The 140209-nt window shown below is 40.1% G+C and overlaps 1 protein-coding gene across 2 annotated transcripts; it reads left to right on the forward strand.

The window, feature by feature from the left end:
* The first annotated feature begins 53513 nt into the window (after nucleotides 1-53513).
* Nucleotides 53514-111379, forward strand: TFAP2D (transcription factor AP-2 delta). Of its 2 annotated transcripts, XM_055407083.2 has the most exons (8): nucleotides 53514-53552; nucleotides 54571-55068; nucleotides 58477-58537; nucleotides 69224-69389; nucleotides 69708-69826; nucleotides 86967-87108; nucleotides 91428-91541; nucleotides 111160-111379. In XM_055407083.2, the coding sequence occupies exons 1-8, from the start codon at nucleotides 53514-53516 to the stop codon at nucleotides 111377-111379; spliced, it is 1359 nt and encodes a 452-aa protein (XP_055263058.1). The 2 variants fall into 2 exon arrangements, with proteins under 2 accessions (XP_055263058.1, XP_088687456.1); XM_088831330.1 differs by lacking the exon at nucleotides 53514-53552 and having other exon boundaries at nucleotides 54520-55068.
* The last annotated feature ends 28830 nt before the right edge of the window (nucleotides 111380-140209 follow it).

Raw genomic sequence — 140209 nt, forward strand, 5'->3', positions numbered from 1 at the left:
CAGGACTTAGAATCAATAATACTTTTATGTTCATTGTGAATTTTGAAGAGAAGTATAGGCCTTTTGGGGGCTCCCCAGGTGGCATAAGTGGTAAAGAACCCGCCTGCCAGAGCAGGAGACATAAGAGACACAGGTTCTATCACTGGATTGGGAGGATCCCCTAGAGGAGGGCATGGCAACCCATTCCTGTACTCTTGCCTGTAGAATCCCATGGGCAGAGGAGACTAGCGGGCTACAGTCCACAGGGTCACAGAGTCAAATACAACTGAAGCGACCGAGCATGAGCATATGCCATTTTGACCATTTAACCCAGAGTAAGTTGGGGAAATAATGTTTCTTGGAACGTGTTTAGACTCTTGAAACAAAGCCCACTTCAAGTCTGAAAATCAGCCAACAATTCCGCATGGCTTCTCACTGAAATTTGGCTTTGCAGATTTCAGTTGTTTTTTAATGTTTTAGTTCATTTGATTCCATTGTTTGTGATATTCTCCCTTCAAATACAGCCATGATAGGTTACTATGCAACTTCATACCAACTTTTAAGAGCTTTACAAATATAGGCAAAATCCACGTGCTACTTTCGCAACCTTCAAAGAACTCTCCTTCATTTATTTAAGCCCCGCCAGTATTCCTGTGAAACAAAGCACATGTGTCCATTAGCAGCAGAAGGACTAGCGATGTGATATCTTATACACAAGTCAAATCTTGGTTCTATTTCTTGATTTAGAGCCTAGGTTGTATGATTTATTTTTGAGCTGGGGCTTTCTGTTATCAACTGTGCAACTATTTATTCACTTTCCTTATCAAATATAGGATAAAAGTAACCACAATGATAGAACAGAAATGAAAATTTGAAGAATTAAATGTATACATAAAAATTTTTCCCATAGAGAAAACCAGTTAAGATAGTAATCAACCCAGCAGTCTTTATTGGATTTTTTTCAAATGAGGTGATATCTCATTCAAAATATGCAAAATAATACTTTTTATATGTACTTTGTTTTCTAAACCAATTTTCTCAACTATCATCCATAACACTTAATCAATTTAAATAATATCCCCCTCTTGAGCATTGTACCAGCCAGCTGGTTCAGCAAAAATGCATCTTTAAATGCATGATTTTAATGTTTTGGATGTAATTTTTTTTTTCTAAAGTTTGGGTGAGATATCAGAAAGGCTGGTCCTTGCTGACACAGGTTGTGAGAGTCAGAGCCAAAAAGCATCCTCAATTCTTAATCTCCAGGTGACCAAATCTAAACCACTCATCAAACATCTCTTTGCATAACAGATATTATGATAATTCTTTCACCCCTAAAGATCCCCCAAACTAAGTTGACAGTTCCATGTATAAAGTACCTAAAAGATTTGAAAGTAGTAAGTGATGCTGATATAGATTCCCCAGGATCTCAGTTTCCTTTCTATAGACTATAAATATGAAACTGTCAGTGCTAAGAGAGTAAGAAGTTTATTTTTTTCATCTCATGCTTTCTGAGTGCTTGGTACAGTGTCTGCACAAATTATGGGTTCTAAAAGGGTTTATTATTCTTATTGACTTTTCTGCCTGGCAGAAATAAAAAAGTTTCTATTCATGTTTGGCCCAATCCCAGCGTTAAGCTGAAGCACTAAGAAGATCTGGTTCCATGATACATAAAATTCCTTTCCCAAAAATATTCAGAGCATCAGATTAGCTGACGACATAAGGGCCAGAGATAAGAGAGCATCCATCAGGGTTTTGGTATTTTGGTTTTATAAAAACCTTGAGAAATTTTGTTTTGAAGCTGATATTTTCAAAAAAGTTCTTTGAATTTTTTTAGAACATTTCAATCACTGCTTTTCAAGGGAAAATTTAGTAATTTTTCTAACTGAATGGAAAGCTGTGCTATGCAAACAACAAAGATTTTTTTCTTTTGAAAGTTATTCATGCCCTGCTTCTAGGATTGCCAGGGGAACTGAATTAAAAAAAAAAAAAAATTTAACCAAGCAAGCGATCAGAGTTATATTGTGCTAGAGAAAACCTAAACTCCGAAGTTCAGTATTATGTTTCCTTCTAAACTTGGAGCCTACAGTTTTCAAATGACTTAAGTTACCCAAAGAAGTTTGCATGACCTAGTGAAAAGTGAAAGTCGCTCAGTCGTGTCCGACTCTTTGAGACCCCATGAACTGCGATGGAATTCTCCAGGCCAGAATACTGGAGTGGGTAGCCTTTCCCTTCTCCAGGGGATCTTCTCAACCCAGGGATCGAGCCCAGGTCTTCTGCATTGCAGGAGATCAAGCTTATTTCCTTTTGCCAAGTTTCTTTATTGATTTGTTTTACTATTTTTTCTTTTTGTTTTTAGTCATATGTGGGTAACAAAAAAAGGTTTGAATTTGTGTCCATCAGCAGCAGGACAAACTCATGTTTGGCATAAAGCTATCAGTTCAGTTCAGTCGCTCAGCCGTGTCCGACTCTTTGCAACCCCATGAACCTTAGCACACCAGGCCTCCCTGTCCATCACCAACTCCCGGGGTCTACCCAAACCCATGTCCATCAAGTCAGTGATGCCATCCAACCATCTCATCCTCTGTCATCCCCTTCTCCTCCTGCCCTCAAACCCTCCCAGCATCAGGGTCTTTTCCAGTGAGTCAACTATTTGCATGAGGTGGCCAAAGTATTGGAGTTTCAGCTTCAGCATCAGTCCTTCCAATGAACACCCGGGACTGATCTCCTTTAGGATGGACTGGTTGGATCTCCTTGCTATCCAAGGGACTCTCAAGAGTCTTCTCCAACACCACAGTTCAAAAGCATCAATTATTCAGTGCTCAGCTCTCTTTATAATCCAACTCTCACATCCATACATGACCGCTGGAAAAACCATAGCCTTGACTAGACGGACCTTTGTTGGCAAAGTAATGTCTCTGCTCAAAGCTATACTCATCATTTTTTAAGAATTCATTTTTCCACTGCAGTTCCTCTTGTACATTAAGCAAAGTTTTCTGTAGTTTTATGTTTTATCACTCCTACTTGAAATACAAGAAAACTGAAGCTCCTTGTCAAAAAACTCAGTAGAAGAGCTGTGATCCATATCTATAACTACTAAATTCCAAGGCTGACTTGCACTCTGCTTTCCAGTGGTTCTCAAACTTAGGCATGCATAAAATTAGCCCTCATGGTTGCTACAGACACAGGTGCTCAGATACCACTTCTGAGGATTGTGCCTCAATAGATCTTTGAGCTAAGAAATCTGAATTTTTAACAAACATTCCAGATGACTCTGAAGCAAGTCTTCCACATTCCAATTAGGACTGGACTATACCTGCTTTCTCTCATCTGCCTCTAAAAACAAAGCAAGAACATCCATCCCCACAGTCTCAGCTCTACCACCAATTATGTGACATAAACCAAAGTAAATCACTTTTCCTGTTTGGGTCCTCATTTCTTTACCTGTTAAATGGGAACAATTATATTTTCTTTACCTCAAGGGATGGATGCAAAGATCAAAGGACACAGTAAATGTCACAATATTTATAACAGTAGAAAGTGTTATTTAAAAACAATATTAAAGCATATATGGACTTCCCTGGTGGCTCAGATGGTAAAGAATCTGCCTGCAATACTGGAGACCCAGGTTCAAACCCTGTGTCTGGAAGATCCCCTGGAGAAGGGCATGGCAACCTACTCCAGTATTCTTTCCTGGGAAATCCCATGGACAGTAGAGCCTGGGGGCTACAGTCCATGGTGTCACAAAGAATCGGACATGACTGAGTGGCTAACAAAGCATACATTCGAATGACCAAAAAAAAATAATAATAAGACACAAAGTTTATCTAGATGCTTTGATGTAGGGTTATCTGATCACAATATTGAAAAGAATGGTTATACATTCAACTCACATCCATAAGCACTTCAACTTACTTAACCTTTATCCAAAATGACTATGGCGTGTAGAATATTCTTTATTAAAGTGCACACACATTCATGTGGACACGCACACATACACATACATACTCACACACACAGTGTTGCCACTGCTAAGTTAATGGGCAGATTTTCCACTATCTCTAGACATCACCAAATGATAAAAGATAACAAATCTAAATCTTTTTTTACTGGGGTATAGTTGTCTTACAGTGTTGTGTTACTTGATACTATATAAGGAAGCGAGTCAGCCATATGTATATAAACATCACCTCCCTCTTGGACCTCCCTCCCACCTCCACCCCATCCCACTCATCTAAGTCACCACAGAGCACCAAGCTGAGTACCCTGTGCTATACTCTCTGCTTCACAGGTGGTAGTATACAGATAGGTTAACACTCAAGTACCCATACCTGTTACTGACGCTCCTACCAACCCACCTGGGCATCCCCAGACCCCACAGTGGCTCCTTTCTCAAAGACAGGGACTTCTACCATCTTCTTCCACAGCAGAAAGTTTCTAAAACAATTGGTATGACAAAAAAGATGGACACCAAACAGGCACAGCTTGACTTCATGGCACACCACATGGAGTTTTTCTAAAAATGAAGAAACTTTAGGATTTCCTTGTTATTTGAGGGTATAAAGCCATAAGCCTCCCATCTATCCTGTGTCGGCTTTGAAATGAGCAGACCGGCTGGAAAAGAAGAGGCAATTTGCATGTGAAGAATAAATAAACAGAACTCTGTGGTAAACCGTGTTAAAAAAATAATAATGTCTTTGTTTAGAAAAGAGGAGCAGCAAAGTTTAAGATGGGGAGATAGTAGGTTAGTAACACAACAGCCTTCTCTTTCTGACTCCTAATACACAGTTTCAATAACCTGACTTGACCTCAATATATCATCGATAACCTTCCTTCCCCACGCCTCTCTGATTCAAAGTTTTTCCCCACTCCAATGCATCAGACACACAACTTTAATTTTCTTCAATAATGTTCTCACCATCAATTAAATCAATTAATTTTTAAGCAATTTATTTTTAATAGCATTGAGTTTATATTCCTCTACGTGGTATTAATTGCCCTCCATATAAACCTTTCCTCTGTCAAATTTCCAATTATTCTTCCATTGGTATTTCATCTCCCCTTTACTCCATCCCTCAACCTACACCCATTCATATACATCCACCCATTTCAATAAGGCCAATATCTTCACTGTCTCCCAATTCAGGAATTCTCATCTCTGCTTCCTTGTTGCCTCTGATTTTCAGATCAGTCTAAAAATATTTATTGAGATTCACCTTAAATGACTTACAAAGCCCAGCAAGGAAACTGTCAAAAATGTTAAGATTTAAGGAGGTGGTCTCTAACATGGGTAACAAGACATGTATTCATACACACATACACACACAAATACATACAGAAAAGACAGCCTATGTGACGGTTAAAAACCATTTTCTAGGGATTTCCCTGGTGGTTCAGCGGTTAGGACTCAGTGCTATCACTGCTGCGGCCCAGGTTCGATCCTGGACAGGGAAATAAGATCCCACCAAAAAAAAAAAAAAATCCATTTTCTATTTCTCTTGAGCAATAGTGTCCCTTGAGCTGGGACACTTACCTTCATGTCCCAGCCCTCCTTCAGAAAAGTAAGGCCACATGTCTCATTCTGGCCATGGGATTGGCATGAAAGTGACATACGTCTCTTGCAGGCCTGGCTCATAAAAGCTTATTATACTCATCAGCACTCTTTCTTCCTCTGTCTTTCACCAGCTACAGAAGAACCAAGAGAACTCTGGAACAGTGCAATCTAATAGAAATTCAATACAGTCACATGAGAAATTTTCACACACACACAAAAGTAAAATTAATTCTAATACTATATTTTATTTAATCTAAAAACATACCAAATATTGTCATTTTCACATGTAATCAATGAAAAAAAATTACTAATTCGATTTTTTATCACACTAAGTTTTCAAAATCCATGTGTATTTCACCCTTGTAATACATCTCAGTTTATTAGTACATCACGTTTCAAATGCTTGATAGCCACATGAAGGCCCCTGATGACAATTTTGGACAGCATGGCTCTAGGGGACAGAAGAGACCTCAGATGGAAGGAGTGGGGTCTCTGAGTCACTACATCAAAGGCCACCTCCAAAGTACTCTCTGTGAATTATTACATGAGCAAGACTAAACTACTTTGTAAAACTACTAGGATTTTGAGGTTGCCTATTACAACAATTAGTCTGTCATATTTAATACATTCCTATTATATGAAAGCACATGCATTATGATACTTTCAGATACTTTTACCATTATATCAATGGTACAGACAGAGGGCACTTTACAAGTCTAGAGGAGACAAGCTCTCTGTAGACTGGGGTAGCCCTGGGTGACTTCACAAAGGAAAATGGTATTGGAAAGAGGGAAAACTAAAATAATTAAGAAAAAACAAGGAAGGCATTTTAGAGATGAGTCAAGTGGGAGAAAGTCTATGCATATAGAATTTAATTTCACAACAAACTAATCTATCATAGTAAAGCATTCTTTCAGGAGAATGATGAAATTATGATAGAAGACATACTTTGAGACCTTATTGGTGCCATCTTCACAGAAAGACCGACTAGATTTGAACTTTAATTTCTTAAAGTACATCTTGTAATATTACTCTCTAACTCAAAAAAAATTTTAAATCCTATGCAGAGTAGTCTGGTAGAACTGTTTAATTAAAAGAGAATGACTTTAAGCAAAGAAGTCCATTTGGAGAAAATTTCAGTAGTTTTGGCAGAAGAAAATAAAGTCTGAAGTAGGGAGTTTGAGAAACAAAAGTAAACAGGAAAACATTTAGAGAGTACCTACTATTCACCAAGTTCATTCACATGTAATCTCCCTTTAAATGTTTTAGGAGTAATATCACCATTTTTACTAAAGTAAAAGTAGGCTTAGTGAAGTGAATTAATATATCCAAGTTTTCACACTAGTAGACACTAGACCTGGGATTTAAACCTAATTTCACTTCTCTTTTCATTTTGGAGTCATTGTGACTAATAAATTGTCTGTAAAGTGTACTCAATTAGCACTCAGAAGAGTATAAAGTATGACAGGAGAGGGAACAGTCAGAAGTTTAAAAAAATAGTAGAGTGAGGAGGAGAATGAAAGCAAAAAAATAACTTTAGGAACTTTCTTAGTGGTCTAGTGGCTAAGACTCAGTAATCCCAATGCAGGGGAACTGGGTTTGATCCCTGGTCCCGGAACTAGATCCCACATGCTGCAACTAAAATTAAAAATCCTGCATGCTGCAACTAAGACCCAGAACAGTCAAATAAATAGAATAAGTAAATAAGTTTTAAAAAAATAATAAGACTTTAGTTAGTGGAGGTAAGAAGATAGAGCACAGTTTTCTTTGAATAGAGAACAAATAGTGCTTATTTGTAGACAAGGAAATTAAGCAGAGGTCTGGACTGGTGATCTGTTAGGGAGAAGAATAATCAAGGAAAACCTCTCTTGCCTTGTTTAGTTTTTCTTGCTCTTGTTCTCCTCTAAACACACAAAGAACTCCATAGTTTGTTCCAGGTTCAGTATTCATCTATCCTATAGTGGAAAGAGCAGAGAGGGAATATACAACAAACATTTATATAAGACCAAGACGGCTGTGATTCATGGGGTCACAAAGAGTCGAACACGACTGAGCGACTGAACTGAATTGAACTGAAGATGGCTGAGTGAGCTTGGTCAAGTTTCTTAACAATGATAGTTTTTAGGGCTTATCACAGATATTCCAACTCTTTCTAGGTATAGGGTAGGATTTAACTTTCTTGCTCCCTTTGACGTGAGGCATGCCCATGTGACCTAGGTTAGCCATTGTGATATGAGCAAAGATAACAAAGATGCTTTAAGATCCTGCATGTGATTTACCACATTTTCTTCCTCTGTCAAATAAATCCTAAAAGCAAGTATTAAGATAAAGCTTCAATCAACTTTGGTTCTTGAATAGCAATTTTTTAAAGATCCTTCTTGCTAATCTAGAGGAGCAGCAAGGATAAGCAAAAAATAAATCTTCACTATGTTAGGCCACTGAGATCAGGTTTTGTTTATTGTTACAGCATAATCAAACCTATACTGATTGATATAATAAACATTCTCACATTCAGTCTGTCTCATGTGTAAGAGAGATGATTGGATACGTTTAGTTTTTGTTTTCCATTTCTAAAGCCAAGTGAGACTGTTAAGATGAAATATTACTCACTATGTGTAAAATATAATAGTAGAGGCACAATGATTAAAGCAGACAAGGGTGTCCAATCTGGGTTTTTTGCCAATTTTCTCTCTTTTTGCCTTCTTCTGGTTTGTGAGATTTTTTTAAAAAAATAATTCCATTATATCCTCTTTCTTCGTTTATTGGCTACAACTTTTTAATGACTTTATAGTTTGCTTTAAATACTTATATTTTTAACTTATTACATCTTTATAGATCTTTCACTTATCATAATCTACTTTCAGGTGAAAATATACCATATGCAATGTAAGAACTTTAAATTATTGGATTTCTGTTTGTTCACTCCCAACCTTTATGCAATTGCTGTCATACATTTCACTTTAATCCTGTTGTAATCCCACACAACACTGTTATTATTTGTGTTGAAATAGCCAGTTATCTTGTAAAATGATTTGAGTAACTAGAAAAAAATTGTGTTTATCTATGTTGCTATCATTTTTTCATCCTTTTACATTGATCCATATTTCCATATGATATCATTTTCCTTCTGCCTAAAGAACTTGCTACAGTATTGTGATGGTCTATTGCTGATGAATTGTTCAACTTCTGTGTGTCTGACATATTCAGATACTCTGAATAAAACATTCTCAAATGGAACTTTGTAAAATTCCTTCCTGCTTTTGTTTTATCTATAATTTTAAGATTGATTGATGGTTTTTCCATTACAAATATTGCTCTTACATATCAAACCATGATCCCCACCATCATCACAACCATTTACTGAGTACTTGCTGTTCTCTACGAGTCACATGAGTTCTGTAACATAGAGTGTCACTGAATATTTGTACCTAGAATGAGGTATTGTTATCCTCACATAATCTGCAGGGAAACTAAACTCAGGCAGGTTGTCATTGCCCAAGGTTACTAAATCACTAAAACTCTTGATGACACAAAGGACGATATTATTCAGAAAAATACTGACACTGACAACCCTAAGTTTAAGTCATCCCAAGTAGACTAGATTTGGAGTGCAAAAAAACTTTAGAAATATCTTGAACAATTCATCTTGAATATGTTTTTATATGTTGCATCCAAGTATGATAAAATATAAAATTTGCGTCTAAATAGATATCAAAATCTATTTTTGATACATAGAAAATAAACATTTTAGTAATAAGAAACCATTGTATCATAAATGCTTTGCATTATATTATTCTTTCTCTATGGTACATGAAATAAAGGAGCATCTTATATGGCAACCCACTCCAGTACTCTTGCCTGGAAAAGTCCATGGATGGAGGAGCCTAGTGGGCTACAGTTCATGGGGTCGCAAAGAGTCGGACACAACTGAGAGAGTTCACTTATAATCAAAAGACATTTTGGATACACTAAAATGTGGTCTGTCATTGTCTTTTGATGTTTTTTCTTTAACAAGATATTTGTAGAATCAATGGTATCTGTGCACATTACAGCCCTGAACACTTATAAAAAGGGCATAATTTCTCAGGATAAAGAATCAAGATTAGAATTAGACTGTGCTCTGTAGCTATAAAACATAGCAATGAAAATCAGTTATTTAAGGTCCCTAAACTTGCCTCATTAGTTTTACATTCAGTTCAGTTCGTTGTGTCCTACACTTTGTGACCCCGCAGACTGCAGCACGACAGGCTTCCCTGTCCATCACCAACTCCTGGAGCCAGTGCTTACATTAATCACTGGTAAAAGTCATTTTTTCCCCACATAAAAAAATTGCTCTACCAATTTTTTTTTGTTTTTATTTTTTTCTTCCTTGTTCAACTTTAAAACAGAAATAAAAATATAGATCGGACTACTTAAATTATTAGTAAATGGACTCCTTTTCTTTACTAACATACCCCCTAAGCATGAAACTTTGGGAGGAAACAAACGAAAAAAACCAGAATGAGCAAAGGCGGGGAAAAAACACAGCTAAATGCAATTCCCTCAGAGGTTAAAGCGTCTGCCTCCAATCCGGGAGACCCGGGTTCGATCCCTGGGTCGGGAAGATCCCCTGGAGAAGGAAATGGTAACCCACTTCAGTATTCTTGCCTGGAGAATCCCATGGACGGAGAAGCCTGGTAGGCTACAGTCCACGGGGTCGCAAAGAGTCGGACACGACTGAGCGACTGAACGGAACGAACGGAAATAACATACCTAAAGTGGAGTTCTATCAAAAGAGGACTTTTCTACTTGTCAAAACAGTCATCTTCTCGTTACTGAACTGACCTTCCAATGATATATTTCAATATCTCTTGAGAAATTAACTGTGTCAAGCTGTCAGTAGCGTGCAAGGAAGAGTGGGGAGTGTGAACGATCTGCCCTGGGTGCCAGCAAGAAAAGACCGTGTTGTCTACAGAAAATCTTAAAACAGTGATAAAAATTCAGCTAAAAGTTGATCCGCTTTTCTTTATTACCGTGTACTAGATTCTGAACAATGTCAGTAATACTCTTCCTCCCTGCCAAAGTGGGCTGCTCCCTCCTATGTTTTCCCTTTTGTTCCCAATTGGATCATCAGAAGCAAAAGAGAAAATGAGGTTAATGTGGAGAAGTATGGGACAATAAAGGCTACACAGAGAAGCTTGTCAATCTTTCCAGGTACCCTACAGGGGAGCTGACTGATTCCCAGCACATAGAAATTCAAATATTCACAGAGCTAAGGGCTTTATACAGAGGCTTTCTTTAAAGGTTTTCCTACTCACACCCAATACAGGAATAAGAAAATGATAATGTTCAGCATTTGTGTAACTAATGAATCAAATTAAAACTGGCAATAACACACTTCCTCCTTGTTCTTTTCTGTCATGCACCACACCCTAAGGCAGGAGCAGATCGCACAGAGCAGCTTTCTCTGCAGTCTGGAGGACAGCTTGGCACCTGGATAGTGAGGCAAAAGCAATAAATGCAAGGTTTCTGAAGCTATACAAATTGAAGAGTAGCAGAATCATTGGTCAGGAACCAAAAAAAGTGGAAAAAATTGTGATTTTTGTGTGTTCCTCTGGCCCCTGGGGTTACATACACAGTAGACAATCCATGCTGACAAACTATCTTTTATAGATTTTGTGGGCTAGTTGCATAGGGCTTTATTGTTGTGGGTGGTTTTTTTTTTAATTTACCCCTCTGAAACCATGTGGGTAGACAGGTGTTAGGGTTAAAAATTCATATGGTATGTGATAGGATTTTGGTGAGGAAATGGAGCAGAAGGGATGGACATTTGAACAGCTTGTGAGGTTTCAGAAGTGAAAAGGGAAGGGGGAGAAGGATTTTTGCCTATTGAAAAAAAAAATAACTGAAATATATAATTGTGCATATTGAGGAATCCAAAGGTCTGACTCTAAAGTTAGAGAAGAAATAATAAGTCAAAGATATTTTATAATATACATCAGGACTGGGAGTCTATGTACTGATAAAATGGGAATATATTTTCCTCCAGAGATTTTCCTAATTAGCCCAAGGACACATTAATTCCATTATTAATCAATAAATCAATGTGAGACACAGAGAGAAAGAAGGAAGCAGGCTCCTGTTACAATTTTAGTTCTTAAGAGCCTGTCTGCATCTATTCATTTATTCAGCAAACAATTTGTTGTGCTCTTAATAAGTGCAAAAATTCTACTAGCAACTTTGGAGGATGTACAGAGATTTTTTTTTTTTAATCAGTGATATTGCTTTTAATTTATAAATAGGAAACAATATATAATAAAAATAGTTGTAGTATTTGTAATCCTCCATATGCATCTTTGGGAAGGTGTTTTACATGAATTATTTATAAAGTGACAATAATGACACAGCAAGGCAGAGATTTTTTTATTTCCATTTTATAGGAAATTCAGGATCAAAGATGACAGAAACGGTGCATATGGAGTCAATATTTGAACTCAAATCTTTTTGTACTTTGCTATATGAAGGACAACAAGAGCACATGTAGGAAGCAGCAGCAACACAGTACAAAATAATTCAAAGAGAGAAGTGCAATTTCAGCCCTGTTCTCTCTGCATCCTTCATGTGTTTCAACATCTTAACATCAATTTCTATTTTTCTATTTATTCAATAACTCATTAATGAATATTGATTGAGTTCCTAATGCTATCTGGTGCTATTCTAATGTTGGGTGGCAGAGGTAAATAAAACAAAGTCCTTGCCCTTATGGAGCTTACCTTCTAATGTGGGAGTTAAGCAGACAATAAACAAATAAGCAAGTATATATAAGCAGATAGTGAGAATTCCCTGGACCCAGCTCATTCCCTGCCAAGGGCCTGGGTTCCATCCCTGGTTGGGCAACAAAGATACTGCAAGCTGAGAGACACAACTGAAATATAAACAATTAAATAAAAACAAATTAAAAACAGTATTAATGTCAAGTAGCAAAATGTGCCATGAAGAAAACTTAAGCAGCATAAGAATAGAGAAATGGTTCTGTGATAGACCATTTACAAGAATCTCTCAAGGGAAACCTCTCTGGGGAAATGACATTAGAGGAACTGCGGTAGAGTGAGCCAAGCAAATACCTGGAGATGGACGCTCTGAGAAGAGAGAAACACTATTGAGCTAGAACGTATTTGAAGAATTCAAGGGACAGCAAGGGTCCAGTGTGTGTGTGGCTACAGCATAATGATGCAAAGATTCTGGTGCAGCATGAGGTCAAAAGTGATAAGGTATAAACCAGATACTACAGATTCTTGGGGGTCATGAGATTCTCTAATTTTATTTAAAGTGTGATAAGAAGCTATTGAAGAATTTTGAGCATGGAAATCATATCATACGATGCATGATTTTTAAAAATCACCTTGATTGCAGATTGTTTCATTTCTGTGAGGAAAGGATGATCTTTTCAATACATGGCACTGGGACATGGATATCCATGTTATTGGTTAAAAAAAAAAAAGTAAATCCGAACCTCTTCTTTTTTTTTTTTTTTTTTTTTGTAAGTTTTTGGCCATGCTACAGAGCATATGGGATTTTAGTTCCCTGAGTAGGATCAGGGCCATACCCCCCACAGTGAAAATATGGAGTCTTAACCACTGGACCACCATGGAAGTCCAAATATTGATCTCTGACTCACATCTTATACAAAACTTAGTCTGAGAAGTCTTACAAATCTAAATGTAATGGATTGTGTACCTTTAATAGTAATAACTGTTGAATTTTGTCAAGCGTCTTCTTTCTTGTCAAATGATAATATATTTATTCTCCTTAGCTCTATCAATATTTCTAATTATATTACTGGATTTCCCCTTGTTGAACTACCCTTGCATTCCTGAAGTAAACTCCACTAGGTCATGATGAATTTTTAAGGGCCCTCAGAATCTGTTTGCTAACATCTGATTTACAAGTTTGGCATTCATAAGCTATAGTTTTCTTTTTGGTTCAATTTTTTTCAGGTTGTTATATCAGTTTATATTTATTTCATGATAAGAATTAGGGAGCTTTGCTTCTTTTACTATGCCCAGAAGAAAAGTATAATTAGCTTTGTGATAACCTTGTCTTTATATATTTTGTAGAATTTTGTGTTAATATCTTACAACCCATACTTATACCTATACTAGAAACTTGATAGATGCAGTAGAAAAATATCATGAAATTAGAATTTGCTGGCTACTTCAGTGAGGAATTACAAAAAGGGAGTCTCTTCAGGCTGATTCATCCCTTGAAAAGAAAGAAAATAACAGTAAGAATCTTTTGTTGCAAGAGAACTTTTTTGCCAGGAGCGAGAAACCTAAAACTGCTAAGGGTTATATTAACCATGCATTTTTCAGCCCATTAGGTAGCTTTGAGTCAAATAAAGTATAAGCAAAAATTAGATATGGGAGGGTAGAAACTGAGGAAAATTAAGTTGTGATATGGGAAGAGCTAGAGAAAGGGGGGTCATGATCTGACAGGCCCCTCCAAAATCCAGCGATGTGCACCAGCCTGACAAAAGTAATAATTGTCTACATTATAAACACTGTGTTCATTGGAGGGACTGATGCTAAAGCTGAAACTGCAATACTTTGGCCACCTCATGTGACAAGTTGACTCACTGGAAAAGAGTCCGATGATGGGAAGGATTGGGGGTGGTAGGAGAAGGTGACGACGGAGAATGAGATGGCTGGATGGCATCACCGACTCTGTGGACATGAGTTTGAGTGTAGTCCGGGAGTTGGTGGCACAGGGAGGCCTGGCATGCTGTGATTCATGGGGTCGCGGAGAGTCGGACACAACTGAGCGACTGATCTGATCTGATCTGATCTGAGGCAGACAAAAAAAAATGATTGTATGACAAAACTTATATGTGGAATTCTAAAAAGCCAAATTCATAAAATCAGAGAGCAAAACAGTAGTTACCAGGGGTGAGGGTGGGGGCCAGAGATTAGGAGTAGGAGAGATGCTTAAAGGTGCAAACGTGCAACTAGTGAAACCGAGCAGGACCCTGTGGGGCTCCTGGGCAAGGATGCCTTCCTGTGTCCCCCAGTGCTCTTGTGATAATGGCTTCAGCCGCCAGGAGCTTCCCTGGGATCCAAAGGGTAGGTTCAGTTCAGTTCAGTTCAGTCGCTCAGTCGCATCCGACTCTCCGCGACCCCATGAATCACAGCACGCCAGGCCTCCCTGTCCATCACCAACTCCCGGAGTTCACTCAAACTCATGTCCATCGAGTCGGTGATGCCATCCAGCCATCTCATCTTCTGTCGTCCCCTTCTCCTCCTGCCCCCAACCTTTCCCATTAATCAGGGGAGAGAGGGGATGCAGTGAGAAGGGAGGTGCAGTCAAGAAACAAGTTGCTGTTTTCAGTCGCTCAGTCATGTCCAGCTCTTTCCAACTCCATGGACTGCAGAACACAGGCTTCCCTGTCCGTCACCACTTGCCAAAGCTTACTCAAACTCATGTCCATGGAGTCAGTGATGCCACCCAACCATCTTGTCCTCTGTCATCCCCTTCTCCTCCTGCCTTCTATCTTTCCCAGCATCAGGGTCTTCTCCAATAAGTTGGCTCTTCCTATCGGTGACCAATGTATTGGAGCTTCAGCATCAGTCCTTCCAGTGAATATACAGGGTTGACTTCCTTTAGGATTGACTGGTTTGATCTCCTTGCTGTCCAAGGGACTCTCAACAGTCTTCTCCAACACAGTTCAAAAGCATCAGTTCTTCGCGTCTCAGCCTTCTATACGGTCCAGCTCTCACATCCATACATGACTGCTAGAAAAGCCATAGCTTTGACTACATGGACCTTTGTCAGCAAAGACTTTTGTCTCTGCTTTCATTTTTCCAACAAGTTATTCTTTCCACAAAAAAGAAATGATCATCCTGTGACATGATAGAGGTGCTACTGCTAAAATGGCAATCATATGACAATATGTAGTTGTATCAAAGCAACATGCTTTATACCTCAAGCTTATTTAAGCCTTTGACTCTGGATCACAACAAACTGAAAAATTCTTAAAGAGATGGGAATACAAGACAATTTACTTACCTCCTGAGAAACTTGAATGCAGGTCAAGAAGCAACAGATAGAACCGGACATGGAACAGACTGGTTCAAAATTGGGAAAGGAGTATATCAAGATTGTGTATGGTCACCCTGCTTATTTAACTTATGTGCAGACTGTGTGTGTGTGTGTTATCACTCTATCACTCAGTCATGTTCGATTCTTTGTGACCCCATGGACTGTAGCTCGCCAGACTTCTCTGTCCATGGAATTCTCCAGGCAAGAATACTAAAGTGGATTGCCATTCCCTTCTGCAAGGGATCTTCCTGACTCAGAGATTGAACCCAGGTCTCCTGCACTGCAGGCAGATTCTTTACCATCTGAGCCACCAGGGAAGCCCCTATATGCAGAGTACATCATGAGGAATGCTGGGCTGGATGAAACACAAGCTAGAATCAAGATTGCCAGGAAAAATATCAATAACCTCAGATATGCAGATGACACTACCCTTATGGCAGAATGTGAAGAGGAACTAAAGAACCTCTTGATGAAGGCGAAAGAGAAGAGTGAAAAAAATTGGCTTAAAACTCAACATTCAAAAAACAAAGATCATGGCATCTGGTCCCATCACTTCATGGCAAATAGATGGGGAAACAATGGAAATAGTGACAGCTTTATTTTCTTGGGCTGCAAAGTCACTGTGGACAGTGACTGCAGTCATGAAATTAAAAGATGTTTGCTCCTTGGAAGAAAATCTATGACCTACCGAGACAGCATATTAAAAAAGCAGAGGTCTGTGTAGTCAAAGCTATGGTCTTTCCAGTAGTCATATATGGATGTGAGAGTTAGACTATAAAGAAGGCTGAGAGCTGAAGAATAGATGCTTTCAAACCGTGGTGTTGGAGAAGACTCTTGAGAGTCCCCTGGACTACAAGGAGATCCAACCAGTCAATCCTAAAGGAAATCAACCCTTTATATTCATTGGAAGAACTGATGCTTAAGCTGAAGCTCCAATACGTTGGCTACCTGATGCCACAAACTGACTCATTGGAGAAGACTCTGATGCTGGGAAAGAAGAGAAGGGGATGACAGAGGACGAGATGGTTGGATGGCATCACTGACTCAATGGACATGAGTTTGAGCAAGCTCCAGAAGATGGTGAAGGACAGGGAAGCCTGGCATGCTGCAGTTCACAGGGTCACAAAGAGTCGGACACAACTGAGCAACTGAACAGCAGCAACAATACCTTAAATATATACAATGTTATATGCTAAATATATTTAATTTTGATAGGTAGATAGTTTAATTGATTAAACAACAATTTCTATATTCCTTCCATATAAAAAACCTGGGGAAGCCTGTCCTTTCCTGTTGATCGAAGGAACAAGTCAAGACTAAAGCCATTGTTAGAAAGATAAGAGAAATGGGCAGAATTCTGAAGCTGATTGCTAAGGAGCAGGAACTATAAAAGGAGACAAGGGTCAGGATTTTGATGGCAGTCTATATTCATGGACCACAACTAGATAAGAACACCCTGAACAACTGACAGAAAGACTTTCAATAAAGTAGCAGTTGATCAGACTGGCAATACAGCATTTGCATTGAAAAAAAAAAAGTCCAAGTTTGACAAACAGAAGCTTGTCATCCATTTCCCATTCCTGGGCTTAAGGTAATTCGTTCTCTACCTGTTGCCACACCACCAACAAACCACACGTTATAGAGACTAGAGAGGGGCTATAGAGGTTCAGCTCCTACAAGAGACATTCCTGTCTATCTAGTTCTGCTGCAGTCCTGGAAAACAAGGAGCCAGGTAGAATCTTCAGTTGGACTCACCAAGAAGTCTTCTCCCTTGCCAAGGCAGAGATGCCTTGTTCTTCCTGCCCAGGAAAGTGTTAGAAAGAAAGAAAGAAAGACAGCGCTCAGTCGTGTCCGACTCTTGTGATCCCATGAACCATAGCCCATCAGGCTCCTCTGTCCATGAGATTCTCCAGGCAAGAACACTGGAGTGGGTTGCCATTTTCTTCTCCAGGGGATCTTCCCAACCCAGGAATTGAACCCAGGTCTCCCGCATTGCAGGCAGGTGCTTTATTGACTGAGCTATGCAGGAAGCCCAGGAGAGTGTTCAGTTCAGTTCAGTTCAGTCGCTCAGTCATGTCTGACTCTCCACGACCCCATGAATCACAGCACACCAGGCCTTGGGACAGTTAAATTTATATTTTATTCTTTGTCAAATCTTGAGGAGCCATATCTGGATCCACATCAAGGAAAACATATCCACTGGAATGAGGACTAGACATCGTAGCCAGAAGCAACAATATGTCTCCCACTGGGGAGGACTGAGTGCTTTTCTGTTTGCAATTGATATGATTCTTAAAATCAAAGCTGGGAAAAGCGCACACACACATGTGCTACTGTACATATGTCCCAATATAATGGGTTAGGAAACCACAAGTCCAGTGCTGTGTGTGCATGTCCAACTTTTTGCAACCCCATGGACTGTAGCCCACCAGGCTCCTCTGTCCATGCATTCTCAAGGCAAGAATATTGAAGTGGGTTGCCATGCCCTCCTCCTGAGGATCTTCCCTACTCAGATCAATCCTGTGTCTCTTACGTCTCTTGCATTGTCAAGTAGGTTCTTTACCACTTGCACCACCTGGGAAGTCCCTCAAATACAGTAGACTGCTATTTTATCTGTGTAGCAACTCAACTCCTGGAAAAATTCCTCTTGTCCAATGGAGAATCTATTATGTATTGTTCAGACAGGGCCAAACTCATTCCTCCCTAGCCTCTATTCTGTGTACTATTCAGATATAATGGTCAGCAAAATATTATTAGACCATATCCCTCTGCCTCTTGGAGCTTTCACTCTAGTCATTAGAGAAAGTCAGTCAACAGAAAATATAATATATAAAAATATGTCCAAAAATCATAAATGCTAAAAGCAAATTAAGTATAAGGGGGATGGAATCATATTATCTAATGAGTCCATACATGATTTCAAAATAACATCTATTGGATTTTTATACATAATATGTTCCATAATTTTGGAATAAGGAGAAACTCAAGTAGAGAATGATAATCACCTATGAGTAACGTTTGAAAATGTTTCCTTCTTTTTCAAAACAGTTCTTAAAGTTTTCTCCTACATCTGAAGCTTATCTAGTCAATACTGAAAATATTTTCAAGCTGATGTAATATAAGCACCAAAATATGCCTTTTATTTCATTTATGAGATGGCGATGAAATCTGCAAATAGTCCCAAATTCACTTTTCTTTGTGTGGAACTGTCAAATAAGAATCAGTGACTTTAAAGTATTTTAAATCCACCTCTGAGACTATTTCTACTTTTTTGAAAATATATCATTCATATGTAATCATTTGACTTTTTAAACCATGTGCAAAGGAAACAATAGAAGGAAAGGTTTGTCGTGTAATCATTTTTAAAGAATACATTTTAAACCATTTTCCCTGAAATTCATGAAGCTTTAAGAAGAAAAGAAAGATTGCATGTTATCAGCTTAGCCATACCAAATAAGAAAACTCATGCATTAAACATCGCAAAAGGAAGTAATACAGCTTTAGTTCAATCTGTAATTTGTGAGCTATCACAGAGATTCTGTCTTGGCACCACTCAGAATTGTTCACTGGATGTCATTGTAAAGGTTTGAGAGGACTCTCCAAGGACCAATTAAAGGATGGAGAACTAGGAAGATTGTTCACCAGGAGGAAAAGCAAGAATAATGGTGCAAGATGGATGTGGTTTTCCAATTTTCTTGTTCTGTTTACAACTAGAGCAACACAAACCAAAAATTAATAATAATAATAAACATCTCATTCAGCTATTTGTTTATGATCATTAAGATGGGATTTTGGGAGACTTCCCTAGCAGACCAGGGAAGACTCTGTGTTTCCACTGCAGGGGGAACGGGTTCTATCCACAGTCAGGGAACTATGATCTCACATGCTGTGTAGTGTAACAAAAAAAAAAAAACTCTTCAAGAAGGGGTTTTCATGCACTTCATGCTGAAGTTGTCTCTTTAATTCCCAGCAGCCTCCACTGTATGTGTGTGTATATACATAATGTGTGTGTATATACATATATGTGTGTGTATAAACACACATGGGCTTCCCCAGTGGCTCAACAGTAAAAGAATCCACCTGCAATGTAGGACACTGGGGTTCAATCCCTGGGTCGGGAAGATTCCTTGGAGAAGGAAATGGCAACCCATTCCAGTATTCTTGCCTGGGACATCCATGGACAGAGGATCCGGTGGGCTACAATCTACAGTGTTGCAGAAAGTCAGACATGACTTAACAACTAAACAACAGCATATATACACAAACATACATATATATTTCCAACTTGTGTTCATTTTGTTATGACTTAAAAATAGAAATCAAAGATTCTTACCTAAGTGAAAAAACAAAAATTTTAAGAAATATTCTTATCAACTTAAGACTCATTATCAATCTTCAGTGTTCATGTTTTATGTATTCTATATTATGCATGGATAATTGATATATATACTCTAGCTTTTAAAACAGTTGAGCACCTATAATGGACACTCAAATGTTGATTTACTTGTTAAATAAATGTTGATTTAATTCTTTAATAATTAACTAATTTAGTAATTGGGATGATTGGACTGTCTTGTGTACTTATTATAAACTTTAGGCTGAAAAAAAAAAGGCCTCTTTTCTCTGGTGTATTTTTTACCTAAACCAAACTGATGTTTTCAGAGAGTTAAGAGAAAGTTACTGAGTTCATAACAAATAATGCTTCCTTTCACTTAGGAGTGTCTGTAAGGGTGGAGTATGGATGGAGAAATCTACAAAAGGAAGGAGGATGGAATGGAGGGATATGCAGGTTTGCTTGCTAAGCCATGGATTTTAATTTTCTCAAAGGTGTCAGTCTTCTGTAATTTTCTATATGCTCACAACACCTGATGAGATATTCTGAAATAATACGTGTTCTGTTAAGGAAAAGCAGAAATTTAGAAAAAATGTAAATCCCCTGTAATGACTCTGTCCTGAGGAACTTCATACATTTTCTTTTGTCTCTTTTTCACTTCTTTCGTACTTTTGCTTTCATACTTTTTGAGTTTAATCTCTGACGTAAACCACAGCAATTTCTGTTCTGAAACTATGAAAGAGTGGAAAGTCTTGCAAAGGAGAAAAGTTCAGTACCAAGTCCAGTTAGAATAAAACTGGATAGAATAAAAACTATTATAGTGCCTTGGGTTGAGTGAAGTTCTAGTCTGGAGCTAGTAGGTGGTGAAACAGAAAGAGTCCTGGTTGAGAGTCACCAGGCTTGTCCTTTTAGGCAATTTGCTTTCCCTCTCTGAGATCCAGCTTCTTCATTTGTAAAAATAAGAGATTGAATCATATGTTTCAGTCCAGCTCTGATTTTCTGTAACCCTAACAATTTCCCTAAATTTCTTTAAAGCATGTACTTTGCAACCATTTACAAATACTATAGATATATTTTACACAGACATGCCAAATATCAAGTCAGCTCTGATTTTCTGTAACCCTAACAATTTCCCTAAATTTCCTTAAAGCGTGTACTTTGCAACCATTTACAAATACCATAGATATATTTTACACAGACATGCCAAATATCAAAGTGAATAAGCATTCTCTGAATATCTTTATTTTTTTTCATTTTGCTATGATCAATTGGTATGTAAACAACTGAGTTCTATTCAGTGTAAACTAAGTCATGAGTATACTTTGTATTAATATAATTACTATAGAAATTGTCCCAATATTTTTACTTTTTGTTGCTTTAGTCACTGAGCCATGTCTGACTCTTTGTGACCCTTTGGACTGTAGTCTGCCAGGCTCCTCTGTCCATGGAATTCTGGAGTGGGTTGTCATTCCCTTCTCCAGAGGAACTTCCCAACCCAGGGATTGAACCGACATCTCCTGCATTGTGGGCAAATTCTTTATTGTCTGGGCCACCAAGGAAATATTAGTTTAAAGGTCCTTCAAATTCAGTAGACTATGAGCTCCTCAGGGGTAGGTATGCCTGCCTACTCATTTTTATATCCCCAGTACCTGACATTTAGCATGAAAAAATAACATTTTAAATAACTGACCTGAAGAGTTCATTCAGGCTGAAAAAAAAAAAAAAAAAGCCTGCTGACTTGATCTCACTTCCAGTGTACAACCACAAATCTCAAGCAGATCCTCAGTACTGCCTGGAGATCATACTGTCTTTTCCTGGTTCATTCAAGCAACACTCGTAGGTGTCTATTTCAGACTTCATGTTCTATCCTCAATCCTCCAACACCCGTTGCTTCATACTTGCTTCAAAAGAAAACATGCACAAGTTCCCATACGCTTCCTATCAGCACCTGTCCCCTTATGATATGTCTTCCTGCTACTAGTAAGGATGAGCCATCTATGTTCCTGGGCAAGTCAACCCATCCACGTGTACAATATATTCCATCCTCTCACACCAACGCAAAAATAATTGCTCCTTTGGTAACTTCCTTTGCTCTCTATTGAATCATCATGTCCTCCCTCTCTACTGGATCTTTTCCATCAGTATATAAACATGTTATTACATCTCTCATCCTAAAAAGAAAGCTCGTACTTAACCCTACTTCTGCCTCTTCCTGCTGCTCTATTTCATTTTGGAATCCAATCAGATCTCTCTCTCTCTTTAAAGAAAATCTGCAGTTATCAAAGTCACCAATGACCTCCACCTGCTGTTACAGTTGGCACCTCTTAATACTCCTCCTGGATCTGTCAGCAGCAACTGGCTTCCTTAAAACACTTTTCATATTTATCTGCTGAGACACGCACTCCACTGGCTCCCTTCCGGGCTCATTGCATTCTTTCTCAACCCCATTTGCTGATCTCCCCTCCTTTTCCAAACTCTAGACAGTGGCGGACACCAAGACTCAGGCTTTGACTTTCTTTTTTCCTATCTTTGTATTTATCTTAGCCATGTTTGTGGTTTTTAAAATAATCAAAATGCTGATCATTCCAAAATTTATACCAAATATATACCTTGAGCACCAACCTGCCTAATATTAAATTGCCTCCTTTACACCGCCAGTTTGAAGTCTGACAGGCTTCTCAAACTTAGTTATTCCTGGAATCAAAGTCATAAACTTCTCCCTCAATCTGTTCCTCTCTTAAGCCTTCTATCATAATTCTCATTCCGTAATTCCAGTTAGCATACCAAAATCTTTGGTGTCTTGCTTGATTTCTCTCTTTCTCTCCACCCCAGTCTGTCACCAAGTCCTATCAGCTTTAAAATATATCCTGAACCGGACCTTTTTTTTTTTTTTTTAACCACTTTCACCATTCTTGGCCCAAGACACCATCATCACTCACCCGAATCATTATAATAACTAACTTTCTTCGCCTGAGCTTTCCTAGAGAAAATACTCGGCAGAGCAGCCAGAGTGAATCTATTAATACCATGTCACATGAGTTCAAAATTCTTCAATCTTTTCATATCTCATTCAAAGTAAAACACTAGGGGTGGGGGGTAAGGGCAGCCTCATCAAAAAGATCAAGCCCCTTCTAACACCTCTCATCTCCTCCATTCTTCCTTGCTATCTTTCCAGCTGACACAATGGCCTCCTTGTTGTCCCTTGGAGACTCCATGTACACTCCGACTAAGATTTTTTTCTTGCTGTTTCCTCTGCCCACAATGTTCCTCTCCCAGGTGACTTGCTTCCCTACTTCTTTCAGGTCTCATTCAAATGTCAGCTCAATAAAATCTCAGTCCTCTCTACCTAACATTTCAGCCCCTCCCCATCAGCCTCCAGCAGTCTCTAACCCGCTTTTCTGCACTATTCTAGAACACAGTAAGATCCTGTTAAATATAAATTTAATGAGTGAACCAAAAGAAAGGGAACGACTTTAACACAGAGTGTGTACTGGACACTTTTCCATTTTATCAAATGTCTCAGAGTCTTCCCTAGTGGTCCACAGGTTAAAACACAACACTTCCACTGCAGAGGGCCCAGATTTGATCCCTGGGGGATGGAACCAAGATCCCGTATGTCTCACGGTATGGAAAACACACAGACACACACACACACCCCTACATATCTCAGATTCATGAAGCATTATCTAAGTTCTCTACAGTCTTTCTATAATTAATAGATAAGAGCTATATGTAATTAGCACATAAACCTTTGAAAACCACTGGATGCTATTAACACCTTACTTAAAACAGTTTGAAAAATCGTTTGGAAAAAATGCTTCTTGAGAGCAGATCCTGCTCATTGAGCTGAGATAGAATGCCCAAGGAAGGGTTCCCTTTCTCCTCCACCTGTGGGGCTGAGTCACACTTGTTGGAGAGGTATATTTGAGGGCCCTCAAAATCACACCGAGGTTCAGTGATTGGTGAGGACTCAAAGAACTTAGAAGAGCTATTGAACTCAGGGTTACGGTTTATAAGAGTGAAAGAACATAGATTAAAAACAGTAAGGAAAAAGGAACTAGCGCAGAGTTGAGGGAAGATAATTAAAAAGAAAAAAAAATGCTTCCTGAGAATGAGAAATATTAACCAGTGAAAATTGACCAGAAAAAATAATTGTTCATCTTTGCTACACACTTAAGCTGGAATTCATTTTCTTTTTCTCTAAGAAGACCCAGTAATAGAAAGAAGAGGACAAAATTTAATTGTAATTTGAATTGGATCTTTATCCACTAAACAAAAAAAATTAGATAACGACACACAGTACCTACCTAGTGCACTCACAGTAGGGAAAAAGTACATCAAAATTCCCTTCCTCTAGTACATTATATGCATTATTATTTTGTAAAGTATTTTTTATAATTTACCATTCAAACCATTTTTCATGTCATAACCACAGTATTTTCCAAAACAATTTAAAATATGTATCCCAATTATATAATTTTCTGCAAGAAACAGATTTGATCACTAAGTAGAATAAAATTTAAGGCTTTCCTTTTTGCTTGTTTTACTGTTTTTTTAAGGGAGGATGTTATTACTTTAGCACTGCCTTCATGAATTACCTTATTTAATTACTACTGCAGATATTTTAAACATTGAAGGTTCTGAAAACTAAAAGTCATGAATACAAGTTGAATTTAAATTTTAAACCACACTCAGGATATTAAGGGGTGAAAGTGTGGCGACTTGGTTAGTAACTTCTCATCATATCGTGTAAGTGGACATTAAATGAAAAGAAATGCAATCATTATTTTTTTGAGGGAAGATGATGTTTGGCCACCTTCAGATGATTTCTTAGCCTGGAGGGAAGCTTCTGAATATAAGCTGCTAGAATGACAGTGGAGAACTGAAGTTCAGCAAAATCTGGAGAGATTTAGGAAAACAAAGAAAAAGGGTTTAAAATAGAAAAAGAAGTACGAAATTAGTTCTTAATCCAGAGGGCCAGACTCTCTTGGTTTCAAATGAGCTCTTGAACTGCCGTCAAGCTGCTCAAAATGGGGGTTGTTGATTGAAATTTGGGGGGAAGCTACTTGCTACTTCTGTTTGTTAGTGATTTACCCTTCCTCCGGACATTCTGTTATTTTCTTTCAAAGCTGCTGGTGAATCTATTGTTTAGTAGATGGTTTTTCATTTACCCATCAAAGCACCTTCCGTCCTTCTTTTCAGAGTATTGTCCAGGGGTGCGTACAGGAAGATGAAAGGAAGGATATAAGGTCGATGGTCACAAGCAGAAATTAGCTACAGTTACAAAACTAAGTAGTGGATATCTAGTGGTTTAGACTTTCTTCTCTTTGAATGTCTCCCAGGAGAGATGGAGCAGGGAGAAGAAGGTCCCTTCAGTTCCTACAGCTTTCCTCTCTAGTTAGTCATAAACCTGAGTGACAGACAAAAGATACTGCAAGGCCCCTGCTGCTCCCAGGAAAAGAAATTCATACAAGAACACTTTTATATAACCTTACTCGGAAGCCGTCATTATGTGTGCCACCTCTAGCTCCACCCAAAACCGGTCCTAATTAAAGTGACAACAGTACCAAAAATCATGCTGAGAATCATTTCTCCAACCTCTGCAGCCCTCCTTTTTTTGGATAGAAGGAATATAAGGTCTCCTTTCTTTCTTTTGGTTCTATCCCTGTGCATTTCCACTGGTGAGTGAGGTGAAAACCTTGAACTTCTGTACTTTTACAGCCTCCATTTCAGGGCAAATTGCCATATAATGAAGGTCACATCCCCTATATTTTCATATAAGGCCATACATATTTCTTAAGATTATAAGAAATATAAAATGTAAACATTATATTAGCCATAAGATAAGTGAAGAGACTTCCCTGGTGGTGCAGTGGCTAAGACTCTGCGCCTCCACTGCAGGGGACTCTGGTTCGATGCCTGGTCAGGGAACTAGATCCTGCATGCCAATAACTCAGAGCTTGCACGCTGCAACTGAAAGATCCCATATGCTGCAACTAAGACCCAGTACAGACAAATAAATAAACATATTTTTTAAAAGATGGGTGAAAATTGATTTTTCAAACTTATTAGTCTTTTCGTCTGTTCTACTTGTGCTATGATATGCCAAAAAAGGAGGTGAAAAAAAAAAAAACCCTATCTAGAGTGGTAATATTGTAACATGACTAGTTTTGCACTCTCAGACCCCAAATCACAAGTTTGTGACAAGCTGACCAAAGGGAATAATAATGTATGCATGTTCAGTTGCTTCAGTTAAATCCTACTCTTTGTGACCCCATGGACTTTAGCGAACCAGGCTCCTCTGTCCATGGGATTTTCCCTGCAAGAATACTGGAGTGGGTTGCCATGCCTGCCTCCAGGGTATCTTCCTGACCCAGGGAGTAAACTCACATCTCCTCTGTCTCCTTCTCTGCAAGGAGATCTTTTAACACTGAGTCACCGAAGAAGCCCATAATCATCTATATTAGTAGTCTAATTGACAGGGAACACAGCCCAGGTATGGATGTGTGCATGTGTGAGTGTGTCTGTGTGTATCTTGCTGCTTTCTGCTGATATACTTTGGAAGGTCTCGGTTCTGTTCAGTCACTCAGTCATGTCCAACTCTTTGAAACTCCATGGACTGCAGCAGGCCAGGCTTCCCTGTCCTTCACCAATTCCCAGAGCTTGCTCAAACTCATGTCCATTGAGTCAGTGATGCCATCCAACCATCTCATCCTCTGTCATCCCCTTCTCCTCCTGCCTTCAATCTTTTCCAGTATCAGGGTCTTTTCCAATGAGTCACTTCTTCGCATTAGGTGATCAAAGTATTGCAGCTTCAGCTTCGGCATCAGTCCTTCCAAATATTCATTGGAAGGACTGATTTCCTTTAGGATTGACTGGTTTGATCTTGCTGTCCAAGGGACTCTCAAGAGTCTTCTCCAGCACCACATTTCGAAAGCATCAATTCTTCAGCATCTACTTCATCCCTGTGTAGATTACACAACACATTCCCACGTGAAGCAATGGGAAACTAAATAAGTCATAATTAACACATTCCATCTTGAACCAGATCCCACCCCCAACCCAATCTATATACTGGATTTTGCTCTGCTCTCAAATGTACATAACTGCTTTCACGGACCAGAGTAAACAGGAATCCACCTGACTACTGATTTATGGGGTCGCAGAGAGTCGGACACGACTGAGCGACTGAACTGAACTGAACTGAACCGAACTGACATGGTGTTTGTCTGTCCTCCGTTGTTTCTGTTGCGGCTGTTAAGATCTCAGCCAAGCAGAAACACAACACACTTCTCATTTTCACTCTACAACTTGCCATCCCCACCAGACATCGTGGTGGCAGGTTTACTTGCTAAGTCGTGTCCGTCCAACTCTTGCGACCCGTAGACTGTAGCCTGCCAGACTCCTCTTTCCATGGGATTTCCCAGGCAAGAATACTGGTGTAAGTTGTCATTTCCTTCTCCACAGGATCTTCCCAACACAGTGATTGAACCAGAATCTCCCACACTGCTATTGTGTTCTCTACAACTGAGCCACCAGGGAAGCCCCCTAACAAACATACACTTTTGCAAAGACATGTTTACAGTCTTCTTATTACAAGGCATTTGTCAAGAGTGTTCCAAAAGTACCTATAATATATATGAATGCTCCCTCAATATTTGCATTATCAAGGCAACAAAACCATGCAATCCAGGCATCCTTACTACTAGAGAGAGACAGTGACTCAAAATTGACTCACTATAACTATAGAAAACTTATTTTAGGAAAATTATAGTATCATTGGTTAAATGCGGCCTAAGTACTGCTAAGTATTTTGGAAGATCTAAAATGTACATATTCCTAAAGATCAGAAGGCCAAAGCTGAAGGTTCAGAATAGTTCTGGAGATCTTCCAGAAGACAGTAGGAAACAAAAGTGAAAGTAGTAATTAACTCTAGTGTAAAATAAGGACTACTCCCTGAAGAAAGGGTTTAGAGGAAATATAACCCAAGTAATTGAAGTAAGTAGAGACATGGGAGAATCTCAGGAAAACAAAATTTGAGAAGGTGTGAAGGTTTTCAGTTTATATAAAGTTATGAATAAGATTAATCAGACTTTGTCACCAAATTGAAAAATCAAAACCAGGACCTAAGTCATGAAATTTGAAGTTGTTTTTAGGATAAACCACTCACCACTGTGAGCAGTAAATCTATGACACAGATGTCATCAAACACTGGCATAAACTAGAAGATTTATACGTTGGAAAGAGGTAAAAATAATAAACCTACACCCAGAGAAAAGAAATCAGGTTATGTATCATTGAGGTTTCTTTTTTTTTTCTACTGAAAATAAATGAAGACCATGATGCTTTCACACAAAACACTATTTTATGTTCCTATCAGTGTGGTAGCACTGGACATGCATAAAGAGATGCTCCCCTAACCTAAAGAGATGTTCCTTTATTAGATCAATGTCAAGAGTATGGTCTTAATTCCACTAACCTGTGTGAATCCTAGATCCACCATTTAGGGCTTCCCTTGTGGCTCAGCTGGTAAAGAATCCACCTGCAATGCGGGAGACCTGGGTTCGATCCCTGGGTTGGAAAGATCCCCTGGAGAAGGGAAAGGCTACCCACTCCAGTATTCTGGCCTGGAGAATTCCATGGACTGCACAGTCTATGGGGTCTCAAAGAGTCGGACATGACTGAGCAACTTTTACTTCTCTTCACTTCCACCATATAAGCAGCTAATGATTGTGGCAAAGTTACTAAACCTCTCTGTGCCTTTGTTTTCCTAGCTCTAAAACAGCAATGATGTGGCCTACCTCTCAGAGTTATTGTGAAAATTAAAATACTCCAGGAGACTTCCCTGACAGTTTAGTGGCTAAAACTCCACATTCATAATGCATGGGGCCCAGGTCTGATCTCTGGTCGGACAGCTAGATGCCACATATTGCAACTAAGAGTTCTAATGTTGCAACTAAAAGATAGAAGGGTTTCCCAGATGGTGCTAGTAGTAAAGAACCTGTCTGCCAATGCAGGAGACTTAAGAGATATGGGTTTGATCCCTGGGTCGGGAAGATCCTCTACAGAAGGGCATGGTGACCCACTCCAGGATTGAAGACCCCATGTGCCCAACTAAGACCTGGCATGGTCAAATAAATAAAATCAATGTTTTAAAAAACAATTTTTTGATATACAAGATACTCCATATAAAGGGTCTAGTACAGTGCAAGATATATATTATAGCAAGTGCTCGATTAGTTTTGAGCATCATCCATAATAAATAAAATAAGCAATTTACTCTCAAAGTAATAAAGCGATAGCCCCAGTGTCACAATTCATATATGCTCTGAGAATCCTTTTTCCTTGCCTTGATGTATCTGTCACAAAATGTTAGATCAATGACTTTACCCATCAGTATAATCAGCTATTGCCGTAATAATGTTGAATAACAACTAATTGCATACTCTTAGTGTCTTATATCAATAAATACTTACCTTTCTCGTTCCCAGGAGTTGAAATTTTGCTGATCTCAGCCAGATTCAGTTGGGTTTGGCTCCAGGGCAAGGGCTAGGACAGACCTGTTCCATGGTTCAGATTTTTGGGTCAGGCTGAGGGTCAGCAGCCACCAGGACATCATGATCATGGCAGAAGTATGGGAACAAAGCAAAATTATGACAGCATATATTACACTTCCAGAACAGTCCACCGGCCAAAGCAAGTCACATGACCAAAGTCAATATTAAACAGGGCAGTAAAGCATCCTCTACCCTCAGAAGAGATTCTCTCCTGAGAGGAGAGAATGAATGCATGTTGAACAATAATCCTGACTATCATGACAACTGATAGCAAAGGTGAGAATTTTAAAATAAAGAACAGTGTGGAGAGGAAAGCTTGCCATTTGTGACACATGGATGGACCTCGAGGGCATTATGCAAAGGAATGCAGTATGCTATGTCAGACAAAGACAAATAAATATGGAATCTAAAAAAACCAAAGCTGTAAAACAGAGGGGGTGGTGGTGGTCACTAGAGGCTAAGGGTTGGAGAATTCGGGTACAAACTGACAGCTAGCTGATACGTAAGTTCTGAAGATCGAATGCACAGCACTGTCACTATAATTGACAATACCGCATTATAAACTTCAGAGTTGCTGAGAGACTAGACTTTGTGTCCTCATGGCAAAAAGAAGATAATTCTGTGATGTGATAGCAGTGTTAGCTAATGCTAGGATGGCAATTGTATTACAATGTATCAAAGTATCACACCAACAGATTGTGAAGCCAAATCTAGCCTCTGTACCCCAACATTGATTTAAATCTCAGAGACAGAGTTTTGGGGGAAGTCTAAAGGAATTGTTTTATTGTTTTGCAAGCAAAGCGGGCTACAGTGAACTAATAGCCCCAAACCTATGTGTGCTAACCTGGAGGGGGTAATGAGTGAGTTTCATTGTAACGGTTCAAAGAGGGCATGATCAGCACATGAACATTCTTCTGATTAGTTGGTGGGGAGATGAATGGGAGTCAACATTATCAACCTTCTGGTTCTAACAAGGTCTGGGATCTACTTGCTTGTGGGCACTTACCATTAATTTCTCCCACCTAGTAGAGGTTTCGGTATCTGCCAAACAGCTTAAAGATAATGCTATGTGTATTCCTTGAGGGGGATCCAGGACCTTAACCCCAAGGCTGCTCTATTGTTTCTTTTGACTGTTCCTTGTCTCAGCTTCCCTTCCCTTCTCTAATAAGCAACTATTTGAATCTGCCCCGTTTGAACTTAGGGAAGATCATGGAAGCTGAATGAAGCCCATCCTGTAATCAAGAAATGGGAGACACAGAAAGGCTTCTGTGCCCAGGAGCCCCACAGGGTTCTGTTTGGTATCAATCATATGGCTTAAACTTACACAATGTTATATTTCAATTATATCTCAATCAAAGATAGGGGAAAAAATAAAAGGAATCTGGAGAAAGATTCTCATTGTAAAGCAAATAGCCAGAAATCACACTCAAGAAGCATTTTTCACTTTAAAATAAAGAGAGTCAAATTTGACAAATACAGACAAAAAATATAATGGGGGCATTAAGCAATTCCCAGGGAAATCCAATAGACCCCAGCATCCAGAGCTTTCCAGAGGGAAAGTGGCATGATCTCAAAAGTACACATTCCATTGACAAGATGAAAATGGTAACATCATTATTCACTCAAGGAATATGCTCTATTCAATAGTGTGCTTATGTCTGTCAGCTAATATTTACTAATGGAAGGATCAAGAAATAACATGGAGCCTGTGGAACCATAGCATGGCTTCATTAATCTTGACTATAAATTATCTAGCTAAAGTTTGCACATCAATAACAACAGCAATACAAAACAACAATACATCTTTAGCCCCACTGTGAAAAAACGGGCTTCCCAGGTGGCTCAGTGGTAAAGAATCTGCCTGCCAAGCAGAAGACGCAGGAGACGCAAGTTCGATCCCTGTGTTGGAAAGATTCCCTGGAAAAGGAAATAGCAACCCACTCCAGTATCCTTGCCTGGGAAATCCCACAGACAGAGGAGCCTGGTGGGCTATACAGTCCATGAGGTTGAAAGAGTCAGACATGACTTAGCAAACTAAACCACCATCATCAAAATATATTGGAAAGAAGCAAAGTCCTGAAGGAGATAAAAAGATGCAGGGATCATTTGTCCAGAAGCAAATGTACTGCGAGGGTTCTGGTCAAGGACATCAGTTACTTTGTAAGTGAATTGGAAGTCCTAATTCTGCCATAGCTTAGAAATCTGATTATCCCAGAGCTTGTAAGAAATCAGCTTTAATCCTCTTTTAAATGTCATTCAACAGGTTCTCTGATGTACATGGGATGCAAATGAATTTTCCTTATCAGATCCTTTCTAATTCATTTTCCTTCCACAGGACATTCTCAGAAATAATTTAAGACTGGACTCTGAAAATTGTTCCAATCTTGAATAACATATGTTTGAAGCATATTGTCTCTCCAACCAGCAAATCACTCCTGAATCGTTATTCTAAAGCAGAGATTCTTGTTACTCCACATAAAAATTAAACATGAAATTTTTCTGACACATCGTGTCCACATCTAAGCTGCTCTCTCTACATTTCAGTGTTGGCTCAAAATTAAATTTAAAAATCTCATCATTATCTATGCTATGCATAAGAAACCAGGTATATTTTCTTCTTATTATGCGATGATAGCCAAGTTTGCAAGGAGGTGGGGGACATAAACCAAGTTTCATTTTAGACATACACACACAAAAAATGGTGCTAGTAATTTCCATTCAAGCAAACCAAAATGAAAATGAGCATTGAAATGGAGTCCAAATCCTGGTTTTGATCTCCACTGGCCTCAGCCTGCAGTAGCTTAAAGTAGGGCTTTGGTTCCCTGCCACAGATTGAGGTAGAGTCATGGTGGTAATAGCACCGATACTAGCCACTAAACCCATGGTCAGTGACAAGGCCCTGGCTCTTCAACTTTGTAGACAAAGAATTCCCACAAAGACAGAAAGTAGAGAAAAGTAAAGTGTTTATTGGGAGGGAAGAGTGCAGTATATGTGGGCAAACTGAGAGAGACAGTCACTAACTATCACCCTTGTGGCAGGTTAAATCACTTATATGGGGCTTTTCTTCTGGGTTTATTTTGTTCGGTCTTTTGATTTGTCTGGTTCAGGGTCCCTATTTTGTATATCTCAGGATCCTCCCATGTATACACAAGCATCTCTTAGAAAAGATGGATTCCACTGAAGAGGCCTATGAATAATTAGCATCACTTAGCGTAAATGGCAACCCACTCCAGTGTTCTTGCCTGGAGAATCCCAGGGACAGGGGAGCCTGGTGGGCTTCCGTCTATGGGGTCACACAGAGTCGGACACGACTGAAGTGACTTAGCAGCAGCAGCAGCAGCAGCGTCACTCCTGGAGAAGGCAATGGCAAGCCACTCCAGTACTCTTGCCTAGAAAATCCCATGGATGGAGGAGCCTGGTAGGCTGCAGTCCGTGGGGTCACTAAGGGTCGGACATGACTGAGCGACTTCACTTTCACGCATCGGAGAAGGAAATGGCAACCCACTCCAGTGTTCTTGCCTGGAGAATCCCAGGGACGGGGGAGCCTGGTGGGCTTCCATCTATGGGGTCACACAGAGTCAGACTCGACTGAGGTGACTTAGCAGCAGCAGCAGCAGTGTCACTCCTCTTTTGACCTCTAAGGAGCCTTTCTGCACATGTGTAATTGGAGAGGTTTCCTACTTCAAGAATGAGAGATACATGTTCTCGTATCTTCTATTTGGGCAGGGCTCAGCCTTCTCCCTCAACTGTTCTGATATTTTCATCTTGGAGTATCCACCCTGAGGAGGGGCCCATCTACCTCCTGCCTCAAGACTATAGCTCAAACATTATTTAAATGAAACTATCATATAGCAAGTAGTGTATATATATATATACATACATATATATATATATATATATAAATTAAGGCATCTTTTACCCTAAATTCTCTATTTCAGAGTTTGCAAATATGTACCAAATGTAACAGACAGAATATATTAGCAAAAAAGCATTTGTCATAGTCAGAACTTTCTCAAAATAATAGCTAAAAATACAAATTAGATGTAAATGCCATGTATTTTTATAGACGACAGATGATATTAAATAGTCTTGTAGATTACAACTTCCCCAAACTTCTTCCCCTAGAATTGCCAGTGCATTGGAAATGATGGACTTGTTAAAAAGCAATACACTTAGTTTAAACTCTCATCTAGTCAATTCTGTGGTTCGCATATTTTGGTTGGCATTATCTTCATTAGGAATTATTCACTTCAATTTGTTTCAGATCAAGTCTAATTTCTGAGTCTGTGTTTCTCTGAGTGCTTGTTTATTACTTTAAAAGAAACTCAACTGAATGTTCAGTGACAGGAATATTATCCTTATTTAGGGAGACTTAAATTGCAGAGCTGACCTGGAAATGATCAGATACAAACAAAATTCACTAAACTTGACTCTCGCTTCATGCTTTTGGTTTGATATGATATGACCTGCACTTCTGCCCTAATGTAATTCTCTTATCCAGTTATCATCCACGCTATCCCATGGGAAGTTCAGGTTTATGCTTTGAATGTGAGTATCATTTCCTTCCTCAGAGCAAAGAGAATATGAGAGTTTCCTGGGAGAAAAAAAAAGGCTTTATATAAAGGACAAAATAATCGCCATGTTCTAATGTAAAAGTGGAGAAAATTTTATCTGTCAAAGAAGAATTAGAGGTTGAAAATGTGGATAAATTATTATTATTTTGAAACTTGATTTTAATGCCATTACTCAATGCCTAGGCTATGACCATGTTGTTTTAGAATGTCCCTCTTCACCAAATCCCAGAAAACTAACCTATGTCATTCTCTGACTTCATGAGTCACACTTTATTATCACATTTTGCCTTTCATTATAATTGGTTTTGTATTCTTAATTTACTTTTTTATGTGAATACTGTTTCCCCAACTAGATTGTAAATTCCCCACTGGAAATTATTTTTATATACTTCCTAGTGCCTTCCTCACTATTTAATAACATATTAGATATAAATATAATAGGTTCCTACTAATTATATAATGGTTTTTATTGGACTTAAATTATTGAGAAGCAACATGTTAAACTTACATTTAAATAGGGTCAAAAATAGCATTGAGCATCAGAATCAGTTTAATTTTGTGTAACTAATTTTTTCAAAGTAAAACAAAACTTTGATGATAAAAACATCAAGTCATAACCTTGATTGACTATTAAGAAATCAATAATAATCATTTTATGCTTTGACAAACAATTAATTATTCAGCAACAATATCACCTAAAGGAGATAGGAGTAAAAAAATAAGAAAGTAAATGTCAGCGATAATAAGTAAAAACTGAAATAATTCTGGTGAGTTCAGCTTTGTTAACTAAAATCTCCATTTAATTACCTCTTTATTAAAGACAAACTAAAAAGAGCGACTCAAGAAAAATTTTAACTTAGATAAGAGTATCATGATGAACTATGGAATGAAAATTTCAGGAGCTGAATTCAAAGAAGATCAGAGCATGAAGAAATCTGAAAATTGCCTAATATACTGGCCTGACATCAGAGGTGAGTCATCAGAGAGATTTGTTATAGATGGAAAAATTAGAGGCTAACCAAGAATGTAAAAAACTATCTATACATTTATAGGCTATTTTAGCACAATATACAGATATTCACTCATCTGTCATGAACAGTAATGCACACGGGCTCAATTGTAATGCTGCTGTTTTGAATCAACTAAAAACATCTACTTTACCAAGGGATGTCCGATTGTCCATTTATCATCTTTCTCCACTTGCCCAATATGTCAATAAAGTATTTACTGCTAACCTTCCAAGTTGTTAGAGGAAACATTTGTTTATGTCATCCAGTACATCATGGACAAAGGAAAAAATGGGATTGAAATGGACTCTTTAGCAGCCTAAGGCTATATCCACGCATACTAAGTTGCTTTCAGTCATGTCTAATTCTTTTCGACCCCGTGAACTATAGTCTACTATGCTTTCTCTGTCCATGGGATTCTCCAGGCAAGAATACTGGAGTGGGTTGCCATGTGCTCCTCTAAGGATCTTCCTGACTCAGGGATCGACCGTGGGTCTCTTACATCTCCTACATTGGCAGGGGGGTTCTTTACCACTAGTGCCACCTGGGAAGCCCCAATCTGATGCCACTTATTACCAATAGATAAAGTTTGGGCAATCAAGTGCTGACTTCACATTCAAATCTTTCATACCCTTAAAATATAGTTTCACTAAAATTAATACAAATTTTAAATTTTAAATGCATATTTTAAAAATACATTAGCTTGTATTCTGTGTGCATTCTGGCAAGATAAAGCAAGAATTAACCCAACTTAAGAGCTTCTTTCATTAATTTAGGATGTGTCCAAAATATGTAATCAAAAAATGTTTGGAAAATACATCATGTGTAAAAATCAGCAGAGTGAATGCTCACACAGAGCATGTGATCAATAAATATGTATTTAATAAATGAGATTTCTTTTAAAAATACTGTTAGAGCTTTGATCTCTTTTTGCCTGGGGATTTACTGTCTGGTAAAGGCTAACCAGTCTGGTGGCTCAGAGGTTAAAGCGTCTGCCTCCAATGCGGGAGACCCGGGTTCGATCCCTCGGTCGGGAAGATCCCCTGGAGAAGGAAACGGTAACCCACTCCAGTATTCTTGCCTGGAGAATCCCATGGATGGAGAAGCCTGGTTAGGCTACAGTCCACGGGGTCGCAAAGAGTCGGACACGACTGAGCGACGGAACCGAACCGAACGAAAGGGTCTTCCCTCAAAGCTCATTTGGTAAAGCATCTGCCCGCAATGCAGTAGACCTGGGTTCAATTCCTGGCTCAGGAAGAGCCACTGGAGAAGGAAATGGCAACCCACTCCAGTATTCTTGCCTGGAGAATCCCATGGACAGAGGAGCCTGGTAGGCCACAGTCCCTGGGGTCCCAAGAGTCAGAATCGACCTAGCAACTAAACGATGATGACCAAAAGGGTGGCACTAGTGCTGAAGAACCTACCTGCCTAATGCAGGAGATGTAAGAGACACAGCTTTGATCCCTGGGCCAGGAAGATCTCCTTGAGTAGGAAATGGCAACCCACTCCAGTATTCTTGCCTAGAAGTGGAAAATTCCATGAACAGAGGAGACTTGCAGGCTATAGCCCATGGGGTCACAAAGAGTCGGACACGACTGAGCACACACACGAAAAATTATAAAAACCTTGCATAAAATTAAGTAGGAGCACCAAAAAGTACATTATCAGGGCCAGATATAGATGCATAATACAGACAATATGTGCTCCAGTAGTTCAGTGGAAGGAGAAATGCTTGGCAGAAGGTGGAAGGAAGAAATGACTCACACAACTGGACTGGATGTTGTTGCTACAGGAACTCTTCAGAAAAATAATAGGAACGACTCTAAAATTAAATACTTTGAAGAGTTGTTTCACTGTTTCCACACAGAAAGCTTTTGAATGCTCTGTGTCAGACAGCATACCCAACTGAAGTGCAAAACCCCTTTTCAAAAAAAAAAAAAAACACCTTTTCCTTATTACCTTAGGATCAAATAATAAATAATAATAATAAATGCAGCTTGAGGAGGAAAAGCCACACTCCCATTTATTCTTTTTTGTGTTTTACCTTAAAAGAAGCTTTGATATTTTTATACATCAGTCAGCATCCAGCTCATTTCCGTGCTGATGTGTTAACCTTCTCCCTCTGGACACGTGCGATATTAATATTATCCCCTGCAACAGTGAGCAGAAGAAGTAAAGCACTTACGCAAATACTGCAAATTAGATTAAACTGCAGTTCTGATGTAACCCTGTGACATACAGTTTCTTGCGAATTAAGCCAAATGTACAAGCATTTAATGACTAATCCTTTTAGGTATTTTAATGCCCAGATGAAGATTTATTGAAGAGAAAGGGAAAGCATATGCGGTTTTCCGTTAGAGCCTGCCTGCGGGCGGAGGATTGAGCAGATTGGCTTTTTTTAATTAATATTTCAGTTCTTTGTGTTTTGGCGGGCAGGTTGCACGTGGCCATGGTACTGAACGGACAGCTCCTTTCTCTTAGGCTGTGTGCTGGGGGCTAGCAGTGTGGGAGGGCAGGGGCAGACCCAGGAGACAGAAGAGAAAGAGCGGGCGGGAGAATGAGAACAAGTACTGACTCTCCCCTCACCCTCTTCTTACGCCCCACACAGCCATAGGCTTGCCCCCTCCAGAAATTAACCTACTGATCTATATTGGTAAAATTAGTCATACTAGAAGCCTGCTCAGTTCAGCCACAAAAGGGGAGGAGAAAGCTTGTCAGACCCTCCTCGCTCCCCTGGGCTTACTACAAACAACTTTTCTGATGCCAGGAGGAGACCTTTGAAGATAAGAAAAGGCAAGTTCGCCTGCATTTTAGGAATCCCTCCTGCAGATGGGAGGATTCTTACTAATGAAATCTCCAGGATCACATTTGTTTTTAATGTTACGAATCCTTGTTGAATAAAGTAATACATGCAGGTGAAATGTGTCTCTGTGTGTGTGTGTGTGAATACATACACACACACATATATATCTGTATGTATATATATAATGGGGTATGGAAATAGAGTTGATATAAATATAGATACAGACATAGAGCCTGATCCCCAATTGAAGAATATTAATGATCTTGAAAAGCTTCTTCTTCTCTATTTAATTCAATTATATACTGCTTTCAAAGTTTCAACTTTCATTTAAGGTTCACCTAGATATAAGAAAAAAGATGTAAGGAATTGTGAGCTATTGGTAATCACACGTTGAGTTCATTTAAAGGGACCTTGAAACTTTAAAATGTTATCAAAGAAATTTGAGTTGGAAAATTTAATAATTTTTTGGACCATGTGTTCAACATTGCAGATGTTCTCTGAGTCGAGGTCTCCTAAATAAAATACCTTAGGCATGCTTCCCTGGTGGCTCAGAGGTTAAAGCGTCTGCCTCCAATGCGGGAGACCCGGGTTCGATCCCTGGGTCCGGAAGATCCCCTGGCGAAGGAAACGGTAACCCACTCCAGTATTCTTGCCTGGAGAATCCCATGGACTGAGAAGCCTGGTAGGATACAGTCCACGGGGTCGCAAAGAGTCGGACACGACTGAGCGACAGAACGGAACGGACGGAGGCATGTATCAAATATGTCACAAGTTTGTGTTAAATTGAGACCTAGAACCTGTATCTCTATTTCCATTTCTCCCCTTATGGAGGGTATGAATTACTATTGTTCCTCATTTTCAATTCTCCCCTCTTTCTGGGCACATGGGAAGATTACACTGACTCGGCCTTATACTTAACCAGTGCCATGTGACTAGATCTGGCCAATGTATTTCTGGAAAAAAGGATCACTTTCAGTTCAGTTCAGTCTCTCAGTGGTGTTGAACTCTTTGCAACCCCATGGACTGCAGCATGCCAGGCTTCCCTGTCCATCACCAACTCCCAGAGCTTGCTCAAACTCATGTCCATCAAGTTGGTGATGCCATCCAACCATCTCATCCTCTGTCATCCCCTTTTCCTCTTGCCCTCAATCTTTCCCAGCAACTGGGTCTTTGCCAACAAAGGAACAAAGGATAATTAACTTAATTTACTAGTACTAGGACCTGCAGAGCACTCCCAAACCTCCACCTTGAGATACTGTAGAGATAAGGATCTCACTAGGTCCCTGAGGCTGTGGAGATAGAGGCTAGCAGCATGAGGACTCCAAACTCAGGATCAATTGTGTATTTGAGAAAAATAAACTTTTGTTGTGTTCAACCACAGAGATTTTGGAGTTGTTACTACAGTGAAGCATTTCGTAATTTAACTAATAAACTCCTTTAGAAGAAAAAAAAAAAAACCTGCAGTAAGCTGCCCATGGTTGGAGCTGTTAATAATTGACCTTTTGGGGGACATTATAAACTACCCACAATTGCACTCATCTCACACGCTAGTAAAGTCATGCTCAAAATTCTCCAAGCCAGGCTTCAGCAATATGTGACCTATGAACTCCCAGATGTTCAAGCAGGTTTTAGAAAAGGCAGAGGCACCAGAGATCAAATTGCCAACATCAGCTAGATCATGGAGAAAGCAAGAGAGTTCCATAAAAACATCTATTTCTGCTTCACTGACTATGCCAAAGCCTTTGACTGTGTGGATCACAATAAACTGTGGAAAATTCTGAAGGAGATGGGAATACCAGACCATCCGACCTGCCTCTCAAGGAACCTGTATGCAGGTCAGGAAGCAACAGTCAGAACTGTACATGGAACAACAGACTGGTTCCAAATAGGAAAAGGAGTACGTCAAGGTTGTATCTTGTCACCCTGCTTATTTAACTTATATTCAGAGTACATCATGAGGAACGCTGGGCTGCAAGAAGCGCAAGCTGGAATCAAGATTGCTGGGGGAAATAACAATAACCTCAGATATGCAGATGACACCACCCTTATGACAGAAAGTGAAGAGGAACTAAAAAGCCTCTTGATGAAAGTGAAAGAGGAGAGTGAAAAGGTTGGCTTGAAGCTCAACATTCAGAAAACAAAGATCATGGCATCTGGTCCCATCACTTCATGGGAAATAGATGGGGAAACAGTGGAAACAGTGTCAGACTATTTTTTGGGCTCCAAAATCACTGCGGATGCTGATTGCAGCCATGAAATTAAAAGACGCTTACTCCTGGGAAAGAAAGTTATGACCAACCTAGATAGTATATTTAAAAGCAGAGACATTACTTTGCCAACCAAGGTCCGTCTAGTCAAGGCTATGGTTTTTCCCGTGGTCATGTATGGATGTGAGAGTTGGACTGTGAAGAAAGCTGATCGCCGAAGAATTGATGCTTTTGAACTGTGGTGCTGGAGAAGACTCTTGAGAGTCCCTTGGACTGCAAGGAGATCCAACCAGTCCATTCTAAAGGAGATCAGTCCTGGGTGTTCACTGGAAGGACTGATGCTAAAGCTGAAACTCCAACACTTTGGCCACCTCATGCGACGAGTTGACTCATTGGAAAAGACTCTGATGCTGGGAAGGATTGGGGGCGGGAGGAGAAGGGGATGACAGAGAATGAGATGGCTGGATGGCATCACAGACTCGATGGACATGAGTTTGAGTGAACTCCGGGAGTTGGTGATGGACAGGGAGGCCTGGTGTGCTGTGATTCATGGGGTCACAAAGAGTCGGACACGACTGAGTGACTGAACTGAACTGAACTGATAAACCTACACTGTACAAAAGAAATAAAATGTAAGTCACATAAGTAATTTTAAATATTTAGTAGTCACATTTTAAAGCAAAGAAACAAATAAACATTTAATAATGCATTTATAAGTGTATCTAAAATATTATCATTATAATTAGTACAAAAATTGAGATATTTCATATTATCTTTTTTATACTAAGTATTTGAAAATCAGGTATATGTTTTACACTTTACAACACATCTCAGTTTGGACTAGCTTCATTTCAAATTGCCAACGCCTTCCAGTCAAAAACCACAGAACACACCTCAGCAGCTGAAGAAACTGGGTTTATAACTTGTAGCAAGAGAGGACACACATCCCAAGGATCATGGGACATCCAACAAAAGGTATTAGGAAGAACTTATTATAGGATATGCGTCTTGTTTGGGTGATTTCAGGGATGGGCAATGAAGCAGAGGTTCACACTAGATAAAGTGCTCTCAGAAAAAGAGAATTTTATGATTGGGCATATCAATAAACCTTTTTTTTTTTTTTTTGCCATGCCGCAGCTTGTGGGACCTTAGTTTCCCCACCAGAGATTGAACTTTGGGCCACGGCAGTGAAAGCGCCAAGTCCTAACCACCAGACCACCAGGGAAGTCCCCCAATAAACTTTTTATAGAGAGGAAAAACTAAAGCTAAAGTTGTATTGGTGAGGAAGCAACAGTAATCCACATTAACCACCAGATGCTGGGTGCTTCTGTGTTCTGTGTTCAGAGAGGCTTCCAGAGTAGTTTCATTTCCATCTTAATCCATCCTGGTCACAGTGTGGCACTGTCTGATGTTGACATTCTGTGGAGGCTTGTGTTCAATGGGACACCAAGATTTGACTGTGTCAGCCAGGCCAGCGCATAGCAACTCCAGGGCCTAACTGATAATACTAGTCCAAGGCTTGAACAGTGGAGGAGGATCATTGTGCTTTTTGTTTTTTCTGTCTTCCCCAAAGTGCTGTGTTAGTCTGATAAGTTCACCATAATAAAATATAGACTGAGTAGATTAAAGGACAGAAATTTATTTTTTTACAGTTCTGAAGGTTGGAAGTCCAAGGTTAAGGTGTTGGCAGGTTTAGTTTCTCCGGGAGGCTCTCAGCATGCAGATGGCTGAGTTCTTATTCAGTCCTTCAGTTCAGTTCAGTTCAGTCACTCAGTCGTGTCCAATTCTCCGCAACCCCATGAACCACAGCACGCCAGGCCTCCCTGTCCATCACCAACTCCCGGAGTACACTCAAACTCATGTCCACAGGGTCGGTGATGCCATCCAGCCGTCTCATTCTCTGTCGTCCCCTTCTCCTCCCGCCCCCAACCTTTCCCAGCATCAGAGTCTTTTCCAGTGAGTCAACTCGTCGCATGAGGTGGCCAAAATATTGCAGCTTCAGCTTTAGCATCAGTCCCTCCAATGAACATCCAGGATTGATCTCCTCTAGAATGGACTGGTTGGATCTCCTTGCAGTATAAGGGACTCTCAAGAGTCTTCTCCAACACCACAGTTCAAAAGCATCGATTCTTCGGCGATCAGCTTTCTTCACAGTCCAACTCTCACATCCTTACATGGCCTTTTTTTTGCAGGCACACATTTCTGGTGCCTCTCCCTCTTCTCATAAGGACATGAGTCATTCTTATGGCCCATTTAACCCTAATTATCTTTTTAAAGGTCCCATCTTCAATTATAGTCACATGGGGGTTAGGGCATCAATATATGAATTTGGGGAGTGGGGACACAATTCAGTCCATATGAGTAGCTACATGTGGCTAGTTATTACTGCATAAGACAGCAGTTATTTCAGATAATCTGAAATTGATTGTGTCTATTTGTTAGAGAGTCACATTGACTAGAGACATTTTCCAGTAGAATCAAAAAGATTTTGCAAATTTCACTGCTAGTAAAGAAGCTCTGGATTGTCTTTGGTCTCTCTTTCTCATCAGCTTTTTTTTTCCCTATCATGTAATGTGCTGACTACATGATGAAGAGTTCTGTAATTAGGTGTGTGAAGATGGCCCAATTTTCTGTGTTGGTGTAGAGTTACATAAGCAGTTCAATAAATGGGTGAAACATCTTTCTACTTTTTAGCATTTCTGAGTGTCCAGTCAATGAATCACTTCTTAAAAATAGATTCTATGATGTCATAAAACCCTAACTCTGTCATTTCAAGTCACCCTACTGACATTCTTCTCAACCAAGTAAGAGTCCTAACATAACCTCTGTCTCATGTTAGACATACCATCTTGGGAAGAGGTAGGATGACCTTCCTACAGTTATTTTCTACAATGATGGTAAAGACATTGTCAAGGTATACAATTTCTACATCTCAAGGATTCTGAATTTTGCTGCCAACTGTATCTGAAATGTACTTGATCTCATCAATGAAAATAACATTAAAATGATGTCGCTCTAACATTATTACTACAGCTCCTCCACCACCAGAGTCCAAATAATTAATGGAAGACTTTCTCCTCTAAGTCAAAACTGAATGTGCCAAAGCAGAGCAGCTACATGTGCTTAGTTTTGTCACCATCTAAATCTTAGCATTCAGATTGGAACACACTCCTTTCAACGTATTTAACTGGGGAAAGAAACCTATTCTCTTTAACTGCTGCCAGATAAATATATGAGAAGTAGATAGTGTTCAGTCATACAAAGAACCTTACACTGTATTATTTATCAGAATGTCTGCATTCATTACAGATATTTCTAATATATGGCACATATTTAATACATCACAGTCTATACATGTTTCCAGTGTCTTGTACCAGAGAGAAATCTCAATGCTAGGTTTAATCTCTAATTCCTCCAAAAGGGAAGGCTTGAGAGGTGTCATTTTCACATCTGAAGATCATAAAACATTAACCCATACTGTCCCACTTTACTAAACTTCTTAAAATGGACCTTCCGTGCCATGATCTACTCCCAGGCAGATTAGCGGGGTACCCCTCGGGGGCAAAGCCCCAAGTGGGTTGCTTCTTTCCTGAGGTAATTTCTTCCTTCAGTTAGGATTCTCTATCTGAAGGCAGGGAGACAGAAAGGGAGTAAGTAGTTGAGAGCGGAAAAGGAAATTGATATGGAGGGGATTACCAGAGGGCAGGAGTGCTGATGAGTTGGTTCCAGGACTGCAAGCTCCATCTTTCAAAAAGAACACTAAGATCCCGGGGATTGGGACTTCCCTGGTGGTCCAGTGGTTATGAATCTGCCTTGAAAAGCAAGGGACGCAGGCTCCATCCCTGGTTGGGGAACTAAGATCCCACATGCTTTGGAACACGTGTCGCAACTAAGCCCATGAATCACAACTACTGAGCCTGTGAATTATGGAGCCCATATGCCACAGCTAGAGTCATGTGCCACAAGAAAAGATCCCACATGACTCAACAAGATCCTGCAAACTGCAACGAAGATGCATCGCAGCCAAATAAATAATAATAATAAAAAGAGACAGGCAATAAAGGTTCCCTCGAGGCTTTCTGTGATTCCAGGATGGGAATAGACTTGAGCAAAAAGTGTCTTCTTCTGATTCTAGACTTCTGGAACACAATCTTCTGATATGGAACATTTCTATGAAGACAGACAAAGCAGAATTTACTGTTGGAAAGGATGAGTCATGGAAGAGAGAAAAACACTCTTCATCACAATTAGTGAAATGAAAGTCACTCAGCTGTGTCCAACTCTTTTCAACCCCATGGACTATACAGTCCATGGAATTCTCCAGGCCAGAAACTGGAGTCGGTAGCCTTTCCCCCCTCTAGGGGATCTTCCCAATCCAGGGATCGAACCTAGGTCTCCTTCATTGCAGGCAGATTCTTTACTAGCTGAGCCACAAAGGAAGCCCTCATCACAATTAGGGTTGATACAAACCTAATGAGGCAACTTGGCTTATCAGCAAGAACGTGATTTGCAGAAATAAATCATACCCAATCATTTTAAAGCACATTATCAGTTACAATGCTGGTTCATACATATTTACCCCCCATTTAACGTAATATGGTTGTGAGAGAGAACAGAATGGTGAAGTAACTTGTCTAAAGTCACAGAGCTAATCTGTGGCAGAATCTATGCATTATTTATCATCCTCCACTTGCTCAAAGGGAAATCAAAAGAGAGAAACTTAGCAATTGTCTAAGGACCACATGAACCCTATAACCAGAAATGACTTGGAAAGAAGGGGCATTATCACAGGCTGCCAAAAATGGCAGGACCAAAGTAGGGGAAAAATTAAAAAGTTTTTTTTTTTTTTAACAGAGCATCTAGTTAAAAAAAAAAAAAGTGCAATAAAGCAGAATTGGTGCAAATTTCTAGACAATATCTGTGGGCATTCCAGGCAGGAGACAGATAGTAGCAAACAAAGGAATAAGGTAAATATGGATGGACTAGGAGTTTCAAAACAAAACTATTCAAGGGTAAGTAAAAGACAGACGTGAGGTCTAAACAGCATGCACAGAGCGTGGAGATTCGGCAAGATTACATAATGAAGTCAAGAAAGTGTAAAGGCAAACACTAGCACAGCCAAGTTGAAGAATAAAAGGGCGATTGCACCAGAGATTAAGATAAATAAAATAATAAGGCATTGTTCCAGTGCATAAGGAAGAAAAGGTCAATGGAAAAATAAACGGGACCTCTGAGAGGCTGCTGGGGTAATTGACAGAAGAAGCAGACAAAGCTCTTTTAGTTTAAAAAAAAAAAAAAGGAGGCCTTGGTTGCCTGGATGCCTCAAAGCTCCCCAAGGCTACTAGGAGGGAGAAGAAGCAGAGGCAGGGGCTTGGGGTCAGCAACTAGGCAGACCCACAGGGGGTGGTTAGAAGGTAGGAGGTGAGATAGGTACTAGGGTGACCGGAACTTGAAATACTGAAGATAGAGAAGCACACAACCCTCCACTCCCCGACCGACCACATCACTGAGAAGATGCCCAGGATATTGAGCCAAGGTGAGACAAAAGCCTTTGGAAATTAGAAGTTTTTTGTTGCTGTTCTTTCGTTGTTCATTTGTGTCCGACTCTTTTACAACCTATACGGCCTGCCAGGTTCCTCTGTCCATGAGGTTTTCCCAGGCAAGAATATATTCAAGAATACTGGATCCTTCTCCAGGGGATCTTCCCCGACCAGGGATTGAACTCGTGTCTCCTGCATTGGCAGTCAGATTCTTTACCACTACAGGGAAAGTCACAGGGAAGCCAGACATTAGAAAAGAGGGAGATAAATGAGCAGCATCCCAGGAGGCACATGGGGACCCTGGGGCAAAACTAGGGGGAGAGGGGGAGGAAGGGGAGGAAATGAAGAGGGGACAGAGAATGAACGAGAAGAAATGGAATCAAAATTTTTTACAGACCAACATGTTAATTCAATCAAGGGAAAATACTTATTAGCCATAAAAGAAAGCTGGGTGCAGGGAGTGAGCTGTCCGTTCCCTGGATCCTGAATGAGAGGCCCTGGACTACGTGGATGCAAGCACAGGCATCTGAGTTCCAGCTCTGGCCCTGGCCCTATGGCTTATTTAGTTGTGTGACTTTACACTTTAGCAAAGGATAGGATCTTGTGGCCTCTGGAGTCCCTCTCAGCTGGATTTTCTTTGGTGCCATCTGTTCAAGGGCTGCAAAAATGGACCCTAAGGAAGCGACGATGTACTACTAACAAACCCTCTCTTTGGGGGCCTTCTTAACGATTGCCCTCCTTTCAAATAATAATACCCAACATTTATTAAAAGCTCCCCTCGGTCCAGACTGATCAAAGGGACAGATAGATAATAGATTATTTTTCCACTTCAGCCTCACAACAGTCAGAGGAGCTAAGTGTTAGTAATTTATCTTCCGTTGTACAAGTGAGAACATGAAGTAGCCTGCTCAAGTAGAATCGGGGATTGAAGCTCAGATTTTGTGGTTCCAAATCCAGCGGTTCTACAGCAGCACTATTGGCCATCTCAGTTACAAGGGGGCCTGGGAGGCCCTCGGTGGAGCCACAAAACCACAGCCGCCGCAGAACTGGGAAGGACGTAGAAGAGGAGCTTGGCGAGAACCTCTGGCCGCCCCTGTAGGGTTCAGCCGCAGCCGCAGAGCGTCCATGCTGGGGCCGGCCGGCCAGAACCACTGTCTCCCGGGGATAGAGCCAGAGACAGATCGGCCTGGGGGTGGGGAGATGGGGGGCAGGCTCAGGAAGCCCCCCACATCACTAAAGGGAGGGGCCAGACCTGGGAACCTGGATTTGCTGTCAAGAGTGTCAAGACGACCCTCTCTTACTACTACAGAAAAAACCTGGCCCGGGGGCCTCGATGTGGGTACCTCGTGTGGGTGCGTTCTGTTAGACATCTAGAAAGGAATGGAGACTTGGCATAAAAAGGAGGAAATTAAAACCTGGTAAAAGTTTAGATGCAGTAGAAGCCAGAAGATGTAGTGGGGAGGGGGACGGGGGAGAGCGATCTGGATTTGAATCCGAAAGTCACTGAGTTCAAAGCTCCTGTGACCCAGGCGATCACTCAAATCTCTTTGAACCTCACTTTCACCGCTTGCCCACCTGCTTGGCGAGGACGAGTCTTGAGCCGCCGAGCGCTTCAGGGTCCTGGTGGGCGCTCACACCTGTCTCACACCGATGGTAACACACTGTACCTACCTCATGACGCTTGACTCATACGGATGCTGGAAGGATGTGCACGGTGACAACGCTCCTGAAGAGCTCAGAACCGAGCTCACACGTAGAAGTACTCGGTGTTGCTTAATTGCTGTTACTTAATTGCTGTGCTATGCTCTATCAAAAGTAACGGGGAGAGAGTGTGCTCTCGGGATCAGAGCAGTCAACACTTTTAAAAGTGCTTTAGCAAACGAGGGCTCAGGAAACGGCAACTCCGGCCGGCGGACTTTCCAAAACCCCTGACACGCTCCAAGGTTAGACCAACCGAGGGAGGAGCGAGCGACGCAGCGCGGTCGTTTGCGAATTCACGCGTTTCTTAGCTAAAAGAGGCAAGTTTCCCTTGGGAGACCAAGGCCTCAGCTTCCTGCCCAGGGAGAGCGCAGCCAGCCGGGAGACCTCCGGGCGCCGCGCCCTCCGGGGCTCGCCCGGCTGCCTAGGGTGAGCGCCCCCGGGCCGCGCGGGGCTGGCGAGGCGGGCGCTGCGGCTGCGCCGCCGGGAGAGGGTGGGCGCCCCGCCCCGGCCCAACTCAGCAGCTGCTGCTGCAGGGCGAGGAGTCCGCCCTCTCGGATGAGGGCCTCCGCTCCAAGTTGCACTGTTATCAAAGGGAAGACTTCAGACGAGAGAATGCTGCCGCTTAATTTTCGACTAATACGTTCGCGGGGCTTTCTAATTGCTTGCAAATGCATTTTCTCTGTACGATTACGGAATCCGCGTTGCCTGTGGGCTGCAAGGCTACGGCGGAATACAGATCCGCTTTAGGCTTTTGACAAACAGCCCAGAGGGCGGGGCGGTAGGGTCCTGCCTGAAGGTTTTATCGGGGAAAAAAAAAGTTTACAAAAAGGAAAGAAAGAAAAAGAAAACGGAGTTTGTTCGTTTTTTAAGTCAATGACAACCCTTAAACTGAAATGACTGGCGAGTCTAACAGAAATGTTAATTTCTCCTGAATACCCCACAGTTCTTTTTTAAAATAGGTTGCCATTTTCATTTGCAATTAAAGTAACGTTTTTTTCTAAAAGTGACCCTTCTCTTGTGGATGGATGGATGAATGGGTTGCGGGTAGGAAATACCCACAAGAGGAAGAAGAGTTAGCGAATCCACACTGGAAAGGCAAGGGGAGGGACACTTAGAAAGACGTCCAGACTCGGCACCAGTTTAGGCAAACAGAAGTAAGAAAGGCAAGTTATTCATTTTTCTCTAGGGGTGAGGGGAGGGGAGTCTGACCCCGAGCGCCTTACCTACTCACGTTGCCATGACTTTTCTCCTCTAATATCCCGGCCCATGCAACTGGGTCACGTTTTAGATTCCTGGCTCCCGCCCGCATTTTCCTGATATTTGGAGCACTATTCTCTCCCTAGCTTTTCTAATCAGGAAAACTGAGTGAACCAGGGATTATGATATTGTCTGGTGAACCCAGCTTGTCTCCCTTTCCACCGCCTGAAGGATGGCTCCCCCCGCCCCCCGCAACCCACCCACTACGGGGAGATGCCAGGAGAATCGCACCAGAGTAGGTCCTTGGATAAGAAGATGCTTCCAGGTCATTACAATCCTGAGGGACTGTGTAACCGGGACCTCTGCGTGGTTGGCTCTTGGAGACCCTAGGCTGATGTCTTAGAAGACTATCCAGCTCAGAGTGCTCAGAAGGTGAGAGATTCGCAGAGTGAGGGCAGATAGAACCAAAACGTCCCCCAGATAAGACACCACTAAGACAGAACACTGTTTTTTGTTGGTTTTAAAAATCTCTAAAGGCACCTCTTCTGCTTATGTGCATCCAAAATAAGAAGTGAACAGAAAGGGGCTTGAAAGCTTGAAAGGGTCAGGAGAGGTACTGATGAACAGATTTACACCTCCTGGCCACTCTGTGGAGAGAACATATTGGATCGTCAGGGTTCTGCTGTCTTCCTGTACAAGTATCGTTCTGAAGCTGAGGTCTTTGTGATTGTCAAAATTGTCTCCTATGTCTGGGTTATGGAACCACATTCCCCCACTGGGAACAGACCCCACTAAATGTCATTATTAAAGAATGAACACAATGCTGTCTTAAAGCTTGATGAATTCAATCTCTACCTTCCTCTAAGGAGGAAGGAAGAAAGAAAAGAAATGAGGAAAAACAGAGAGAGGAAAGAAGAAATCTTGGTTGGTGTATGTGACCATCCAAGGAAGGGTGTTTTTAGTTGAAAAATGTCCATGTAATTACAGTCCTTAACTACTCTACTTCACTTAGCATTATGCAAGCGATTTTGTAGGGAAAGTCCGTTCAAGCAACAGGAAAAAAAAAAAGTCCATTTGGAGGAGCAAAGGGAATCCCAAGTAGGAAGAAGCAGGAGGAGGAGGAGAAATATATTTTAATAAAACTAGGGATAGGCCCTTGCTTGTTGCTAATTGTCTATAAAACTCAAATGCACAGTAAGTGGCAGAACTTTTCCATGGAGATGCTTGGGATTGGATGAAAACTGAGGTGACTGATATGCTACCAGCCTAGAAGATCCCCTGGAGAAGAACATGGCAACCATTCCAGTACTCTTGCCTGGAGAATTCCATGGACAGAGGAGCCTGGTGGGCTACAGTTCGTGGGGTCACAAAGAGTCAAACTTGACTGAAATGACTTAGCATGCATGCTCTCAGAAGCCCAGGACAGGTCCTGAGCTTCCATTATCAGAGTCTGAACTATAGGAAACCATTCAGAAACTCTCTTCTCCAGCTCTGGATCCCAACCAAAACAGTTAGGATAGAAATAAAGATTTCCCTGCAGATCTGTAAAGCGACTGCAGTGGAACAATCCCTCCTGGAGTGTGGAGCATGGAATCAGAAGGCAGAACAGAAGCGCTGGGTGCTAAGAGAAACCTTCTCCAGCTTCTAGGGTTCCAGGCTGGTGCTCTGTGCTTTTATGAGCCATCTCGAGTGGGCGGGAGCCAGCCAAGCCTCGGGGCTCAGGCTGGGATGCTCACTATCGGTTTCCTGAGGGAGGGAGCCCCAGGCGATTGTCACTGTGTCTCCAACTCGCCTTGGCCAGTTAATTCAATTACGCCGCCCGCTGGAGAATGTGTGGCCAATCGCTCTCCCAGAAAGGGCCCAAGCAGAGAAAGAGGAATGAGCTTTGCTGAAAAGCCCAGCCTTTGGATCAAGCAGGATGACATTTATTAATTGCTTAAGACTATTAATTGGATGGGAAGGGAAGATGGGGGAGGGGGCTGTCTGACAGAAACAAATCCTGTGTTCGCATATCACACACACACACACACACACACCAAGCACAGCACACACCTGTGTCAATTAGTTTCTTTAGAAAAGGGGCGCGTTGAGCAACCCCAGAGCAGATGGAAGGGAGTTGCTGACCAGTATGTGCATATGGCACACATGATTCCCCCAACTTCTCTTTCAGGGACAAACAGCTTTTTTTTTTTTAAGTTGGGATGAGGCGAGAGGAAGCAGTTGGCCAAATGGGGTTTCCCTACAGTTTTTAGATGCTGGTGTGGGAAGCTGAGGCAGTCGGGTGAGAGGAGCACTTTCCAAAGAACACGTGGGCCCTGGCAAAGTAGACTCCTAAGCAAAAAGAGTAGCACTTTACCCTCCACACTTCATCTCCTTTAAATAAAAGTTATTATTTTTATCCTCACCCTTCATGATCTTTGGTTTCCTCTAATATCATGGTGAGGGCAGTGGTGGGGGGTTGTCGCGGGGAGGTCAAGAAGCACAGTAAATGAAGCCTTGGGCGTCTTTTGTCTTGGTACCTAGAAGTCACTCAGGAGAACAGAGAGGGGTTAGGGAGTGGAAGGGAGAGGTACATTTGCCAGGGCTTCAGTGATGTCCAGAAGGATTCAGATGGCTGAGACAATCAGAGGTCATTCTGTGGATGTACTCATCTCGAGGCAAAAGCTCATCCCCAGGAGGATCAGAAGTGCAAGGGCTGCCTGTGGATCTTTGCCTCAACCGGGACAAATGCAGGGCCAAACAGGCTGAGACAGCAGGCAGAGCAGGCGGCCAAAATATCTTGAGCCTCCTGGTCATTCCTGAGGGACAGGGTTTTGCGTCTGCTGCCTGGACCTAAGCCGGGGGGGAAAGAAGGTCCCTTCATCTTCAATGAAGATGTATCTGACAGTAGGGAAACTGGGGGAGGGATTTGCAGCTTGTCTGAGAAGGGGCCATCCTTCTCAGCTGGGACTTACTGGGAAACCAACAACAGCCACCCAGGGAAAGAAAGGGTGTGTGGCCATTCCCCAGATAAGCTGCAGGCCCTACACATTCTTCTTCTGCGGAGGAAGTATTATAGGGGTGGAGGTTCCTATGGGAAGGTCGTGGGAGCAGGCTCCCACGGACACTGGTTTTGTCTATGGGCTGAATATAGAGGCCTTTCTTGGACCTGCCAAACAAAAGGTTTCACGGCAGGCAGTTTTGGAAGTCATCTTCTCAGTGGCAATGGCCCTTATCTTACCCCTCCTACTTAAAGATCAAGTTGGTCACTCTTGCTTTTCATCTTCATTGGGCTGGTTTCATTAAACCAAAATATGGAATTTCAAGAAGTTGGGAGGGGGGCACATGCACACCTTGAAAAGGGGAGCAAGTGTTGGCAGCTGACCCTTGCTCAGGACTGAAGCATCACCGATCTCCATTTCAGACAGTGCATTTCAATTCTTGTCGTGTGCCTTTGTCCATTTATATAAAGCGAAGAGCACTGAGTGACAGCCCCAGTTAGCCTGCATGAGCAGATCCTAATAAACCCTCCCAAACCTCAACCTAAAAAAAAAAAAAAAAAGCCACATGCCTGTTTGCCTGTGGCTTATTATTAAGACACCTTCTTAGCTTAAACACTTAAAAGCTAACCAAATGAAATGGCAATTAAGACCAAATTACCCCTTCAATCTCTGAGATGAGTCTGTGGGGCCAGCCAGTTCTTAGGAGATAGGCAGAGTTGGCTAGCGGATCAGCAGAGCCTCAGTATTGCGGGCCTATAGCCACAGCTACCCTCTCCAGGCGCTAGAGCACTTAGTGTGGGAAGCTGAATTTTGAACGAAGTAAAGCTCAGATACTGTTGGGAAGTTGAGAAAGCCACCAAAGAGACAAAGCTAGGTGTGCACTGCCTCCTTCCTGCCCTCTCTTTGTAAAATATTACATTCAAACATATAAGGGTTATTTAGGGGGTAATGGTGTTCAAATATCTTGTGCCAGTGCTAAATGGTCCACACCCCACCCCCTATACAGCAGTCATTCTGAAAAAGAAGAGGGAAAATACAAAAAGAGGGGGGAATCGGGTTGGGCTGGGAAGTGGAAGACAACGTTTCACCTAAATGTAGAATCTTGTCACAAGTCTTTTATTCTCTTATATTTTTCTTAAATATATTGCCAGTTACACTATTTCTTTATGATGGAAACTGGGGACTGCCCATCATGGTTATTTGTTTTAAGACTGCTGAGAGTGTAAGCTACAGCCAGGTGTTGCCTTTCAAACAAGGAGAAAAGAACCCAAATTCATGTAAATATGGACAGAGGAGTATTGTTCCCACTTGGGCAAAGGCAGAGACCCCAATCTGGGTGAAATTGATGTGGGTACTCGTTGGGGGAAAAATAGCAGCTTTCAGCAACCAGGGAGTGGAACCAATAGGAAATGAACACTTACTTGGAAAAGGAAGCTTTAATTAATATATATTTCTATCTCTAATATACACACAGCGGGGGCTAGATCTTTATCTTCACAATAAAATGTGTGCAAATGCTCTCTGCAGAGATGAGTCCCCACCTCAGTCGGTATAGAAAAGCATGATAAAGGTTGGAAAAAATGGATAAAAATGTTGAAAGAACCTCCAGTTCCTTATTAGGCGAAGATACAATATTTATTCCTTGTCTCCTGGGATAAATCTCTTCGCCTATTGTCCTCCCAGTTCTCAGTGCTGATGCTTAATTTTCAAAACTTCTATATTACCAAGGGACCTACGACATCAGCCAAAGAAATACTCAGCAAGTACAAAATCTGTTCCAGGGAGCTGCTTTTGTGCAGAGGGAAAATTTTGTTCCTACAGGTTTTTAAGTGGGTACGAGGCAAGGAGCTATCTGATCCGGGCAAAGCCATTACAATTTAGATCTCTATCTATAGAACATTTTTTTTCCTTAAAAAAAAAATTGGAAAATACAAGAAGTTTGGTTTTTTTTTTCCCGATTCTTTTTTTGGAGGGGGAAATTGCATCGTAAGCTTTCGGAGAAACCCAACATGTCAACTACCTTTCCGGGACTAGTCCACGATGCCGAGGTATTATTACTTTTTTTTTTTTTTTTGGAGCGCGCGTGTGTGTAGCGGCGGTGGTGGCGGCGGCGGTGGCAGCTTTCCCTGTGTCTAATCTATATTGGACCGTTAAGTTTAATTATAATCTGGCTTTCGGGGGGAAGTTAAGGAAGGAAAGGGAGGAAAGTTCGTTATGACATCTGTCGCCAGGAAGGGCAACTCTGCCACGTTAAGAAACATTTGCCATAATGAGCGGGAAAAACATAATCCTAATAATAAAGGGAGGAGGGGTGAGGAGAAAGAGAGATGGAGAAAAGATACTCAGAAAGGCAAAGTAAAGAGATTGATGGGGGGGGTAGGTGGACAAGGGGGGTGGGGAACACGCACCCCGTTTGGAATGGGCTTATTCTAGGAAAGTAAAGCAGAACAGAGGGTGGGGGGCGTCAGATTCCTTGCCCCAAATGGTTAAGAAATGAGCAAGTTAGACGATTTGCACAGACTGGATTTTAAAAAATAATAATAATAATTCATAGATAATGATTTTGAGAAGCTCTGGCAGACCATCCCGGCGGGGACCGCCGGGGCATATCGCTGTTGGGAGCGGATTGGAGTGGCTCCGAGGCGCCTGTGGACTCTCTGGTTCTGCTCCGGGCAGCCCCGGAGTCAATGGCAAACCTGGCTCCCGGAGCCCAGCTCCCTGCGCAAGTTGGGCAGGGGCTGAGTGTGTGTGTGTGTGTGTGCGTGTGTGCGCGCGCGTATGTATGTGTGTGTGTGTGTCACCCGCACCTATATAGGGTGGGGGATTTTTTTTTTTTTCTTCCGCGCTTTCGACTGTGAGGACGAGGCCGCCCACCCCCAGTCCGCCTGCTCGCAGCCGCTCCCTGGCAAAGGCGCGGAGCCCGGCTGCGGCTCGGCCCGAGCCCTGCGCGCTCGCGCCGCTTGGAGAGCCAGAGCAAGCTCCCGGGCTCCGGGAGAGCTGCGCTTCGGTTGCAAAATGACAAACCTCAAGTTTTTCTGCTCTCCCCTTTCCCCCTCTTCCTTCCAGATACGTCACGACGGATCAAACAGCTACCGTTTGATGCAGCTTGGCTGTCTGGAGTCCGTGGCCAATTCCACTGTCGCCTATTCCTCCTCCTCCCCTCTAACTTACTCCACCACGGGCAGCGAGTTTGCGTCCCCCTACTTCTCCACTAACCACCAGTACACCCCGCTCCACCACCAGTCCTTCCATTACGAGTTTCAGCACAGCCACCCGGCCGTCACTCCCGACGCCTACTCTCTGAACTCGCTCCACCACTCGCAGCAGTACTACCAGCAGATCCACCACGGGGAGCCCACCGACTTTATTAACCTGCACAATGCGCGGGCGCTCAAGTCCTCCTGCCTGGACGAGCAGAGGCGGGAGCTGGGCTGCCTCGATGCCTACCGCCGTCACGACCTGTCCCTCATGAGCCATGGCTCTCAGTATGGAATGCACCCAGATCAAAGACTCCTGCCAGGGCCCAGCCTGGGGCTGGCCGCCGCGGGAGCCGACGACTTGCAGGTAAATAAGCATGCGGCGAATTCGTCTGCGCCCTTCCCTCCTCGCCCTGCCCCTCCCGCACCGTTAATACTCCGGCTGGAAGCCGTCTCCTCTCTCTCTCTCTCTCTCTCTCACACACACACACCCCACTTATGGAAAGTTATCAAAACAATTAGGGGAGGCGTGTGCCATTCTGTCCCTCTCATTGGAGCAGGCATTTCACCTGGACGCTCGGGAGTCCGGCTAGCTGCGGGGCCCCTACTTCCCGTCGGTCTGCACCGAGGTCTTTTGTGAATCCGCATTTCTGTCCCTGAGGGGATGGGGTGGGGGAGATCAAGGAGGCTGGGGTTGAGCCAACTGGACTCAGGGTAAGACCCGATAAGTTGATGACCAATCGCACCCTCAGTCTGGGCGCTTTGCTGGGTCTACCCGCGTATTTCAGGCATTTGTCCCAGACTGAGCTTGTGGGGCGCTTACTATGAACTAGGGGAGCTGGTTTGCTCCAAAACTTTGCGGGGGGGCGAGGGGAAGCCCTGAGCTTCAGCGAAAGTTTCACCAATATTCTAGATTGCTGTGAAAGATCCCAAATGAAATCCTCAAAAAGGAACCCCAATAAAAGCCTCTGCACGGTGCGTTTGACCCGGGTGCAGTCTTGAACCTAATTCTCTCTGCCTGAGAAGTGCACTCTCGTCACCCGCTGGACGATTCACAACTTTATTTTTTTTTTCTCCTGTCTCTCCAAACCATTAACTTTTACATACGATGCAACTCCTTAAAGAGAAGGAAATGAAATAAGGAAAGGGGTGGGGGGAGAGAAAATGAATAAGAAGGGAGGAAGAAAGAAGAAAATGTAGAGAGGAAAAGAGGGAAAAAAGAAAGAGGAAGGAAGGAATTCAGATACAGTGAAGGCCATGACTCAATCAGATGATGTACTTTCTTTATGTATTTTTGCACATTGTTTGCCAACAATAGAATTTATAATTATGTAGATAAACTGTCACAGCCATATTTCCAAGTCTGCACGTGTCCCAAACAGACCCAGAAGACACAATTTTGTAACTTCTTTTGGCTGAAATTACAGCTTTGCCTGTGAGTCTGCACAAAGCTGGCTACTTCTCAAAGGTCCCCAAAGTGAAAAGGGAGATTCTGGAGGAGCACGATTTGGAGACAGAAGAGATCCCTCGTTGCGCACAGAAAATCTTTCCCCCTCACTTACCTCTGACCAAGGGATTATTTTAAAATTACAGTGAAAGCCCTTACAGTCCCAACAAAGAGTCCAAGCCACAAGATCGGTGCACAAGAAAAAAGATTTGGCTCCATAAACCTTGACTTTCTACATTTACATTCACGAAATAATTTTATACGCTAAGGGCATTTTTACATTTTTCACAAGGATCTCCTTATGTCTCAAGAGGGAAAAAATCTGCCATTCAATGCTGAGCTCAACTAAAACCTATTTACTTCTTTTAATAGCCGCGTCTGCTGCTGATTTTTTTGTATCTGTACAAATTTTTTTTCTGTGCTAGGCACAAAGCCGGGCATTTTTCAAAAGAGGGGATTAGAACATTTGCAAGCACCAGACAAAGAGTGAATCCCGTGCAAAAGAACACCGTAGTTTATCCAATTTTCGACTTAGTGCCATTCAACTGGTCATTTATGCAATGTCATCCGACCAAACAACATGTTTTACTTATGAGGGGGGAAAGTTTGTTAAGTGAAGAGACCAAGATTCGTTTCTTCTAAGAAAATAAACATCTTAATGGTGCGCCAGAGCCTAGGAGGAAAAGCGGTTTCCTCTCTTGGAGAGCTTCCGGGCCTCTACAGTCTCCATTTCAGATATTTTGAAACCTTTATTTTCATCCTGTTCGGGTTTTTTGTTAAACACTCTTAACCTCCTTTTCCCCACTGATTGCTCACACTGAGGGAAAATTCATACTGAGAGAAACACTCCAAGATAAGAGCAGAAATGGAGAACAGAGGTATATGATATATTTATGTATCTATGTCTATAGAAGTGTGTATACATTTTTGACATAGATAGGAATATATGGAGAAAGTTGTAATTCTGGCAAGTTATTTTCTTCCACTCCTCCTGGATTTAGTTGTCAAAATGAAAAAGAAAAACAGTCATAGCTACTTTTAAAAGAGAAATGGGGAGGGAATGTGTGGGAGAAACCCGTCTCTCTCCTTTTATTTCTTCCTTTTTAAAACATTCATCAGCATATGCCTCATTTCAAATGCAACAAATGTAAATATACTTTTCCCTGCACAGAATTTTAAGTGAAAGTCCAATGGTTTGGAGGGCGGTCTAAGTCTGCCTAACAGATGCAAACAGTCTTGTGGCTTCAGTTCCATCTTTGAGTCCCCTAAAAAGATTTGCTATGGCCAACAAAGGAAACTGTCACACCTTTTCCCATCACCGCTTTAATTTATGCTCAGTCTCTAAGTTTTTTTTTTTTCATATTGATTTGATAATCACTTTAAGGCAGAACAGTTAAAATAAGAAAGAGCTCGTGAGTAAGTTGAAAAGGGGGGTCTTACAGGCCTGCCTCAATATGGCGAAAATGGGGAAGCAAAAGGGAGCCAGGGCTGTAAAGGTTGTTTTGTAAAGTGGGTTTTTATTATGCACCGACTCTCTCCGCATTTACTTAACTCTTCACGGGCTGTTGGGTAGGTTAACACCCTTCAAGGCCTCTTTCAAGTCCAATACCTCGTTTGTTTGTAAAGGAAAATGAGCCTTTAACACATTTCGACTCAGGAAAGAAAAAAAAAAAAGACAAAGAGACAGAAATTTTTATTTTTCTTAATCAAAAATCAGCAGGCCTTTTCCTTCTTCCCAGTTCAAATGATCCCTCAATCCACTAGAAACCTGAAGATATACAGTGAGTGACACTGAAGGTGTTCCCTCTATAAGACACATTTTGGGTAGCATGATAGGATGTTCCTACAGCTGGGGTAAAACAGTACCTTCATAAGATACCTTGAATCCTGCACTTGAAATAGCTCCTCTGAGCTCCCAAGAAACCTGCAGTGCCAGACTTGACACTTGCAGTGTAATTTGCTCCATGCAGAAAGTGCTGTGGAAACTGTCTATATATATGCTATGTGCCTTCATGGAGACTTAAAGGGCTTCTCATTCTCTTATGCCAAGATAAAAGGCACTCAGGTGCTTTGAAGTGTAATATTGTATGGTGCTGTAAAATGCATACCTTAAGATTTATACAACTTTTAGATTGTGGTTTTTCTGGCAATTTTTTCCCCTTACAATAGTGTGTGCTGCCAAAGTTGCTTCAGCTCAATGGTTGCTTTTAAATGTCTACTATGGGGTAATGAGGATATGGGGTTCAGAGTTGGGGCAGATTGAAAGACTTAACTCATGTGTCTGTTAGTATCCATATGAGTAATTGTATTTCCTTTTCTTTCACTAAGGGCTCTGTGGAAGCCCAATGTGGGCTTGTTCTCAATGGCCAAGGTGGTGTGATAAGAAGAGGTAAGTAACAACATAATGAAACTAAACATCCTTCTCTCATCTGTTACTTTGTTTTGAAAGTCCAGTAGTACTTTTAAACATCAGATCCCCAAGAAAACAATGACTCTTGGTCAATTACACCTGTCCCACACAGGCATACCTACATTAAAAAGCTTCCCTTACTCCACTGAGGCTTGAAATAGCCTGTGCCCAAAAGAGAGTGATAGAAGAGATTTGCTCTTCCTCAATGAAACAGTGACAGAACCAAAGTTAGAGGTAAAAGAGAAAAGAAAAAAGAAGAAGAAGAAAATCTTTCTCACAAACCCTTCCCCCATCATCACATCCTCGAGCAGAATTGCTGGTCTCTTTTAGCCCTAAATGTGCCAGCCACAGCCTGGGTGTTTGAGGTGTTGGTGTTAGCTTGAGGCTTTGAAGGATTCTATGAAAGGCTAAATTCATTGGGCTTCTGGGGAAACTAATGAAACACCAATATTGTAGCTGCCCTTATTTTTCTAAGTGTCCAGAACATTTCTTTCTTTAAGGGAGGGTGAGAAGAGGAGGTGGTGTTAACTGTACCAGATAAAGCTTTCTTGTTCCCATCTGTTGAGGAAAACATCTGAACCCAGAGTTACCCATGGAATGGGAAGGTGGGGGGAAGGCAAGAATGGAGAGCTGCTGATTTTGGCCCAGACACTGAAGAGGGCTGCATCTCAAATGTTCCATTTTGACAAAAGGTTTTGAACTATGACATTTTATAAGCCTCAAGGCAATGCCAATTTCACTGGCTTCCTCACTTCACTGTACTCAGAGCTTCTGAAGCTTATTTTCCTAGCAAGCTGAGTAACCCGAGGAGCACACAAGGCAAGGGGGACCAGCTGCTATCCCAACTTCATACGAATTAATAAGACATGGCCTATTCACCAGGACTAATTCCAGCTCCAGGGCCACAGTTGTCTCTAGTAACTGAACCACTAAAAACTGAGTCACTCCTGGTGGCACCAAATAAAGGTTCTTCAGTCCCTCTCCATCCCTTTCAAAGCTTGTTGAAAGACTCCAGTGCTTTTCCAAAGAAAGGATTGCATGGATAGGAAGCATTGGTTTCTTTCATGTTTAAACTGCAGGTTTTACGACCCAGTGTCCAGTGTGAAACTCCATTTAAATTTAGGTGGGAAGAAACAGAATGTTTCCCTTTGAGAAACTATTGTCAGAGTGGATATTTGGGATTTCTATTAAATGGAAAATGGCTATTTAAATCTTTGTTTCACCCTATGGAGATTTGAAAGTTGTTTCCCCCCCTCCCCCACTGCTAGTATTGTTCCACGAAGACTTTAAAAATGAGCCAGATTTAAGCTTGTCAGCCAGGCCAATAGTCATATTGAAAAGACATGAAATAGGCCTAGACTAGTGAAAATTGAAATAAAATATACATATTGTTGGAGCGAGGGGGTTAAAACACACAGTGAAAGAGGGACCAGGTGACAAGTGTGTTGAGGCGGCCACACTAAAGGTGACGCCAAGCAGTCAGGGCGCACGGAGATGTCGGTGGTGCTGAAGGACAGCGCCACTAATTAGCGCCCGGAGCCGGCTCCTCGCAGAGCCCGACTCGCGCTACTGCGTTTTTGCGTTCAGTTCCGCGCTTGCTCCAAGATCACCTTTTCAAATGCTTGGAAATTGCATCAGATCATACAATAGCTGACAGGGGGTTAGAATTATTTGAGACCCAGGCGGGGAGCTGGAAAGGCTGCACAGGCTACTGTGCAATGAGTTGAATTTTTGAAGAGATTTCCGGAATAGACTTCACCAGCTATCCAAGAAAGGCCAACGCTCTCCAGTCACTACAAGATGGGAACTGCGTTCCTATCCTCTCAGAGCCACAGAAATGGTTTTCCTTAGGTGATGTTTGATTGCTCTTGTAGAATTCGGTGTCATTCACCTAAAAATCACAGCTGAATGTATTTTAAACCAAATATTGATCTTTTAGAAGAACAGCAGGGCTCCAAGCAAAAATGGAAGGTAACTTGGGGTTTACATCTCTATTGTTTGGCTAAGCCTGATCCATCCCCCTCCCTGCGAAGGAATTCAGAATTTAGCTGCTGAGTTTATTCCATTTACACGTGTCTTAGAAAAAGACCAATTAACTTAGTTGTGCCTCAGAGACCAGGGAGCGTGTCTCTGTGTGTCTGTTTACCCTGAAACGATCAATGTTCATGACAATTTACAAATGGATAGCAAGGAAGTCTTGCATTAAAAGGCGGTGTTTATCCTGCCGCCGGCCCAGGTTCTTCATCTTAGGAGTCGTTTTTCAAGAACAGCTAAGGAAGTTTTCTTGTCTCTGTTGTCATGGCAGCACACAGCATTCTAATATCCATAGCTCAAGTCACCTGTGTTCATCAAGAATTGGGAGGGCTTTAACTCAAGCGCTCTGCTATATGACCACACTGCAGTATAGCTCAGATGGAAAAGTCTGTTTCTCTTCTAATTCATGCTTTGCAGGTGACTCACCATATGAAACATGATTTGAAAAGCACAACTTTTTGCCATTGTTTCTCTCCTGCTGAACTCTTGGATAAACTTAAATTTCGAATGATTTCTAGAATTTGCAATGAGAGGAAAAAAAAAATAGAGATTCTCTTTTACTTCTCAAGGCCTCCGGATGCTCTTCTGGAAAAAAAAAAAAGATCCCTGAATGCCCTACACAAATTCACCAGGGAGAGGCTGTCCTGTTTACATGTTGTATGTGCGCGCTTGTTGTGGGTAGGGGGGCAGTGGTGTCTCAGTTCTTTAAATTTAGCCACTTCTGTTTGCAAAGAACAAAATCCCATTTCCCTGACTCACTTTGGTAAGTAGCAGTTACATTGTTTTTGCTTATAATGAAGCCCTATAGCCAAAGAAAGCGGAAGAGGGGCAGCGGCGAGGTAATTACCACCTAGATAAAATATTTGCCACCGCCTCGGAGGTGCAGCTCCCCGCGCGCTCACTCCCGGTTAATGGTGTGCACGATTTTGCCCGCAGCTCCGCCACTCCAACCATCAGAACCAATAATCTTTACTTTACCCTGTGCTCGCGTATCGATAGCTTCTCTCGCCTCCGGCATCGGCTTTGATATGTTAATATTTCTGAGTAGCAAATTCTGCAGAGATCATATTAATGTTGTACGTACAGAGTGGAGCTTTGCCTTCGTTGAATATTCAGATAGTGGGTTTCAAAAGGCATCTCTTGAAGAAATGAGGCTTCTATTTACAGGAGTCGTCTGTGTTTTTAATCATTAAAAAAAAGAAAGAAAGAAAGGAAAACCCACTCTTCTTTTCCCCATGAATCTTCTGAGGCTCCCTCATGGCCCCCTCCCCTTTGTCAGATGCTGGTCCCTTTCATTTCTTGCTCTGAGAATTTAATAGAAGGAGAACAATGTTGATGATGATGATGAAGCTAATAATGAGTGTATCCAGATTGAAATCGCAGGGGTAGGGGTTCAATTGGGTAGGGGCTCCTGGCTTTCAGAAGAGAATGGAGATTAGAAAAGAAGACATAGCTTTTCCATATTTGGGTGAAAAAGTGACATTTTGGCCCTGGTCTTTTTTGTGTGTAAAATCGGGATGGCAAACTCAAAAAAAAAAAAAAAAAAAAGGAAGAAAGAAAAAAATGAAAAAAGCGAAGAGGGGAAGCGCCCTTGTTTCGCTTTGTGATCACTCTGCCTTGCAGCCCCAGGCTAATTTCAGAAGCTTAAATACCGCCATAGCCTCTGGGCCACGCGGAGAGGGAGCGGACCCGGCCACGGGCAGGCAGGAGCGCTTACCGGATTGCCCGTGGCTACACAAAATACAAACTACTTTGAATCAAAACATTTTTGGGGAATTAATATGATCTGAACTCTGCACGTTTTAAGAGAGTTGGAGTTTGTCAGATCGCTTAGAGGTGACTGGCACGCCAGCGGAGGCATTTACGCTGCGGTACAAACATTGTCAGATCTGATTTAATTTAAAAAAAAAAAATGCTTCCGTGAAATGGAGCTTAGCATCAGTCGCCCAGTCTGCCAATAACAGTGGATGGGCCTGATCGCTCTTCCTGTCTGCAGCCTTCATGGCTGCCCACAGGCGGCTTGGGCAGGAAGATGAACTTTCCTCTGCTTTTTCGGTTTTCGCGAGGGTCCTGAGTTTTGGAACTGGAGTTAGAGAGAGGCTTTTGGCTCTTTCAGCAGTTCTTGAAAGGAATAAGATTGAAGCGGGGTGAGAAGCCTTGTACCTCTTCTTTCATCAGAGCCCAGGGAATCGCTCTTAAGTCGCCAAAACTCATTTCTGTTGCTCATCCATCGTGAAAATATTGTCAGAAATACACCAGGAGCCTCACCTGTCTTGCATTACCCAAATACAGATGTTGCAGATCCAGAATTCAGTCTCCTTTAAGAAGTCTAAAATTTATGTAGGAAAGGATCTAGAGGCCTGTTTATGGGAAATGTATTTTACGGGGAGAGGGAGCTACTTTTCCATAGCCTACCGCCGCCTCTCTTAATTTCGTTATTGCTTTAACCCTCACCAAAAGCCAAAGCACCCTCTGCGCTGGGGAACGGGGGTTAATTTCACCCCCTGCTCCCCACCCCCCGCTCCCCACCCCACCCCCACTCCCCCAACCGCCGCCAACACACACCATTACACATCCATCGCCACCTTAAAACAGTAGGTCTCTCTATGCAGACTTCCCTTTCTTTTGTTCTGCGTGGAAACCGCACCCGGAGAAGCGCACTCAGACCTGGTAATCCAGTAATACCTGTTACTACATAACCTTCTCCTAAACACTGCAACTCGCTGCAGATACAGCATCCCGAGGCCTATTTAATTGCAGTTAAGCCCCTATCCCTTTGGTGTTTAATTACAATTAACATCCGCTTTGCGTGGAGGAAGGGGATTCATGGGGGGTTTAGGATGGAGAAGGGCGAGAGGCTAGAGAGGAAGCAGCCAAGAACGATCCCACCCTACTTCGTTTACACGCGCACCTCGCAGAAATGCAGCCGAAGAACAAACAGGGACAGGAAACTCCTGTAATCGCTTACACATTTTTTAATGTGTCAGAAAAAACGAGCGATCATTGGAGATGAAGAAGGAGAGAGAGAGAGAAAAAAAATCCCTGCCGTTCGTATTTCTTTCATTTGAATTGTAAACATCTGTTTGGCTGTAAGGCGAACAGAACATTTATTTTGCTCTCAAGATTTGGTCTAATTATGTCAACACCGAGGCGGCGGCGATTGGGGCGGCGCTGCGGCTTTGGAGAGGCTGCGCGCGCGGGCCCGCGCCCGGAAGCCCGCCGGGAAGTATTGATCGCACCTGCAGAGCGCGTGGGGCCTCCAGCCATCACCCGCTCTGTTCCGAGACGGGCTGGTACCCAGTAGGGGTGAGTAGCCTAGAGGCAGCTTTAGGGGCTCCAGGGGAGCCGCAGTTCCTGGGAGAGGGCCCGGGCTGTTTCCTCGGCCCTAATTGCCTGGGAGGAGAAGAAAAAGCGCGCCCAGGCAGCGGCGCCTGGCTTTCCGATTCCGCAGCCGCGCACAAAGTGGGCGGAGTCTTGGCGCGCTCCACCGCTTGCACCCAGCGTCGCGGCGGCTGCTCAGCACAATGGTGGGGTTGAGTGGCCTGAACTCAGGATACAGAGCGCGTGTGCCTCCGTTTTGCCTATTTACCTCCTCAAGTTAAATAGAGCAGGTGTGAGCATCCCCACTTTTCAGATGGGCAGACTGAGGCCCAGAACTACTCCCCTAAGGTGGCATGGTTCACTAGTTGGCCCACGTTTTACTTCTATCCCGCCCCGACACCGTCCCCGGCCACACCAGGAGAGGCGCAGCTCTCTTCCCGCGCTGTTTTTGGCTTCATGGGATCTGACAAAGTCTGGCAGCTGGAGGATCTGCCTCTCTGTATTTTGTGCTGGTTTTGCCCCACATACCCTCTTTGGCTGACTTTTCAATATAACTGTGGCAAAGTTATCCCTTTTATGATAGCCATGTCCTAGACAAGTGACCTTGAGTAGATGATTTCTTATGCTGTTACTATAGCTACCCATCTGAGTGTGAAGTCTCACTGGAAATAGGAATCTCTATCTCCAAATTTCGATTTTTAAAATAGTAAGTCCTGTGGAAGTATTATTGCCTCTGCACACTATGAATGGAAAAGAGATGTACTCTTTGGAAAAGAGAGCTGGGCATGAGGACTTTGGCCACGGCAGCAGAGATGCCCCTAACTGGAGTGCTGGATCTAGAATGAATATTGCATGATTTCAATCAGAGCTGACATGCAACGCAGGTACCATGAGGAACTTCAGCTAGCAACACTGGGAAGGAACATTGTCAATGGCTTGGCATCCTTGACCCTGTCATGCCTTTCCCTTTGAAATCTCACCATTGCCATCTGTAGTTTGGATGTCCAACCTTCATTCCAAATGCAAAACTCTGGTTATGTTGACCTATGACTCTTCTCTTCCTCCTTAAAAAATAAAGCACTGGGAAGAAAGACATCAGGTTCCTCACGCTGCTGTAAACTCTACAAGTTGCCAAATCTTCAGCCAGGACAAGAGAGTTCCCCAAGGCTGCAGCAATGCCAAGTATCAAAGTAACAGAAATTCCCTTTAAAGATGCTGTGACATAAAAAATAAAAGACTCTGGAGTTGATGGCTAATCCTGAATACAAAATAAATCCTCCAGGCAATTTGTGTGTGCATAAAACATATTCTTAATATGCAGCCTGTGTGACTTACCTAATAAATGCTTATTTGAGAATAAGCCAGAAGACTTACCTGGATGCAGGAGAGAAGGCCTAGGGTTCAGGGATTTCACCTTCGGTTAGGTAGCAGACTCAGTGACTTCCTTGGAAGTAGCTGGCTTTTAGCATGTGGGTTCACTTTGTCCAAAGGGAGCAATTTTTAAGTTGGAGAAAGCCCAATTTAACTTTTTTTTTAATTTTTAAAAGAATTACAATCTTCTGCATATCCCTAAATTTCATGTCTAACCTACCATAGATTAGCCAAGATAGGTAGTTCTAAAACTATGCCCTTTCGTTTCCTGGAAAACAACACATACACTTATAATAAACTTGAGACCAGTTGAGTGAGATTCCTGTGTCTTCCACTGTGTAGTGGCTAGTGTGTAAGAGAAGAAGATTTATGCAAGAATATAAATTTGCTAATGATTCATAGTGACCACAGGGAAAGGCTCATTTTCAGGTGAAAACATGTGACTTTTTAGTAAAAACATTATTTCTTTTTTTGTTTGTTTCTGGCCGTGTCATGGGGCCCCCAGCAGTGCGAATACAGAGTCCTAACCCACTGAACCTCCAGGGTATTATCTTCTTAATATTTCTGCTTCAGATGAACTCAGTATGACCTAAGTTCTGAAGCTCACCGTGTCATGATTCTTACATGACAATGAAATCCAGATTCACTGATACTTAACTTACTTTCCTATTCATCTCAACTTTTGAGTGATTGCTTGAGTTTATTTATTTAATTTTGGTTGAATTGGGTCTTTGTTGGGCTTCCCGGGTAGCTCAGCTGGTAAAGAATCCACCTGCAATGCAGGAAACCCCTGTTCGATTCCTGGATTGGGAAGTTTCCCTGGAGAAGGGATAGGCTACCCACTCTAGTATTCTTGGGTTTCCTTGGTGGCTCAGATGGTAAAGACTCTGCCTGCAATGTGGGAGACCTGGGTTCAATCCCTGGGTTGGGAAGATGCCCTGGAGGAGGGCATGGGTCTTTGTTGCTGCACATGGGCTTTTTCTACTTGCGCTGAGCGAGGAACTACTCTTCGTTGAGGTGACATGGCTTCTCATTGTGATGGCTGCTCTTGTTCCAGAGCACAGGCTCTAGGCACGCAGATTTCAGTAGTTGTGGCACATGGGCTTAGTTGCTTCTCTGCATCTTCCTGGACCAGGGATTGAACCTGTGTCCCCTGCAGTAGCAGGTGGATTCTTACCCAATGTGCCATCGGGGAAGTCCTTAAAATACACTTTGCATCTACATGTACAAAGTGAGAGCATCAGTGAAAGTATAATCATAGTTTCTAGACCATTGTGTGCAAAGTCACTCTCTTCTGTCTGACTCTCTGCAACCCCATAGACTGGAACCCTCCAGGCTTCTCTCTCTGTGAAATTTTCCAGGCAAGAATACTGGAGTGGGTAGCCATTTCCTTCTCCAGGTAGTCTTCCTGACCCAGGGGTCAAACTAGGGTCTCCTGCATTGCAGACAGATTCTTTATCATCTGAGCCACCAGGGATCTACTTCTAGACATCTGGGGAAATTATTATTATTACTATTATTATTATTACAGAGAGGTTTTAAAATCCTCTCTGAGGATATGAGGTGAAGAAGAACAGTTGAATTTGTGTTCCCTGCTCCTGAGGCAGGCATTTGTGTTTTTTCATTATATTGGCTACAAGTTTAATTACCAAGAAAAAGATTTCAAATCTGATCATCGAAACTATTATCTGTCAGATTTCAAACTGAGGGCAAGTTTCCAAACACTGGCATTGGGAATTTAGCCAAGTGTACATGGCCCATCTTCCAACCTGTAGTGAGCTGGCTGCTTGGATGTTCTTATTATCGTCTCTTGTGTTTTGGGGTAGGAGGCGTTCAGGGTGATTTCCAGCCTTGGAATGCTTCAGGAGAAAGACCTTGGTGGGTGCCAGCACTTTCAGGGGAATCTTGGATAACCCTAGGAAAGCAGGAAGAATTCCAGACAGCACAGGGGTAGAAACCCCCTGAGTGGGGCAGAGTTAGTCTGTTCTCTGCAGCCAGGTCCAGGGCCTCTTTTACGGTTTTTAAGATCCTCCCAGGTTCCTTAACCCCTGTGCCTAGAAAACACACCTGAATCTGAATGCCACAGACCTGATGGACATAACGTTCCATCTGAGCTGCTTTGTCAAAGAAGGGAAGGCAGGTGGTGAGTCCTAGACCAGCGCTTCTCAAAACTTAAAGTGCATATGAATCACCTGAGGGGCTCATTCAAATGCAGGCTCTACTCACGATCTGGGACTGGGCCTGAGAGTCAGCAATTCTGACAAGCTCTCAGGAGATGCCAGTGCTGCCAGTTAAGAACCCCCCTTTGAGTAAAAATATTAGCCGACACTCTCCTGCCCATTTTTCTTTAATCGTCTCTTTTTTTTTTTCTCATTAACCTCATTGAACTTGACCCTTTTCTGGAGATGGGTCTTAAAATTGCCCATAACTCAAGAAATCCAGTGTATGCTCAAAAAAGTAACCTTTGAATTTGAACTTGCTACTGAACCTCCAAAGCGCTGCCCTTGGTGTCCGGGGGAGGCAGCCTTGCATCCTGGGGCTGTGCAGTGGTTTGGACACTGGCTCAGGATTTTTGCAATAAAGGAAGGTCTGACAATAGGAAACTTTCCCCACTGATGATTGATGGATTGCTCTTGGTCCTCAGTCTACTTCAGCTGCCTGAAGGTAGGGGATGTTCTCTGTTATTCCTGGAGAACAGAAAAGCTCCAGGGGCTTTCTGGATCCTGGAGACAGAAGGCTTCTGCTCCAGCAGCACCAGCAGGGGGATATTGCTTTGCTGATTTTTGCCAACAGCAGTTACCTTTGCTTTGTTCCCTAGTAGTACTAATAATAACAAGCACAGCGGTATTAGTTGTGGCTAGTGGCCACTAGCATTTTATATGTTACTATTACTATGTTCTAATGTTAACTCAAGTTTGTGTGCCTCATGCACAGTGCAGGGCTTCCCCAGTGGCTCAGCAGTAAAAAATCTACCTGTAATACAGGAGCCACAGGAGACGCAGGTTCGATCCCTGGGTCGGGAGGATCTCCTGGAGGAGAAAATGGCAACCCACTCCAGTATTCTTGCCTAGAAAATCCCATGGACGTAGGAGCCTGGCAAGCTACAGTCCATAGTGTTGCAAAGAGTCGGACAGGACTGAAGCGACTTAGCACTCACACATGCACAGATGGGTTGGAGGTGTCTGGCAATGGGCACGTGATTTTTAATGGTACCTGGGGTGCCTGTACTTGGCAGATAGATGAGGGAAGAGAGATGGCAGTTCTCAATCGTTTTAGAACAGAGCTTTCAAAACTTTTGTGTGTATAGTAAGTCATGGATACAATTATATCTATTCATTGTGTATATGCGTGTACACACACATACACAGAGCCATGGCTATATCATACCTATCCTTTGTGGGCTAGTTGGTATAGTTTGAGGTTTTTAACTAATTAAAGTGTTTCTTGGTGTGGATGATGGCAAAATGAACATTGATGGGCCAGCCAACACTTCATAGGATGCTGCTGCTGCTGCTGCTAAGTCACTTCAGTCGTGCCCAACTCCGTGTGACCCCGTAGACGGAAGCCCACCAGGCTCCCCCTTCCCTGGGATTCTCCAGGCAAGAACACTGGAGTGGGTTGCCATTTCCTTCTCCAATGTGTGAAAGTGAAAAGTGAAAGTGAAGTCGCTCAGTCGTATCCGACCCTAACTGGCTAAAATGAAAATCATACCCTCTACAAACATTTTCTGTATGATATTTGAAAACCAAAACTTGAGTGTTATTGGAAGAGACATCTTCAGAGCAGCTTCCTGAGATGACCCAGGTGGTGAATGGATGAGAAAAATCATACTGTGTATTTCCAAATCCTAAGTAGCACCGTGATAGTAACTATGTTTTATATAGTTATTAATATCTGTGCTCATGGTCACTAATAGATAATATACTTTTCCCTCCAAAGGTGGCACCTGTGTGGTCAACCCCACAGACTTGTTTTGCTCTGTCCCTGGTCGTTTGTCCCTTCTCAGTTCTACTTCCAAATACAAGGTGACCATTGCCGAGGTGAAGAGACGCCTCTCACCCCCTGAATGCCTCAACGCTTCACTCTTGGGAGGCATTTTAAGAAGGTAAGACAAAGGAGTTTTCTGATACTGTAGATTTTTGGGGGGTGTTATCTTTTGGCTGCACTGTGTGGCATGTGAGATCTTAGTTCCCTGACCAGGGATTGAACCTGCACTCTCTGCATTGGCAGCTCGAAGTCTTAACCACTGGGCGGCCAGGGAAGTCACTGAGACTGTAATCTTCTAACTACTGGTACTACACTCCTCGACCCTCAGCCCTGATGTCTTCTGTCCCATGTTGAACACCTCAGATGGTCAGGTCTTCTCATTGTTTTCCTCTGAATGTCACCCTGCAAAACCTAGCTTTTGTTTGTTTTTGGACAGAGCAAAATCCAAGAATGGGGGTCGCTGCCTGAGGGAGAAGCTGGATAGGCTGGGTCTCAACTTGCCAGCGGGAAGACGGAAAGCAGCCAACGTTACCCTACTCACTTCCTTAGTTGAAGGTAGGACTTTCCAGCACAGCAAAGTAATGATGGAAGGTTAGCAGTTCTTTGAAATTCAGGTTTGTTGATAATGCCATTTCATTTTTGTCTATATGTTAAAGACAGTTAATTTACAGGTGAATTTCCCAACTAATTGTGATAGAGATGATTCAGTTAGACTTAATAGAAGGCTTAGATGTAGATTCATAAGCTATCATTTCATTTACTAATCTTAGCAGTAATAGGAAAGACAATAGCAATGAAAGATTTTGATATTTAGACAAGTATTCCCCACATAACAGCAACAAAAACTGAGCTATTTTTATTATTGTTTATTTTAAAGTTCAGATCAATCTGGTTTAACTAATTGTTATTCAGTGCAGCATGATCTACAGGATAACCAATAATCCTTTATAAGGACTTCACGGGACTCAATGCATGGTCCTGAGTCTGAGAGCACGTTGTGTTAATCCTGTAGACATCTCTTAAGGTACAGTGAAGTTCCATGGCTTTATGAGCGAGTGAGCTGACCCACAAAGGCTAAGCAGTGGGGCAGACACAGAGGTAGAAACATATTCCCAGAAGTTATGTTTTTCCAATTTATGTTTTCTTTTGTGTTTCTTCTGTAAGAACTAAACTTTACATATTCTCATTCAATCTTCTAAGAAAAGATATCACTGGGCAGCTTTCACACTTTGTAGAGGAGCCGTTGAATGTCAGGGCGAGTTGTTGTATAACCTAGAATGCTATTGTTTTAAAAATGAATGAAGGAACCTTTTTGCCAAGACTCACCTGCCCACACCTGTGACACTTTTCTTGCATTGATTTCTCACTTGTCTGTAAGGCACTGTAGGAGGTGAAGAGTAAGCGAAACACAAAAACAAGTATCTTGTCCTTTTCCAGATTATCAACACACACTATTTATTGAACAACTCTGTGAAGTAGTGTGTTCTTGACATTGGTCTTGACAAAATCACTTTGGTGATTTTGCTTTTAACAGGTATCTTTGCTTTACTTCCTGGTGGCTAAGAGGGTAATGCCTCTGCCTGCAATGTGGGAGACCTGGGTTCGATCCCTGGGTCAGGAAGATCCCCTGGAGGAGGAAATGGCAACCCACTCCAGTGTTCTTGCCTGGAGAATCCCATGGACGGAGGAACCTGGTGGGCTGCAGTCCACGGGTTGCAAAGAGTCAGACACGACTGAGCGACTTCACTTTCACTTTTGCTTTACTTCCTAGTTATAGTAATGATAACAACCACAATATTATTATTGGCCATGAACATTTAATAAACATCACCGACTCAATGGGCATGAGTTTGAACAAACTCCGGGATATAGTGAAGGACAGGGAAGCCTGGCATGCGCAGTCTGTAGGGTCACGGAAAGTCAGATGTGACTTAGCAACTGAACGAAAACAATTGTTATTATATTCCTCTTGTACTATTTTCCTGTGTGTGCTGATACTGAGAGCTGGCATATGGTAAGGAAGTTGACTCATAATCCAGCCATAGGGGTTGGAGGTGCTAAAGGAAGAACAAAGTAGAAAAAATGACTCATGGTTTGATTCAAAAGAGAAGCAGATTCCTGCTTAAGTAAAAGCATCTTTAAAATTATAGCTACCTAACAAAAGAAGAAAAGTATGTTCAAAATATAATGGTGAATTCAAGAATCACATGAATAGAAGAACTTGATTGGGTCTCAAACCCAATTCCACAGTAAAATCAGCTGAGGATGTTTATTAAAAATCCCTGGACCCCATTCCCAAACCACTTGAAATGTAGTCTCTGGGGGTATGGTGCACATATCTTTTTTTTTTAAAAACACCCCCTGATATATAATGAGGTTTAAGGATCCTTGATTTAAATGTTCCTCGACTCGATGGACATGAGTTTGAGTGAACTCCGGGAGTTGGTGATGGACAGGGAGGCCTGGCGTGCTGTGATTCATGGGGTCGCAAAGAGTCGGACACGACTGAGCAACTGAACTGAACTGAACTGAACTGAGATACTTTTCACGTAGCTGGTAGAAAAGCAAAGACCTAAGAAAGGCCTTTATCCACAGTGTCTGTGACTGTACTGCCCAGTAAAACCTTGAGAACCCTAAAGCACATATTCACATTTCTTCTTGATTTTCATGGTATCCTGAAACGCCAAGTACCCTGTGTGAGGGAATCCTTGAGCAGTGCTACCAGAAAGGATACAGGCTAAATGTCTGAAATCCTAGGACCAAGCTCATGGTTTTGGCATCTACTCTTCCAGCAAACCTCTCTTATCACAAAAATGCCTAACGTGTTCTATTCATTTGACCTCTGCTCACAGAGGAGTTACGTCAGCCTTGGCTGATGAAACTTAAAATTTTATTCTTCCCAGATACATCTTACTTTATGTTTTTCTCTTTTAAACTTTTTTATTTTCTATTGGGTTATAGTCGATTAACAATGTTGTGATAGTTTCAGGTGAACAGCGAAGGGACTCTGCCCTTCATATACCTGTGTCCATTCTCCCCCAACTCCCCTCCCATCCAGGCTACCACATAACATTGAGCAGAGTTCCACAGATACGTCTTACTTTTCACTGGATGCTTTTGAAATCCCCCAGATATTCATGATGTAGAGAAAGAAATATTTTATTGTTGAATTCCAGGCCAGGCATTTTGATGGAACTGAAAAAATGAGATTTAAGGGCAAAAGGACTGTTTGAATCTCTCAACTCCCCACATATTATGTTATGACCTTCAAGTGTGTGTTCTCTCTCTGTCACACGTATGCACACACGCACACATAAATCTTAAGTTTCATTTATATACTATATTATATATGTTAACATGTATTATAGTATTTTTATTCTATTCCGTATTTTTATATTATTTTAGAATGCTAATTGTAGACCCACTACTTTTAAATGTTGAACATAAGCCCACTAAATTTATTTCAAGACTCACTGTTGAGTCATGCGTCATGACTGACAGTTTTACAAACTACAAGTCGTCTTAAAATAAGAGGAGAACCTAATATTTTGTGACCTTGGTCCTTTTGGTGCTAATGTGAATTTGATTTAGTTATTTCAAGTGTGTTTTGCTTGCATAATTTTGGCTAGTAAATATTAAAACTTTACCATATTTACTAGTTGGTATTCATGGACCTTGTTTTGACCGTGTCTTTGGGTAATATTTTTGCCCCTCAAGCAAACATTTTTACAGGAGTGAGCAACATTTTAGATGCACTTCTCCAGAAATTCTAAAATGAGATTTCTAATTGTCAAAAATAGTTCATCAGCTTTCTTGTAAACCTCTGGTTTTGTAGGAAAGAATACTAGTTTTTTTCAATCATTTGGAGTCTTTTTAACTTTCAATCAAGTTTATTTGCATTTTACTGTGATTGTAAATGCTTTTTTAAAAAATATAAATTTATTTTAACTGGAGGCTAATTATTTTACAATATTGTAGTGGTTTTGCCATACATCGACATGGATCTGCCATGGGTGTACATGTGTTCCCCATCCTGAACCTCCCTCCCACCTCCCTCCCCATCGCCTCCCTCTGGGTCATCCCAGTGCACCAGCCCCGAGCATCCTGTCTCATGCATCGAACCTGGACTGGCGATCCTTTTCACATATGATAATGGAAAGTTTTTAACTTCCTGATGGCCCAGTGCATTCAGCAATGGTTCAGCCCTTTCCCATTTTGGTATAGCACTTGAGAACAAGATAAGTCATATCTGATTGGCTTTATTCCTCATTGACCACACTCAGAAACACATCAGTACTTATCTCTGCTGCTTTCTGGGAATGATTTGAATTCAGCCTTTCCACTGTTGCTATTTTGATAAAAATCCCAAAGAAAGAGTGGTATATGGGGACCCAGCTAGACTCTCCATGCAGACAAGAGTTAACCATTGTCAACATACAAACAATGAACAGTAAGGTACCTTATGATGGGGACTGAAATTAGCAAATGAAAGTTTATTTATCAAAAAAAAAAGGAACCAACAACTAACTTGTCCCTAATCTAGCAGTGGTTTCATCATGATACTCCTAGATTTCCATGTTTGCTTTGGGTTTTCAATCATTTAGTTTTTAATTATTTTTATAATCATTCTCTTCTGTATTTCTTTTAAATGGTATCACTCTACTAATAGTGCCATCCTAGCATCATTATCAAATCAATGTATTAGAGTCATTATAAAATACTGACTTTCAACAGAAAGAGTCTTCTGAGGGGAGGGAGTCTAGGACAGGTGAAGAAGTTCTCATTAAAATGGTGGCACTGGCAAAAAAAAGAACAACGTATGAGAGCGCTGCTTCATGCAAATTTATAATATTTAAATTATTCACAACATTTGTTACAAATATCATTGCACCTAGTAACCAATGGAATAACCTCAAAAGTGGCTGACTTTTTTCACCTTTTAAAGCTGTTTGAAAGGGGACATTTTAGTAAGGTACGTCTTTAGAATGGGGATTTATTTTTTGGTCCACATGTACAGATATGTTTGATCTACAATAAAATATAAGTATTTGAATTCAGAATCCCCTGACTGTAATACTAATCCCCTGAATGTAACTGTTTTCTTGATACCCATATGCCTTCATTTAACGGGGTTTACTGTGGACATGAGTTTGAGTGAACTCCGGGAGTTGGTGATGGACAGGGAGGCCTGGCGTTCTGTGATTCATGGGGTCGCAAAGAGTCGGACACGACTGAGCGATTGAACTGAACTGAACTGAAATATATAACTAATGGTTGGTACAGCTTCTTTTATCTACTTTATTTCAAGCCTGAAGTTCTTTTTATTTCCACTTGTTAATCACATTGCTGTGGCTTCTCCTTAGTCCACTCTGGTATCTATAATACCAGAGAGTTGTCATTCTCTGGAAAATTCAGATTAGAATTGCTTAACCCAATTCACTGATCTTCCTGAGATCTTGGGATAATCCCAGACTCTATTAGAGTGGGAAAAATTCTATCTCTGGAAAGCATTCAATATTATTGTCCTAATTCTCATATCTTTGCTATATATTTATTATTTATGAATCACCAATTAACTGCCTCCCCTACATTTTACTCCAGAACAATCTTTGCAGTGTTGGTGGTATTAAAACAAACATGAGGAGTCAGTTATGTAGTCATTCTTGCCTATCACTCCCACCTCACTTGAGGTTTTCCAAGATGGTCAAAGTTGCAGAGTGTTGCTGAAGGGAAGTTTTTTTTACTTGAGTGGGGTGCTTTCCTGGGACAGTTTTGCTGAACTTGCAAAACTCACATAGCACTCTCAGGCAACACCAGGAGTTTGAAGCACAGTTTAAGTCCTTAAACATAAATGCCTTGGCTTTCAGTTTGTCATGTATGCGTGCATGCTAAGTTGCTTCAGTCCAACTCTGTGACCCTATGGACTGTAGCCCACCAGGCTCCTCTGTCCATGGGATTCTCCAGGCAAGAATACTAGAGTGGGTTGCCATGCCCTCCTCTGGGGGTCTTCCCGACCCAGGGATCGAACCCTGTGTCTCTTCTATCTCCTACATTGGCAGGCAGGTTCTTTACCACTAGCACCACTTGGGAAGCCCTTTTCAGTTTGTCATGGCTAGAGGTCAAATTCTACTCATTAGAAAAGACCCTGATGCTGGGAAAGATTAAAGGCAGGAGGAGAAGGGGACAGCTGAGGATGAGATGATTGGATGGTGTCACCGACTCAATGGACATGAGTTTGAGCATACTCCAGGAGATGGTGAAGGACAGGGAAGCCTAACATGCTGCAGTCCATGGGGTCACAAAGAATTGGACACAACTGAGCAACTGAACAACAACTTATATATTTTAAAAAACAATATAGGGGGAGGGAAGGATATAAATATCCATCAGCAAAAGAAAGGGGCCCATTTACAAATATGTGTATGGTTTCTATTCACTCTTTTCAAATCTAAAACCTTTGTTGCTATTGCTTCCTTCTTTAGTTAAAAAGAAATCAGTAAGCTTCCAGACCCTAACCCTAACCCCCATTAGCACCCCCCATAATATCACTTTTGACATTTTGTCTGACTTTGGGTCAGTTCCTTAACCTGCCTGAGCTTCATTTTCCTAATATACAGATAAAGGTCATACTATCTGCAATGGTTAGGGTAATGCTATCTGTTGTAACAGTTAATTTCCAAATTTTCAGGGGTTTCACGCAATAGAAGCTTATTTCTCAGTCTTCGCAGATGACATGAGTGTTCCTCCTCGGGACCCTTCCTTCCTCTCATAGTCTCATTGAGGGGCCAGAATCCTTCTGCCTCTAGGTGTGCCCTCCTCTAGGCTCTCAGAGCCCTGTGCATTCAGCTCACAATAAAGAAAGATCGGACAGAAAGGATACAGCTTCCTATCCACTTGGCCAGGAAGTAGCCTACATTGCTACTGTCTGTGTTCCATGACGACTATTCCCACAAGCACACCTGATTCCAGAGGTGGCTGTGAGATATGCTAGAGAATGTCATGTCCCGAACCTTCTTAGCAACAGCTCTGTAGTGTAAAAGAAAGGACAGACCTTGGACGGTCCAGCACCCCTTGCTTCCATAATATCTGCCTCGTGTGTCTTCTGTAGCATTAAATCCATTTGCTAGATTAAACACTTGGCTCCATGGGGCACAGAGGCATTTGTTAAAAATTAGTACCTGTCCGCTCGTTTTTCTCTCCCTAAACAACAGTATTACTTCATAGCAGAATTTACTCAGAATCATAAAACTTTAGCCCTGGAGGGAAATGGAAGACTGAGTAGTCCAAGGCACTAAATCATAGTAACTCTGATTAACAGTGTGCTTCTGGAGTCAAATAACCTTGTATGAACCCACTTCTATCACTTACCATTTGCTAGCTGTGTCCTATAAGCAAAGACACACAGCTTTTCTGAGCATCAGTGTTAAGGAGTGTTAAAAAGAGTTCAATAACCTTGTATGAACCCACTTCTATCACTTACCATTTGCTAGCTGTGTCCTATAAGCAAAGACACACAGCTTTTCTGAGCATCAGTGTTAAGGAGTGTTAAAAAGAGTTCAGTTCAGTCACTCAGTCGTGTCCAACTCTTTGCGACCCCATGGACTGCAGCATGCCAGGCTTCACTGTCCATCACCAATAATAGTACTCTCCTCATAAGATTGTCATGGGAGTGAAATCAGAATGTTTGTAGAGTGGTTCCCAGGGTTCCCAGCACAAAGTTAGTGTCAATTAAATTTAGTGATCATTATTCTCAAATGAGAAAACTAAGGAAGGCACAGTGAGACTCACCATTTTGCACAGGATCATGAGAACAGCAAGGAAGAGAATCCAGGTTTGGTTTGCAACATTATCATGTATTTTCCACTCAGATTTATGTTAGTGATATAGATTCTGAACAGTTGCATTCCTGAACTACTTCTGAATTCAGCTATGTATTTATAGTTATAGTTATAACAGTGTAACAGTATAACCAAGGAATAGAAAGAAGTTGGCCTGTTTTTCACTATGGATTGGACATCCCATGCTGGTAGGAATCCTGAGCACGTTTGTTGAGCTTTCTTGTACTTTTTTTTTTTTTAACATCCTGATATACCATCTGCTGCCACTTAATCCCTCAAAGTTAGGATGACATTAAGTCTTGGTTCTTTCCATTTTTCTGGAATAAATATAAAAAGTATCTCTTGTCCTTTCAAGAGGATGCCAATCTAGTTAGTTAGACTATCTTACAAAATATTTTCTTTCCACTTCAGCCAAACCAACCAAAGATAGGAGAAAGGAGTGCTATCACTTGGCACTATTTCAATAATCTTGAGTCTGTACAATTGCATTTCCAAGAAAACAGGGAAAAGAACCATCACCTTGACAATGAACTCTTCTCCTTTAAAAGAGATAATAGGGAGCAGATTTTTTGTTGTTGTTGCTATAATTAGTCCATCGCTGTTTAATTTAGGAAGAGGTATTGTTCACTATTTGAGGCTTCAAAACACCAAAATCCTTTAGTATCAGTAATAATACACTCACAGGGTATGGTCAGGATTGTTTGCTCTTCTCAGGGATTTTAGGACAAAGCTGATATTACCATGATATTCACACAAGTACCACAGTGGATTTCTCTGGGCATGTGGAGCTTAAGGGTGACCTCCAGGGAGTCACAGCATGTTTGTAAGTCTGAAAGAACAATCATCCTGATACAACATCTCCACCATCCACTCCAGATATATTTCCACTTTAGTCCCTCCTCTGGGATAACAAGGTCTAGCTTTCTTCTAAAACTGTATATGATATTAAAGAAAGACCATAAATTGACTCCTTGCTATATTGTAACTGTTCTCATCGGTGCTCATTTTGGTCGTATGATCAGCTAGAAAAGCCCAACCACTCGGGGACCCTGCTGTCCCCTTTTGCACAGACTCTGGCATTGACAATGTCTTCTCGGGCACAGTTTTACATTTCAGAGATGCCAGTGGAATTGGACTCAATAAGTAAATACTAGTGTAGTCTATGTTAGTCAGTCATTTTAAGGTCTTCCTTGGAAAATGGCTCTTTTTCAGACTAATAGGTATTGTCTTATCTGTAAATTTCTTATTCTAAGTCATGGAATAGTTTCTATCTGAGAGACTCTGCTTTGACTGTTGATAGATAACAACCCGATATCCTTGTCTAATATTTGAGAACTAATATTTGTCAGAATTGTCAATGATTGGTCTCAGCGTCTTATAATATTATGCATAAATAGACACAATCTCAGAGGAATCTTCTTAAATTGTTTGCTTGCTTCCTAACAGTATCCCTCTGACCTTCATCTTGTGGTTCTTTCATTTTCAGAGAGAAAGATGTTCACATGTAGGGGTAGAGGAAATAGGCTATTATTACACATATACCTTTGTGTCTGACTGTGTGCTTGTGGGGTCCTTAGAGTCCTACTCCTATTTTGGCACAAAAAGTCAAGTTTTTCAAGCCTGTTTGGCTCAATCCTTCCCTACCCCTTAAGTCCAGCTAAGTACTCACTCTCATGAATCGTGATGCTCCCTTGAAAGGATGTCTCTGCATTACTTTCCTAGGTTTTTTTTTTTTCTGTTTTCTATTATCCTCTCTTTCAAAGTTTATGCCAACTAATGTGCTTTTCAACCACTCCTGTTTCTGCTTATTTCCACTGTTTAGATTTATCAAAATTTGTAAGTATTCTAATAAAACTGTAAACTGAATAATTCCTAGTGATGTCTAATGCCCATTGAATAGTAGTGGAAGTTTTGAAATTGCTTAGGTTTTAATTTACAACAACTATTTGAGTTTTGAATAAAAACTTTCTAAGATCTAGGTCAGAGAGTAGTTTTGTTTTTAATCAATATAATTTTAAATAGATAATTTATATAGATGGTAAAACCCCAAAAGTTACAAAAGAGTGAAATAGCTTTTTTTCACTTTTATCCTTCATTTAGTTCCCCTCCTAGAAGAAAGAAATGTTATCGGTTTCTCTGTTTTCTTCCAAGGAGATATGTGTGTGTGTGTGTACTGTGTGTGCGCATAGTTTTGGTTTTAAAAATTACAGCAATCTAAGCCAATGAGAATTTGCTCTATGTCTCAGGGAACTCAAACAGGGGCTCTGTGTCAACCTAGAGGAGTGGGATGGGGAGGGAGATGGGAGGGAGGTTTGAGAGAGAGGGGACATATGTATACCTATGGCTGATTCATGTTGATGTTTGACAGAAAACAACAAAACTCTGTAAAGCAATTATCCTTGTTAAAAATAAATTATTTTTTAATAAACAAAAAAATTTATAGCGATCTATACATACTGTCCTACACATTTTTTCACACCTTATCTTAGTGTTCTTTTTATTTCAATTTTTGCAAGTTGTTCATTCTTTTAAACACTCACAGTATTCCATTGTTTAAAAGCCTCATACAGTATTTAACCAGTACTCCACTAGATATCATATAGGAGTTTTTAATCTTTGGCTCTTACAAAAATGAGCAAGCTCACATTTATATAAATAATTCTACAGATATGCAAGTACGTCTATTCAGTGAATTCCTAAGAATGTGTTATAGGATCAAAAGATATTTGCATTTGTAATTTTGGGAGGTTATTGGAAGATTGCTGTTTATTATAGCTTTAAATTTACAGTTTTATCAGCGATGGAAGTAAGAAGTATCGATATGCTAGTACTTCCCTCTATACACTAGTCCAAACCGGGTACTATCAATTTTTTGATCTTTGCTAATTTGATTGGAAAAAAATAAACTCCATCTTTTATGAAAGAGATTGAGTATATTCTTAGGAGAATTTTATGAGCTTTTTTGTCTATTCACTTTGTCCTGGTGGGGTCATTTTTGACATTTCTCTCATCCATTTGTGAGTGCTCATTATATATAAGGGAAACAGGTTGTATGTCTCTGGTATGAGTTGCAAAGCCTCTCCACCCCGTCTCTGGTTTGTCTGTTTGCTATTATGACTTTTTTGTTTGGTTGCTTATTTGTTCAGGTCTATATCATGCAGAACTTTTTAATATTGATATAATCATATTTCTCCATATTTTAGTCCATAGCTTTTAGTTTTTATTATAATACTTTGAAAGTTATTTTTTTACTCTAAGATTATAAAATATTTCTCCTACATTATCTTCTAATTACTTTGTGGATCCATACTTTAAATCTTTGATCCATCTGGAAGTTTTTTGTTGTTGGATATATGATATAGATATAATTTTATTTGCTTTTTTGGTCCAGAAGGCCAGCCAGTTGTCCCAACACCTTTTATTGATAATTCATTTTCCCCTACTGTTATGATAAGCAAGTCTTGTCTTACATTAAATCTCCTTATACAAATATACTTTTTAATAGACTGATGACCTTTTTCCCCAAAAAATGCTATGTCTCTGTTACCACCACATAGCCATTTTTGTTTCTAGAGTGTGTATTGTGTTAAAGCCAATAAGGCAGAACGCAGAGAACCCAGATAGACAGAGGTCTTTACAGTTTAATATTAACTCTGTAGCGACTGCTTTCTTTTGCGTAAGCCACAGAATCCTGGTGTGGGGGAAGGTGTAGAGTTCCTTCCCACATAATGCTTTCCTTTCACCTTAGGACAGTAATTCTCAAACCTGGCTTGAGAGGAGGTTGGGAGCTTTCAAAAAATGCAGATGCCCTGGCTCCCGAGATTAAATGATGTAGGATGAAACCCTGATGTGTGTATGTGTGAGTGTGTGTGTGTGTGTGCACTTGTATATACATGTATTAAATAGACTCCCTGGTTTGTGGGAATAGCAAGGGTTGAAAAACACTACCTTTAAATTTACCTACTTTATTAAATGGCTTCACTGATACAATGATATACTCAGCGTTTTTTTTATTTCATTCTTTCTAGCAATTCTCTTTTGTTCTAGCTTTTCGTTTATATTCTTTGTAAGGAGTACCTCTCAAGACTGTTGTTATAATTAGCCAATAAAATATTTGAAAGCTTTTCCATTTAACAAATGTTTACTAAGTACCTATTACGAATCAGATTCTGTACTAAGTACAGGGCATGGAATGGGGAATAAAACTATCACTTTGAAAACAAAGTATTGGTATTGAAACAAAATCATCATTAAATAGAGAAACTGCCACCTTATAAGACCCTTATCTATAACCCAGGTTGTATGATATACGATGTTACAGAATGCACTCCTTTTAGAAGCATTCTGGATGCCTATAACAGATACATTAAACCTGTTCTTCAGCTTTGGAATTTACTGCAGCTTGATGTTATAAGATAACTTATTTAATACAATATCTTATCCAGATTTGAAAATATTCGCAAATTTGCTTTCCAATAGGTACTTCTTAGAATAATCCCAAAGATAGATTTGAATGTATTATTTTCCATACATGTAATTAAAATTGAAATCACAGATATGTGAGTAGAATTTAGCACATATGAATTATTGCTTTCATTGAATACTATTGAGTATTACAGTAAGAAGTTAAACCTAAATAGTTTCTAAGGCAATGCAGTTAGTGACATTTGGTGAGAATTATCCAGTGAATAATAATGTAGAAGTATCTTTAGTTCAAACTAGTTTTAGATATTTATTGATAGTTGTCTAAAATATATTTACCTCTAAAATACAGTAATTTTAAAGAAGAAAAAATCCTTAATGACTGGATAAAAGGTTGAAATCAGGTGTGTTCATTTCTATTTTAAAACTATATTTAGATGTGAGGGAAAATAATATATGTATACATATGACTGATTTCATGTTTGTTGTACAGGAGAAACTCACACAACACTGTAAAGCAATTATACTCCAATTTTTAAAAATCTTTGGAAAAAATGCATTTAGATCTACTTCAGGTAAAATAATGGGGAAACCCAGAATGTCAGGAAAATGAGCAATTCACTTTCCTCAGAAAACATTTTTCCATTAACTGTCCATTTCTGGGCTGCATCAATAATTGTCATTTACTTTTTTCCAAATATTTACCCTTCAGTTTGCTTTTATTTTCCTTTTTTCTTTACAGTGTGAAAAATGAATGCCCTGAAACCAGGGAGCAAATTCTCTCTCTATGTTCTTCCCATATTCTGTAACCTTGCTTGTACCAACTTTTGGAGAGAGATCCTCAACATGGGTCATCAACTGCTGCTGTTCCTGCTGAAAAATCAAAAACCCTTAGTGGTTTCCCTTTTTGGGAGGGGAGGATGGCACTCCTTGGCCTAGAGAGCCTAAAGCCTTGCACTGAGAATAATCTAATCTCTTACTATCCCCATGTAACCTACTTCTAAAATAGTAATTCTTGCAACTGCATGAAGTAACAGTGGACGTATTTGCCAAAGTTATTGTGTTGCTTCAGGTCAGTTCAGTTCAGTTCAGTCACTCAGTCGTGTCCGACTCTTTTCGACCCCATGAATCACAGCACGCCAGGCCTCCTTGTCCATCACCAACTCCCGGAGTTCACTCAAATTCACCTCCATCGAGTCAGTGATGCCATCCAGCCATCTCATTCTCTGTCGTCCCCTTTACCTCCTGCCCCCAATCCCTCCCAGCATCAGAGTCTTTTCCAGTGAGTCAACTCGTCGCATGAGGTGGCCAAATATTGGAGTTTCAGCTTTAGCATCAGTCCTTCCAATGAACACCCAGGACTCTTCTCCTTTAGGATGGACTGGTTCGGTGGTGTAAAAAAAAGTGGGTGTGGGCTAGTGCTGGTTTGTCAGGTGGCACAATGCATTGAAATAAAGGAAGAGATTAAATCCCCTTTGGAAAACAGCCACCATGGGGCAGCCTGCCTTGTCATGCACAGAAATGAGGCAACAGCAGCCATGTGTGCTGTATGGGATATAGCCCTTCAGGGATCACTCTGTCACCCCAGGTTACTGCACCTACTTGTTCACATGGGTACTTCATCCCCCCACAACAGAGACAGAGAAGCTTATAGATCTTTATTGTTACCAATCAGTTGAATCCCCTAATGTCTTATTCACATGCTTTTCTGCTCCCCATATTTCATTTTTCTTAAACCTGTTGACTCTCTGATGCCTGTGGTACAGGATTGAACTATAGATTTGTCATTGTTCCTGAATATCGTGTGTCTTTTAATTCATGGACCCATTTAGTCATTCATTCTTGGGTTTTCACACCCAAAGCTTTGTGGCACAGTCTACACGTCTTAACTACACATCAGAGTGTCTTCACTTGCCAGTTCTTTTGATGTTGCATTGCTGTACATCCAGTAACAATGTTACCTCGCAAGCAGGAGGAAGCAGTAAACGGAGCTAAGGGAAGAAAGGATCTGGCTGTCAGTGTAAATGTAAATAGCAGCTGTTCCATCCAAACTGTTTTTAAAACTTCTGCATGGTGAGAGCTTTGCATAAAATGACCCAGGTCCCCAAGAATCAGCTTTTAGCACAAAATTTAAGAGGCATGCTGCCATTCCCCTGTATGCACTGTTTCACTCATCCTCCTATTGCACAAACAGTAGAGGAGAAAAATGTATTGTACATATATCCATATATGTGTGTGTGTATATATATCTATATAATCTCTTAAATTTTTCTTTAAATATCAATTTCTATGTGAATATTGCAATATGAAGACATATCAATTTATATAACTCGACTTGCTCTACAAGGATGAAGTTATGAAAGGTGTTTGTGTTAGTTGCAAAATACTTCTGAGTCCTAAGGTCACATGAGTTTGTTCTCTGGTCAGGTGCTATAGCCATTCTTTGCTGGGTCAAGCTTTAAGATTTTTTACCTCAAATTTGAAATTTCTTGAATTATCTCCCTTCTGTCATTTTCTTAGCAAAAGTCATCATCCTGCAAGGCATTACAATGTCCTTTTTTAAAAAGTTTTTTTCCTTTTAATGTGGGCCATTTTTTAAGTCTTTATTGAATTTGGTACAATATTGCTCCTTTTATATTTAGTTTTTTGGACACGAGGCATGTGGGATTCTAGCTCCCCAACCAGGGATTGAACTTGCACCCCTTGCATTGGAAGACAAGGTCTTAACCACTGGACCTCCAGGGACGTCCCTACAATGTCCCTTTTAAAAAAACCTTTGTGCCTTTTCTTCTGTCAAATCAGCACACATTTTCTTTCCTGATTGATTCAGGTGATAAACTCCTGTGATAAGCACTTTTAAATATTGCTCATACCTTGCAGCTTTATCCAAAAGTGTGACCTTCCAATAATTAGCACTACCCAGACTAGTCAATATAGAGACGTTTTTTATCCAGTTTTGTCATCTTTCTATTTCAAATGGAGGAAAAATGATGTTTTCTACCACATGAATATAGAAGTCTTAAGACCTGCCGCTGCTTTGAAACAGACTGAGGGGAAAATTATGACTGGATCATTCATGAAGCATTATCTGACCTAGCATTTTACCACATTATCATGTTTTTATATTAAATTAGACTCTTCCAAGGCCTAGAACAGGGCTTTTCAGGTTTGGGGAATGAAAAAAATTGTTAAAGACTCAGGGAATGAATGAAAAGGATGAATTGCAACATTCATGTCTCATAGTAGCATAAATAAAATTTAAACACACTTGTATAAATGGAAGTCTGATTTTGATGTATGGTTAATATTTGTACACATTGAGACTTCAAATCAGGGTATTAACTAATATCTGCATAGTGACAGTGGAGCTTTCCATAGACTAAGTGTGCCTTTCTGTGAAATAAACAAGAGCAGGGAACCCTACCAATTTCCGTTAGCTCTGTGGGCGTAAATCACATAACTAAACCATCATTAAAGAACCCCTCCTCTTGTTCCTTCTTCTCCTTAAGAAAGATAAGGAAAAACCTTTGAGATAGAAACTTTTAGGGAAAAAAAATCCCACAAACAAATATTGAACATTATTATTTACATTTTTTACAACTAAAGATCCTAAGGGGAAAAAATGTATCTAAGAAAAATTTAAGGGAAAAGTACTCTCAGGATTATATTTTTTCAGCTCTATACTATCCTAAAATGTTTTCCTGTTTTCTGTTGTTGATAATTTTGGGGTCATTTTTATAAATATGAGCTTCCTAATCTGAAAGATTAATATTTCTCTTTTTTTTCTAGAGGGAAAAAAATAGTACCTTTACTAAGGGATGTTTCATTGATATTAGTTAGGCTATTATGTGTATTTATCTATAAGCTTTTCCTCCTTCTCTGTAGTAATAGTAATCATTTTTATTTATTCCTGGTATTGATTTATTGACTACTCTTTATTCTATGAATCTAAAACAGAATCAAACACATTGCTTTGGCCAATCACCAAACAAGTGTCATGAGGTTTGACACATCAAACCTGACTGTTTTTTAATTTCTTCGTGGCAAAATCTGATTGACTGTTTGGTCACCTTTCCATAAGTACCACCTTCTCCTCCTCTGAGAATCTTTTATCTCTAACATTCACTTGATACTTGTAATACAATAACATTCATTATATATAATATTAGTATAATATTAATGAACATGTACAGATTATAGATAATGCTTATATGGATGCAATATAATTTATGAAGTGCTACTAAGATGTTTTCTGGGTTTATTGTTGCTGTGACTACTATTATTGATATGATTGTCATCTTCCTAGAAACAGGGACAATCTTTGGTGGCTTTTTATACCCCCTTTACTCCTACCTAGCACTGCACCTTGAGCAAAATAGGTGCTTAGTACATATGTAGCAAGACCTTACTTTTTTAAAGTTTTGATGGTCAAGTAAGGATTGGCTTGACTGAGTTTTTAAAATACTGTTGTTTTCCAAACTGACATCCATGGCCAAATCTTACTTTGCCAATAAGTCATTTTACCCTTTGTCTTAAAAGTTTGCTCCGGGTTCAGATAATATGAAAGAACAAACATTATTAATCATTAGACTATACTTAAAATATTATTATTTTTAATAATGTACTGAAGAAGCACTGTACATAGTGCTAAAAGGTACTCAGGCTCACCATAAAGCCTGACAATGCTAGTACTATAATTATGCAGTATGCTTTCTTTAGCAACATAATGTTATGAAACTGACATAATTCGATTATTTGCTTTTCCAAAGTGTTCCAAATTCTTTGACAAATTATGTGGACCATTTGTCAATGTTTTGATAGGTCTCATGGAAAAGGCAGTGAAGTGAAAGTGAAAGTTGCTCAATGGTGTCTCTTTGTGACCCCATGGACCCCATGGAATTCCATGGAATTCTCCAGGCCAGAATACTGGAGTGGGTAGCCTTTTCTTTCTCCAGGGGATCTTCCCAATCCAGGGATCAAACCCAGGTCCCCTGCACTGCAGGCAGATTCTTTACCAGCTGAGCCACAAGGAAGCTAATATGGAAGCCACAAGGGAAGATACCATGGAAAAGATATCTGAATATTTCAGTTACATTGAGAATAAGTTATAGGTTGAGCAGCAACAAAATGACATGCCCATAGAGCTTTTTGCCCAGGGCATTAAGATGTAGGATCTCTGATGTCCATCTGGTCTAATGGTCAGAGCCTTGCGGGGAGTCAGAACTGCTTGACTATGGTTCCGGTTTTCCTCCTTCAATTTTCCACATACCCCTGCCTGGTAAGTAACTTCTGTTTCTGTTTCTTCACCACCCAAAGAATAGGAAAAATGATCCATTTGACCCACAGCCAGGAATGAGGCTTGAGGGAAAGAGATGGTGTTCCTTTTGTTGAGTGTGGACATCAGTGAGAAACTGACTTTTACTGTCTGCCAACAGGCGAGGCGTTACACTTGGCTCGAGATTTTGGCTACACTTGTGAAACAGAGTTTCCAGCCAAAGCAGTAGGAGAACATCTTGCCAGACAGCATATGGAACAGAAAGAACAGACAGCAAGAAAAAAGATGATCCTAGCCACCAAGTAAGCAGAATGGGGAAGCCTCTATGTGCCGTCATCCTGTTTTTTCATTTTCTTTGAATGAGGGAAAACAGTCTAGAACACACCCGTTCTCTAAAACAAGAGGGTCTCACACACCAGCAGCTCGATGTATTAAACAAGGACCTTCTCAACATGGTACCCGTAGTAAGATTTGCCAATTGTATTAGTGATGGAGCTACGATTGACCCTGATGAAAGTTCTTAGAAAACCTCTTCAGAATAACAGGAACTCTTAGGTGAAAAATGTGTTTAGAAGATGTAAGTTCCAGGCAGATATGCCAGTTAGTTGGTATTAAATAGGTAATTTGGTCTAAGCCACTCACTGTGCCATAGTAAATGAGGATAAAGATCTGACACACTAGAAGTGTTCAGGGAGTGTGACAAAAATTGAGGACCCAGATACATGAGAGGTAACAGGGAGACCTCTGGGATCCAGGATTGGCATCAGTGCCCTCATTTTTTTCCTGTATATGATTAAACAAATGATCCCTGTACTGTCCCAGCTTTCATGTGATATTGTCAAAAAAGAAAAAGAATGTATGAGGACTTCTGCAAATTGTAAAAAGCTCAATTAAAATATGAATTAAGATAATGAGAGAAACGACGCAGAAAGGAGGAAGCTTGCATAAGATGATTCCATATTCCCTCAAACTTGAAAACTTTTTGATAATTAAAGGAAGAACTACCATTTACTGTGTGAAAACCCAGTAGAAGTACTGCTTAAGTACTGCTCAAGTCACATTTAGATTTTTAGACCAAAATCTTTCAAGTGGTAGCTAATTCTTGCTGTCTTCTCTTTACTAAAATAAGTTATTGCTACATAGAGACCCTTAATCGTCTTGTTTAATTTCCTAATCTATGTTCAGATTTTAGAATTAATAGTTCCAGCTGGTTAACTTATCATTTATAAATTAGTTTCTTATTTGGGGGAAACCTAAAGAGAAAGTATATGGTAGATAGTGTTAGAAACATTGCTTCAAAAAATGACCTTATGATATGTTGGCTGAAATGTAAATGGTTTCAAAATGCATAAAACAAAAACTGAATATTCCTCCTTCTACCCCATCCGATGTAAGATAGGTCTTTTTTAAAATTTGCGGTTTTATGTGGGACACCCGACAGGCTTGCCTAAGAAATGAAACCCCTCAAATTTGGTGTTGGTGCTGCCCATGGCTGTCACTGCTTGGGTTTCAGACATATTTACTCATTGCTTTTCTGAGAGTACTAGATAGCTCTCTCATCTTGCCCCCAGAGAGAAGGGAAACAAGGTAGGGCAAAAGAAAAGACACAACAAGGAGATAAAGGGGAAAGGAATAGCAGAAAGAATGAAGGCCAAGAGTTACAGAAAAAACGTTGTGAGGGATAGAGCATTTGGACGTAAAATTTTGAGATGAGCTTTGTGGTGGGGAAGTTCCTGAATGCTTGATAGTGAAAAGACCTAAACCTAGATTTTTTTTGTGCCGTTTATCTCCCTGGGTGTCTTCACTTCTGCTTTGTTTCTACTCTTTCCCTCTTCCAACAGTTTTTGACTCAGGGGGGTCTTTATCCACCATATTTCAGTTTTTCCAGAAGGAACTGAAAGTTGTTCCAAAAAAACCTGAATGAACTTTGTGGCCAACCCAACACATGTCATTTGTTCATCTCTATCCTTAATGCAATCTCAGGAGACTATAACAATTTGTTACAGGTTAAGAGAAATAAATAGTGCTAGAAGTTGGGTCGTATCTTCTAGGTGTTCCCAAAGCACTGTAACTGGCAGGATTTTACAGATTTCCCAATATGTATAGCCATGTGATACCTCTGAATGATACTGTTATCCCCCAATACTAATTACCCAAAATAAAACACCTTCATATTTTATATCTCAGAATCACTTGATTATGGTTTTATCATGCATATTCCAAGAATTTCACCCCACTGATCTAGAGAAATCCTTCTTCTCCTCCTTCCTCCGGAAATGTCTTTATAACTGTCCACCCCTGCCATCCACAGCAGTGCTACCATTGCCATTCCAAACACAAGTTCCCATTTTCTGAAGAATTCCCATCACTCTGTTTGAGTGTTTGGAAGCCAGTGCATTCAAATGGATGCTGAGATTTTGTTTTCATAGAAGTAAACATTAGAAGAACTTAGGAGAAGTAAGAGAAGCATCAGTACTTTCGTATTTGTCAGTTAAACAGAGACATCTGTTTTATAGTAGTGGATTCAATAAGGAGTAGTATTTCCCTGTTACCTGGGATCTAAGTAGTGTATATTATTTTAGGTGATATTTTGAACTTTGATTTCAAAAAATATTTCAAGAACATGTAATTCTCTTTGATCCTTCTGCCCATAGCTGGACATTAGCAGACCATTAAATGTTAAGCAAGAATTAAATTCACTAATTCAAATTATCTTATTTTATACAAGAGTAGATAGGCTATGAACATCTAGAAATTAAGAGACAGACAAAATAATTTGTCTTTGTGGTTATGTATATCCATTCCATCTTTTTTTAGACCATATGAAGAATTGAACCAGAGACTGTGCAGTCATAGCAAATGTACTAAATACAAGTAGTCATTAATATAAGTAGATGAAGTAAAGAGAGTTTTGGAATTGATGCCTTTCTGCAACATATTAGTGCATCCAACATGTGTTCTGAGTAGTTTCTAATTTTTCCAGCAGTAAAGCACTGGCTGTTTTCAAATAAAATGTTCAAAGTTGAAATGAAGTAGTCTATATGGATATTCATTACATTCTAATCAGTTCACCTTTGTTCACAAGACTGTGACAACTGTATCCAAAATATATACAAAATTCAGAATTCTTTAGATGAGAGACCCAATTACTGATCTGCCTTGGCACATTGGGTTGCATTTTTCTTTTACCTCTATGAATAACAGATTCTGTTCTATTTAATTGTATGGCCAAATATACAATTGTACGAAGGGCTTGTTAAATGCCATTAGCCTCCTAACTCCTCATTGTTCCCAGGGCTTTGTTGATTAACCAAATATTTTGATTAATTAGACAATTATTTAAAGAGAGGAATAGAAATGAGTTAGACAGTTTTGGGAATCGAAAAATGTACTGGACAAAACATTTATTTGATTTATGAAAAACATGAATAAAGCTCTTCATTGAATTTAGAATTCAGTATAATTAACACTAATCTGTGTTAAGGTAAAGCAGAATAGTTAGGGAGTTTTAAGTGATAGCGTAACATTGACAGTCAAAATGAAAAACAGAACTTTAAATTCAGACATCAGCTAAAATTTATATCCTTAAGGACAATGACGTAAGTGATAAAGTTAGAATTTATGATTCATCAAAGATCATCTTGTGTGTTACATAATTCATAATGTGACATTTTGCTTGAAAAATAAGAATATTTCTTACTGTAGCTTCATAAATAACAATTTAAATAAGAATGAAATCAAGCATAAAAATAATAACTCAATAACTGTCATAATAAGATATGATAATTGCCTAAAGGAAATCTACAAAGTTGTCATCTGTTTTTAAGTCTGGAGGCTCTCCTAAGTCAGTGAGTTAAGGAGAAGAATCAAACATCAAGGTTGGAATTCTGAAACTTCTCTGGATCCAGCTTCATGTGTGATGTACTTGAATTGCTTAGCATAAGCTAAATTTTTCCATACTTGCTTTTTCCCCATTTCTTCCTCAGCTTTAACTTTATTGTAACTTGTTCTAATGTTTAAATAGTATCCTAATGCAAGAACTAAAGCAATGTTTTAACCTCCATTTAAATTTTTTAATATATTTAAATGATCACCTTATAATACTTGGGACATAGTTGCTATTGTGAACCTCATCTGTATGTTTTTTTTATAAATTTCTTTTTAATAAGAGAATAATTGCTTTACAATATTATGTTATTTTCTGCCAAACATTAAGATGAATCAGCCATATGCATGCATATGTCCCCTCCCCCTTGAACCTCCTTCTCACCTCCCACCCCATCCTACCCCTCTGGGTTGTCACAGAGTGCTGGGTTTGAACTCCCTGCATCATTATAGCAAATTCCAATAATGGAATTTGGCTGTCTATTTAACATATGTTAATGTATATTTAACATATGTTAATGTATATTTAACATATGTTAATGTATATGCTTCAGTGTTATTCTGTCAATTTGTCCCTCCTCACCTGTATGTTGTAGATGGAACTTCAGAGGTTGTTTTCTGAAATTTTATCAAGCCTTCTTTTAAAAGAGAAAACAAACTTTTGGAAAGATATCATGGAATGAAATTAAAACCCTGTTTAAAGAGTTCAACCTTAATTTTGAGTCTTTCATTTTAGACAAATTTGTAAAGAATTTCAAGACCTCTTGAGCCAAGATAGATCACCGCTAGGATCCTCCAGACCCACTCCAATTCTAGACCTTGACATTCAGAGACACTTAACACATTTCAGGTAAGACTGGTTTTCCAATTTGGTTGGATTCCCCTTTTTAAAAAAAACTTTTTCTTTTGTATTGGGGGATAGCTGATTAGTAATGTTGTGATAGTTTCAGGCACACAGGGAAGGGACTCAGCCATGTACATACATGTTTCTATTCTCCCCTAAACTTGCCTCTCATCCAAGCTGCCGCATAACACTGAGCAGAGTTCCATGTGCTAGACAGTGTTTCCTTGTTGGTTATCCATTTTAAATATAGCAGTGTGTACCTGTCCATCCCAAATTCCCTAACTCTCCCTTCCCCCCATTCTCCCCTCTGTTGCCTCTCTTTTCAATTGTTAAAACAGTCTTTACTAACCTAGGCATGTTTGTAGTCCTGTCACAGTTCCATTTAGAGATAACATATATATTTATATGATGTTGCCTGAATTTTTTGAAATTCCAAGCATCTGAGATCAAATTGTAAAGATAAAGTATAAAGCACTTTGGATCAGAAAATTTATATTTTTGTGTGATTTCCAAGAGTTTGTGACTTTGAGAGTGAGCACTGTTATTTCAATATTAACACTTTCAGATTAGGATACTGAAATCCTTTAAGCAGTTCTTTATCTTGATTAGATAAATTGTTGAATGGACAGATGAAATTAGTAGGCTATCATAGACTGATTTTTCCAGGACTATGTTAATGATTTCTCTGCAGTTAGAAATTGCACACCTCAGTTAATGGTTCTTAAGTTAGACCACAAAAACATCTTTTAAAGAACCCAGGATACTTTTAAAGGACCCAGGATTATTGAAAGCATATCTTTAATTTTCTGAGATACTTTGGAAGAGAATAGACTATTTTTCCTGATTAATTTATACCCTGAATGCAATGTGAAAAAGAACGTGATAATTTTTCAGGTGACTTCCAATTGTAAAACTCTAGGATTCTAATGCCAACATGGTATTTCTCACCAATTAAAATATTTATTCTCTTTTGTTAGTACTATCATTTAAAAAAAACAATGCTAAGGAAAAACTAACATACATTAAACTTTAAAAAGTTTTAAATACCTCTCAATGACTATAATGCCTTTGAAGAGGATATTCCATTATATAAAGTAATGGATATTTAAGTAAATTGGAATTTTATATTCATTTTAGAGATTGTCAAAAAAAGAATATTTAAGTTTTCATGCATCACAATGCTCCTCAAGATGTAACAGACACATCTCTGAAAACTAAACTTAGAATTTATCTTCTAAAAATGCATCAAATGTAGTATATGTTCCCAGGACTTTTCTCCTACCATTCAATTGGATTAGTGAAGGTGAATGTGCTAAAACTGGAGAAAGTACAGTGCCCAGAGGTAAGAGCAAAAGGTTTTGGAGCCAAGAGAACTTGTCTTCAAATCCAGACCCCTAGTACATTTGAACTGAGTTATTTGGGGGTAATGTATGTATTCTTCTCAAGCTTATCTTTCTCTAGCTTTAAATGGAAAAAGAAACCCCTCCATTATATAGTGGCAGTGGGCTAAAATGAGAAAATGAACATAGAGTAAGCATTTGATAAATAATACACTGTTTACTGCACCACTGATCCAAGTTTAAAGGTTTCTACTATCATATCTGTACAAATAATTTCCATATTTTTATTTGCATACATACTAAAAAGATAATTTCAACAGAAGTTCAATTCAAAACTTAATACTTTTTATACAAGTTTGATTCTGGATTTAAGGAAGTTTGTTGACTTACAAATTTACTCGAAGAAGGAATTCACTGTTCAAATACAGAGAACTGGAGCTCTCTGTCATGTATGCTAGGTCATTTCCAGTCACAGATGTTGCAGCTTTTATTGGACAGTGGTCTGTCCTTTATCAGGCTCAAAACAGACTACACATCAATGTGTAAATTGAATATCAGCAGCCATTTGTTTGCTTAGCATAGACACAATCTGCTGATTTGTTAATAATTTTTAGTCACTGCCAGCTTAATGTCTCAGGACTCTAGAGAAAATGTTCATTGCTACACTTGGGCTGAATGTTTTCTAGTGTGCTTTATATGCTGTTTGGTTCCTACCCATGCAGAATATGGTAACAATCTAGTCTAGAATTACCCAGAGAAGCTAATCTGATGTTTCCCAGAGAAGAGCTAAATGTATGGTAAATTACCCCCTCCTTATTCTCAGTTTACAGAAAAAAGGGAGAGATTACATTTTGGGTATAAAACTCTCAAGAAAATGTATGGCTGCAGATTCTCAATCACAGCAATTTGAAATATATAACCATATCTTAAAACATTCAATGTTACCTGGTATATCTACTTATGAAAGTATTACCTATAAAATTTTGGTGTTGTTGTTTATATGCTGAGTAGTTTGCCATCAGAAAGTTTTAACTCTCATTTACTATACCTTTTTAATGTTTGTCAGATTTTTTCATTTATTTTGCTTTAACTACATCCCAGATTATTTATTTAGATGAAATCTGGATTTCATAATGGCAGATAGTATGACACTAGAAATCACTTAACTAAAATTTACCCTATAGCAAATTTCCTAAATTATATCATATTTTAAAATTGTGGTTAAAAAAAAAAACACACAACACAAAATTTACCATCTTAATGATTTCTAATTCAGTAGTATTCAGTATGGTCACAGTTTTAGGCAAACAGTCTCCAAGACTTTTTCATTTTGCAAATCTGAAACTCTATAATCATTAAACAACAAATTTCCCCTTCCCCCCAACCCCTGACAACCACCATTCTACTTTCTGCTTCTATGAATTTGACTGAATACTTTGTATAAGTAAATTGGTAAGTATTTGTCTTTTTGTGACTGGCTTATTTCACTTTGCACAATGTCTTCAAGGTTCATGTACGTTGCTGCACATGTTAAATTTCCTTCCCTTTAAGACTAAATGGTATTCTTCTGTATGCATAAACCACATTTTGATTATCCATTCATCCATTAGTGGATACGTGGGTTTCTTCCACTTATTGGCTATTGTGAATAGTGCTACTCTGAACATGCGTGTGCAAATATGTCTTGGAGATCCTGCTTTCCATTTTTTAATATATATATGTCCAGTAGTAGAATCACTATGTCATATGGTAGTTCTATGTTTAATTTTTGAGAAAATGTCATATTGTTTCCTAATGTGGGTGTACCATTTTACATTCCCACCAACAATGCACAGGGCCCCCACTTGTTATTTACCATTGTGGTTTGATTTGGAGGGTGGGTAGTTGTTACCCTAATGAGTGTGAAGTGATATTTCATTGAAGTTTTGATTTGTATTTCCTTAATGATTATGATGTTAAGCATCTGTTAATATGCTTGTTGGCTATTTCAGTGATATCTTTGGAAAGATATTTATTCACATCCTTTGCCATTTGTAAATATGATTGCTTTTTGTTGTTCAGTTGTCATTCTTCATAAATCTGTATATAAACCCCATATTAGACATATGATTTGTATTTTCTCCCACTCTATAGGTTGCCTCTTTATTCTGTGGAATTCTTTGATGTACAGAAGTTTTTGATGTAGTTCAAGTTGCCTATTTTTACTTTCATTGCCTGTGATTTTGGTGTCATATCCAGGCATCCTTGCCATTTCCAGTGTCATGAAGTTTTCCCCCTAGAAGGATTCTTCTAAGAGTTTTATAGTTTTAGGCCTTATGTTTAGGTCTTTGATCCATTTTGAGTTAATTTTTGTATACAGTATAAGATGTGTCCAACTTCACTTTTTTGCATGTCCTAAAGAATTTTCTTTTAAACAAAGGGTTTAAACATGGTTGACGTTTCCAATTAAAATCCAAATTTAAGTTTCCTGCTGTAAACTGAATTTAAATGTGTGTTTTTTGGTTTTTACTATGCATTTATTAAAAGGAGCCTCAATAAAATATCTTAATAGGACTGTAAAGTCCAGTTTGTTGCCTGACCTTGGAAAAAGACTCTACACTTTAAAACTAGCTCTTAAATGTGGCTTCATAGTGGAATTTCTCTTGGAGCTTTTTAAAAATCTTGAAACCTGATGTACATTCTTAAAGATCTGATTTATAGGTCGGGTCTCAGATTGGAGTCAGGCATCTGTATAATTTACAAAATCTGAAGTTGATTTTCATAGTTAGCTTGAAAGAACCACAGTCCTAGGATATTCCTAGACTATTAGCTTTTTTTCCCTTAGAAGAAAAAATAATTCTAATTCATTTTTAAAGTGACTGAGAATTATGTAAAGTTCTGTCTTGTACCCTAGTGAATTAAAGAAATTCTACATCAATTATCTTACTAATAATCTGTGTAGCAAAGTGTTAGCGTGGAGGGTATCTATGTCATAATTCCCTAACTGATAGTGGTAACTTTAATTTTGATAGAAGCATCAGCTCAAGAGAAAAATGACTTGGAAAGGAAGTATATTACACCTGACATTGAAAGCAGTCCACTGGGAGAGACCGATTGCCACTGTTTCTGCTGAGTGCTGGCTGGGAAAGAAGTAAAGAGACAGTGTAATTAGACAGGCATAGAGACAGCTCTAACTAGAAGCATCAAGTTGTGCCACACTTTTATTTGATCAAAATCTCCTTCCCAATGCAAACTTCTTGAATTATACCTTCCAGGGTGGCTGCTTTGATATCTGGAGAACTCTGGCTTACTTTCAACAGATTGAATATGTCCAGGTAGAGCTAGGAAAGGAACTGGCCTTGTGAAGCCCAAATAACTACTTCCAGTTTTCTGAGGTAGCTGACATATCAGGGTGCTCGGGGAAACTGTGGGCAGAGCAGTGACCCTTCTGCTGATTGACTCACAGCCTGGAATGCTGCTTGTTTCCGTCAAAATGACAGAAGGCAGGTGTATTTGTTATTTATAATTTACTGAGTGCCATCTAAAGTGTATATTGCTTTAGAGAACATAGCAGATACCACAACACCTACGGGAAAGGGGGAGATGATTAATAAAAATCTGCAGACACCCCTACAGACACCATTCAGACAGAAACCAAAAGCCTGATTTTCTGAAATGTTAGGGATTCCCTTCTTGGAGAGCTCAAGAAATTAATAACTTTGCCCTTCTTTGTTCTTATGTTCTCATAATATCCTTGAATCTGAAGTCAAGTGAAAGCGCAGAAAGCAACATAAAGGAAGGAAGTTAGACTGTTTCTAATGGGATTCTCCAGGGAAGAATACTGGAGTGGTTTGCCATTTCCTTCTCCAGGGGATCTTCCCGACCCAGGGATTGAACCTAGGTCTCCCACATTGCTGGCAGACTCTTTACTGACTGAGCCACCAGGGAAGCCCTTTCTAATACTTAGTTTAGAGAAAACAGCCTATGAGAAAAACAAGGATGTTTTCTTTCTCAACACCCACCTTGGGAGTCTATTTTATTTTTTCTTGTATTTTCCCATGCTAATGGCAGGTGGTACAAAGATGACTAGAGAATTGTCCCATCTTTAAGAACTTCTAATGTGGAAGACAATTACATACAAAGATTTAAAATACAAGAGAGAGGAAACTTATAATAGAGGGTTAAGCAGAGTGCAGGCAGTTACCTGGGGTAATTTGGAAAGGATTTCTTCTTTCTTTTTACTGTAAATGCTTTTATAGTTGAAGTGCAGTCGAGTTACAATCATGTCAGTTTCAGGTGTACGGCACAGTGATTCAGTTATACATACATATATGTCCTTTTTCATATTCTTTTCCTTATAAGTTATTACAAAATACTGAGTATAGTTCCCTGTGCAGTTACCTGAAGGATTTCCTCTTTAGATCCACAGTACTAAGCACTAGTAAATGAATGAATGTGTGTGCATGCTCTGTTGTGTCCAAATCTTTTACGACCCCTTGGACTGTAGCCCACCAGGCTCCTCTGTCCATGGGATTCTTCAGGCAAGAATACTGGAGTGGGTTGCCATTTCCTTCTCTAGGGGATCTTCCTAACCCAGGGATTTAACCCATGTCTCCTGCACTGCAGGCAAATTCTTTACTGCTTGAGCCACCAGGGAAGCTCCTACCACTAGTATGTGCCCAATAAATATTTCACTAAATGTAGATTATGTACTAACTCTGTTAGGTCTTGGATGTATTCTCCCTTGGTTCCTTCCCAGGGCCATGGTATTTTAACTGAACCATGGGCTAGGGAAGTGAAATGATCAATGGACTTAAATTCTTCTGTTTGAGTCACAAAGTGTACTGACGTCACATCTTAGAAACAGACCCTCCTACAGCTCCCTTAACACTTTGGAAATAAGAAATAGCTAGGCTTCCTAGATACCTGTGTTTGCTGGTGATTAAATTTTCATCATTGATTCTCAGTGTTGGAAGGCCCCTCAAGTTGCCCACTCTCCTTCAACATTTGGATCATCCCTCCAACATCCCTGTCAAGTTGTCACCCATTCCAGGCTGAAAACCTTCCCATGATAGGCGGCTCTTTTCTTGCCTCGGCATCCCTTCTAGCTCTGACAGCTCTATTAGAAATGCATTCCTTCCACTGAGGCATCATCTGTCTTCCTAACATTCCATTCCTTGGGGGCCCTACAGAATCAGTTTAATCCTGTTTCCCTTCCAGTTTCTAAAGGCAGCTCTCATGTCTCTCTGAGTTTTCTCTTTCTGGGCTAGTCATCCTCCTTTTCTTTGTGTTCCACACATAACATGCACTCCAGTCAACTTGACTAGTGTTTTCTGAGTGCTCTGGCTGGGCGACATGTGGAAGATAGGCTATGTGTCTCTACTAAATGTAAGCACGTTTGGTCTTCCTCTCCAAGGAGCCTAAGATGTATACTGTTCTTGTTGTTTGCTTTTATTTTTTAAATTTTCTCAGGATGGAAAAATAGTGGGGAAGGTAATCAGGAGGGGCTATTTTATTAATCTTGTGAAAGCATTTTTAATGGCAGAAGAGAAGTAATGTCAATTTAAATTTCAATTAAATCTCCAATCTCCAATCCCCAAAGAAAAACATCATAAAATACATGACTAGGCTTGGATTTAAGAAATAGAATCATTAGGCCTCCTTGAGGATGTTTTGCCAGTTCAAGGTGACTTCGAAGACCATTTTATTTAAGAATATCAGAAATAATAGGCCTGAATTGTGAAGCAAAAAAAAATCTTATGCTTTGCAAACTTAAATTCCTTTTTGTAAGGTTGAAATTAAACTTTAAAACTGAAACTCCAAAAATGTACTTACATTCACAACTGCAAAGAAAAACATACCTGTAAGTGGTCAGGTCTCATTCACGACTTAAGTTAAAAAGGATAGTCTGTATTTAGAGACATAAAAGGAAAAAACCCATTTCCCTTGAAGTAAAACTTTCACTGGAAAGAAATATAGACTACAAAATAAAGCAGACAGCTGTTTTCCTTAGCAGACAAGTGAAACCACGATGCATTTCTTGTGTGAATCTACCTTATTTACCTTCATTTAATGTTAAGCAGGACATTAAAGTGTAAATCAGTTGCCAACATTTATTATACTTCAAAAGGTGATGGTGGTTTAGTCACTCAGTCGTGTCCAATTCTTGTGACCCCATGGACTGTAGCCTGCCAGTCTCCTCTGTCCATGGGAACTCCCAACCAATCATACTGGAGTGGGTTGCCATTTCCTCCTCCAAGGGACCTTCCTGACCCAAGGATCGAACCAGGTTTCCTTCATTGCAGGCAGATTCTTTACTGACTGAGCCACGAGGGAAGCCCACTTCCCAAGGTGCATGGCCTCAAACCAAGTGCTGCAAGAGATGTGAACATACAAACATCTATTGCAGGTCATTTGATAACATTTTAGTGGAGTTTTAGGATCAGCATATAGGAAACTGGTGTTGTGATAGTTTCTGGTGAACAGTGATGAACATATGTATACATGTATCCATTTTCCCCCTAAACTCCCCTCCCATCCAGACCACTGGCATTTTTTAAATAAGGTCCCTGGGTGATTTTTGCATGTATCCAGGGTTCACAACCAGCACCCAAAGGAACCACAGAACATTTGTGAGTGCTGACAGGCCTTGCTAATGAGTGGACTATAAGGATTCCTCACTACCAGAGAACCATACACCTTAATTATGCACCTCAATCAACCTCCATTTTAAAAGCCCTTGGGCCCATGGGATAATATAATTTATGTAGACAATAAGCACAATCAGTCAGTTCCCTTTTTCTCTGCTTCCTCTGCCAGCTAGGCTACAAAGGATAGTTGTCATCAAGCAGCTCTGGGTGCAAAGGCCCCAGCTGCTTTTCTCAGGCTGAGGTCTCTCTCCATGACCTATATTCAGGAGACATGAAGCATCTTCCCCTCATGTTCTGAAAAGAACTAAGGTTTTGCAGACAAGCCCCACAATCCTTTGCTGGTGTTCTCCAGTGGCTATTTCCCAGCCTCCTGCCCTCATGGCTTTTCTCACGAGTGGAAGAAGGCATTTTTCCAGCTGCCACCTAAAACTGTAGTGAGGAGTACAGACTGAGCCTCAGGCTACAGTTGGACCCAAGCCTGCAGTCACTGAATAATCCAGGAGAGAAGGAAAAGAAGACTTACCTTCCCTTTAAATCTTGCTACCTGCATGCCTCCCGGAGGCCAGAAAGCCGCACTGAGGTTGGTGACAGTGGCATCCAGATGCTATTCAGGAAATCAAAGATCATGAGAGCAAGCACTCATTGGAATGATGCAACATAACAAAATAATAGGAGTAGCCCAAACTATTTCAACCTTTACAGACACCAAAACTTTTCCAGATAGAAAGTTAAAATTTGATAAAATAAAATCAGGTTTTGCTCTAATTATCTAAATGATAATTTTCTTTCTTTCTTTTTGTTGTTTTGCTTTTGTTTTTTGTTTGGCTGTGTGGTTTATGGGATCTTAGTTCCCCGACCAGGGATCACACCTGTGCCCCCTGCAGTAGAAGCAGAGTCCTAACCACTGGACCACCAGGGAAGTCCCAGGATATTTCCTCTTGAATTTCAGTCTTCTAGTTTGTAGCGTAATAGTATCTACTACGTCCAGCTTTTTGTTTCCCAAAAGAAAGCCAAAAAAATCTGTCCTTGGTTGTTGGACATAGCTAAGTGAGGCAGTCTTCAGCGGCACGTAGTAATGAGACTTTCATTTCCTTTTAATCCTGTTAAATTAGTGTTTGCTTGTTGTTGTTGTTGTTCAGTTGTTGAGTTTTGTCTGACTCTTTGTTACCCAATGGACTGTAGCACCCCAGGCTTCTCTACCCTTCACTATCTCGCAGAGTTTGCTTAAATTCATGTCCATTGAGTCGATGATGCTGTTTAACCATCTCATCCTCTGCCACCCCCTTCTCCTTTTGCCTTCAATCTTTCCCAGCATCAGGGTCCTTTCCAGTGAGTCGGCTCTCCACATCAAGTGGCCACAGTATTAGAGCTTCAGCTGCAGCATCAGTCCTTCCAATGGATATTCAGGGTTGAGTTCCTCTAGGATTGACAGCTTTGATCTCCTTGCTTTCCAAGGGACTCTCAAGAGTTTTCTCCAGCACCACAGTTTGAAAGCATCAATTCTTTGGCACTCAGCCTTCCTTATGGTCCAACTATCACATTGTACATGATTACTAGAAGAACTATAGCTTTGACTATATGGACCTTTGTCAGGAAAGTGATGTCTCTGCTTTTTAATATGCTGTCTAGGTTTGTCATAGCTTTCCTTCCAAGGAGCAAGCGTCTTTTAATTTCGTGGCTGTAGTCACTGTCCACAGTGATCTTGGAGCCCAAGAAAATAAGATCTCTCACTGCTTCCACTTTTTCCCCTTCTATTTGCCATGAAGTGATGGGACCAAGTGCCGTGATCTTAGTTTTTTAATGTTGAGTTTTAAGCCAACTTTTTCACTCTCCTCTTTTACTTTCATCAAGAAGCTCTTTAGTTCCTCTTCACCTTCTGCCATTAGTGTTTACTTAGTAGGTAGAAAGGATATGTTGGACCTCAGGCCCAACTTTTTTCAAAATTCAAGTATAGTTGACTTACAGTACTATATTAGTTTCAGGTATATAGCACAGTGATTCAGTATTTTTAGACTTTTTAAAATGTTATTATATGATAATGACTATAATCCCCTGTGCTATACAGTGTATCCTTATTGCTTACCAATTATACATAATAATTGGATCTCTTAATCCTATAGCCCTAACTTGCCCGCCTCACCTTCCCTCTGCCCTCTGGTAACCACTGGTTTGTTTTCTATATCTGTGAGTTTGTTTTTGTACTGTTATAGTCATTTATTTGTATTATTTTTTAGACTCCACATATAAGTGATTTCATACAGTATTTGTCTTTTTCTGACTTATTTCACTAAGCATGATATTCTGTAGGTTCATTCACATTGATTAAAAGGTCAGACCTTATTTTTTCCTGCAGTGGTTATACCACATCTTCTTTGTAAATTCATCTGTTGATGGACAGTTGGGTTGCTTCCATATGTTGGCAACTGTAAATAATGATGCTGTGAACATTGGCATACATGTATCTTTTTGTATTGGTGCTTTCCTTTTTTTCTGGGTATATACTCAAGAGTGGAATTGCTGGATCATAGCATAGCTCTATTTTTAGTTTTTTGAGAAACCTCCATACTGTTTTCTACCGTTATGTTCCTATCAACAGTGTATAAGGTTTTCCTTTTCTCCACATCGTCACCAACATTTGTTACTTGCAGACGTTTTGTTGATAGCAATTCTGAAAAGTGTGAGGTAATGTCTCATTGTTGTTTTGATTTGCATTTCTCTAACATTAGTGGTGCTGATCCATCTTTTCATGTGCCAGGGCCAACTCTTGCCAAGATAGGAAGAATTCAGGGGAAGATTCCATAGAAATTTGCTTTAGGCCATGCTTTAGAAAATTACCTTAGTAACTTAATTTAAATTAGTTTAGACAAATCAATTAAAGTAATGATAAAGCATTTCTGAAGGACAATTAGGGCAATATGGAAAAAGCTTTGTAACATGTCTCTAGCGGACAGCAAGGCTGTTGAAATGTAAACTCTATTTACTTGTTCCTCTGGTAGATGTTTATTCAGAATCCTATATTAACCTATATTCCAAGTAAGCACTGATGCTTTGGAGATTTTAAAGATAAATACATAAGGATTTAGCCACAAGCAAAAAATATTCATTTAGCCAGAGATCACAGGGAGTTTGTGAAATTTCTATTATATAGAAGTCTCCTGATAATTCCTCATGATTAATGTCAAGTAGTTTATAAACATAAATACTGCTGGAGTTAAAGATGGGTTGCTAATAACGTCTTATTAGAAAATTGCACAGGGAAAAAGAATAAAGAATAACAATTTATTCTTTTTCAAGCAGCAATCTCTTCTCTACCATCCTCTATGACCGCTTTCATTTTTCCTCTTCTTTTTTAAAAAATTTTTATTTCTTTATTTGGCTGTGCCGGGTCTTAGTTGCAGCATGCAAACTCTTAGTTGAGACATGTGGGATCTAGTTCCTTGACCAGGGATCGAATCCAGACCCCCTGCATTGGGAACTCGGAGTCTGAGGCGCTGGACCACCAGGCAGTCCCTCAATTTTTTCATTTTTAATCTCACTAATAGAGAGTACAGTTTGAACTGTTGCAATATATTTTCCTTTAAAAAGTTAAAATCTGTCTCTGTAGTATGTGTTCAGGTCAATAAAATAGTATAAGTCAATTGTGTGTATATGTATGCATACACTAACACAGAGTCTCCCTAGAAAAGGTGGTTCTACCATTTGGTATCTCTCGCATTGCTGAGATGTGAATATACTTTAACACTAGGGGCAGTGTCAAAAGTAGGGTTTCACCTCTGGATCCAGCAAACTGTTACCTACCTTCCTAAACGGAGCCAATTTGAAGATGGTTTATGTAGCGATGCTCTTAGAGAATGTCAATTAAGAGGTCTAGCAAAATAGGGGTTTTTAAAACCATGAGTAAAATTAAGAAGATGACTGTTAAATATAAGTTACATTTTCTAGAACATTGGGTGCTGTAAACTACAACAGTCTGGGTTTTCTCAGCAGGTGGCTGTCAAAACCTGTCTGCTCCTCGGTGTGAAACTAGTCATGGGAAAATTAAATCAATGAGCTGGAATCTACTTAGAAAATAGTTCAAGATGAATGTAGTTATAAGCCTGACTAGCTAGCATCCACACTTCACATTTTGACCCTCATATTTTGGTTTGACTTACTGTTTGGTGAGCCTTTTCCCTGAAAATTGCTCGAGTCAGCTGTCTCCTTTTCTCAGTATACTGCAAGTGGATGTGTTTTCCTTAATCTCTCCTAAATTTCACATCATTGATTTAGCCCACCAACTAAGCTTTTTACCACATAAAGGTATTTCAGAACTTTGGTTCTGTTATCCAGCGCAGGAATTTTCCTCTCTATTCTAATGCCAGCCATTAAGTTACAAATCCATGACACTGTCAATTACATTATCAATTAAGATGTGGAGCAGAGTAGGATTAATGAGAAAGTCTTGCGGCATTCCACTGGAAACTGAGGAATGCTTAGTGTTTGTTAACTCAATTATTATTACTGAACCCATGCAGCACTGTAGTGATCACTTCTATTTTTAAAAAATATTAGCCCCTTAGATGTGTTCATTACATGAACAAATTGCAATAATTCCACTTAATGGAAAACCTACTAGCAGTAAAAAGAAATCTTCTATTGATAAACACCAAAATCTGGATGAATCCCAAAATTATTAGGCAAAGTGAAAAGAGCCAGTGATAAAAGCCTGTAGACTTCATGATCCAATTTATATGACATTCAGGGGAGAAGTAAAAACTATATAGATAGAAATTAGAACGCTGATTCCCAGGATCTTGGGGTGAGGAAAGTGTCATTGACCAAAACTAATCACAAGAAAATGTTTTGGGTAATGGTAGTCATGACACAACTTTTTAAGTTTGTCGAAATTCAACAAACTATATCCCTAAAAAGGATTAGTATTACTGTATGTAAATTCAAACTAGATATACATGACTTTTAAAAATATCTCATTATAAGAAATTTACTATGGGACTAATTAAATGTAATTTAGTAACCTAGAATTTCTAAAATCTGTCTCTTTTCCCCCCTGCTTTGATTATTAAGGTATTGTTGTTCAGTCTCTCAGTGGTGTCTGACTCTTTGCAGCCCCGTGGACTGCAGCACGCCAGGCCTCCCTGTCCTTCACTGTCTTCCGAAGTTTGCTCACACTCATGTGCATTGAATCAGTGATGCCATCCAACCATCTCATCCTCTGTCATCCCCTTCTCCTCCTGCCCTCGATCTTTCCCAGCATCAGGGTCTTTTCTAATGAGTTGACTCTTGGTATCAGGTGGCCAGAGTATTGGAGTATTCTGTTTCACTAATTCTGTTCCATCTTCTGTGATTTTTCAAAGATTACTCAGCCACTTAAGTGTCTCAGAAACAAACCCCTATGTTTTCTTTAAATAGGAGTTTCCTATACTTAAAAAAAAAAAAAAAGTTGCAGTTCCACTAATACCCTTGCCAGTTTTAAAGATTAACCTCTTTGAAAAGAAAGCGCAGTATCTTAATTACTATTTACTCTTTCACTTGCTAACATAGTACTCTCTCACCTAAGTCTGTCTCCGTATTGTTCCTCTTCCTCGTTCTTGGAACAGAAATTCAAACTGCAGGTCTTAGACTTCCTTGGTGGTCCAGTGGTTATGAAATTACCTTCCAATGCAGGGGACACAGGTCCCCTGGCCAGGGAACTTAAATACCACATACCTCAGGGCAACTAAGCCTGTATGCCTGCAATGAAGACCCAGCACAACCAAAAAAAAAAATTGAATTCTGCAGGCTGGGGTAACAGAGACTCCTGGATGAAACCAAGGAAACTTTAGTCTTCGTTAACTCAAGGATTCCATACGTGGGAGCCCTGCCTCCTCTCCCTCAAGACTCTGCCTCCTGGGAGTGACAAATCCCCAAATGGTGGCAATCAGACAATGTCAAGTAGAGTGTAGGTTGACAGTACTAGTGCCCCGACTCAGTCCTGTTTATTTTAGTTGTTGTTGCTGTTGGCTGGTGGTTTGGTTCTATTTTGGTTTTTTTTTTGAAGGCTAGGCTCTAACATTTCATTACCAGTGTACGGTCAGAATTCAAGCCACAGATTGTTGGGGATATATTTAACATCTTATTTGCCACTTACATTAAAATCTATGTTAATATAGATTTTATATTAATATACTAAATCTTATATTAAATTTTTTTTCTCACTACAAGCTCTTTATTAACAAGTTGAATAAAAAAGGAAGAGAGAGAGGTGTAAAAATACTTTTCTTGGAGGCCCCAGGAAGGTGAGACACTGCCAGAACTCACTTGCCCAGGGCAGGCAAGCCAGCCAGAGGCAGAAGGGAGCCCAGGGCCCGGCCTCGAGCAGCCCACGGCCCAGGTGCTGAAAGCAGGAGGGCTCAGGCCTCAAGCAGGGGATGTGCAAACGCTGAGGCCCTGCAGGGAGTGGTAGGTTGAGGGCTGCCTGGAGGAAGCCACGAGCACCATCTTCCCCTGCATTGGGCAGACACACGTGTCCGCCTGAGAGCTGGTATCTGCTCACAGCTGACGTACACAGAGCAGAAGGAGGGGTCCCAGAGTTGAGGAACAGCTTTGAGAAGTCTCTAGAAGCCTGAGGGCAAGGGGAGAACATGGAGACTGCTGTTCCTCTCGGAGCCTCAGGAGCCCAGGCCCTCCTGCCGGCACTGGAGGACGTCCATGACTGCCCTTTAGGGCATGGTCGAAGTTGAAACTTTGACGATCGCTTATGCTGTAATTGATATGGCTCCATATAGCTTCCTCTTTGATAATGAGCGCTTGCCCTCACTTATTTTCTTTTCATTGTGTTCTCTGGGCTCTAGTTTTATATTTTGGGGTGCGGTGGGGTGGGGAATATTACTCCTTTCTCTTCAGAATTCAAGTTAAGTTTTCTTATCACTCTGGCAAGTTTCTGTCCTTTGGTAGAAGCACATCCTTTTCAATGTCTTAATCAGGGGACCAGGAAACTGATTCCTTTTTTCAATATTATCCAAGGAGCTTTGAAGGGTGAGTGGATTTTAGATTGGCTGGAAAAAAAAGAGGAAGGATAAACAAACAAAACATTGTAGGTTTAAGGATAGAGAAGAGATAAGCGTTTCAAAACTAAAATAATAGAACATATGATTATAAAGAGTGAAGAAAGGAGAGCAGTAAAATGCAAATACATTAAGAAATCTGATACAACCTTTGTATTGTCTGCCCTGTTGAGCAAAATGTGTTAAATGTGGCATGAAGATGATACATCTAGCACAATGTTGGTTGTCTTTCTCACTTGTCTACTTGAGGACAAACTTTTAGATGAATATGAATTTATAAAGACTTTTATATTTTGATATCCTACTTCAAGCCATCATGGCTGCTACTTAGCCCAGGTAATATTTACTTGTGAAATGCTCTCTGATATTAATTTGATAAAAATAGATGCAAATGCCAAATATAACTTAAGCATTAAATCTATGGCTAAAAATTATTTTCTAAGGGCAAAAAAATGGCCTTATCAAAGATTTTGAAGATATGATTATGGTGTGTTACCTTACACATGATGTTATTTTCTGTCTAGGACTGAAAGTCAGCCTCATCTTTCTGTTTTTCTCTCATTTTTCTGTAGACTCTACATTATTCCTTTTCTCCTTTTTGTATGTCACTGTGAATGAGAGATATACCTAGTTTTCTGAAATGACTGGGGCCAAAAGAAACACGTGACGTCCCCAGAAATTCTTTTAATCATCCTGTGATTTTACACTTTGTTCTGTGATTCTCATACAGTATCAGATTATTTGGATTCATAAACCTCACTGAACACTGCTAGAACAGAGCTATACTTTGCATTTAGCATTATCCTATGTAGTGTTCCATGCATATTTTTTGATGTGCAGGTAATGTGAAATCAAGGAAATTAAACATTTACAGTATACTTTTTTGTTTTGAAGATAATACTTCAGATCCTTCCTTTTCTTACATTGACTATTTCAGAGTTTTAGACTTCTCTGTTGAGCTAAGTGGTTTTTCAATGTCCATAACCTTCTGTCATGTCCTTGGTTTTAAGAAGTGCACCATAAGCATTATACCAGTGAACTGCAGCTTAGAGCTGGAAAGAAACTTGCAGATGTTTTCATCAGACCATCTTACAGGGCTACATAACTTCCCACAAATTACAGTGCCTAAGGTCAAAGGCAGTGTGAAGACTCTATGCAAAGAGTTCTCAACCTAGGGCACATGGGACAATGCAGCTTACAAAAGACCAGGTACATATTTTAGAAGCAAGAAAGACCATCAGCCAAAGAGGGATGCCAACCTGAGAACCTTTCATTATGGCAACCACTCTTCTCAACATGGCGAAGTAGAGCACTTATATAGACCCATCTACTTTGTACTTGACCTTTAAAAATATGTTTTTTTAATATTTATTTTTATTTATGGTTTGGCTGTGCAGGATCTTCGAGTTTCATTGCTGTATGTGGGATCATTAGTTGAGGCATGTGAACGCTTAGTTGTAGAATGTGTGATCTGGTTCCCTGACCAGGGATCAAACTCAGGCCCCCTGCATTGGGAGCAGAGTTTTAGCCACTGGACTACCAGGGAAGTTCCTGTAGTTGGCCTTTTAGAATTCTGGTCTTAAACAGGAAAATGAGTAAGAATGATCTTTCAGGCTACTAACTGGCCCACAGAACAAAGCTCAGTTAAAGAAGCTGAGCAAAAACAGTCAACAGGCTGATTTCTCAAAATGAAATCATAAACACACCCACAGCCTGAAAGGAAAATAAATAAGCACAGAGTCGATACAGAATTTCTCAGGCAAATTATTTAATATGTCTGAGTATCTGTTTCTTCATCTATAAAATGGACATAATAACACTTCTTAGAGTCGTTGTCCAGATTATATCAGAGGTGCAGAAGAAAGCACTTAGAACACAGCCTGGCATATGGTCAGGACTCAGATATTGGCTACTAACCTTAATATTTACCCAAGTGGAACTAAATTCTGTAATTTCTGAAAGAGGAGTCAAATCCAAGAGGACATGGCGATAGAGAGGAAGATAAATTCGTCTGATGGGCTTCGCTGGTGGCTCAAGTGGTAAAGAGTCTGTCTGCAGCGTAGGAGCCCTGGTTTGATCCCTGGGTCGGGAAGATCCCCTGCAGTAGGAAATGGCAACCCACTCCAGTATTCTTGCCTGGAGAATTCCATGCACAGAGCAGCCTGGTGGGCTACAGTTTATGGGGTCACAATGGGTCAGACACCAGACAGGACTAAGTGACTTTCACTTTCACTTTCAATGGTACAAGGAGCCCTGAACAGGAATAAAGCATGAGAAAAGAGGTATCCCATTAGCATGTATAACATCCTATGGAAAAAACTGAACAAACTTTTTTCAACCCAATAGTTTGAGCTCAGGGCCAAGCATCTAGACGTTAATAGATGGCCTCATTTGTTCTTTATGTGGTTGCCGCCGTGATTAATTCTTCTGCCACTTTAATCAACTCCATTTATGTTCTGTCTTCCTGATAAGTTCTAAAACACTTGGATTCCCCTTAACGGTTACCATTGTAGAAATGGAGCCGAAGTCAGTTTTCCTGTTCAGCAATGCAAGATATGTATATGTATATGCTTCAACAACAGTGATGTCTTACTCATAAAAGGCAAACTTTGGTGTATATAGTTGCCCAAGCATTAGCCAGTCTTGTTTTCTAAATAATTGGTGACTGAGGTCTGTTTTTTTTTCTTTTAAATGTATGTTATTTATGACTTAGGCATAGGGTAGGCTTTGTAAAATGCCAACATGAAAGATAGTAACAACCTGTAAAATATAATGGACATGCACAAAAATTCACCCTCACCATGAACATCCCACAGCCAACAATTTCTACCATTTGCTGAAACACTTCCTAATAGTCTGGCATCCTGAAGACTCCTTTGCGTGTATTAATATAAGCAACAACTCCATGTGCTCGATCTTACTATTATCACCATTGAGACATATCAGTAGCTGCCTTGATCCTAAATTCATCATTTGCAATATTTTAAGAGCTTGTCATTTTTGTCCCTTAAGATTACATACCCTAAGAAGGATGACCAGCAAGTTAACATATTGTGAAGGATAGTACCATCTGATTTTAAAACTGCTAATGTCACAATGGGCTTCCCTGGTAGCTCAGCTGGTAAAGAATCCGCCTGCAATGCAGGAGACCTGGGTTCAATCCCTGGGTTGGGAAGATCCCCTGGAGGAGGGCATGGCAACCCACTCCAGCATTTTTGCTTGGAGAATCTCCATGGACATAGAGCCTGGAGGGCTCCAGTCCGTGGGGTCACAAAGATCTGGACACAACTGAGTAACTAAGCACAGTGTCACAGCAACTGTAATAACTGGGGCTTGTAAGCAGTTAATGACTTCACTTATCGAATGTACCATTTATCTGCCATGTTATTTATAGATAAATGGATATGATAACATGTGCAAGATGTACGTCAAGCATGTTTTTCTATGTTTTACAAGATATGAGTAATGGGGAGCAAGCAACCTGACAGCGTCTCTTCAGGAGCAACAGACGCAAGTGGATAATCTGGGAGGGTTCTGTTCGCAGAAGGAGTGAATCTACGCTTAGGTATTTGTTCAGCTAGAGAGGACGTTTGTTACAGTTGGATGGGCTACCAGCGCTGAGGTTGCCACAGCCCTCCCGACATGGCTCATTAGTTATGGTTATTAGTGAATTAGTTACCTGATGAACCCCCCAAAAAGAGATAGAAGACAGCAGGTGACTAGATTCCTGCCATCTTGTTCCATTCATATCTGCACAGCTGCATGGCTATTTTGAGAGAAAATAGAGGACAGTACCTTTCATTTTAAGCAGAAGGGAACTGCAAACATCACTTCGTTTGGTCTGTTATGGAAAGATTAGTCCTGGGTCCAACTTACCTGCAAGGGAAGCTTGGGCATGTGGCCTCCAGCAGGATGCCTTATGCTCAGATAAAACTTCATAACTTTGAAGTAAAGAAGAATGAAGTTAGAGGAACAGCTAACTGTCAGGCACATTCAGTCACTTTTGGTCTGTTATTGTGTGATCTCTGCTTATGTAAGTGTATGTGCCATTCTTAAAAGCAATGATTCTCACAATAGAAAGTTGTATTTACTGGCTTTCTTAATGATATAGAGACTCAGAGTCAAGGCATGTGTCAAACACTTGGAATTGCTAATAATTAGTGCCTACCAAGTCTATCAGGGTTTCCCTGGTGGCTCAGTGGTAAAGAACCCACCATTACAGGAGACACAGGTTCAATTCCTGGGTCAGGAAGACCCCCTGGGGAAGGAAATGGCAACCCACTCCAGTGTTCTTGCCTGGGAAATAATATGGACAAAGAAAGCTGGCGGACTACAGTCCATGGGGGTAGAAAAAGCGTGGGACACAACTCAGCGACTAAACAACAACAAATCAAGTCTGTTAGTGACATAACAAATAGACCCTAAATTTCTTATCAGTCAGAGCAATGTATTGACTTGCATCTACCTTCCACAATGCTTGGCACCTTTTAGGAACACAACAAATGCTTTTCAATGTAATGTTCCAGATTAAATGGGGAGGGAGGGATGATTTGTTATCCCATATCATACTGCAAATTGTTCATCTCTTTTTCCTATTGTTTCTCATTTCCAGTTTGATCACTCATGGCTTTGGGACCCCAGCAATATGTGCAGCCCTAAGCACTTTCCAAACAGTCCTCAGTGAAATGCTGAACTACTTGGAAAAACACACTACTCACAAAAATGGTGGAGCGGCAGATTCTGGCCAAGGACATGGCACCTCGGAGAAAGCCCCCCTGCGGAAAACTTCAGAGGCCGCCGTGAAAGAGGGCAAAACAGAAAAGACAGACTAACTACATCAAACAGAATCTATTTCCAGAGAGTCTTGCTGCTGATATTTTTTCTAATTTATATATCATTGAGGGTGATTAATCTTCAGTGGACACAATCTCTGCCCTCCCCCAACCCTCCATAAAAAAACAAAAATGGAAATGAAAAATGAAACAAAAAAGGACAAAATCAAAAAAAAGACAAAAAAAAAAGGAAAACAGCAGTGTAACTGTGTGATGAAGTTGTCACTTTTTAATTTTATGTTATGATAAACTCCTTTTGTGCACGTAATTTATTGTTCTGAATTATATACATCACAATTTTTAAGCACTTCTGGACTTTGGAGAGGCAGCACATGCTTTTTCACATCTAACTGATGCACTTTCTTATCCAACTCTGTAGTTAGGGATCAGAAAGCATGACCAAACTGGAACCCACCACCAGCGCCTACAGCGCCCGTCTTTCTCGACTTAATCCCCTATAACAAAAGAGTGCCTCTTTCCACTAAATAGAACAATTTGGCAATCAATCCATCAATAAATGCTTTGGGAACTGAAAAGGGCATTCATGAATCTTTGTCCTGTGAATTGACAGCAATTTTCAAATCTTGGTCACCGCTAGCCCACTTAACTACCAGTGCCTTGGTGGTATTTAAAAACTCCAGAAAACTCTGTCTCCTCTTTGTGTGATTATTCCCACCCCATCCGAAGGCCAGTTTTTTAAAAGAAAAGACTCAGCAGAATGTTTAAGAGATAAGAGATGACCTCTTCTATCCAACCTGCTCACATCCTCAACCTAACAGTTTAAGGAAACAGACTGCACATAGCGGGTCAGGGCAAGATGGATATAGGAAAGGGTAGCTTGGCTACTTAGGCTTCCAAAGAAAAGCTGTGGTATTGTCTCACTTGGAAAAGCATGAGAACAGGAACAGCACTTTCCAGGAAGCCCTGCCCCTCAGAGACAGGAGAGGAGCCCAGGGAACTAGTGGAGGCCCCTCGAAGTGTTGGCGGCCAATGATTGTATGGTTATAATGACAGCCACTATTCTTTTTCTACCTTCTACCTGCCCAGTAGCTGTGTTCTAAACCTTTAGAGGCTCAAAGCATTCAGGTCTGTGTTCAATAAAGAAAACGAAAACACAATGATCAGAGAAGACTTTTGCTTTTAAGATGCTTCCTTTTTTCATAGCTTGTTCTTAAGCCTTATTGTCCTTTAGTTAAAACACTGAAAACAAGAGGTTCCTGGCTGCAAAGTCCAGGGGCTAATTGAATGAAAGTTCAGTCCATTAAAACCTGAATGTGTAGAGAAATCTAATTGGCACCACATAGCAATAACCTTTCTACTGTTAACAGTTTTCAAAGTTGTAAGCAAATAAAAATGTAGGTCATCGTCAATGAAAAATATCATTTAAAAAATATGTGAACCCCTGACTTTGTTTAGCATGAAAATATTCTCCTCTCATTAACATACATCAATTACTTTCAGAAAGTCTCGGCCACAGTATAACCCCATAAGGAATATTATTATTATTTTTAATGGAAAGGAAATTGCTTGAGAGTTTTCATCAAGAGATCACAAGAAAATGTTTTTTACCTGATAATTCTTAAAATCATTTAACTTTTATCTTCAATCTTGTACAGAAAAGAGGAACATAACCAATGAATATTTAAATTTTCTAGATTAAATTCAGTTAACAAAAGACCCTAATAAGGAATTCTATAATAAAGTGGTTTTATAGTTACACAGTAGAAGAGTTTAAAGAAAATGTAAAAGTAATGCATTGTGACTTAGTGTGTTTCTCTAGTTCCATTTTTTAAAATCTTACCGTTATTCATGGCTTTAAATTTTTTTAATAAAATAGAATAAAAGCTGAGATTCTGCTGCAGTTCCAAATTTCATCACAAAATAAACTGATTCCATTTTACATGAAAATTCCCATATTGTAAAATATATACATGAAACAAAAAATGATGACTATTTCAGTGTAATAAGTAGTAGGAAAGCTATATACAGATAATGCGGGCTACTAATTTCCTTAATGAAATTTCCACATTGACTTTTATTCCTTTTATTATTAACATACATATGTACTTAATATGGCATTTTGATATGCATATCTGCTAGGTGCTTAATGTAGTTATATACCATGTCAAATGTTCACCCATAATCAGACAAAAAAATTAGATCCGGCTTATAGTACCAGCTTACTTCACCCATAGATGTAACTAGTTGGGGTTCTTAATACCTCAGTGGGGTGTTATATTTATTAACTTTGGAAACAGAAGTAAACTATAACTACAGTGCATATTATTTACCAGGATTTTGGGTGTCTTCAGAGCCTTAAATGGACAGCACCCATCATTTAACTTAACCAGCCATTAGGACATAAATGAATTAATGGACTGGTCATGTTCAGAGTAATTATTTATCATATTTAATAGACATTGTTAACATGCCAACTTTTACCTTGTATATAATAGGTACTCAACACTTTTTAAATAAATGAGTAAATGAATGTGTGTGTGTTCTTTGTCCAAAATGGGCCAAAGGACCTTTTACTTTTACTTTTGATTTTTTTTTTTTTTTGATACCCATTGTTTCAATCTGGCTGGATTGGTCCATGGTAGTTTATGGATAACACTTTTTATTTGAGTAAGAAAATATTTCCATTCTATCACATTAGTTGCAATTAGGTGCATTTAATATAAAACAATAAAAGCAACAAGGTAAGTATCAGAATGTAAAATTATGATCATTATCAGTATCATAATTTATAGCAAAGGAAGAGAGTTCACCAAAATCTGATTTTCAGTGTTGCAGTAAGTAAGAAAGCAATGAAAATGCTTTCTAGATTAATTATTACTGGCCCAGGCATTTTGTCCAAACCTGTCATTAATTACTTAGAATTAATAAACTTGTGAAAGATTGAGTCAAACTCCCACAAAAAGAAATGGTTGTTTTAAAGCCATTTCAGTAACCAATTTAAATGCCATTTCCATGGTTATTGCACTGGAGTTATTTTTTAATTTAAGTTTGGTGGTTCTCGCAAAGTAAAGAAAACTCTGAATTATTCTACATTTTCTTCTCAGGAAAGATCAGAGCACAGGAAAGGTATCTAGTCTATTCTCCTGCATCCTTCTTTCCAGATGCTTTTAAAAAGGGTAATTCTTTCTAGCTTTGCAGTTCCTTTTTTCTTTCCCATCTTCGAAGGTGTGTTCTTTTCAGTGTCTAAGACCAAACATGACCTTTAGCATAGATGAGCGTCCAGACCCTAGGGTGACAGTGATAGGAATTTGACCTTTTGTCATCTGGCGCTTTTAAAGTAAACGTGTCAATGAATTATCCTTGTTAAGATGAATAAAGCAATGTAATTCCATTGCCCTATATTTTCTCTCTCTTGGGTTTCTTTGGAGGTGTTTTTGACCAGTAATTTTTAATATGTATCAGCATCTTTTACACAATGAATATGCCATCTCCCTATGAAAGCCAAGTCAATATATGAGAGGTGGCCTGAGATAGTGACTAAGAGCATGGACTCTAAAGCCAAATTACCTGGGTTCAAATCATGGACCTTTCATTTGCTTCTGTGTGATCTTGGGCAAGTTGCTGAAACTTTCTGTGTCTCCACTTCACCATCTGTAAAATAAGGATAATAATAGATATCTATTCACAGAATTACTGTCTGAATCAAAGAGATGACATATCCAAACTGCCAAGAACAGGGGCGTAGCTACTGCTACTCAAGTATTAGTTGTTGTCATTAATACTTAGAATTGGGACAAACCATACTTTTTATCTCCTCAGTTTATTGAATCCTTTCTATTATATATGTCAGGCTCTGTCTGAGAGACTGAAGACAGTGGAATTAAGTGTTTTTCTTGAAAGTTTCTTGCGGTCTCCTATGACGATCCCAGCCATTAGAATATGGTTAGTGTCGTGATGTAAATGTGCTCAAGTTACCCCAACACAAACCAGACCCAGGTCCAGGGTATTGTGGGGAGGGAGGGAAATCAAGGAAGGGGTTGTCAAGGTGGAAGAGAAGGGAAAGATGGAAACCAGAAGTAGGAGATTTTATGGTTCTGGGTAAGTTAAAAACATTTAGGGCAGGATGTGATTTTTGAAAACTAACTGACGTTGCTTGTATTTCTGGTTATTTTTTCCACCATTTGTAGGGACACCTAACAAGTTGCCCATATTGCCTCAGGGAAGGACCAAGTGGATCCAGGCAGCAAAGGCTGCACCTCTATACAAGTTTTCAGTTGCAAAATCCTAGGTCCTAAGGAGGACTTGAGGGTTTCTGTTTTGTTTTTTTTCAGGTGTAGCATGCAGGACCTTTAGTTGCAGCATGCGAGGTCTAGTTCCCTGACCAAGTGTGGAACCTGGGCTCCCTGCATTGGGAGTGTGGAGTCCTAACCTAGGGGAGTCCTAGGACTTGAGGTTTAAAGGTCAGTCAGAACTTTTATCTTTCTCCTCATACACTCACACACACACACACGTACGGCAGCCCAAAAAGTACTCCTCAGGTTGACAAAAGAACAAGAGGCTAAAAGAAGCATTGAAGAAAGGTTAGTGATCATTGCATCCTCTAAGACGAGACCGCATCCTGGGGGTGCAGGAGGGAGAAAGAAGACCCAATCCTGAGCAGAAGCTGCGGTGCTGTCTGTGTGGAGTGTATCTAGGCAGACAGTTCTTGGACAACCTCACTGGGTTTTTCCCAAGAAGAGTCTCTCAGCCTGGCCGGGAGAGACCAGGACGATTTGCGTGTGAGCAGAAAACGAAAGCAGCAGCTATTCTGGCAACTCATAGAGATGAAGCAAAAAATGGATATTTCAGGCACACCCAGAAGCAACCCAGGTAGCTGGCAAGCAGGGCAGGTTGGACTCTTAAAAAATGGACAATCATAAATTATTGGGTACCCTAGAAGTGTTTTCAGATTCACAGTGCCAGAACAAAAAGTGATAGTAGCAAAATATCTCCTGCATTAACACAGAAAAAGTCACTGTCACATTCACCCTCCAGAGTATAAATCCTGTAAGCATGTTGCTAAAACCAAGGTTTTAAATGAAAGAGCAATGCAAAATAAAACTGACACCTTGTCTCACACACAGCCTAGTATTCTTGGTACATAGTATCATATCCTCAAAAAGCACTGACATGGGTATAAATGCTTATTGTTTCTAATTATCCTAATTATCTATTTAAAGCCTATTTACTAACAGTTGAGATGCTTTCTTTTTTTCTGGAGTAGTGGAGAGGGTATGGCAAAGCTGAATTTTCTTTCTGACTTCCTAAATGTTTTCTCTAATTAACTTCCATTTTATAGTGGATAAATTTTGTTTTCTTAATGAATGACAGAATTTCACTGAAAATTATAGTCTTTTATCCTAGAAGTTATAAAGCTATTGTAATGGATTTGAAACAGAAGATTTATAATGGTCTTATTGAAAGGGTTTTGGCAAAGATTGTCTGTGACTTTCTTAGAACATGTAAGGAAAAGCAGTATTATGTTCAGAGCACACTGTATATGTTTTTCCTCTATTGCCTGGCTGCCCTGAATGAAAGCATGTATTTTATTGTTATACGGACATGTAACTCCTAGAACAAATAATAGTAACTTTGGGAATTCCAGATTTCTTTACAAATTGGTCAAGCTAAAATTCTAATTTTCAGCAATAGATCATATTGAATAGCAGACTTTCTTCAACCCAGAAACTTTTCTTATAAAATCATTTCACTGTCATGATGAGAATGGAGACTAATCAAATTCATTCATCTATTTATTCAGTCAACAAATATTTATTGGGAACTTAGTACATGCTAGTCACTATGTTAAATATTTAATAGAGGATTCTGAATAAGCTCAGCACTAGAACTTTAAATCTTTTTTTTTTTTGCTTGTTTTCATTGATCTTATCTCTTAAAGATTCATATTAATTTCAAGTCCTAGACCCGAGATACTCGTGCTCATTTCCAGTGGCTATGTAGAATTTCTTATTATGTACTTATTTTTTAGTAAGTCCTTGATCACAGAGTGAAAATACCTTATTTTGTTTTATGAATTTATTCATTTATACCCCTAGATTCTTTAAAAATAAGATTTAATACAGTTTTCAGGAACTTATACAGATAATAACATACTACAATTTAGAAACAGCTGGGAAATACAAATTAATCATCAAAAGTAGAGCCAGAAATGAAGCTAAAATAAAAAATAGAGTTATGAGTATTTACTATAAGTGTGCTCTGTCACATTCAACTCTTTGTGACCCCATGGACTGTAGCCTGCCAGGCTCCTCTGTCCATGGGATTTTTCAGGCAAGAATACTTGAGTGGGTTGCCATTGCCTTCTGCAGGGAATCTTCCTGACCCAGGGATAAAACCCACGTATCCTGCATCTCCTACACTGGCAGGAGATCTTTACCACTGAGCTACCTGGGAAGTCCCATTTACTACAGGTAGGTAACAAATTTAATTCTAATAACAAAATGGAAATTGATCATTTATTCAATTCACTGTGTTTGAGCCTAAGACTAAGCCAAAACAATTGCTAGGCAGAAATACAACTATTTCTGACACTTAGATTAAGAAGGGGAAAGTCTTTCCAAAAAAATCCTTGGAAAAGGAACAATGAACAACACTCTTGCAGCAAATTAGAGTTTCTTAACCTCAGCACTTCACTAATTTGAAATGAATTAACGAATCGACAAGGAATGTAAAATACTGTTATGGAGACAAGATGACAAAGATTTAATTTGGGCAAGGACAGAGAAGGTAAACCTTACTAATGAAAAGGAGAATAACCTGAAAGATGGTGGTGTTTAACTAATCCAAGGAGGGGACAGTGAAGATCATTTCTGGTGGGAGAACAGCATGTGCTGAGCCCTCGAGGAGGAAGAGAGCTTGGCATCTGCAGGAACTGTCAGAGGCCAGTGTGACTTCCCTGGGGTGAGTTAGGACCAGATGAGCCACGGGTAGGGCTGGAGATGAGATGGCAGGAATGTTCCAGACTTGTAGTCCAACTGTAGATCTTGTGTTTCATAGTATGTGCACTAGAGAGCCAATGAGAGTTTTTAATCCAGAAAATGATGAAACCAATTGGCGTTTTCAGTCCTCAAAACCTCTTCCTATCTGTCCTTTAGAACTCTTATGTTTTTCTTTCTTTTTAGGGCTCCCTTCTAGTTGGAAACAGGTAAATAATTTTGGGAGCTTGGAAATAAATGTTTTAAAATTCTCTTTAGAAAAGCAGGTGCATGTCTGTAGGATGAGGTGGACAAAGAGCATCGGTGAGATTCCAGAGGGAGGCTGCTCAGTCCCCTAACCCTTAGACCTCGGGTTAAGCATGATAATCTGCATCTTCAAAATCCAGGATTGTTGAAGTCCTCAGTGAAGATACCCAACCAAAGATCATGGCAGAGCCACTTTCTTTGATGTCTGAAGTTTCAAACTCCGCAGGAGCATTTGCTGAGAGTGGATCTGGCAACCAATTGATATTCAAGTATTTGCCACATCATGTTTTATCTTTAGTAAATGGCTTCCTTAGAAACTGAACTTGACTTTTCACTAGCAAGTATTCAGCAGCAAAAGTTCATCTCAAAATTTTATTCATTTATTTTGTGTTTTGGCCGCCGTGTGTGGCTTGCAGGATCTTAATTACATGAACAGGGATTGAACCAGGGCCCTCCACAGTGAAAGCATAGAGTTCTAACCACTGGACCCCCAAAAATTCATATGAACTTGACGCTTTAGATACATTCCAAGTATTTTTGGTAACCATAGTCAAGTGTGTTTTTGTTTGTTTAACTTTTAATTGAGATACAATTTACATTTTATTAGTTCCATGTGTACATTATAATGACCGGGTTTTGTATGTATTGTGAAGTGGGCACCATGGTAGTCCTAGGTAACATCCGACCATCCACAGTCAAGTGTTTTGAATGTTTGTGAATTGAACTTGTCTGTGAATTGAACTTAATTTTCTGTGTAAACAAGGTTGATAATTTCCTCAAAGAGAGGTGAAAAGAACAGTATTGGAGACTAAACCTATGTTAAATAAACACTGATTTGGACTTAGTTAAGGAGAAACTTCATACAAAGAGATCATTGCAGGATGGGAAGGGGGGCCTCTTGCAGGAGGGAGACACCCCAGCTGGAAGATCTACAGGATTTCAATGGTTCAGCAGAAAAAGGACTTTAATAAGAGATGGGGAGTAAATAAGGCTAGAAGGAATCTGGGGTAGGGGAGGACGTGGAATGATCGACAGTTCATCCAGGAATGCCTCTTCTATGGGTCAGCTGATTCTCGGAAGGGTGGTTAAGGAGGGCTTGTACAATGGCTCAGGTTGAGAGGAACCCAAAGTTCAAGAGTTTGGGGGAAGAAACCAACTTCACTTCACTTTGGTCAAATCAGGTATTTTGTTCAGATTAGTCAGTGGGTACAAACTGTTCAACCCATCATTTATGAGACAAGGAATGAGAATGTGGAGGGTGTGTGTCTGGCATGGCCAAAGGTCAGTGAGGGGATACCTGGGTCTTATCAAAGTCACATGGGGAAGAGTGTTTCTTGGCAGTAATGCATTTCCTGAAGGCAGAAGAGAGGGAGGATTTATTAAACATTGCTGTTTCCCAAGAATACAGGTTTCCCATAAAGTTTAACACTGTTGGATGAATGTTAGTTGCTCATTGTGACCCCATGGACTCTTTGTGACCCCACGGACTGAAGACCGTCAGCCTCCTCTGTCCACGGGATTCTCCAGGCAAGAATACTATAGTGGGTTGCCAGTTCCTTCTCCAGGAGATATTCCCAATCTAGAGATCGAACCCTGGTCTCCTGCATTGCAGGCAGATTTTTTACCATTGGGAAGCCCAATGAGATTAGTGAGATTGCTTCTAAATAGAGAGCCTGGCCTAAGAAACACCAGCTCACATTTTCTTAGTTTTTAAAACTATGAATATTCCTGTTGTAACCAGGCAGGACCCTATGGGGCCAGGACAGGCCTTCCTCCATGTCCTCTGCTTTAGCTCATCTCTGAAGTACCTCAGTTCAGTTCATCCACTAAGTCATGTCTGACTCTTTGCGACCACATGGACTGCAGCACACCAGGCTTCCCTGTCCATCACAAACTCCCACAGCTTGCTCAAACTCATGTCCATTGAGTCAGTGATGCCATCCAACCATCTCACCCTCTGTCGTCCCCTTCTCCTCCTGCCTTCAATCTTTGCCAGCATCAGGGTCTTTTCAAATGAGTCAGCCCTTCGAATCAGGTGGCCAAAGTATTGGAGTTTCAGCTTCAACATCAGAACTTCCAATGAATATTCAGGACTGATTTCCTTTAGGATGGACTGGTTGGATCTCCTTGAAGTCCAAGGGACTCTCAAGAATCTTCTCCAATACCACAGTTCAAAAGCATCTATTCTTCAGCACTCCGCTTTCTTTATAGTTCAGTTCTCACATCCATACATGACTACTGGAAAAACCATAGCTTTGACTAGACTGACTTTTGTTGGCACAGTAATGTCTCTGCTTTTTAATATGCTGTATAGTTTGGTCATAGCTTTTCTTCCAAGGAGCAATCATCTTTTAATTTCATGGCTGCAGTTACTATCTGCAGTGATTTTGGGCCCCCCCAAAATAAAGTATCTCACTGTTTCCATTATTTCCCCATCTATTTGCCATGAAGTGATGGGACCAGATGCCATGATCTTAGTTTTCTGAATGTTGAGTTTTAGGCCAACTTTTTCACTCTCCTTTTTCACTTTCATTAAGAGCCTCTTTAGTTCTTCTTCACTTTCTGCCATAAGGGTGGTGTCATCTGCATATCTGAGGTTATTGATATCTCTCCTGGCAATCTTTATTCCAGCTTGTGCTTCATCCAGCCTGGCATTTTACATGATGTACTCTGCATATAAGTTAAATAAACAAGGTGACAATATACAGCTTTGACATACTCCTTGACTAATCCTTGAATTACATAGATTATAGTATTTGATGCACATTTCCTGAGTTGTTTTGCAGATGTGAAAACACCCACCAACTGGAAGATGTTAACGACTTGATCACCATGAGCACATAGGCCCAGGTCTGCTGGAGCCAGGGACTGACAATGATAACCTCTGTGATGTACCACTAGCCAATCAGAGAGTTTTGCAAATCTGATCAAGTACCTGCGACACCTGCTCCCTCACCTGACTTTTAAAAATGCTTTGCCAAAACCCTTGGGGGGTTCCAGGCTTTTTAGGGTGTGAGTCGCACGTCTCCTTGCATGGCTCTGCAGTGAGCCTCTCTCTGCTTTCAGTTTCGCTGTCCTCACTGTGTGTTGGGCACATGAATTCACATTAACTCTGTGATATCAAGAAATAGAAATATTGATGACATTCATCTAAAAATGCCCACGCTACCTTCTTTAGAGGAAAAATAGGAAAAAGCTACTCCTATTTAAGTAGGTAAGTGTCATCTAGATTTAGCATACAATAGTTTATCCAAAAAAAGAGGACAGGAACTTGAGGTAAAAGCAGCATTCAACTTTGTGAAGTTGAAGGTTCTATTGGATTGATCAATGGTTAAACAAAGTGAATTTTTCAAGTGTGAGGTTTTTGCCAAAAAAAAAAAAAAAAATTCTGTGCTTAACTAAGTAAGACACTTGTCCTGTCTCCTTTAGTATTTTAAAATACTTTTATCCATGCAGCTCCCCAAAATGGTTGTTTTGTATGTTTGACAAGAACAGCATTTCTCATTTTTAAAATTTACAATAATTATTGCATAAGAAACTAAATATATGTTGTATGAAAATACTATAACATTAAACTTTAAAGTCACTAGAGTTCTAGAGTTAAAGGTAACAATTAAAATATTATTTCTATGATTGAAAATCACTTAGACGCACTGACAAAGTAGCCATCAAAAAGGATACCCAGTCTTAAATATCTATTAAAAATTTGGCCAGAAAATTCTCCATGACAATTTTTTAAGAGCTACCACATTGACAATTTTTTAATTTTTATTTTATTTATTTTTTGAAATTTTTATAGGAGTATAGTTGATTTACAATGTGTTGATTTTTTTAAATTGAAGTACAGTTGATTTACAGTGTTGTGTTAAGTACTGTTGTACAGCAAATTGACTCAGTTTTATATATATATATATCTTTTCATGTTATTTTCCTTTATGTTTTGTCACAGGATACTGAATATAGTTCCTTATGCTATGTAGTTGGACCTTGTGGTTTACCCGTTATACACACACACACACACACACACACACACACACACACACACACACACACACACACACACACACACACACACACACACACACACACACACACACACACACACCAGTTTGTGTGTGTTTGTGTCCTCAGTCACATCCAACTCTTTTGTGATCCCACGGACTATGGCCTGCCAGGCTCCTCTGTCATGGAATTTTCCAAGCAAGAATACTAGAGTGGGTTGCCATCTCCTACCCCAGAAGATCTTCCCCATCCCGGGATGGAACCCACGTCTCTTGAATCTCCTGCGTTGGCAGGCAGATTCTTTACCACTAGTGCCACCTGGGAAGCCAAGACACACCAGTTTGCATCTTCTAATCCCCAATTCCCAATCCATCCCTCTCCCACTCCTCTTCCCCTGGCCACCACCAATGTATTCTCTATGATGATTTTACTAATTAAGCTATTTTTCAGTATATTTTATTTTTAACTTGTTCTTATCTTTATACATAAGCATGTAAATGTCATGTAAACAGGAAAAGCAGCTTTGAAGCTTGCCAGAAGGTGTAACAAACTTCCAACAGTCACAAAAGGGAGGATCTAAAACCCCAAAACTCCCTGCCTCTCAGAACATGACTGCAGGCAGGACTAAAGTCTGCAGATCTAATATGTGGAAGTCAGCAAGTCACAGAAACTCACCCGTGAAGACCCACTAAGGATAGATCCAGATATACTGTTACTAAAAAAAAAAGAAGCAGATGCACTTGAGTCTTATTTTGGCCATATAATAGTATCATGGCCCATGCTTTAAGTTGACTAGAACGGAGACAAAGCTGTTGGAGGACTGTGCTCCATGGATTGCCTATGTTTCTGTCCTCTGCACTGAGTATTCTGGTCTGAACTAGCTCTTCAAGGTTGTTTGTATTTTGTCCCATCACGGGAGATAGTATAGTGTCTCCCTCTGGAGCAAGGGATAGTGCTGCTTCTGTTTACTGTCTTTTATAAAAGATTTGAGCTCAGGAAGCTCAAGTTTCCTCTCTTACAACACAGCATGTATAGGTATTACCCGACCCTTTCCACGTTGTCCTGTGGGAACAGGCACAAATGCTTATGTTCTGGCTCCTAATAAAGTGCTTTGTCTCTGACCCAGGATTCTCATATTTTCTGCCAGCTTATATGAAATCAAGCCAGACTAAGTTGTTAGCTTGTGAGTATAGTAAAATCTCAGACTCTTCATAGTTCTTGACAACAGTTCCCTGAGTAATTTTCTCCTATTTATTCCTTCAAATGAGCTTCCATGTGTGGGAAAATTTAATGTTATCCCTGATAGCTCAATTGGTAAAGAATCTGCCTGCAATGCAGGAGACACCGGTTCGATTCCTGGGTCAGGAAGATCCGCTGGAGAAGGGATAAGCAACCCACTCCAGTATTCTTGGGCTTCCCTTATGGCTCAGCTCGTAAAGAATCCACCTGCAATGCAGGAGACCTGGGTTCCATCCCTGGGTTGGAAAGATCCCCTGGAGAAGGGAAAGGCTACCCACTCCAGTATCCTGGCCTGGAGAATTCCATGAACTGTATAGTCCATGGGGTCACAAATAGTTGGACACAACTGAGTGACGTTCACTTTCACTAAGTGTTCACTTAAATATTAATGGATAAATGAATGAAATTAAAAGTATTCTTTGGAAAATACATGTTTAATACAGGACCCTTACAAAAGGACCATATGCAAAGCAAGAATTCACAAACTTGAAAATGGCACCCAATATCAAAGCATATCTAAAAAATATTTCTTAAAACGTTAAGCAATTCTATTGAAATGAATTGTTTCCCAGAACTCTTGTGACAAAGCCCAAACACCTTAACAAAGCAGAGGAACCTTCGATTCTTTTGCTCTGTCAGCCTTTCCAATTTTGCCAGCCGCCAAATTTACTCAGAGATCCTGGGAAGATTCCGAACATTTCAACAATCTGAAAGGGCAAGTCATCCCATCTAGATCCTGCACATGCTGGAATGCTCTTCACTCAGCACCTTCCCCTTTACCTCTTACACCTGTGAATCCTTTGGATCTTTGTTTATATACCACATCCTTTGGGAAGCATTCTGTAATGTCCCTTAGCACCACCAAAACTCCTACCCACTAGTACATAATACTAGATAGGATCAGAGCAGAAGCTTCTCACACTGACTCCATATTTCTATTGTAGTAATCTCTGATTGCGCTTCCCTGGGGGCTCAGATGGTAAAGAATTTGCCTGCAGTGCAGGAAACACCGGTTTGGTCTCTGGGTCGGGAAAATCCCCTGGAGAAGGGAATAGCTACTCACTTAGTATTCTTGCCCGAAGAAGTCCATGGACAGAAGGGCCTGGTGGGCCACAGTCCACAGAGTCACAAAGAGTCTGACAGTCCATGGGGTCTCAAAGAGTAATGACTGAGTGACTAACTCAAACATAGGATCTCTGATTACTTTTTTCATAGCACTTGCCACTCTCTGTAAGTATCTCATTTGTCGAGTGATTTATTTTGTGTCTCCATGGGAGTGGGATACCTGACACAGTAGGTCATCAATACATGTCAGTCAATTACATAAAGAAAGGATAAGAAAAGGGGCAATCCTATAGTTCTTGATTGGGTTTATCTATTCACTGTGGCGGAGAAGGCAATGGCAAGCCACTCCAGTACTCTTGCCTAGAAAATCCCATGGATGGAGGAGCCTGGTAGGTTGCAGTCCATGGGGTCACTAAGGGTCGGACACGACTGAGCGACTTCACTTTCACTTTTCACTTTCACACATTGGAGAAGGAAATGGCAACCCACTCCAGTGTTCTTGCCTGGAGAATCCCGGGGACGGGGGACCCTGGTGGGCTTCTGTCTATGGGGTCACGCAGAGTCAGACACGACTGAAGTGACTTAGCAGCAGCAGCAGCAGCATTCACTGTGAGTTCTACTGAGCTATTAAGTCCATGAGTGGGCAGGGATTTTATCTATCTTATTCCTACAGCACCTGGGGCAGCAGGAAAAGTTATCGAAGATGTTACATCAAACCAACCAGACAAACAGGTAAGAGGAGCTATTTGGAGTTGGAATAAACCATACACGTAAAACAATTCAGTCTCTTAGTCCTAAAAATAAGAATGAATAGAGTGTTTGGGGTGATACAGACCTTAAATCTTCGAAAGAACAGTTACCAAAAGCTTTGTGACTTTGCTCAGCAAACTTTCCCATCTCTCCTATGAGGGCCCATCCTTCTTCCCTTCACATTGTTTCCCCAAATTCTCGTTTCACCTTCATCATGGCTAGCAAACAACTACATGTCTCCAGCACCAGGAGACCTCAAGGAGTTGTGACCTGAGGGAACATTTCCCATTTTCTTACTTCCTGTATGTTGTCTTCTTAATTGAAAATTGGCAGTAACATTGATCACTGCAGTGGAAGAAGGGATATTTGCAAATGGTGGAGATGTGTACATGTGGGTAACAGGAAATAAAATATGATCAAACAGGCAGTGAGATCAAAGGACTGAGGGAACTTCCTGTATATCCTCACACACTTACAGGAATGACACAAATAAACAAGGTTTGGGATAAAATCATCTGTAGAGGGGGGGCTCTGGAAGAGGATCTCTGGCTCTAAAACATTTTTAAAGTTATTTTACATGTTTCTTGAATAAAATGGGCTTCCCTGGTGGCTCAGATGGAAAAGAATCTGCCTGCAGTGTGGAAGACCTGAGTTCCATCCTTGGGCTGGGAAGAGCCCCTGGAGAAGGGAGAGGTTACCCACTCCAGTATGCTTGCCTGGAGAATCCCATGGACAGAGGAGCCTGGCAGGCTACAGTCCATAGGGTGGAAAAGAGTTGGACGTGGCTGAGTGACTTTCACGACTACTTACTACTAATAATTAAGGGCACGGTTTTCTCTGACTACTAATTATTTTAGTAACTATAAAGCACAGATTTACCTTACTGATTAAACTAGTAACCATAGGTGTTACGGGGGCTTCCCAGGTGGCGCTGGTGGTGCCTGCAAATGCAGGAGACGAGGAGACTGGCGGGCTATAGTCCGTGGGGCCACAAAGAGTCAGACAAGACTGAGCGACTGAACACACACACACCTAGGCGTTATATTTATATGCCCTACAACCCATTTCACAAGGAAATACAAAATGGATGAAATATTATTCAAATATAGAAGATAATTCACGAAGATACAGGAAAAGTACAGGGTTATGTGATAATGAAGGCTTTTGAGTCATGCAGCAGTTACCAATTCCCTGAAGGTGAAAGAAGTTATAATAAAAATAATTTTTCATTCTTATGACAAGAATTAATGTGACCCCTACTTTTCCTCTAAATTTTTTTCACCTAAAACTTTCACATTACCCTCTCTCCAAATGAATACTCCCTTTTCCAAATATTAGCCGTAGCTCCGAAGGCGTTGATAAGCAAGAGACCGTATTCTACTGCCCTCTGCTGGAAGATAGAGTTATCACCCATCAACTAGAAAGGAAATGGCAGCTCTCTCCGTTAACTAATCCAGGTTAGTTTTCATCTGTGAGCCACTGTGTCATCTAAAACAGGGGATGGATATAGACATAGACAGATGATAGATGAATAGATGGGTGGATACATAGATAAATAGATGGATAGATGATAGATAATTGATAGGTGTATAGATAGATTATTATTCAGAGATAAGATTGATTATATTCTGCAACTGCGTTAGATCTATTTTCAGTTCTAAGTCAAACTTCTACAAACTTGAAAAATAAAACTAGGATAACACTTTTTAGATTGCAGGCATTTGACAAGGAGGGAATGTGAAAGGAGATGTCCTAACCCATATACAGATAATCGATAAACTGAAGATGCTCCGCAAAGGGAAAAGATTTAGTCTAGAAACTGGAAAATTGTTGTCAAGTAAGAAAAGCATAACTGGATAGATAAAGAAGGTTTTATCACAGCATTATACTTTATTTCATTTCTCTATTCTATATGTATTCCATGAGAGTCCTTAACACATTTGATAAATAATTGCATTGCTTTGTGCCTTAGCTTACCCAACTAAGTTTTTACTCCAATATTCCAAGTACCCTGAGGGTGACAAACTGTGTGTGCTTGAATTGTCTTTAAAACCGATGTCATATTTAATGTCATAGTTTTATGAGAACCGTAGGTTTAACTCAAAGTTTCCAGAAACTTGGAAATATAATGGCTTTAAAATTTAAGCAGTTCTAGTTTAGGAACATGCTTCTATCCCCCCTTGCCAGGTACTGCTGACACTCACTTCTGAATGATGCCTCCGTGACTCACTGGGGTCATGTTTGGACAGAAACACTGACTCAAGGATGTTATTCTCATCATCATGCTGGGAACAGGCATAGGTTTCAGACTCAGACAAACTTGGAATTTTATCTCAGTTCTAACAAAGCACTGAATATCTGTTAGAGCAAATACTTGCATAGTATATACCATGTTTAAGAGACCCGGGAAAGAGGTTCCAATTTTACCGGTGAAGAAATAAGGCACAGAAAGGATTAAGTAACTTTCACCGACCTCAATCATGGAGTTAGTAAGTTATGAAATCTCTTCCCTGCATTGCATTTTTCTCATTTATAAAATGAAAGTAAAGAAACTCAACTTGCTGAATTTAGGGGAGAATGTGGGACAGTGCATACAGAGTGTGAAGCACAAGTCCTGGCACCTAGCAAGTGCTGAAAAAAATACCAGTGTTGCTGGTATTTTGTCCTTTAATGACTCGGTCCTTATGGACTACCTGACATTGTTGCTGTTTCTAAAAGCAATGGGTCACTCATTGAGTTCACTGCAGAATCTTCCTGCAGAACACAGCATTAGAAGAAAACCGAAGTAAAGTAATTAGCCTCCAATTAAAATAAAGAAATTAAAAACAAAAAAAAATCCAAAACCACTGTTGGAACTGTAGTTTGAGCTCAGAAAAACAGAACTGCTGCAAATTTGTGTTAGAATGGAGATCTTGCTTCTTGTTTTAACTTTTTTTAAACTTGTTTTAACTGAAGTGTATAAAGCAGCTTGATATAAAAAAAAAGAAGAAGAAGAAAACTGAAAAATCACCTTTCTTAGACCCTCCATTTTGAGGGTGGAGACCCATAAACCAGTGACCAGCTGAGAGAAACTGGAGCCCCTACAGTGAGCATTGAGGGGAGAGAGAAATACCCTTCTCTTTACATGTGCCATTGCTTCTCCAGCTCCTTTCCCCTCTTATCCATAACCAGGTTGGTTAGAGCCATAGGATAGTTTCCCCTTCTCTGACCTAACTGAACTGATGTTTACAACAAGAGCAGCTATAAAGGTGAGGTGTTGTTTTTGTTTTGTTTTTTAACCTGCAGCGCTAACCTCTAAACTATTTACCTCTAAACTATTAGGGCAATCCCATGACTTACACAGATTCAGACCAGCCTCCTTGTTATCTATTATAAGAATCCGTGTGTCCAAAATGCAAAGAACAAGTGAAAATCAATTCATTCTCATAAGTCATTATTTAGAAACAGCATAAGATCTGTGGACCACAGTACAGATGTATCAGGCTGTCATTCTTGATTCTCAGAGCCTCTTGGGCAGTGAGGTCACCTCCCTGCCGGTCCAATGGTTTTAGGATAGATACCTTTCGTTTCCTTTCAGCAGGCATGTCTTCAGCCCAGATTGTTCCATTAACCATTTTATAATGTCCTCCCCTGTAAGAATGTTTGCACTTCTTGGTTGCTTTAACCAGGTGAAGCATTTCCTCCTAGGGATCAAAATGTTATCCTTCAAGTCTGTCCTCATGTGTCTGCAGCTCCAACCTGCATAAGTAAGTAACAGATGGGAAGGTATCATGAATACACCTTGCTTGTGAACCACAAAATTATATGGTTCATTCATAAACCCCCTGGTGAAACAGACTTTTATGACTCTAAGCTGGAAAATTTGAGGGAATTTCCACTTAACTTCAGGTTAGTTTCCATGGTACTAATCAGTACATTCCAGCTGCATGTGGTTATCTCTATTTTTAAAGCAATACTCTAAATCACTAACCTTGTAAATATAATACAAATTTATATGGCAATAAAGTCACATTTAAGAATTCTTCACTTCTCAAAATAAATTATGTCTCCTTTTTTATTTTAAACAAATGATCTTTTTTAATGTCTTAAAAATGTTCTTTGTTTTACAAATCCAAAAAAGCAGCAATTTTACTAACCTGGATTTTGAAGACTCATTTTATCAGCTAATTAAGAACATAAGAAAAATAGGTGTTTCATATACTTATATTTATTTGATGGAAATATACCTTGTATTTTTATTTGCGTCCTGCCATAAAATACACTAAACTTCTGACACTTTCTTGAAGATATGGGAAAATAGCTTATATGTCTATGGTCTTTTTTTTTTAATTCAAGTACAAATGTTATATTAGTTTCAGGTGTACAACATAGTGATTTGATATTTATGTATGTTACGAGAGAGATGTTTACCACCGTAAGTCTAGTTACCATCTGTCACCATTAAAGCTCTTAGATTATTGACTGTATTCCCTATCATGTACATTATATCCCCATGACTCATGTACCTGAAAGTTTGTGCCTCTTAATCCCCTTCACCCTTTTTTCTCTCCCCCACATCCCCTGCTTTCTGGCAGTTACCCATTTTTCTTCTCTGTATCTATAAGTCTGTTTCTGTTTTGTTTTTTATTTTGTTTTTTAGATTCCACATGAAAGTGAAATCATACAATATTTGTCTTTTTCCATCTGACTAGTTTCATAACACCTTCAGATCCATCCATGTTGTCACAAACGGCAAGATTTCATTCTTTTTTATGGCTGAATAACATTCTATTGTATATATATGTATGTATATATACATTATGTATTTTTTATCCATTCATCTATTGATACACACCTATTGATCACTTTCATATCTTGTCAATTATAAACAATGCTGTAATAAACACAAGAGTGCATATATATTTTCAAACTAGTGCTTTTATTTTCTTCAGGTAATACCCAGAAGTGGCATTGCCAAATCATATGGTAGTTCTATTTTTAATTTTTGAAGGAAACTCCATCCTGTTTTCCATAGTCGCTGCCCCAATTTTTATTCCTACCATTAGTGCAGGAGAGTTCCCTTTCCTCCACGTTCTGACCAATGCTTATTTGTCTGTGATCTTTAAATAAAGAGCAAATGATTATCTATGCTCAAAAGCTCCCATCGGTTAATCAGTAAATGTTTACTGAGGACCTACTGTGTTCCAGATACTCTTCCAGGCACTGGGAATATATCAGAAAATAAAACAGACTTATGTCCCTGCCTTCATGGAGCATATATTCTAACTTGTGTTACCTAATGGATGAGGAAGATCTAGGAAACAAGATTTGGGTTCTAATGTTTATTGTCCAATCTATTTTCCATTAACCATTTCACTTTTCTTACCCTTACAGCTTTTCTTCCTATTAAATAATTGTTTTTTAAAATACCTTTTATCCACCTCATTTGGGTGTTTTGAAATGGAAAACAGGAAGGAGGGAATTTCTTTTTGGTCCAGTGACTAGGACTCTGAACTTCCACCTCAGGGCACAAGGGTTGAGTCCTTGGTTGGGGAGCTAAGATCTTACAAACTGTGTGGTGCAGCCAATTTTTTTTAAAAAAGAAAGAAAGACACTTAAAAATTAAAAAAAAAAAAAACAGCAAGGATACAGAAAGCCATGTACACAAAAGAAGAGAAGAGGCAATTATGGGACTCACTAAGGGATAAGCTGTATTGTCTACCCTCAAGCAGGTGATAATCTTGTGCAAGGAGAAAGCTATGCCATGAGACATATGATAATCAATTACTTGAGAGTCTCTTGGACTGCAAGGAGATCCAACCAATCCATTCTAAAGGAGATCAATCCTGGGTGTTCACTGGAAGGACTGATGCTAAAGCTGAAACTCCAATACTTTGGCCACCTCATGCAACGAGTTGACTCACTGGAAAAGACTCTGATGCTGGGAGGGATTGGGGGCGGGAGGAGAAGGGGACGACAGAGAATGAGATGGCTGGATGGCATCACCGACTCGATGGACATGAGTTTGAGTGAACTCCAGGAGTTGGTGATGGATAGGGAGGCCTGGCGTGCTGTGACTCATGGGATCGAAAAGAGTCGGACACGACTGAGCAACTGAACTGAACTGAACTGAACTGAACCTGTGTGCTACTGACTTTAACTGCAGTTGGAGATATCAACTATCAACTAATAGCACTAACTATTGAGGGACTATTCAAGGAGAAGGTGAAACTTGGATTGATTCTTAAATAATGTTGAAATTCGGCAGAGAGTAACAAAAGTCAGATATGGGAATTGGAATGATGTAATTGATGTACGATTATGGAACTGGTTGATAAGGACTGAGGGAAACAACCCGATAAAGGGCATGGAGAAATATTTTGGAAGTCTTAAAGTCCAGACAAGGGTTTGACACAATACAAGGGAAGTCTCAAGCGTGAAGGGGAGATGTCGATAGTGCTGTCTTTGGAGGGTCTGAGCTACATACTGAGTCTACTGTAAGTTTCCCTCAAGAATAGGCATGTCCTGACATTGTCAGCCTCTCCCAGGGATCAGAAGCTTTCCCTTTCCAGACCGAGTGAACTTCTGAAGTCTTGGGAGGAGAGGGGAAATATATGCATCCCTTGTGCACAAGAAGAAAACTAAAATCACTGTACTTCTGGGTCCTCCACCTGCAGCTCTTTGGGAAGAACCAAAGGTATACCACAAGTCTTGACTCAACCTCCCTCAATAAGTAAACCTAAAGAATAGCTTGGCCTTTGGCCATGTACACATTCCATAAGGCCTGCCAAACTTGAAAGACTTAAGATTAACTTAAGTTTGATATCTTTAAAAAGTAAGTGACCGGAGAAACTGTCTTATTGAGATTCTCACAGTAACATGGTCAATCAGGAAAAGGTTTAACAGAAAATCAGAAATATCGATGCCTTAAGATAAAAATTACTTCTCTCTTAGATAAAAGGAATCCAGAGGTAAGCGGCCCAGGGTTGGTGTGGTAACACCAGTCATCAATGGCCCAAGCTCTTTCTGTCCTTCAAACCCACCATCCAATCCCTGGTTTCCATTTTTAAGATTCAATTCATGATCCAGGATGACTGCTACCATACCCACATAGCAGGCAAGAGAAACAAGGGAGAAAGAAAAGACTAAATGTACTCTTTCAGCCTAATCTTTCTTTGAGTGTCCATCCTGAAATTTCACTGCATGTTTAGTTCACTGGTCATATACATATATGACCTTCAGAGGCTGGAAAAGACAGCCTCTCAGCAAAGTTTACTCCTAGCAAAACTGAACTCACTAAGGTTGTAAAGTAAGAAAGTGAATAGAAGGTCTAGAAATGCATTAGAGAGCAAATATAAAGTCTTTACAAATGAGAACAGACCAAGGTGGAAAATAGTGAGAGTGATGGTTACAGTAGGTAAAAAATAAGATGCCCAAGTATTTTTCCCAGGGTTAGACAAGAAATCAAAGCAAGGACCAGCTGCCAAAACTGGGCTTTTTCTTCTGCCTTATTGATTGCTGATGTGTATGTTAATATACACTTCACCAGATTCTCCAAATACTAACCATCTAGTTCACTTGCTTTTCCTATATCCATTTGAGAACAAACAGCAGACATAATGCTCCTTTATCCTGGAAAACTTCAGTGTGTTTCCTAAGTGCGATGGTATTCTCTTTTTTCATTAAGTTTTCTTTTTTTTCTTTTCAAAAAATTTTTTAATTTCCTTAATTGTTAAGATTGTTTAAATTTTTAATGGAGTACAGTAGATTTACAACATTGTGTTTGTCTCTGCTGTATAGCAAAATGAATCAGTTATACACAGACATGTATCCACTCTTTCTTAAAATTCTTTTCCCTTATAGGCCATTACAGAGTACTGAGTAGTGTTACCTGTGCTATACAGTAAGATTTCATTAGTTATCCATTTTATATATTAATAGGTAAAGGTATTCGCTTACAAAGCCACAACACAACTTTCAAATTCAGGAACTTAATATTGCTAAGATATTATTTATAATCTACAACCTTATTTAGATTTCACCAATTATACCAATAACATCTTTTAAAGTGAAAGAAAATATCAGATTATGCACCACATTCAGTTGTCTTATCTCTTTAATCTCCTCTAACATGGAACAGTTTCTCCCTCTTTTATTACATGAGCAGTTATTTTGTCATATATCTCTCAAAATGCACGTGTCCAGTGTTCCTTCCTGATAAGGTAAAAAGATAACTTTACAGTGGAGACATGTGACAGACACCATTTGAGCCAATCAATCAACACCGATAGCACCAATCATGGCACAGGCTGACATTAATCACCTTCTAATAGGATGCAGTGAGAACACGTAATTTCTGTGCCATGCTGTGCTTAGTCACTCAGTCATATCTGACTCTTTTCGACCCCAGGGACTGTAGCCCTCCAAGCTCCTCTGTCCATGGGATTTTCCAGACAAAAATACTGGAGCAGGTTACCATTTCCTACTCCTGGATCTTCCAGGCCCATGGATCAAACCTGGGTCTCCTGCATTGCAGGCAGATTCTTTACTATCTGAGCCAAAACATTCAAGCAAAACATCTTCACTTGCATTCTACCCTTGCCTGTCTGTCACAATTGCAGGATGAATCAGGTGACATTAAGTCACAAGGACTGAGTTTTACCATCTTATTTACTTCACAATCTAGAGAGTTTGCAAGAAAAGGGTGGGTGCTACAAAGACAACTTTTTTTTCCCACTTGTAATCACATACAGGTTTCAAGGCTCCCACCATCTCCTCCATCCTTTGTATCTAACCAATTATGTTCTCACTATTTCTTTGTATGTAAACATGTAGACCCATAACCTGGAAAGTTGAAGGGAATATTTAGTTCCCATCCTATGTTTCACAATTTGAAAAAAAAGAATATTGCTCATTGTGTTATTTTTTTGTCCAATTCCTCAAAGTTGGTATAGACATTTTCACTTGTATTTGCGCTTAGTCACTCAGTCATGTCTGACTTTTTGCAACCCTTTGGACTGTAGCCGGCCAAGCTCCTCTGTCCATGGGATCTTCCAGGCAAGAATGCTAAGAGTGGGTTGCCATTTCCTCCTCCAGGGGGATCTTCCCTATCCAGGGAACCAACCTGCAGCTCCTGTGCCTCCTGCATTGCAGGTGCATTCTTTACCCTCTGAGCCATTGCGGAAGTCCTTCACTTGTATTAAAAGATACAAAAAAAATGATTTTAAAATATTTGTTTGAATGAATTTATTTTTTCCCATGAATGCTGAAAGTGTAACATCGCTATTATTTGCATAGAAAATGAAAGCTATATTTTTCCCATTGTCTAACAACAAATTATGCCAAAATTCAAATTTGCAGAGCCATATGAAGTTTCATTCCTCATGAACCCTAAACCACATTTAACAAAAAGAAACATTTCCTTTATCAGTTTTTGCTACTTATCTTCCTTCACCATATTTCATTCATCTTATTTGTTCCATTTTGTATCAGGGATTAATCTGAAATGTCTGATTTTAATTACAAAACCTCTTTATACAAAAACTTTTAAAATATGACTTTAGTATAATTTATTCCTAACTTCAAATCTTGTAGATAGGAAATGTCAAAGACATAACAACTTGCTTTTGAAGATTACAAAAGTAATGATGCAGGGAAGAGGCAAATGAGAACCACTGGAAAAAAAAATCAAAGAGGTGAAAACAAACATAAACCAGTAAGTAAAAACAGAGCCAGATTTGCTTTGCAAACAGAACAATCTACTCCCTAATGACACAAGTCCCTGCATAGACCCAGGAGCATCCTTGAACTTGGCCAATCCTCCTGATTTTCTTAAGTAACAAAGATGAAAACTGGGCCTTTCTTGTGATAGTTCAACTAGAGGTAGCCCCCCACCAGAATATTATGGTAAATTAGTAGACTATATTTTTTTAACCAAAATGATTTTTTAAAACATATTTTTAATAAATCACATAATGAAATTTCATACCTAGGTTTTAGGATTTTGTTATAGTGTCTCTAAAGTAGTTGATATTATTTTAATGTAATGAAGTAGCATTATTATAACAAGGGTGGTATTATTACTCCTTTTTAAAAATCAGCCCATATATATAATGTTTGAGTGAGATACACCTTTGAACAAAAATATTTGACTACATCAGTGAGCCTATTAGCCAGCACCCTAAGCACATTTCTGGCCACCTGGGAAAATAGATAATTTTTTTCCCTTTTTTTCATCTCACTGAATGAGATTGCTAGCTAGATGAAAAAATAAACTATTGAATGCACTGTAGAGGTATGGACATCCATTTCTATACCAGAGAAGGGCACAGTCCCTCTGCTGGAGCCCCTCGCAGTTCAGACTGCCTTCTGTCTGGCTTACACACAAAGACTTCAGGTCCCCAGGTCATGAGGATCAAGTTGAATTAGATTCATCTTGAGTCACTTCGTTAGCTTTAGAATTACACCTTCAGATATAACCGTGGAAAACAATCCATCAACCAAGGGCATATTCCAGTATCTTTCACAGGATTTCTCAGTTGCTGTTGGGAGGGGCTATCTTTATATTTTCAAAATTCCTGGGCACCCATTCCTCCTCTTCATGTTTTTCCTTCTCCTCTGCTTCCCTAAGTTTTAGCTGCATATTCACCTTCTCCTAGAAATCCTTTCTGTTTAAAATCATGTTCTGACTAGTACTAGCTTTCCCTTCTATCCTTTTCTCTTTTAGACTGAGTCAGACATTTCCATATATAAGTGGATTCCAGCCTCGTATGCACTGCTTCTCAATTAAATACATATTCCCAAAGGAGGAAGGAATCTTGCTTTGATTTCTGCTCATCTCCAGATCGTCCAGTGGCTGCTTCAGTACCTGGAATAACACCTATAAAACATATACTTAGAACTTTGTCTGGCACAGAAAAGCAGCTAGTAAACATTATCCATACTTATCATCACCTAAGTGCTGATGAGTATGGACATGACTGAGTGACTGAACTGAACTGAACTAAAGCACTGATGACCAGTAGTAGGTCTCATGGACATTTAGGTTTTTTTTGTTTTTTGTTTTTAATGGCCATACCATGTGGCACGTGGGATCTCAGTTCCCTGAACAAGAATCAAATTCTGCATTGGAGTTGCAGAATCTTAAGTTTAAGTGAGCTCAACTAATTGCTGTACTTAGCTTAGGGCATGGGACATAAGAAGGTCTCAACAGGTGGCAACTATTACTTACTAATAGGAGGTTACTAGGGAAAAGGAAGTCATACCTCAATCACCGTGAAGAGATTTTAAGAGTAGAAGAGCTCACAATAGCAGTTAAAGCATTATTATTGTTAGTTGTCAAAACAGGTACAATCTAGTTAGCCCAAAGAAAATAAATGCAGAATAAAGGGCAAATTTATTGATGGTCAATCAGTCTTTGAGTCTTTCTGCCAAGTTACACCAAAAAATTGCTAACTCCTTCCAAGTGTCTGTCATGGGACCGTTTCACAGGAACAACTGAGTTTATTCTCAAATGTAAGTGTGTAGTACTAGAAATATGGGATTCCCTGGTGGCTCAGATGGTAAAGCATCTACCTGCCACGTGGGAGACCGGGGTTCGATCCCTGGTTCAGGAAGATCCCCGGGAGAAGGAAATGGCAACCCACTCCAATACTCTTGCCTAGAAAATTCCATGGATGGAGGAGCTAGAAATATATTGATATAATAGTCATTCCAAAAATAATGACTCCCTTCTGCTATTGAAGAAAAAAATTATGCCTGGAAACAATAAATTTACCAAGTAATGTTTGGAGAATGTTTCTGAAACACCCTAATTTCAAAAGGCTAGAGCTGATATGTTGGTTCCCTTCATATCAAATATGACTTGGGAGGCCTCTCTTTGTAGTCAAATTCATTTTTGTTATTCTTGGAATCCTTTGGGTAATAGGTCGCTTTGCAGCCAACATCATCACATCTAAAATTGTATTCCTTGTTTTCCACTGCTGTCCTCATGACTGGAGCTGAAATGAAAAGTATTTTCAAAAATAACATCAAGGCCAATGATTAAAAAGAGCTGTTGATTAAAAACAGCTGTTGTCCCAAATAGTACATGGAAGCAACTTAGAATGTCCATTGGCAGACAAATGGATAAGGAAGTTGTGGTATATATACACAATGGAATATTACTCAACTATAAAAAGAATGCATTTGAGTCAGTTCTAATGAGGTGAATGAAACTGGAGCCTATTATTCAAAGTGAAGTAAATCAGAAAAAGAAACACAATACAGTATATTAACACAGATACATGGAATTTAGAAAGATGGTAACAACGACCCTATATGCCACGCAGCAAAAGAGACACAGATGTAAAGAGTAGACTTTTGTACCATGTGGGAGAAGGAGAGGGTGGGATGATTTGAGAGAATAGCATTGAAACATGTATATTACCACATATAAAATAGATGACCAGTGCAAGTTTGATGCATGTAGCAGGGCACCCAAAGCTGGTGCTCTGGGACAACCCAGAGGGATGGGGTGGGGAGGGGGTTCAAGATAGGGGGACACATGCACACCTGTGACTGATTCATGTCGATGTATGGCAAAAACCACCACAATATTGTTATTAGCCTCTAAGTAAATAAATACTTTTTTTTAAAAAAGGAGCTGTTGTCCCAAGAAACCAGGTTAAGAATAAACCAAGGTCAGACTTGAACTCAAGATCTGTGAAAATCAGAAAAACTGGTAAAGATGTTAAGTCCTGGAACATAGCCTCTTTAACATCGCCAAGTAACTGCCTAGTTGCTGCCTGACCTAGCTCTCTCCGTGAGCTGTCTGTCATTCAACAGGCGGGAACACTGAGTCACAGAATACTTATCCTGGATTCTGAGGCCCAGGGAGGTCAAAAGACCAGGTAGTGAGTACACTGGTGTCCAGGCCAGGACTAGCCTCTTCAGGTCACAGTCTGAAGCTCTTTGCTTTCCTTGGGCCAAGTGTCAAAAATTACGATGATGATAAGAGATGTGACCTTGAAGATAGACTTCCACTAGTGTTAGTAGTTCAGTCGTGCCTGACTCTTTACAACCCCAAGGATGGTAGCCCACCAGGCTCCTCTGTCCAAGGGATTCTCCAGGCAAGAATACTGGAGTGGGTAGTCATTTCCTTCTCCAGAGGATCTTCCCAACCTAGGGATCAAACCCGGGTTTCCTGCATTGCAAGCAGCTTCTTTACTGTCTGAGTCACCAGGGAAGCCCAGGCTTCTGCTAGTGAGTGTGTAAACAAGACCTGGGGTGCTCAGGCTGAGACGTCATGGGACACAGTCACCACTGGCAGAATATTGAACAGTTCTTCCTATTAATAAATGAAAGCTCAAGGATCATAGAGCCTGATAGGGAACAAATAGACCCCACCTACACAAACACTTCATGACAAATAGATGGAGAAACAGTGAAAACAGTGACAGACTTTATTTCCTTGGCCTCCACAATCACTGCAGATGGTGACTGTAGCCATGAAATTAAAAGCCGCTTGCTCCTTGGAAGAAAAACTATGATCAATATAGCATATTAAAAGGCAGAGACATTACTTTGCCAACAAGGTCTGTCTAGTTAAAGCTATGGTTTTTCCAGGAGTCTTGTATGGATGTGAGAGTTGGACCATAAAGCTAAGCACCAAAGAATTGATGCTTTTGAACTGTGGTGTTGAAGAAGACTCTTAAGAGTCCCTTGGACTGCAAGATCAAACCAATCAATCCTGAAGGAAATCAGTCCTGAATATTCACTAGAAGGACTGATGCTGAAGCTGAAATTCCAGTACTTTGGCCACCTGATGCGAAGAACTGACTCATCGGAAAAGACCCTAATGTTGGGAAAGATAGAAGGCAGGAGGAGAAGGGGATGACAGAGGATGAGATGGTTGGATGGCATCACCGACTCAGTGGACATGAGTTTGAGCAATCTCTGGGAGTTGGTGATGGACAGGGAAGCCTGGTGTACTGCAGGTTGCAAAGAGTTGGACATGACTGAGCAACTGAACTGAACCCACACACATACACACACAAATGCATTTCATTTACTAACACTAATCACAGTTTTTGTATATTAAAATAAAATAAAACTCTTAGAAAGAAAAGCAAAATTTGTCAGAACTAGGGCTTCTAAACTCTAGGTAGGATGTGATAAGTTATTTAAGGCTTTACATTAGAAAATAAAATAACACTTCACGTAGTTTCATCACCAAAATCACAAACTCTTCTCATCCTATTTCACTTCCTTTGCCAGACAGTAAAATCTTTCCACTTAACTTCCTTCTCGATTTACCTTTATAACTGTACAAAGCACTGCAAACAATAGACCCTTAATAAGCATTTACTGAAAGGATGAGCCCCATAAAAGCATCAGAAGGCTTCAAAAGTTGAAAACATGACCTAATGGAAGTTTCCATTTTGATTCCTTGGAAGCTTTCAGATAGTTTTCACGCTGAAAACTCCGTATTTCATGTATTGACCAAAATTTTGAAGGAAATTGGTAAGAAAGAGATGATTAAAAACATGCTGTCCATACTTAGTTGGTCTTTAAAATATTTTTTCACTCTTTGTTTAGTTGTGATGGTGGCATT

The sequence above is a fragment of the Moschus berezovskii genome, chromosome 23, assembly GCF_049115385.1.
Source record: "Moschus berezovskii isolate FMDL1 chromosome 23, NW_MosBer_1.0, whole genome shotgun sequence".
In the NCBI taxonomy this organism is placed as follows: Eukaryota; Metazoa; Chordata; class Mammalia; order Artiodactyla; family Moschidae; genus Moschus; species Moschus berezovskii.

Bases quoted from the DNA above. Each gene is read 5' to 3' on its own strand.
- TFAP2D (XM_088831330.1), top strand. From the start codon at position 54,520: ATGACAAACCTCAAGTTTTTCTGCTCTCCCCTTTCCCCCTCTTCCTTC. The intron at 58,538-69,223 runs GTAAGTAACAAC...TTCCCTCCAAAG, and splicing joins AGGTGGTGTGATAAGAAGAG to GTGGCACCTGTGTGGTCAAC. The intron at 91,542-111,159 runs GTAAGACTGGTT...TCTCATTTCCAG, and splicing joins AGACACTTAACACATTTCAG to TTTGATCACTCATGGCTTTG.